The 144,179-nt window shown below is 34.1% G+C and overlaps 9 protein-coding genes, 1 long non-coding RNA gene and 3 pseudogenes across 15 annotated transcripts; 7 read left to right on the top strand and 6 right to left on the bottom strand.

Annotated features, from left to right (window-relative positions):
* LOC124835963 (calcium-binding protein KRP1 pseudogene) overlaps positions 1 to 658 on the bottom strand; it is a 745-nt pseudogene extending 87 nt beyond the window's left edge.
* Positions 659 to 14,043: 13,385 nt separating this feature from the next.
* LOC148196653 (uncharacterized) lies at positions 14,044 to 15,440 on the top strand (annotated as a pseudogene).
* Positions 15,441 to 30,705: 15,265 nt separating this feature from the next.
* LOC148196654 (uncharacterized) lies at positions 30,706 to 32,176 on the bottom strand. Its single transcript, XR_015780116.1, has 3 exons — positions 32,013 to 32,176; positions 31,834 to 31,913; positions 30,706 to 31,069 (listed from the first exon to the last, which is right to left on the bottom strand). It is a non-coding gene; the product is annotated as an uncharacterized LOC148196654 (long non-coding RNA).
* Positions 32,177 to 41,194: 9,018 nt separating this feature from the next.
* On the top strand, positions 41,195 to 45,619 carry LOC148196655 (uncharacterized). The gene is made up of 6 exons (XM_088093485.1): positions 41,195 to 42,227; positions 42,660 to 42,952; positions 43,064 to 43,164; positions 43,252 to 43,445; positions 44,028 to 44,333; positions 45,228 to 45,619. The coding sequence occupies exons 1-6, from the start codon at positions 41,195 to 41,197 to the stop codon at positions 45,617 to 45,619; spliced, it is 2,319 nt and encodes a 772-aa protein (XP_087949611.1).
* A 13,392-nt stretch (positions 45,620 to 59,011) lies between these two features.
* On the top strand, positions 59,012 to 62,748 carry LOC148196656 (G-type lectin S-receptor-like serine/threonine-protein kinase At4g27290). 2 transcript variants are annotated; one of them, XM_088093047.1, is made up of 7 exons: positions 59,012 to 60,514; positions 60,635 to 60,760; positions 61,175 to 61,332; positions 61,403 to 61,613; positions 61,695 to 61,932; positions 62,025 to 62,175; positions 62,259 to 62,748. In XM_088093047.1, the coding sequence occupies exons 1-7, from the start codon at positions 59,236 to 59,238 to the stop codon at positions 62,547 to 62,549; spliced, it is 2,454 nt and encodes an 817-aa protein (XP_087949173.1). In that variant the 5' UTR covers positions 59,012 to 59,235; the 3' UTR covers positions 62,550 to 62,748. The 2 variants fall into 2 exon arrangements, with proteins under 2 accessions (XP_087949173.1, XP_087949174.1); XM_088093048.1 differs by having other exon boundaries at positions 59,014 to 60,508.
* Positions 62,749 to 66,248: 3,500 nt separating this feature from the next.
* LOC148196657 (G-type lectin S-receptor-like serine/threonine-protein kinase At4g27290) lies at positions 66,249 to 69,954 on the top strand. The gene is made up of 7 exons (XM_088093049.1): positions 66,249 to 67,665; positions 68,015 to 68,137; positions 68,291 to 68,448; positions 68,523 to 68,733; positions 68,823 to 69,060; positions 69,155 to 69,302; positions 69,524 to 69,954. Exons 1-7 carry the CDS (start codon positions 66,402 to 66,404, stop codon positions 69,821 to 69,823), a joined length of 2,442 nt encoding a protein of 813 aa, XP_087949175.1. The 5' UTR covers positions 66,249 to 66,401; the 3' UTR covers positions 69,824 to 69,954.
* Positions 69,955 to 72,961: 3,007 nt separating this feature from the next.
* On the bottom strand, positions 72,962 to 77,241 carry LOC148196658 (G-type lectin S-receptor-like serine/threonine-protein kinase At4g27290). 2 transcript variants are annotated; one of them, XM_088093718.1, is made up of 7 exons: positions 75,934 to 77,240; positions 75,691 to 75,834; positions 75,071 to 75,234; positions 74,185 to 74,395; positions 73,663 to 73,900; positions 73,438 to 73,579; positions 72,962 to 73,362 (listed from the first exon to the last, which is right to left on the bottom strand). In XM_088093718.1, the coding sequence occupies exons 1-7, from the start codon at positions 77,183 to 77,185 to the stop codon at positions 73,057 to 73,059; spliced, it is 2,457 nt and encodes an 818-aa protein (XP_087949844.1). In that variant the 5' UTR covers positions 77,186 to 77,240; the 3' UTR covers positions 72,962 to 73,056. The 2 variants fall into 2 exon arrangements, with proteins under 2 accessions (XP_087949844.1, XP_087949843.1); XM_088093717.1 differs by having other exon boundaries at positions 75,691 to 77,241.
* Positions 77,242 to 80,519: 3,278 nt separating this feature from the next.
* On the top strand, positions 80,520 to 81,220 carry LOC148196659 (calcium-binding protein KRP1-like). Its single transcript, XM_088093348.1, has one exon. It carries the CDS (start codon positions 80,763 to 80,765, stop codon positions 81,117 to 81,119), a length of 357 nt encoding a protein of 118 aa, XP_087949474.1. The 5' UTR covers positions 80,520 to 80,762; the 3' UTR covers positions 81,120 to 81,220.
* A 928-nt stretch (positions 81,221 to 82,148) lies between these two features.
* On the top strand, positions 82,149 to 86,180 carry LOC148196660 (G-type lectin S-receptor-like serine/threonine-protein kinase At4g27290). 2 transcript variants are annotated; one of them, XM_088093346.1, is made up of 7 exons: positions 82,149 to 83,866; positions 83,964 to 84,116; positions 84,487 to 84,641; positions 84,737 to 84,947; positions 85,104 to 85,341; positions 85,437 to 85,587; positions 85,674 to 86,180. In XM_088093346.1, exons 1-7 carry the CDS (start codon positions 82,585 to 82,587, stop codon positions 85,980 to 85,982), a joined length of 2,499 nt encoding a protein of 832 aa, XP_087949472.1. In that variant the 5' UTR covers positions 82,149 to 82,584; the 3' UTR covers positions 85,983 to 86,180. The 2 variants fall into 2 exon arrangements, with proteins under 2 accessions (XP_087949472.1, XP_087949473.1); XM_088093347.1 differs by having other exon boundaries at positions 82,150 to 83,866; positions 84,003 to 84,116.
* A 766-nt stretch (positions 86,181 to 86,946) lies between these two features.
* LOC124842962 (embryonic abundant protein USP92 pseudogene) lies at positions 86,947 to 87,542 on the bottom strand (annotated as a pseudogene).
* Positions 87,543 to 104,231: 16,689 nt separating this feature from the next.
* Positions 104,232 to 108,670, bottom strand: LOC124827616 (uncharacterized). The gene is made up of 8 exons (XM_088093486.1): positions 108,635 to 108,670; positions 107,075 to 107,762; positions 106,842 to 106,921; positions 106,512 to 106,598; positions 105,755 to 105,862; positions 104,882 to 104,935; positions 104,642 to 104,680; positions 104,232 to 104,515 (listed from the first exon to the last, which is right to left on the bottom strand). The coding sequence occupies exons 1-8, from the start codon at positions 108,668 to 108,670 to the stop codon at positions 104,291 to 104,293; spliced, it is 1,317 nt and encodes a 438-aa protein (XP_087949612.1). The 3' UTR covers positions 104,232 to 104,290.
* LOC124827615 (G-type lectin S-receptor-like serine/threonine-protein kinase At4g27290) lies at positions 108,294 to 114,194 on the top strand. 2 transcript variants are annotated; one of them, XM_088093345.1, is made up of 8 exons: positions 108,294 to 110,134; positions 110,251 to 110,385; positions 111,159 to 111,316; positions 111,408 to 111,618; positions 111,764 to 112,001; positions 112,147 to 112,297; positions 112,382 to 112,420; positions 112,502 to 114,194. In XM_088093345.1, exons 1-8 carry the CDS (start codon positions 108,832 to 108,834, stop codon positions 112,682 to 112,684), a joined length of 2,418 nt encoding a protein of 805 aa, XP_087949471.1. In that variant the 5' UTR covers positions 108,294 to 108,831; the 3' UTR covers positions 112,685 to 114,194. The 2 variants fall into 2 exon arrangements, with proteins under 2 accessions (XP_087949471.1, XP_047156662.1); XM_047300706.2 differs by having other exon boundaries at positions 108,297 to 110,134; positions 112,382 to 114,194.
* Positions 114,195 to 128,013: 13,819 nt separating this feature from the next.
* Positions 128,014 to 132,474, bottom strand: LOC148196661 (putative NADH kinase). Of its 2 annotated transcripts, XM_088092528.1 has the most exons (5): positions 132,277 to 132,472; positions 130,425 to 130,670; positions 130,218 to 130,298; positions 128,684 to 128,835; positions 128,014 to 128,575 (listed from the first exon to the last, which is right to left on the bottom strand). In XM_088092528.1, exons 1-5 carry the CDS (start codon positions 132,355 to 132,357, stop codon positions 128,215 to 128,217), a joined length of 921 nt encoding a protein of 306 aa, XP_087948654.1. In that variant the 5' UTR covers positions 132,358 to 132,472; the 3' UTR covers positions 128,014 to 128,214. The 2 variants fall into 2 exon arrangements, with proteins under 2 accessions (XP_087948654.1, XP_087948656.1); XM_088092530.1 differs by lacking the exon at positions 130,218 to 130,298 and having other exon boundaries at positions 132,277 to 132,474.
* Positions 132,475 to 144,179: the final 11,705 nt, after the last annotated feature.

The raw sequence follows: 144,179 nt of genomic DNA on the forward strand, positions 1-144,179 counted from the left end.
TAACATACTAAATTAAGATTTATGAAAGTCACAACAACAACATGAATTCTTCTTCGAAAGTTCTCTTAAGCTAACTATGTAACTGAGAAAGAGAAAAACGGAAGAAGGAGTGTTAAGAGTAAAAGTAACAGTTTTTTTACATTCTACATGAGCATGGGGTCTCCACCAACCTGAGTGCTGCACATTTTAGGTGAATCCATCAAACAAGGACTGAGCCTAAACATGAGAATGCAGAACTCCATTTGACTAAGAGCACCATCTCCGTCCAAATCGCCCTCCATTAGCATTCCCACGAGCTCATCGTCTCTCACGTTCAAACCTAGCAAGTAACAGTTGATCTTCAAGCTCTCGAAGGTGATGAGACCCTTGTTCACGTCCATGAGCAAGCGAAACCCGTTGCAGAGTTCTCCAATGAACCCTTCTGCCCCCATCCGCGCAATCATGGAGGGGAAGTAGTCCTCGAAGTCCATAAGGTAGTCAAGTTCCATCTCCCGAGGAATCTGTCGGCCAAAATCTCAAGAACAGCTTCCTGCCGTTACTCACTCTGTGCAGAGTATAATGGTAGCTTCTCATAGAAGACTCATGTCTTTGTTTATATACTGAAATAATCACAAACAGCCAACAGACATTTCTGATTCTGAATATTTCCCTTTTTATCTGTTTTTCTGGTTACTCGTTCTTCAAATTGTGGCATTTTCTCACACAAATCTGCATAGTTATAAGAAATTTTCTCATTTTCAAATCATAATTATTTGGTATGCTTATCATCATTGCTTTTAAATTTTCTAATTTAATGTTACCACATATCATAATGAAGTTAACGACAAAGACCGACACTACAGAATGAAAAGTATTTTCAATTTCAGAAATTTATTAACATTCTTTTTCTTAAATTTTGAAATACTGGTCTCACAATAATTCACAATTTCAGAGATTATAATGGAAATTTATTCTATATATTTTGTATGTCTCTACTTAAACTAACAATTAGTAACACATGATAAACCAATCTAATTAGAAAATTTGTTTTAGATTTTTTTTTGTTGAGTATTATAAAAAGGAAATAATGTAGTAAAATAAGTTTAGTTTATCTTAATTAGCTTATGTTATGTATTTATATTTACATGTGTATTTTTTTAACTTTCATCAAATTGAAGTGTATGGATTGTTTTTAATTTATAAGATAAATTCACTTTTCTTTTCTTTTCACGTGGTGAAAAAAAACTATAGAAAAATATATTTAAATCGATTGTCCATTAGTGTTTTACACTATTATTTGATGCTAGATTAACAAGTTTTGTATAATATTATTATTTATGAATTATAAGTTTGTCTAACTTTAATAATGTACTAGCACTATAAAAAAATTTATTAAATAATAATTAATTCAGAGACAACATAATGTACTAGCACTAAAAAGTTATTAAAAAATAATTAATTCAGAGAAAAAATTAATTAATTATTATATTAACTAAGTTAAAGAGTATTTTAGAAATTAAAAATTATTGATATCTAAAAAGGTTTTTATTATTAATAAAAAATTATAATTAGAATTAAAGTTTAAATTACATATGTTACCAAAAGATTTGCTACCACTATTATTATATTCTAAATTAGTTTCTAAATAATAATTGAAACTAATAATAATAAATAGGTAAAATTTTGATAGCTAATATTAAGTATTAATTTAAAGGTTAATTCACAAATCAATTATAAATGTTTATTAAAAATAGACACTATTTTAGATATAAATAATTTTTTATTTATAAAATAATATTTAATTTAATTAAAATGATTAATTTTTTTGTCCTTAAATTAATTATTATTTAATGTTTTTTTGGCAGTGTAGAAATAAGTGATAATGTTCTCGGTGATTGAAGATGTAGAAAGTAAAAAGTATAGCTGATTATGCCTCTAATTTTAACAACTATTTAAAAAAAATAATTCAACTACATTATTCTTATTTATTTTATTGTTCATTTTCTTAGATTAAAATAGTAAATCATTGGTTAACAACTATTGTGTATTTTCCTTTTAAAAAAATAATAGACACAAAATATAAGAATAAAATAGTAATGAATTTATGTATCTATAAAAAATAATATTAAATGAATGTAAAAAAACTGTGTATATGAAACTGTTATTATTAAAAAAAAAAGTAAAAGAAAATACATTAAAGAAATTATGATTAATATGAGCGCACTCTTATGAGTAATAATTGAAAGAGCTGTTGTGACTTGAGTACATAAAGAGAGTACAAAGATAATAAATTAAGTAGTTAGAAAGATGTTAGTACAATGAAGCGTGATTTACATAATGAACCCTCGCAAAATCAAGAAAGGCTACTTTTTCTCCAATAATTTTCGCAGGAACATGTTCAAATAAGTACCACTATTAAATTAAAGGCATTAGAGAAACACTGACACGTGGCCGAGTCATTAATATGATGTGAATGTTTCTGTTGCGGAGCTTATAATTATCTCAGCTTTCGTTGCAACAATTGCTATCTTTTTCAGAGTAATTGAGACGTTCTCTTTCGTGGAAGCTGCGCAAAACTTTTTTGTAAGCATCGCAAATGTACGCATTATTGTACTCACTCAAAGCGTATATACATCAGCACAGTATACGTACACGTGTTGAGAAGGTTCCATTTTTGTGTTTTATTTTACGGGACCCAGCATCTGTTTATTCGAAATGCATATTTTTTATTTGATTAATCAGAACCAGAACCTATAGGGGAAACTGTTTCTACTTTTACGTACAGTAATGTTACAAGAGCTTCTTGACAAAGGAAATGAGACAGACACACATGATGAGGACAACACGTACTGTGGGGTTTTTGCAGCTTACAGAAATGTTTCTGAATTTTAAAGGTGCTTACGATTACCAGGACAACCTATGTCACCAAATGCCAAGGAAAAATGTTTTTATATATTTTGTGACTATGAAAAGATTTTTCTTTCTAAGTATTTATGAAAACATTGATAAACGACAATCTTTTATTTTAATTTATTTATATCAATACTGTGCTTTAAATAACAACTGGTTCGGGAAGGTTGGTACCTGGATGCTATATGCCACAAGTGCTTCTTGGAGACTGGAAAGAGGTTGATGAAATAATGACTTGTTTAATTAATGTGGATTATCACAGTATTTGAAGAAATGCTGTAAGAAAATCTTAAAATAGTATGACACAGTGAAATAACATAAAATAAAATGAAACTCGTAATATGACTTTTTTTTTTTATAAGGTACTCGTTTAAAATAATAGTTAGGGTTAAATATGTTTTTAGTCCCTAAACTATTGGCCGTTTCTGGTTTTCGTCCCTCTTCCAAAGTAAGGTACAATTTGGTCCTCATTCTTTAGAAAAACGTTCGTTTTAGTCCTCAAAATTTTGTTTTTAGTCCTCGTTTTAGTCCTCAAAACGTTCGTTTTTTCGACTAAAACGAACGTTTTTTAAAGATTGAGGACTAAATTGTACCTTACTTTGGAAGAGGGACGAAAACCAGAAACGGTCAATAGTTTAGGGACTAAAAACATATTTAACCCTAATAGTTACCAGCTCAAGAAAAATATATACCAGCTGAAGAAAAAAGTAGTGGGTTGTTTGTAATGTGTAGTGCAAATGGTAGACAGATCATAAGAGGGTTTTGTTTGGAGAAAGTTAATTGAGTGATTTGGACAGTGGAAAAGATTTAGCCTTTATTTAATTGGATGAAAAAGATTGAGAGAAGAATAATGGTATGTTTATTTAGAGGGATGAATTTGAGTGGGATAATGGATAAATTTGAGCAGATTTTGTGAGTAAAAATTGAGTATTTTTTTTAAAGGATTTTGAGATGAACGAGTATAAATTTAGAATGAAAGTTTGTTAAAATTTGTGCGACGCGATGTGAAAAAAAAATATTTTTAATTGATAGAAAATAAATATTATTAAAATATTGGTAATTGTAAAAGTAATATAAAATAATATTTATTAATAAAAATATTTAATTGTAAAATATTATTATAAGAAGGAAAAAAAATTGAAGTCATGAAAATCAAGTCCTACTCGTACTAGAATCGATTAACCATGTCTTTGGAATTGAATACTCTATGGCTATAATCGGTTACGCAAATCTAGTACCGGTTAGTAGTTCTTCTTCATTTCTTATATTCTTTATTTCTTATATGAGGTGAAATCGATTCCACCTATCTCTAAAATTGGATACGTTTTCATCATCTTCTTCATCTTTAACTTTATCTTCTTTCGTTCATCATCAAATGAATTGTTTTAGGGATAAAAGTGATTTTCACTTGTAACCACTCAAATCCTATGTCATCATCACAAATGGAAAAAACGCTTCATCCCACGAATGATTCTTTACACATCGATACAAATTTATTAAAGCGAACATTAATTTAATCTGAAGTCCACATCTTCTAATTCACTTCAACTTATTATCATCCATCCATACAAACACATTGTATAAGAAAAAAATATGTGGTAGAAAATAATATTATTTGACTATAGTAAAATCAAATGAAAGAAGATAATAAATGATTATGTGTTTGACAAAAAAAGAGATAATAAAAAGAATAATAATAATGATAATAATAATAATTTATCCTTATTTTTTACTTTTCTGTTTGAAAAATTTAATACCAAACTCGGGTTAAACATGATGTGTAAGAGTGAGTGAAGTTGTCTGGCCCAATAGCACTTTTAACAGCTTCCAAAAGAAGTTGCATGAATCGACTATTCAGAAACTCCACGGCAAATAAGGCACGAATCTGAAAAACCATCTTGACAGCCACGATTTTCCTTTTCATAGAGGTTTCTATTGAAATTCATATTTCAGCTTCATCTACAAGTAAGCTTATGATAAGTGAATCGACAAATAAAATTTATTTTATAATTTTTATTAATATATTTTAGATTTTGTTATATATATCACAAATCAAGAATTAATCAAGAGAGTCCACGAGGCAGAACTAAAATAAGAAATACATTAATTTGTACAACTATATAAACTTACTATTTAGGTAATAAAATATCTTTATCTCAACACTTTCTCTCAAATTGATAAATAATGGATGTCGTCCCAACTTGTTTAATAATAAACCAAGCATTTAGCATGTACAACTTTAGTAAGAATAACTGCCAATTACTTTTCTATATTGAATATTTAACAATTTTCAAAACCTTTTTATTAAATATTTCTTACTGATAAACTATCAACCTCCACATGCCTGTACAACTATTAAATTCTCAACCAACTTCTCATAAGGTTAAAAGGTTCTATTATTTTGATTCATGAAACATATGTAGTTCATAACTTCCATCATGAAAAGTTTTTGAAGCATTCCAAATATCAAGAACAATGGTAAGTGAAGATACTTTGTCATTTTTTTTAGTTTCATGGACATTAGCAGTAATATTTTATTTTTTTTTCATCATATAATTTTTCATATCTTGCATCTTCTTCTATTGGAGGCCTTACATTCCTACATACATAGGACAATTGTTCCTTTACGTGATACTCATTTTCATTAATTGTGATCATACATCATGAATTCATTTAGGTGATGTTTTAGCTTGAAGTACCACTCAAATTGCTTTTTTTCTATCATCACTTCAGCTAAGATATCCAATAATTTTAAAAAAAAACAATAAAATTCTTAAGCTTCGGTACCAAATTAAAAAATATATATTCACAAATTTTTTGTATACTGATACTCTCACAAATTAGGAATCAATAAGGGACCTGCAAGTCAAGATCAAAATGAGGAAGTTTTAATTATACAATATTCTGTACAGCTATAAAAAACCTATTTATTAAAAAATTGTTTAAAGATAATTTTGTTTGGATTTAATAAAAAATATCAAATTTTACATAGTAAAGAATATGAAGCCGAAAAATGGAATAAAAAAATAATCATAAACAACAAAACTTCATATTCCAAAAACAATACTCTTCGGATAAACCTCTTTCTAGATTTAAATCCCATTATCCTTTTTTTTTTTCTGTTATAAACATTTGTTTCTTTTAACACAAATAAACAAAAAAAAATTATAACTAATTAGTTATGACGATTACTTGAAAGGGATATTTACATAGATATAAACTAGAATAAAAAATTAAATAACTACACGTGCTATAAATAACATTATAAAACATGTAGAAAGAAGTATACTACCAACCTCTCACAAGCTTACAATTTGACATCATTAAAAAAATGTCCACTACATAAAATCATGTATATAACTTTTATTATTGATTCGAGACTTAAGTTATTGTTTGTGAATACGAAAGGTAAATTAATATAAATAGAAGATGACATTTGAAATTTTTTATAAAACACAGTAGAAAACAGACTAAAACCATGATCATTTTTAAACAATTATAATAACGACAGGTAATAAGAAGGCGTGATTAGTTGAAAAGCAATCATTAATGTGGAAAAGGCTAAAATAATAGTACATCCATTTTTCATTGGAAGCTTAATTAGAAGTAAAGCAGTCTGTGTTTGTGTATGTCTGGTAAAGTAAAAAAAAAAAAAACAGAAAACATGCTAAACGTGATGTTGAATTGTTTATTATTATAGGCTGAATTTAATGTAATAGAAGTGATAAAGACATTTTCCTAACCCCACTATTACGTTCTTCAATAGACAACAGAGGAATGTTGAACATTTGAAGGCTTTAATATTCTAACTTCCCTTTCAAAATTTGAAAAATATATCAAACTTGTTTCTAAATCAAGTCCTCTGAAAATATAGTTAAAGTTAATCATTATTTTGCAAATACTATATTCAAAGTTAATAATTGAGCTACAAACATTATTAAAAGAATATATGTATAAATTGTTATTAGTAATTAATGATTTTTTTTAGTATATTGAAATAGTAATATAAATTTTCCGAAAAGCCCACTGAAATAGGATTTACTAGAGTTAATTATCAAGACTAGGGTAAGAACAAAACCAACTTCAGGATCTCATAATATACAAAAGGAAGGGTAAATTAATTAAAATTTCAAGTGATATATACGTGAATAAAAAATAAAATGAAATATTTATCTTTCTTCATGAACAGTTATTTTTGGGGATTGAAAATGTTGTGCATAACCCATCTCAAGAATCAGATGATTTCTGGGATGATTTCCGTGATGATTCTCTGCGTCGTCCTTGTAAAACCTAAATTTTCTTGAGGTAATTCATGCAGCAACAAAACGAAGACAAAGCAGTGCGACGTCGTCGTTCCTCTGTTTCGACAATCCGAAAGTACAGTGGTTGTTCTAGTACGTCGCCGAAAAAAGAATCACCGTACTGAAAATGTCTTCTCCCCTATTATAGAAGTAGATGAGTTTCAATTAAGACGAATCTAACGAGTATTATTAAGAAATCTATTTAAATTTAAATTATTTTTAGAAAATTAATTTGTAAAACGTATCAAAGGATTAAAAGAAAATGAAATATTTAAACTGGACTCGAAGTCCAAAAATAATGTAACACTATTGAATGTAATAAAATAATATATATATTATAAATTAACATTTATATAAGAAACGTCATGTATCCCATTAGTATGTCTTGGGTGATGAATACAAATAAAGGAGTAGTGAGAATAACCCTATTATATATTTGTTAAAGGGTATATTATATTAAATTATATTTTATATATTATTCACAAATTGAGAGTGGCTGCAGCAGTGTACAACTTACCTATACTGGGAGAAAGAATATCACTGAAAATTTTGGACGCATGCATTGGACAGGTGGAAGCTTCAATGCAACTTCCTCCATTGTATTGCCAGAAGAACTGTGCAAGAGTAGTTACAGTTTTCGATAATCTATGTCTCCCAAATCGTTAAATATATATATACAGTGCGCTACATTTTAGCCCTACTATTCTAATTTTTTTGTCTTGGAAGAAATGATTGTTTGTCCATGGAGTTAGTTTATGCAAAGAAGGTGTTGTAGATACCCCACTAATTACAAAACCAAAATCTATTCAATATTGAAGTCATAAATACCAAACTTTTGCACAGAAACTTTTGGTGAAATGGATTGCTCTGTCATATCATATCATATCATTGTGAGTTGATTTTCCATGGCAGGCAAATTTTATAACCATACGGCACCCCACGTACATACACCATTATCCACTCAATTAGAGGTTTGAATTAAAGATTCTGAAGATGAAGACGAATATTTGAGGTACTATGCATTGGACATGTTTTTCATGGTTTTCGGGGAATCAAACCAAAACGTTCTGCAAAAGGGTATACCCCTCTTTCCGTATCTTGGTGAGAATAGAATAAAAACCAAGAAATACAATAATGTACGTAACGAAAAATAAAATTTAATATACACTATCTAGTATCTTAAAATATTTTTTATGCTATGTTTATCATAATAACTTCTTTAATGCTAAAATTGTAAATATATTTGCTGATTTTGTATTCGATTCCTTTTCACGAAATCATCGCATTATGCACTTTCATTGCATTCACACCCTATAGCTATTGCATCTATAGCTACGAACCAAGAAATACTTTTTATGCCGACTAGCTTCAAATATCTTTATATAAAAAGCAGCCACTTGTACAAAACAGATTTGTTTAAGTTTTTTATTTTGCGTCTTTTCAACATGCGTACCTACATTTTAAATCTTTTATTAATCAATAAACATAACAGCATTGAGTCAGAGAAAATTATATTTTAAATTATACGGTAAATAATCAATTATCATATTAGTTATCAATAATAATCAATTATCATTTCACTGTAAACTATTATTAACAAAATTATCATTTCACTATAAATTATTATTAACAAAAATAAAAATATGTTCGAAACATAAAGTAATACGACAATCACTAGTGCAGAATTGGCGTTTAACGTCACCCAATAGACGTCTGTCCACCAAAACCCCAACGTAAATAATTGACCGGTGACATAAATGTAAATAATTGAGTGTGGAGACGTCTGTTTTGGAGGGGGCCGGACGTCTATAATATTGTAGACGTCCGGCCCCCTCTAACGGACGTTCAAAAGGCTGACGGGGGAGTTGAGAGTTCCCTCTGTGCCTTGCATTTCCAGGTTGGTTTTTATCTGTTTTAAACCATTTAATCTTACTTTTATTCCGATTAAATTGTTCAGTGATGAAATATCTTTCATTTGGACCGATTAAAAATCGTTTTCGGTGCGTTTTGGTGCAGTTTGTTGCGTGTTCTTGGGCGACATTTTTTGGCCTACGTTTTAGGTCGTGCACTCCTCCATTTCCCTCCATTTTCATTTCGAATCTGCTCTTCAGGTTAGTTTCTTCGTTAATAATTTTTTGATAGTGTTTTGTGTATGCATGTTTTTGACGTGTTATTATAATTTTCATTGACTGACCCTTAGATGTCTGACAGTGCACAAACAGACGTCCAAACCCCGTATCCCTAAATAACCCGTTCAGCCATATAGACGTCCGTTCCGACACAAACGGACGTCTATATAGACGTCTGTTGTGTCGGAACGGACGTCTATATAGACGTCTGTTTGTGCCAGAACAAACGTCTATATAGACGTCCGACCTGGCACAACAGACGTCTGGTTAACGTCACCCACAAAGATGTCGGGTGCATGTCGGACGTCAAAAGGCCAAAATAACAGACGTCTAAAGCCCTTTCTTCACTAGTGAATAATCAATTATCATTTTATTTATTATAAATAATAATCAATAAAATATGTGTAACATATAATTTGAAAAGCAAGGTAACAATAATCAATTATTCTTTTCAATAATTAAATTATTGATGAAAATTGTAATATGTCTCTTAATTTCATAAATACCTAATTGAAATTGTTTGTATGAATAAAGTAAGGGTTCACTTTAATGAGTACAAAAGTTAGAGAAGTATCACTAGTGCAAAATACATTTTTTATAGCGACTTTTTTTACTTGTTCAAATCCACTAGGTATAGAAATTGATGCGATGACATTATTATAAGTAAGGTAAGTATTTTTACATCGGTTGTACTCAGATCAGGTATAAAAAAGCAAAAAAAATGTTTTTAAACTAGTTCAACTTATAACCGATACATGAATAATTTAAAGAAATTTTTCTATACCTGATAAATGCTAAAACCGGTACAGGAATAACTTAAAGAAATTTTTCTATACCTAATAAATGCTCAAATCGGTATAGAAGTTTGGAAAAAAAATTACACTCCGAAAATTAGAAGAAAAACCAAATTCTTTCCTCTACATACTCTGCCTCCTCCGTAAGCCGTGAATCTCAACAGTGCAGCAGCCGCTTCACTTCATTTGCCCACTCCGACTGAAGGCGACAAGAAAGAGCGTGGATTTTGTTGTTTTCTCAACGCCACCATCTCCATAATCAGTTCCGACCTCCTTCCGCTCCAACCACCACCAATTCTCGTTCTCATTCTTTGACCGTCACCAATGATGATGGAATCCAATTCCCAGCTGGAAACGTGTAGGAAGAGGTTCCAGACCAGAGGAAACCAGTAATGAATAATGGTGCAGCGGATGGATGAATTGATGCAGTGTTTGAGGTGTTTTAATGGAGGAAAGGTGTATGGGTGAAGCCTCACAGCTCAGAGGGCCTTCCTACAGAGGAAGGAAGCTTGAGGAAAGGAGAAGAAGTAGCAATTCAAAGGTGACTTAAGAGCACAAAAGCTGGAAAACAATTTCTGCAGCATATCATTAAGCTCAAAAGTGCCTCAATACAAGGAAAAGGCCCTCTTATTTATAGGTGAAGAGGAGCCTAATTTCTAATTCTAATTCCCTCCTAAATTCAAATTATTCAGATTTATTTTGATCAAGCAAAGTCCATGCCTCTGTCCAGCTCATCCAGCAAGGTGTGTGCTTCCTTCCACATCAGCTACTTCACGTGGAAAATGTTGGTGCATGCCGTAAGCACCTCCTTTTTGGCTCCTTGCTTGATTCTATTGATTAATCTTCTTGGATGGCTCAATCATAGTCTCCAAGATTTATTAATTCCTACAAAACAAAGTATAAGTGCTTTAGTTAAGAGAAGAAGGATTTTTATAAGTAACCTTCCATAGAAGCAAAATAGTATGTGGTCCTTCTTCCTCTTGAATCCTCTTTGCCATTGCTCTAGTAAGAGGTCCAATGTGCATCTTAGATGGTCTTCCATCAAATGAAGCGCTCAATGTTATGATTTCTAGGGCTCTGGCTTCTGGCAAAGTACGGTTTGATGACATTAATCATCTACGCTATCTCGATCTCCCTTCTTCTTTCGAAGAAGAACTACAAGGTAACCTAAATATGATATTATCTAAATATGATTTCATGTTTTATTGGTACGATTAGTTTTTTAGTTTTTTTTTCCTCAATGAGAAGCTCTCAAAAGTATTATTGGTAGTTTTATTTTGATGATGTTTTCTTTGAGCTTATTTTATGTTCTTTTGCTGGAGAGAAATTGCGGAGTTTTGTTTGCTTTCTAAGGTTCATTCCCATTCGGTAGAAGTTATACTCAAAGAAAAAGTCAATCAAATCAAATGCAAGTTGGTGGCAGTCCTTATGAAGCACTTTAGATTCTTTTTTATTCTTATATTGGTGTGTCTTTATGAAGCACTTTAGATTCCTTTTAAGCAGTACTTGTTTGCAGAAGTCAAGTCAAATTAAAAAGTATTTTCTTAATAGATAAATTGTTGGAAAACATTTTAGTTGAATTTTGATATTGAAATTTTTTTGATAGAATGTCGTTAATAAATGAATTATGTTCTTAGTATGCAGTCTCTTGGTTCGTTGAATTAGAGAGTAATCGATTTTTAAGGAACATATGTTCTATGTTCTGTTTCTGTTTTGTTATAATAGTTAATAATCTTGCAAGTCCAACAATATCTGATGGAACTGGAAACTGAATTTCTGCTGTTATGTGGAATGTTGATGAGTTGTTGTTACACGTAAGTTAAGACAAAAAGGAAGGGAATAAAGGTACTTTTATGTTAGTAGTTGGTTAGCCTTAGGAAACATGAGTAGTGGTAGGTTTCGGTTTTGTATTAAGTAGAGGTTGGAAGGCATGCAGTGCGTAGGGTGTGCATGAATGAGGAGAAGTTAGTAGGTGGTGAGGGTTTTGGATACATCAAAAATGGATCAGTTGAGTTGTAATAGGCGAGAAGAATAAAAGGAGGATTCCATGGTTGCAGGTTGCGTAGGAATGATATTTGGGTTGAGAGGAGAATGGTGAGTCTTGGGTTGAGTAATAGGTAAATGAAGACGAATGGGGGTTCACGTAAGGCACAAGAGAAAGGAAAGAAAGATGAAATGTGAGCAGAGTTGTCATATTGAGTAATTCGTGAGTGGTGAGTGAGGAAAGAAGGAAGAGAAAGAGAAGTAAGACTAGGTTTAGGGTATTGGGAGTTGGGCTCGTGATTTTGGTAGAAGAAAAGGAAAGAAAGAGAAGATGGATGTCTTGTGGGTTTATTACTCTATTGTGAGAATGAGTGAGAACTGAAAAGAGAGGGTGTTGCATTACAGAGTGGGCCTGGAGTAAGATAAGAAAGGAAAAGTGAATGAAATAGAATGGAGAGTGGGAAGAGTAAGGGGTTATATGTAGGCATGTTTACAATATAGGTTAGGTGGTAAAGAGAGGGATGTTGTTTGATGGGTTGCTGTTACGTAGATATTAGGAGTGGAAGAGTGAGGTGAGGGCTTATGCTTTAAATGATAGTAGTGGAGGTTTATTGCCTGGTTGAGTAGATAAGATGAGGGTGTAAGTAGTGAGAAGGATGACATTGGGCATATGATTTTGGAGCAAGAAAACGTTGGCTTCGAGACTCTTGGTTAAAGGGTGCGTTACCTGAAGTGGAGTTGCATAGGGCGATGTATGCATTGATTGAAGTAAGCGTCAAGAAGAATAGGAAGGGTTTCTGCATGGTTTGTTCATTCTTTGATGTTGTTTTGTGGATGGAGCGTTAGAGGATTAAGTGGAGAAGAGAGTGAGAATCCAGGAGAGGGGAAGCATTGATGCACAGTGAGGATGAGTTTTGTAGGAAGTGAGAGTAGTGAATGTGGATATGAGAACGTAGAGAAAAAAAGTTGGGATAATATGTGAGAGGGGAGGGGAAAGTGTGGGTTTCACGGAAAGTTTTGAATTGAGAAAAATGAAGTAGCAGATAGGGTGCATAGAGGTGGGTTTAGATAAATGAAGTTAAGAAGAACTTTTGGGTTGAGAAGGGTAAATGAGAGTTTAAAGTAGAAGATGAGTTTTTCTCATACAGAGGAGCATAACCCTCTCGGTCATGGCTTAGGAGAAATAGGTTTCAACATTGTTGGTGGTTTGAAGGTGCATGGGTGTGGGTGTCCATGAAGAAATACAGAGGAGAAAAGAGTGGGAGTGAGTTTAAATAGGAGGTGAGGTGATGTTTTTGGGGCTTTATTCGCTCTCTTCTTTTCTTCAATATTTTTATGATCTGGATATGTGAACATCAGAAAGACATATCTGGGCAATGCTATCCGTTAAAAGAATTAGTAGAACCCATACTCTTTGATAATCTAAGAAAGTGAGAACTTCATTTACTATTTTAGGCTTTAGCATGAATGGTTTAATCTGTGAGATGCTTCTTCAATGTTCTGCATGCTAGTTTGAATGTCATATGATATTCCTATGGTACAATGACTAATAAATTTTTACAAATATTTAGAAATCCCTTATACGCAGGTAGCTGCCAATGAAATGCTTGACAACTCATCTTGCATCCTAATAATACAGGGACAAATTGGTTGCCAGAATAATGTACTTTTTTGTGTGTTTTCATTACAACTAATATTTTATAATATGAAACTACAGGCAAGTGTCTACGGAAGAGGGGGAACAAAAGTCCCGAGAGCTGAACGTTATGTTTATTGAAGCTAGTGCAAAAGCTGGATTCAATATAAAGGTAAACATATCCCTTCTTTTCCATAAATATTTAACAAGTATAAGCTTGAAATTATCCAAAAAAAAAGTTATGCTCACCATTTGGTAGTGATAAATGTGTATTTTATTTATATTTTAATAATTTGGATAACTTAAGTAAAATGTATACATTGGGGTCAACCATACACCATGAAACCATTACAACTGATATGATGAGAATGGTGGTTGTAGACATACGAGATGCTACAGCTCGAGTCCTTGTGCCTACTTAGGAGGTTCAGACAGTGGGACAATTCTAAAAGAGGTATTGGTTTTAATTACACACTTTGTTGTTTTTATTGGTAATACTAATCTTTTGTAAGTTTTTAAATATGTATACCAGGTTAAAGCTAAAGGGCAGGAAGATATGAATGATTCACTTCAACAACCACCACAACAAACAATTTCAGAACAACTTGGTGTGTTGGCAGTGAAGATCTTCCTTTCTCCTATAGAGTTACAAATGCCTCCTGAAGTCACAAACAGGACAACTTCGCTCTCTTTCTTCATATGTCAGAGGGATATTTTTGAAATTCTCTCTGGCACTAATATGTTATGTATATCATGATCAATACTACAACTTTGTTTGTTGCAAGTAAATTTCTACATTTATGAAGCTTAAATATATTCAATATTTTATTTTAACATTATTCATTTTCAATGTTTAAGGTATTTACATCGGTTGAGCATTGAAAGGAAGAATGATCACATTTATGGTTTTATTGACCCTGTTGCCATTCAAGGAGTTGGGAATAAAGGTGAAGAGGTCCAAAAGTACCTATTGGAGGCTTTTGTAAACGGAAACAAACAAGTGTACTTAGCACCTTATTTGCAACAGTAAGTATATAATTTTTATTAATAAAATTCTATTTATGTAAATATTATTTAACACTATTATTATTTGAATCTGCAGGGGTCATTGGCAATTGTTACTAATTCTTCTTCAACAGTTTCTTGTAGTTCTCTTGTGTTCATTACACAAAAAACCTCGAACTTTGGCAATTAAAAGTACACTAATATCGTAAGTTTTTTAATAATTTATTTGTTGTGTACACATAACTGATTTTAATAAGTTCCTTAGGACTCATTTTAATGTACATTTAACTTTATAGAGTGGTTGAGGCATATTTAAGGTTGCAAGGAACACATATCGTCTCTAGAAAGAAGTTGCAGTTCATTGCACCAACTTTAAGTAGTTAATCTTTCAAACTATAAATACAATTATAAATTTTATGATACTTTATAAATTTAACTTGTAGTGCTCACGTCAACAGGAAAGCTTTGAGTGCGGATATTATATCATGAGGCACATGCAGAAAATTATATCTGCAAATGTCGATGACTCATGGAATTTGGTAACGTGAATATTTTATAACTAAGATCTTAAACCATTAATATTATAACTTGACTCAAACTATTCATTGTGTAGATATTTGATGACACGTCTCCAATGGAGCAACATGTCATAAAGGATGTTCGGGAGCAGTGTGCTGCGTTTTTTTTAACCATTTGTAAATGATTAGATGTTTCAATGTTACATTTTGAGTTTAGGAACTATTTTATGTGTAACTGTGTTAAGTAAGTATGTTAGGTAAATATATTTAGGAACTTTGTTAGGTAAATATTACATTTTGATGTGTTAATAGAAACAATATTGTTAGGTAAATTTGGGATTGAATTTTTTGCAGGTTTGGATATGGATAGTAGCACATATAAATCAAATATTTAAAAAAAACTTCACTTTTTACACAGGTTAAAGCCACATTAGGTATTAAAAGTCTTGTTTTTTCACATCGGTTATAACATAATCATGTATAAAAGTGAGTATCTTTTATACCTTTTCTGTTAACAATTGGTATAAAAGTGAGTTTTTTTAAATAAGAGAGACGACTTTTTTTATACCTGATCCTAGAATATCAGGTGTAAATAGCAAACTTTTATACCTATTACAGAAATAACCGATGTAAAAAGGACGAAACTTTTTTAACAAGTATAAAAAGCCTTTTTTGACACAATGTATGTAGAACTTGAAAACTTTATGTAAAAGGCTTTGAAAAACCTAGTGTAATTGTTGTATAGTTAAGAGAAATATTTAAACACATACATACATACACACACACATATTGTATTGTATGCCTATACGTACCAACCAGATAAGACCACTTGAGAAGAACGATCGGTCGAATGATATGTCATCTAGTAAACCCTAGACAATTCAAATAATTAGCACATACACCGTTTGACTGTATAAGGAGGAAGATCGAATGGACAACCGAACACATTAATTATTCCTAAACACTACCTTTAATCAAGATTATTGGTAAGAGTTACTTAACGGGTAATGGATCGTGATTGGGCTAGGATTAAGGTTTCATTAATCTCAAGGTTTATCTCGATATCTATAAATACAAGTCAAAGGTAAAAAGGTAGGTGATTGCATTTATTGCGAATTTAAGACTTTGATGTGACCTCCAATTGGATTAATTACTGACTTAAGAATCGAAGTGCCTTTTACAGGTACACCCAGACGGTTTGGAGTGCAAGCAAGGACGAACCTTTGACTAAAGACATCCCAGATTACCTAAGCTAACTTGAAGTAAATTGTGAAGGAGTGTTGTGTGGAGACCCTGCACCCAAAACATATATATATATATATATATATATATATATATATATATATATATATATATATATAGAGAGAGAGAGAGAGAGAGAGAGAGAGAGAGAGAGAGAGAGAGAAAGAAAGAGAGAGGAGGGGAGAGAGAGGGAGAGAGGGAGAAAGAGAGGGAGAAAGGGGAGATAAAGGGAGAGAGAGAAAGAAAGAGGGAGAGAGAGATGTAACCACTAAACTCTCTTATATCAAATGCTTTGAATATATATTTTCCTCTTCCATTAAATGTTAGTATTCTTGTTTCTATACTTAATGCTCAATTTGATGTGACCAGTCATACCTTGATGCTTGGCTCATTAGGTATTGGAATCGTTTGAAACCTAGACTTGGAATAAGAGGCCTAATGGAGCTTGTATCCAGGAATGAAGCTCAACCTATTAGATATCTTAAACTCTTGTTCATAAAGTAGGTCTGTTTATTACGGGTTCATGGGATTGATTCTTAATAATGAACTTAGACTCATTTTACTAAGGGATTAAGGTTTGAGTAGAATTACAGGTTGTCATTAGTGGAGAGGATGTGAGTTTTTATAAGCAAAAAAGTGAAGTCGATCAAATATTATTCCAACAATATCAACCCATACCATTTCTAACCTTTTTCAATTTCTAAGTGTCTTTAATTTCCAAACTTCATCTTTATCATTTATGCATCAATTTACTTTATTACACATAATCTCAAATTATGAAACTATTTTTTAGTTTAGATTAGTTATTAATTGTATGATTATTTAATATTATGTGAGTCTTTTGGAAAACAATATTCAGTCTTACTGATTATTACTTATGGTGTCGTTGCTGGCGACCCATGTTTAATACTAGACTATTGTGCAATTTTTAACCTATTTAGACTTTATTCTTGTATTCATAATTTATTATTTTCCTTGTAATTAGATATTTAAATTATTTGGGCTAACTTGTAGCTCTAGTTTTATTGTTTTCTAGTGTATACAGGGTACCATCCATACAAGGAGGATTGTGTCTTCAAAACCACTCCTTATAGACCCTAATATTGAGAAAACAATTCAAAGGAATAATAGTGACACAATGAGATAATGAGTTTTAGCACAAGTTGCCCTCGTCTTTTTTTCTTCTGTGCTAAATAATTTGATATTTCTTTTAAAGAGGAGATTGTTGGAGCGGAATAACCTCCAAGGCGAACCATAGAGGACACAATCACCTATATAAGCTCGAGAAATTTCCAAGTATTGTGAGACTTATTATGAGTGAGAAGGGTGCAGAAATGAAACCTTCTCTTTTATAGCTCATAAGCTCTCATCAATTCTTTGGCAATGACAATGAATACCTACACACTCACCTTGTCACTTTCTATGAGTTTTTTTGGCTTAGTAGGAATCACAAGGGAGGATGAAGAAGCGTTATGTATGAAATTATTTCCATTTTCTCTAGTTGGAAAAGTTAAGGCTTGGCTTCAATCATAACCTAATCACAACTTGACTAGTTGGGAGAATGTGGAATTCAAATTCCTAGCTCATTTTTTCCAACCATCCAAGAGTTCCAAGGTCAAGGCTGCAATCACTATTTTTTTCAAGGTGTAGATGAACCATTATGTGAAGCTTTAGAGAGATTTAAAGCTTTGTTGAGAACAAGCTTTTCTGAATGAATGGAACTCCTTAGTCAACACATGCCCAAGTTGCCTAAATAGATGCCAGCCATGAAAGTTAATGCCCAACCTAACAAGTGATGAAATATGACTTTTATGGAGGTGACCATCCTAATGGCCATTGCCAAGCTCTTGAGGGTTCTCAAGGCGAAGAAGTTAATTATATAGAGAGCTAAGGATGCCAAAATTTCTTCAACAACCATTTCCCTAATTCTTCCAATAAAGGATGGAGATAAGAACAAGGAGCCTCTAGTATTATAAATCCCTCTCAATAGCACCCATATGTGCATGAGTGCACTACAAAGCTAGAAGAGACTCTTCAACTATGCATGCAACAATCCCTTCAAAATCAAAAGAACACTGATGCATCTATAAAAAAATTAGAGGTGTAAGTAGGTCAATTAGCTAAGAAACTAGCAAACCAACAAGGTCGAAAATTCTCTGCAGATACCCAAGTCAAACTTAAGAAGGAATGCAAAGATATTATAACAAGGTGTGGAAAAGAGGTTACGTTAGGTGACACAGAGAGGTTGGAAAATAAAGAGAAGAAAAAGAATGAAGAAGAGATTCACGCAGAAAAAGAAATTGATAAAGAGATTATTGTGGAAGAAGAAAATAAAAATGGGGAGAAAGAAAAAGAAAACAAGGAAAAACAAAAATGACAAAAAGAGAAAGTTGTTGTGAAACACCTTCCATATTCTCAAAACTCTTTAAAAAAAGAGAAGGAAAGACAATTAGCTCTGTTCAAGGACATCTTGAAGAAATATGAAATCACAATGTCCTTCTCTAAAGCACTACAATAAAAACCCTCTTATGCTAAATTCATGAAAGATTTCCTTGGCAAAAAGAAGTACTTAGAAGAGCAAACCGTTGAGGTTCAATGGAATTGTAGTGTCATTATTCAAAAGACTTTTCCTCCACAATGCAAGGATTCAGGTAGCTTCACCAACCCTTAGGCCATTGGAAATCGTGATATGGAGAAAACTCTCATTGACTTAGGGAGTAACATTAATTTGATTCCCCTATTTCTACTTAAGAAGATCGATGATGTTGAAGCCAAGCCAACAAGGATGACCTGATAGTTGACAGATAAGTCCATCAAGTACTCCTAGGAAGATGTGGACAAGCTCGAATTCTCATTGGACTTTGTGATGATGGAAATGGAGGAAGATGAAAGGGTATCCCTCTTTCTTAGAAGACCATTCATGAAGACAACCAAGTTTGTCATTAATGTTGATGATGGAATCATGGCATGCTTCTAAGTTGCTTGAGAAAAGCTTCAATTGTTTCTTTGCATATGTAAATGAAGAGGGAGATGAGAAAGAGGATATTCCAGTTCAAGACAAAGTGATTAAGGTTATGGGTTATTAAAGATGTCAAAGCTGATAAAAGGATTGAAATTTAAGTTACTTACTCGAAGGCAACCTAACGCTCTAAACATTTCTTTTTACATGATTTAGGTTTTCGATGTAGTTGTGTTTGTGTGTGCATTTGTGAAATGTGAAAGTATAAGTTGTGTATGCTTTAGGTTAGTCTTAGCATAGTTTTTCTTTGAGTGCATGTGCATAAGTGTTGAGTGTAAAAGTTTAAATATTGAAAGGCAAAACCTAAAAAAAATCATAGTCACTACATCTCTATTGCTCAGCAGTAGATATGTGGCGCTTAGGACCATACTAATAAGTGTTGAAATTCTTTTTTTTATGCACCATTGAAAGATAGAGTGTGTGTGCCTAGCACCAACATCTGTTCTGGTTGTGTCTTAGGCTTGAGTGCATATTGTGAATGGCCCAAACACCTTTCTAAAACCTTAATCTCTAAAACCCCACTTTAGAAACCAAAACTCTAACCTAATTTGTCCTAAAAAACCCTAAATTTCATGTTTTCCCAACTTCCCCTTCCAAAACCCTAACTTAGTTTCTACTTCATCATCCAAAACACAAAGCAGAACAGTTAATCGCATCCAGCCATCGCTCAACCCCATCATCCTTTACTTTCACTTTTGCATACCTATCTAGCGCCTTTCTCTCCTTAACCCTAACCTGTCTCCATGCCCAACTTTCACTCACACTTACACACTCTTCCTTTACACTAACAACCATCCTCTACCCACATCACGGTTGAGTTTAGGTTGTGGAGTTACCCACACATGTTAGGTTTAATAATGCTACCTCTAATCCTCTTGGACCTTAGCACTTTTATTTTCTTTTGTTTGTGTTGTCCAAGTAAATTTTAAGTACCTTTTGTTTTTCCCTTGCATTAATTCGTTAGTGCTACATTTTGTCGAGTTTATTGGTTAGGTTACTACATTAGACGTTCCATGTTTAACATTAGTGTTTGTCTAGCTTTTTTCTATGTATAGTTGTTTGTTGGGTCAAATTTTGAACCTTGCTTTAAGCTATGGTGTTTTTTGTTCGATACTCCTCGGCCATATGCAGGGCACGCTCAACACTAGTGCTATAGAGGGAATTGCTTTGGATCCCACTCAATTACGCCTTTTGAGCACTAAATGCCAAAAATTTAGCTTATACTAGCATTAGCAATGATTTTTGATTTCGAGGGGCTCTGCATTTGCCCATTGTCTTTTGTTAAATTTTTCTACACTTTCTTTGCACGTTTCCAGCTTGTACATGAAAATGTATAATTGTTTTGTTGAACTTTTCTTCGATTACTAATAATAGAATGCTACCTTTGCTTTTTATATATATATATATATATATATATATATATATATATATATATATATATATATATATATATATATATTTAGGATGACATCTTCCTCAGGCCTAAATGTTACAAAACCATTGTTGGCCAGACATTTAAAGGCTAAAACCGGAAGGACATGTTTTATTCTCACCGATTCCTGATCAAACAACATGAAGATAAATTATGCTTTGGTTCAAAACATGAGATTTTTAATGGAATGGATGGTCGACTTACAAGCTAGAGAGGTACTTAAATTTCAGGAAGAGTTCCTCTAGAGACTGTGGAATACACTTGGGATATACAATGATCAAGACCCTTACCTTAGCTATATACGAGGAAGATGCATGCTCTTTGATGTATAGACTATCAATACCTTCTTTAAAATAGAGTGGAAATGGCTACACACCATGTCAATATGTCGAGTTAGTAGAAGGAGGTGTTGATTACGAGAAGATTAAGAGGACTTTGAGCATCCCAAGAGCCATTTTCCATAGGAATAGGCAACCACAACCCATCCACTTTAAGGGATAATTCCTCACCTAAGTGAACAAGCTTTGGTTATCTTATATGCACTTCAACCTCTCCCTATGCTCCCATGTCTCTAACATCACGATGGGTCGTTTCATCATCTTTTATAGCATTCTCATAGGTCGATCCTTTAATCTGGGAAGTCTCATTGCCAATGAAATTCGTTAGTGTGCCCATGCTACCAATACAAAGTTTCCTTTTGTGCACCCCTTTTTGGTCACATATTTGTGTGTTGGTTGGAGTTGATACTTCCACTCCATCACTCGAGAGTCCTCGTTGGGCGATTAACTTAGGCTATTACACATAATTTTACCTACAGGATAAGGAAAACTTAGTTGTACCACTACTACTACCACCACCATGACATTGTCGTCAGCAACTAGTTGACCTCCACCCTAATGCATATAAGATGCTGGAAATAAGGATGCAGTTGAGGGAAGCAAAGCTAGATGCACTCCATAAGAGTAGAGTGGCGACTTCAGAGATGATTAGGGACATATCTCTATCCATGCTAGAGCTAAACACCCTATCTCTTGAAGAATTTGTTGTTAAAGTGGCATGGCCTGGGATTAGGCCCATTCTACAGGACGAGGTGGAGTAGTTGCTGTTGGAGATGGAGAGGAGGAGGATGATGATGACGAGGATGACAAGGATAAGAGTGAAGACAATGTTTCTTGAGCACTAAAGTTGAGACTGACTCTTTTGCATGACTCTTTTTGTGGATAATCCTTAGATTTAAATTCATGTTTTTAGTTTCTTTTCATCTTTTTTATTTTTTAAGTTTTTAGTTATGGAACTTTTTTAACTTGCGTAGTTGGATAATTTTAGTGCATATTGTTTAGTTACTTGAATGAGTTATAATTGTGCATGATTTAAATGAAAATCTTTTATGCTTGCTCTTGATCAAAATGTGAACTACTTTGAAGATATATTTGAGATGGTATTTGGTTGTGTTTGTTGAGCATAAGTTGTGGTTGCTCTCATTTATCAATACATAGATTGATGCTTTATTTTAATTATGATCAATAATCATGATAATTTCTTTGACAAATCTTTGAACCCATAGTTTAAACCAAGTAAGATGTTGTGCTCCAATTTTAATTTTCTTGAATGTTATCACTTTGTTGTCACAATTGATTTTGCCCGAGTTTCTCTTTGAATCATTCATTTGCATGTTACATATGATTAAGGTGATCTTTTACTTCTACAAGATGTACAATTTGAGCCAAAAAGTTAACCTTGTGTCAAATAGAATCTTTGTGCAAACCTTTTAAAATTTATTCTCATTTTTAGAACCTTGAGCTTAGTGAAATATTTTTTACCACCTTACCTTTAGTTATAAGAAGAACATGTACTCCAGGGTCATGAAAATAGTTCAAGTTTTGGAAAGTTCACCAAAGTCATAAAAGAGCATTGAGAAGAATAAAAAATAATTGTAAAGAATGAAAGTTTGTGGATATAAGTCGGGAATTGGTTTTATTTGGTTTGGTGTAAAAGGGAGAAGAATGCTATATCATGATTTGATATCTTTGCTCTCTTAGGTCAAGGTGCTTTTGTTATCTAGAAATTGCAAATCTCCTTCTTAGCACAGTCACAATACAAGCCATAAAAGCCCTTGAGATGATAACATGTTTGCGAATGTGTTTAATAATATTATTGAAACAAAGAGCAAAGTTAAATTGTGTGAAATTGTGATGGTAGAGAAAATGACACATATCCCTATACACTAGTGTGCTTGAGTGAAACACTTCTTGAGCAAGCAAGAATGATTGTTATTTGTTGTGATTGTTTGAAATTATTTTCTTGAGTTACTATATCATTGTAGATGAAATGTTTTTCTAGGCCAAGTTGCCTTTTGCTTGAGGACAAGGAAGGTTCTAGACCAATATCATATTATCTAATTCAAATCTCACAAAATAAAATTTTAACAATTATTAGTTTACAATCATTACAGCTCAACTCAGTGACACAAGCAAAATTTCATAGATTCAATAGCTATTAAGTAATACTATTCATCCAAACACTAATTCAAACTAAAATAAGCAATATGCACGCAAAACCAATCAAATCATAATAACATAACATTTTTAGTTTTCCTCACTTCACAAAACAACTTAAGGTTGCTCTAGAACAAAAAATATACCTCCAATGTTACAAGATGCTCTATCTACATATAAAAACATCATAAACACGATCAGATCATACCTTTATGATCACTAGTCAACAAAAACTCATAGAATATAAAAAGAACACATGCAAGCAAGATAACCTCATATGTAGAAGCAAAATAGTTTGGACAAAGAAAAGAGGTAAAAAAATCAACTTATCCAGAATGAAAAAATTGATCAATTGATCTTGAAGAACTTATCGGCAAAAGTAATTATATGGTCTCAGTTCTTCAAACAAACAACATATAAGTAAGATATCTTAGAGAGAAGCAAAAGTTAGAAAAATGGTTTATAGAGATATAATGTTTTAAAATAATAAAACTCTAAAATTTCTATTTATAACTTAAGCATTTTAATATTAAAATAATTAAGTTTTATTATTTTAAATATACTATCAATTTTAAAATACAATTTTATAAGTCTTTACAAAAATTATATATTTTTAAAAATATTTTATTTTTAAATTACATATAATTTAAATTTAATTCATTAAGAAATTCATTTTATTCGTTGATTACTTTCTTCTAAAAATATTTGTAAAAAAAACTTATCCAATATTAGTTAAACATGCATTTGTTTTGTCAGCACTCACTAGTACTTGACTATCTGTTGGTGCGTAGCTTCTTTTTGGAAAAGATAGTAATAACATATTATTTGCATAAACAAGGTATAAATCGTAGAAAACCCCTTTGTAGGGTTTCATATTAAAAGTTAAAATGCACATGTCCTTTAACGTCGGATGCAACATCACTATTATATTTATGTCCTAAACCAATCCCTACTTAGCATACATACAAAACTCTATGCTGATAGGTGCCCAATTAGATGAGTACAACCTTTTACTGTTAAGAATATTCTCGGTGATGATGACACAACATTTTCATACGAAGTTTAAGAACAACCTGGCATATATGCCAGTTAGCAAATTTTTAGATTCTACTAAAGGGGCTGGTAGTGTCTGTTCATGGAGTTTGATTTCTTACTGGCTTTCATCTTTTTAATATCCTATCTAGAACTTTAATACGAGAATCTTAATAAGATACGGGATATAGTAGGTAGTTTATGTAATCTAAAAAATAATTAAAGAATAAAAAGTTATATTTATTTTACTATATTACTTGGTAGAGGATACTCTTTTACAGAGAGGTTTGTTATTTTGTGTAATCCTAGAGTATATTAAATTTTCTTTAGAAAAATATCTTCAATATATTATAAATTTTAAGTTTTAAAGTTAAGAATATTTAAAAAATTTATGATTTTTTTATTTTAAATTAAAAATAAAAATTATTAGAATACTTTTACATTCAAAGTATGTTTTTTTTAATAGAGACTTTTTTATTAACTAAAATTTAGTACTTTACATAAGTTAATAAATTATATATATATATATATATATATATATATATATTAGTTAAAAATTATATCACCTGCAATCTTTGTCTGATTATTTGTGTAAATTTTTTATATTATTAATATATTGTCAACAATTGACAACATCCTTTTTATTTTAGATTAATTATTTTCAATAATTAATGTATTATTTGTCAATACATTGTGCCAATTTCTTATCTTTTCATTTTTTATTATAGTTATACTTAATTACTTCTTTGATTCTTAGTTTGATCAAAAAATTTCAAGTTAGTTTATGTTTTTGAAAAAAATTCAATTGCATTCTAACTTTCGAAAAAAAATGTCTCAATTATATTCTTTTAACAAAAATTACTGTTAACAACATATTACATGTCAAACTATGATTTTTTTTATTTTGTACAAAAAATATTGTTGCCAGGATTCAAATCCCTGGTGGGACTTTGTTAAAAAGTCATGGTTAGCAAAACATATACTAATAATATATAATAGTGTAATATATTAAAAAGTTATTTTTTTTAAAATATCAGTATAAAATTTATACAAATAATAAAATTGATTTCTAGATAAAGAGAATATGGTTCTATTTTGACAAAAAATTTAATTAAATTAAATCAAAAAGATATATATAGCGACATAATTAAAATCAAGATAATGATCTTTGACATTAACACTAACATGTTGCATTGTCCAATCACATGACACTAAAGTGTCACATTTCATACAAGAGACATAACTCGTGGCAACAAAAATTTTTGCAAAAAAAAACTTAAAAAAACTTTTAAAAAAGTTAAAAATTTAAATAATATTAAAAAACACATATATTGATTGACACATTAATGTCGTTTGTATTTTTTCAAAGAACCTAGTCGAAGAATATTTTCAAAAATTAAGACTCAAATGAAATATTTTCAAATGTACAACCAACTTGAAACTTTCATATCAAAGTGAGGTGAAATAAGTAATTAAGCCTTACATAAAGTTTAAAAATAATTTAAATATATCCGACTCTTTAACGTTTTTAACGAATTTCATATTTTAAATTTAGTATGGAATGTAATGATTATCTTTAATAAAATTATCTTAACGCATTAAGGAAATAAAAATGAAATTTATAAAGTAAACAATCTTCCCTTTTAGACTTTTATTGGGTATTTGTTTTGATTGGAGCTTTAGAAGTCAATTTCTCATCTTTTCCTTTTGTGCCTTTATTTCTTTATATAAGTTTCTAAAAATACTAATTTTGGTAAGACCATATTTATTTATATTTATTAGTTATAGAATTAATATTAGGTAAAGACAATAAATCTAAGGGAGTTAAAAGATTAAAACCATAAACTACAAAGACATATGAGTTGTAGAATGAATTATTCTATTATAAGCAAACTCCATATGAGGTAATCAATCCTCTCAAGTTTTCATATTCTTATTTATAAAAAATCTAAGCAGTTAAGAAAGACTTCAATTTACCACTTTGGTTTATTCATTCGATTGAGAATGACAAGTTGTAGAGAAGAGATGTTTTGTAACTAACTTACCCCACAACACTTTCCAAAAATGGCTAACAAATTTCACATCTCTATTTGACATAATGCTCCTTGGGATGTCATGGAGTCTCACCAATTCCTTCAAAAATAGCTTGGCCACATGGTTAGCATCATGACTCTTGTGGTAAGGAATGAAGTGAGTAATCTTTGAGAACCTGATGATGATGTTACTTATGACCCGACAATCAACATACATCCTCCATGATCCATATTTCTTAGGAACAAGGATGATTGACATGAAGCTCCCTCAAAATGTTAAAAAGTGAAGTTTAAGTTTAACTTAATCTTATGAAACTAACTTATATATATATATATATATATATATATATATATATATATATATATATATATATATATATATAAATGTATATGTATATATATTGCAAAAGGACCTTGATGGATAGTTTAATAGTGATCCGATAAGAGTAGAACAATAAACCTAACAAATAACAACTTCATGAAAATAGACTATAACTTATAACTTTTATATCATGTTGGAAGTCTTACATCAACTAATGATAAGACTAATTTAGAGTATATAAGTATAAATCTCGTCTTACAAGCCGATTTTGTAGAATTAAATTAGCTTAAAGTCCACTTCTTAACATGGTATTGAAGTTATGCATTAAAGTCTATCATAATGAGATTTCTTGTTTGTTTGACCTATTATGCCACCTTTTATCAGAATATTTGTTGTTTGTTGGGCATATTGTTCTATTCGCTCGCTATCGGCCTCTATCGAAACACTCATTAATGTCTAGTATCACGCACGAGATCTATATACCTCGGCGTGAGAGGTGTGTGTTAGAAGTCTCACATCGATTAGTAATAAAGCTAATTTAGTATATATTATTAATTATAAAAATTAGTTTTTATTAGCCAGTTTTTTGTATATCTGCTTTCCCTTTATTTAGGCTAATTGTTAGTGCTAAATTGATGGGGTTTGTTCCCTTGACTCTTTCCAATTTAAGTTATCAATTTGTATATTTAAACTATTGTAATCCAATGATAAAATTTATTAAAAATGCATTTTCATATATATAAGTAAGTGCAAACTTTATTTTACAAGTTGGTTTTGTAGGGTTTAGCAATATTTAAATCCATTTTCTAACATACCATATTAAAAGTTGAACTTAAATCTAATCCCACATTACAAAATTAATTTGTAAAATAATTTTTTCACTTTCTTATTGTAAATTGTTATTATTTCAAGCGAATATAAAACTTTCAATAAACTCAATTTACATCCAACGAATTACCTTTGCTAAGTAGATTAGCCTAAATAAAAAATTACTGTAACATATTTATTTTTTAGCAAATTTAACTTAAAGAAATTCTACAAAAGCTTGATTCTTCATAAATTTTTTCTTCGTTCAATATACCAAAATTGTCAAATTTATTAACTAACCCATTTTCAGTTTAGTTTAATTACAAAACCATTTAAGACCTAACAAAGCTTTTAAGTTTACAGAAAAATAATTAGACTGTCCCCTAATGCCATGGTTTGACAAGTTCCACGGGCAATCGATATTTTTTTCTTGTTTTTGTGCACGAAAACAAAATTATTGGGATAACACATTGTTTTCACTTTCTTCATACTTATTTAATCTTCTCTTTCTACTCTAACAAACAATACACACCCTTAATTGTATACAAAGGAAAGAAGTTCGGTGTGGAGCTGTTAAAAAATATTTTAATTAAACTAAAGTGCTGTTTAACTGAATTGAATTATGTAAAGAAAAACTAAATTGTTTAAAAAATAACTGAATTATTATATTAGTTTAGTTTTTTGAAATTGAATTATTGCAAAATGAAGCCAATTAAACAAAATGGTTATCAGTAATACTTGAAATAATTAAAATAATTCAACCAAATTTAAAACAGTTGGTACTAATTCAAATTAGTTTGATTCACTTTTAAACTGTGATGTAATTTAATGCAATTTATTTAACTATTTTTAAAGCTTAAATTAATTTTATAATTTTAGAATGATTTAATGCAACTATGTATTACCAATTAGGGTATGGTGGCAAGACTATATTATTATTCATCATGGTTTGATGAGAGAAATGTAATAAAATGTAATTGAAGGGAATAGTAAAGGGAAGGTAAAAGGAAATATAGAGGAAAGAGATGAAAGGGTGGGGAAAAGTGAGACTTGATTCTCTTTATTTTGATAAATTTTGACGGTGAAATCCTACAAGATAGCGTACGTAAAGAACCAAACACTCCTTGTACGAAATTTAGAGTCAAAGTAATAAAAGTAAAACCCTATCATGGGTAAAGTTTAAGTTACAAAATTAGTGTAAGGTGAGAATTGTTTCTTTATATACTATAGGTTTACTTAATTTTTAGTTTAAGTTACTGTAAGGATGAATTATGTTTAAACTCTTATTAATATGGTATTATTGGCTATCCTAATAAGATTTGTTAGGTTTATCGTATTACTCATTAGTAGTAGACCACATCATACCATTACTCACAAATATATAATATCATGTATGACATATATATGTGATGGTGTATTGGAGATCCTATATCGATTAAATATAAGATTAATTTATAGTATATATAAGTAAGAGTGATATTTATTTTACAAGTCAGTTTTGTGAAAATAAGTTACACTTAAACTCACTTTATAATATGACATGAGAATCTATCTTTTTAAGATATGTTAAACTTATCTAGTTATTTGCTTTCGAACCGTTAATGGACTATCTACAAATATTGAGTCACATACACGAAATAAGCATATATCAATGTGAGAGAGATAGTAAAAGATCTAACATACATTGTAAATAAAACCAATTTATCATTAGATTTAAGCCTATCTCCTATAATAATTTATTACTTATTTTTGTTTTTGTCATTTTTTTCTTTCTCTTTTCATTTAAAGTTTTACGAAAATCTTCCTAGAAATACTAATGTTTAGAATCCAATTTCTCAAAAATGTGAAAATTTAATTTCTACAACTTAATTCCTATAATCACTTCATATCTTTATTATTAGTGCACGGGTTAGTTTTCAACCCGGTTCACTTAGAACTCGGCTCACCAAGTTGAATCTGTGGTGAGTCGGGTTGGTTCACCAACCCACCTAATTTAATTATTTATTATTTTTGTGTTTCAATATTATTAGTTAACATTTTTTTATTATATTGTAGATGGGATAAAAAAAAGATGTTTCAAAAGAGAAAAATATTATATATTTATCTTTTCAAGACTATAATATTACGTATGGACAAGTGATACAAAAATTATCAATTAAATGCTTATTTATTCGCCTTTTATGCTTGTTTTTGGATTACGCTTGGATTGTATGATATATTTTTTTTTGAATTGTCTGAGTTTAACATCATTTTAGAGTGAAATTTATTTAGATTTGAATTAAAAAAAATTATAATTTTTTTTATTTTTTAAAAAAACTTATAATTAAGTGAGCTAGTAAGCCAATCCGTTTAACCCACCAACCCGTGGTGGATCGAGCCGAATTCGAATTTTTTCAGTTCGTTAATAAATGAGTCAGGTTGGGTTAACTCACTGTTATTTAGATTACAGTACTCTTAAGAGTCACTACTTATATTTACTTATTGCTATTATCATTGTCTACTAACTTTATTAAGGATAAATGTATTTTTAGTGCTGAAATTTTGACACGAAAGTGGAATTGGTTCTCATCTTTAATTTTGTCTTTTTAGTCTCTAAACTTTGAAAGGAAACCAAACTAAAATTTGATCCTCATGCTTTAAAAATTAATAAATATAATTTTCCTAACTCAACTACATTAAATTTTTTTAATGTGTCAAATGCACGTTCCAACTCAAATGTTAGTCTAAAACACCTTTTAACAAGTCCAAAAAAGTTAATGTCCTTGGATGAAAATAATTATATTCATTTATTTTTAAAGCTTGAGATCAAAATTTAGAATAATAATTTTTTCTTTCACACGCAATAGTCTCACATCTTTTAAGAGTGGAGACCCAAGACATTTTAAATACTTATTTTTCTTTCACTCTCTGAAACACTTTTTAAAGACAAAAGTGTGACAATGACTCAATTTTCAGAACAAACAATATCTCAAATATATGGTGATTAATCTTAATAATGTCATTTGATGGACTTAGAATCATAACATTAATTAATTTCAATTTTACATCCAAATTTAAGAGTAAAAATATATATAAATATATTTAAATAAGAAGTAAATATTATATTTAGATAATTAATATTAAAATATATTATGATAAATTTAACATTATCTTATGTTCTGTGTTATCCTTCTAACGGTACATAGATAAAAAAAAATGTTATAATATTCTTCATATATTATACATTATTTTGTATAAGGTGAGCCACTAATGGAAAGCAACAGAGTGTTGCACCTGTATTATTCTTATAAAAACCACCAACTCATCAAACTAATAGAAAACTAACCTGTCAATCACCCTCCCCAACCGAGAACTCGAACAATCACCTTTTCATAGCCAACAAGAGCCATCATAATGTGGAATGAATTTCAAATGTAAACCTGTACCCTAGGCCTGCATTGAGTAGGAAAAATAGCATTATATAAAAAAAAGAAACTGAGAAATCTATTATTTTAAAAAATTTAATTATTTCAAGTTAAAGATAACATTTTAATCTCTTTTTTTATTATGATGATCATATGATCTATTTATGTTGAATATACTTCCAACATTTTTTCTGTGAAAGAACCCAACATATAGTAAAAACAAAAAACAAAACCAACAAACTTTAACAATTGCATAACAAATTACAAATTACAAAATAAGAAAGAAAACAGGAAATGACTACCTAATTTGGGTTAAAATTTAAAACATCTGCTTCTATCTTGTCCCTTGAGTGTTATGTAAACATCACTTTGTTAACACAATTTATTCCTAGTGTTATAGCCTAAACCAACCATCTAGGCATACGTGGATAAAATGTTTGATGCTTATATAAATATAAAAACGTTATACCCATAATTTGCAGTTTAACTTATAAGATAGTGTGAAAGGAAACTACAGTCTTAATCAATCAAAAAGCAATAAACTTATTTTTCAAAGAAATTATTGCAATTGAAAATATAAAAACTACCTACATTTCCAATGAGTAGAGTACTATTTATTTACTAAGTAAACTATCCAATCCAGAATGTTTTTTCCATCTAATTTACTGTTAAGCAAAAGAATGTATATTCTATTGTTAATTAATTGTAAGTTCATAGATCTCGGTTTTTATTAGATGATATCAACACATATTTCATTAAATAATAAACAAAAAATCATATGTTAATGAAAACCTGGTTTCCAATCGATGATTTGAGAGTAGGTAAATCCATAGCTTGGTCGGTTTGTTCAAACAAAACATGAGTAGGTAGGACTGCGATGTCAAAAATCGTGCAAAAAGCATGAAAAAAAAGAAAAAGCAGAATAAAAAAAGAATGAAAAAGCATGGAGCAGAAAAGGCAAAGATAATTACAGTCAAAGATGGCACGCTAACTGAAGAAAAGAGGAAGCCACGCACGCACGACGACCCCAGATATCTATCTACCTACCATCGTAAGAAAGACAGTGACGATGAAAGAAAGAAGAGAGAAAAGGGAATAAAAATGAGGTCGAAGTTTCAGATAGAAAGGAATATGAAAACGTTATGAGAAGACAAGAGAATAAAGCACAGGCACCACTTGACTACGGAATCTTCTCATTAAAGTTTAAGTATTGCAACATTATATTTTAATTTACCTTTTTATTTATATTAGTGATGTAACATCTACTTTAGGATTACTCTACTACTAATTACTTAAAATAATCATTTCATAAAAGATAAATAATTCATATAGATATAATTGCCTACATTACTCCTTTGAACAACTTTTTAAAGTATAAATATCATGTCATTTAGAGAAATATAAATATAAACAATAAATAAATATATATTTATAATATTTACATAATTATAAATAATTTTCACTAATGACTTATTCACGGATGTTACATTTTACTTTTAATATCAAAGAAAGTTATGATATTTAAGTCAAAAATGTCAAATGTCATAATTGAAAATAAATATTTAAGAATGGTAGTGAGAGAATGATATCTCTTAACAACCAATACCACATGCCAAGGTTTGATTGATGTCATTTCAAACTAAAATTGAAAAATATATGATATTTGTTAGTACATTAACAAATGTCAAAAGACGTTAGTTATGATATAGTATGATGTCTTTTAAAGTATGTTAATACCTAATAGGCATTGAATGCTAACTTTTATTTAAGAATATTTTTTATATTTACAATTTACCTAAACTTGAAAAGTTAAGCAAAAATCTAGCATAATTTAGAAAATTTCTCACACATATTATATATTAGAACTAAAACTACTAACGCAAACTATTTAAGAGATAACTAGAACTTTCATAATAAAAAAATAACACCATTTTCAAGCAAAGTAACTATTGTTACAGTGGATCTTAATTCCATCATTCCAATAGATACGTTGTCGACTCTTATCTTGTCTTCTTTATTGTGTCATCCGTTATAGGTGATAGATTAATAAACTGATTAATGAAAAAATAACATAACTTCATTATGTATGAATACTAATGTTTAAAGTTTGATATGATTTCTAATATGTTAAAGGTATATATTATTATCTCATTCTAATCATCATTAATTCTTACTCGATTGATGTTTTTTTATCCAAACCATGACATAATAGTCACATGCCTAGAAATCTAGATGCTTGTTACACTAAACATGACAAAGAAAATAATTACATATCAAGATCATAAAATGACATTTGAAAATTAATAACTTTAAGATGAATTAGTTCCAACCTTTAGATATAATACTTGAATTTGCTATGTTATAAACCTACCCACAACTCTAATTAGATTGGAATTGGAAACATAGGTTAGTATTAATATAACTAAGTAGATGATATGAAAAAGAATAACACTTACATTTGTAACATGGATTTCAAATCAAGTTTCATCTTCGAAAGCAAAACCATACTCTAGTTGGCAATGGTACCATGAATCATAAAGAGTTAGTCAAATAATTAACATTTAAAATATTACATTCAGTTTAAGGTGCAAGGTACATCTCTCTTTATGACTCAGACATCCATGTTTGCATATAAGTTTGCTTGTGCTCAAGTGTGTTTTTAAAAAACTGAATGGTTTGACGTTCAATAAATCCATATATGGAAGCCCAACCTTAATCCACAATTATTGTGCCCATGTACTTATAACAAGACATTATTAAGTATAAATTAAAAAGTAGCAATTCCAAGATTTAAATATGGAACACAATGAAAAATCTTACATGTACCATAGTTGTATGATTGAAATATTCAACATCACGTTTCCCCCCAACTCCGATAGTCGTGTAAAGTTAGCACATCATGGGTACAACTATTCCTCTGAATCAGACTTAAGAGAATCATATGAATGAGCTCTTCCAAAATTCTCTTCATCAACATCATGTATCATATCTTTTAAATGATCATTCATCTATTCGTCCACATAATATGTTTCTCAAGATGTTGTAGGCTTGTATAATACTTTTTTATGTCAAGTCCAAACTGTATAACTCCTCACTGTACCAAAGGTGAATAGATGATCATGCATTGTACTCACATCCTGAGATATTTGATTAATATAATGAATACAAAAACAAAAATATGTCTCGTTTACAGATTTTTACTTAAGGGATTAACATAATCTTGATTCTAATTATTACATATTACAATATTTATTAATTTAATAAATTTTATAGAATATTTTATTTTACCTAATTTGCTCAAATGTATGAGACTTTGCTCAATAAATATTATTGAAAGAGAAAATAATCGTTCAAGACCTAATTTACTTAGTGAATATAAGTCTTATGTATGTTTAGAAGTAATTACCCATACCACTTGTATATAACTTGGAAGGTTTATTAATATACACATTTAATATATATGTCTTGAAAAGAGAAATTTGAACATGCATGAGTAATTACCTTTAAGTATATTGAATTAATGCATGACATACTAGAATTGAATGATTATTATAATAGTAGATGATCATTTTATCAAATTAGATCAGATAGTCAATTTGTAGTATTAAACATAGAAAAATGTTAAAAATATACACGAGAGATTCTTAATTTACTAACAATCCAAACCATGTAGATTAAGACATCAAGTTATGATAAGTTGAAAAAGAGTTTTTGCATTATTCTTATATATTTGATCCTACAATTTTTTATTTAACGAAATTACCTTGAGCTCATCCTATATTGAATGAACTAAGTCAAACTAGTAATCTTACAATTAAGTTGATAGATTCATTGGGTTGTTTTGAAAGAAAAACAGTGCTTATGAGTGTCATTTGTAAGAAAACTGAAAAGAAATGGATGAGAACTACTCATTATAGGAGTAAGATTCATTCTTATTCTCATTGATGCTACTTAAAGACTCCTCATGACACCAAAACCTCTACTTTTAAAAGCTTTTACTATTTCCTTATTTGTGAAATCGTTGTCGATGCTATCGTTTGTGAGGAGTGTGTGCTGATTTTATTCTTTGTTCACAACAACTTCTCTTTTTAAGCAGTTTCTAATTGTCACATGTAATTGTATTTTCTCGCAACAATTCTTCTTTTCGATTCAAGGTATGTTCTTAATTAGAGTAGTTTAATTAAATTTTATTTAAAACTGAAATTAGACGAGAATGGTAATGCAAGTATTGTATAATGTGTTTTTTTATTTAAAATTGACAATATAAACTGAAAGATATTATTGATTTTTTTAATATTTCATTTCTAATTGTCAATATTCTTTTCTCTAATTATCAGTATTGTATAATATGTATGGGAGTGAATTAAATGACAAAGAAAATAGATCGGGTATTAGATAGAAACACCAGAAAAATATAAATAAAATGCAGTGATTATTCAATAATTGAGAGCAGATAAATATTTAGATTCATATATCATCTTTTTACAACCATAACAAATTATAAATCTTGTGTTTCTATTTTAGAGGAAGTTAAAATTTTGATAATAATTTTTTAAAAAGAGTTAAGGAAACTTCTGTTAAAATAGTTGTAACTAATATTTCTCAACTAAGAATAAGTGAATTGGTTTTTCAATAATTTTAATTTTTTTTAATTTTTAAAACTGGTTTCAAAATATCTTTAATCAATTAACATGTGAGGTAGAATGCTTAGTTTTTGTAACCTTAATAATTATCATGATACTAAAAAATGACAAAAGAAAAAATAAGAAACACCAAGTTTTATATTCATTAAAAATCTACCTCCGACTTTTAGCAACCTTAGCTAGAATTTCATTAAAATACCAAGAGTTAAGATTACAAGATTCATCTATGTAAGTCATACTCTCTAAATATACAAGAAATTAAAATACACTTCAAGATTTTCAACCAAGATAATGCTAAACACAATTACCTTAACATATCTCTTACACAGTGAAGAAAATATAGAAGAACAACAAACAAAACATATAAAATGAATACACTCATGTGCAAATTTTACATCTCAATCCTAAGTCAAACAAGAAAACCTTAGGACTAATCTAATCTTTTTTAATCTCGATGGAAACTTGAAAAATTATGTTAATCTCTCCGAGAACTTTCACATATTTCTTTCTCTTATTTTTATTTCAAATCTCATAGTTAGAAATAAGAAGGAAGTTGATTTTTAAAGAGAAATTTATTTACTGATGATATTAATCCATTATAAAAATATTGTAATAGATTAATGTCTTTTAGTTTTGAAAACTTGTAAATATGTTATGTTTTAATCAATTAGATTAATATGTTAATAGATTAATACAAATCAGCGAATACGCATATAATTTGAAATGAATATTTTTGTGTCAGAATTAATCTTAATTGATTATATTGTAATTAATTTGATTTTAAGAACATTTTAACTTGGTTTACAATATTTATAGACTCAATAACAAGCAACTAATGTACTTTAAAAATTATTCTATCGATCAAATATAACTTAACACTAACTATCACATATTTATACTCATATTTTCTTTGAACATCATAAAAAAATAACAACTTTATCTTTTTTTTGACATATTAACAACAACTTTGTTAAAGAAAAAAGATTGAATATAATTGATAAAAGTCACACAAAAATTGAGCAAGTTAAAAAAACAATAAATGTTGGATTTTAAAAGAAAATAAGCAATAATAAGAAAGTTGAAAAACAAATACAAATCAAGTTATTAAAAAAGAATATATAAAAGACAAATGTTTTCTAATTGTTTTTGTTTACATGGTATAAGTTCATTCAATATAATTAAAATTTGAGTTCCTTTTACAAAAATTATGAGATGATTGAAAGTTATAAATTATAAACCTTTATCTTATCGTAATGTTAAAGAGAAGCATTTGAGATGAGTAATTAAAAAAACTTATTTAATCCTTCATAATTTAAGACTGTGGGAAGATGATGAACTGTTCAATTTATATTAAATATTTGGTAAATTAAAAGTTCAGTTATGCAGTGACCATTACAAATGCAGAGTAAATGTTCAATATTCAGCTTGTACAAAATTACACACAATTAAACAAGAGAAACATACAATGTAGCCATTAATTAATATGCAATACTTTCAAGCAAAATTAATGCTAATGTCATATTTGTCTCTGTATTTGTCAGCAAAATCAAATAACGGAAGGGTGTTGCTTCCTCCGTTATCACATTTTTCTCCCTCTACCTTTTATTTACTATTTTGCTCCTAAGTAAAATTTTATTTTTAGGGTAATTATTTTTTAATTTTATCCATTCACAACCTATTCCACTAATAACCTATTCTAGTCCCCCGTACATGAGTAAAATACTTTTTTTTTTTTCATTTTAACATTATATTTCTTCCTCTCTTTCTTTCGCCGTTGTGAGATACTACAAGTTGCAAAGGTTGGTGGTGGTGGAAAGAATTATCAAGCAGTCTCCCTCTCGTGGTGCAGTGCAGTGCGTGTGTTGCTTCCTCCAGGTGCGTATTCGAATAAATCTTCAAATAAAACTCTAAAATAAAATAAAAAGTAACTTTCAAACGGATGTGACATCCTTCAATGGATGTCAAAATTTTTCAACGGATGTCAACATCCGTTTAAGGTAAAACGGATGTCGGCATTCGTTTATGTCACTCCGAAGGTCACGTTTTTTTATTTTAGGGTTTGTTTTATTAGTTTATTCTTTATTTTGGAAATATTTTAATAATTTAATTTAAATGTTTTGATTTATTATTTTTGAATATATTTTTAATGTATTTTAATAATGTAAGAAAAATGAAGAAAGAAACGAAGGAGGAGAAGTGAAATGGAGAAGACAAATAGGATTGCAGAGTAAAACGAAAGACAAATTGTTAAACGAAAATGAGAGATGGAAAGATTGGGTGCAGGAAGTAAAGTAGAAGAAGTAGGTTTGAAATAAATTAAAATAGTAAAAGTAAAAAATTTTAATCTGAAGATATAATTAAAATTAAAAAAAAAATTAGGAAGATGGAGAGAGAAAGGTGTGATGATGAAAGAAGCAACACCGATAAAATGAATAAACCCAATTACCTCTGTACTCGTTCAATAGGTTAATGAATCAACCCTTATGGTAAGTTGGTCAATGGAAATAAATTAATTTAATTAGGAAAATTGCGTTTTTACGATTATATAATCATTAGCCATCTGTTCTCAAGAATAGTCCAATTACTAAAGATAGTAAACTTTCGTTATAAAAAAAATTTTATTTAGTAAGTATTAATTGATTATATAACTTTTTTTGAATATCAAGATATTATTGTGTGGGACCCTGGAAAATTAATTCTGATAAACACGTTGTCAAATCAATATTTATGAAGGGAAAACCCCTTTGCAGTGCATTAAAAACGCACATGCATTCCCTCTGTCGCACTGCCAAGTGTCACCGAGAAAGAATGGGAGTCAGATATGGGGATACAGGTGTCACCAGGAGAGACGCACGTTCGTGCGGATGTGGGAAGAAACAAAAAGAGAATTTTCTGGAAAAACTCTTCCTCTCTCCTGCACTCATCTTCTTCCTCCAAACTCAGACCCCATTCTCTCCTCCTTCTCTCTAGAACCCTTTCATCTTCTCTCTACAGTAACTCACCACCATCTCCTCCGATCTCATTTCAGAAACCGTAGGACCATTTACGGCGTTGTGAGCTTTCACTGGAACCGAACGCTTTAGATTTCTGTGACCGGTAAGTGCTCAAACTCTAAACACCCTCTTCTGAGTTGCATGCGAACCCTGGTACAGCTGCATGTTAGAGTATGAGCTAAGTTTTCCTGCGTTTCTTTTGGTTAGATTTAGTGAAGCACTTGAGAAGCACGTTGAGGGTAGAAAAACCATAGTTGGACGAGTCAAAAATCCTTTGTATTTGGAAGTTCACTGCTGAACCAGGTAAGGGAAGCTTAGTAATTTAATTGATACTTGTATGTTGTGTGAAAGCATGAAGTGAACTGGATGTATGAGTGTATGTTGTTTAGGTATGCATGAACGAGCACTGTTATGCTGAATGTGTATGGTTGATGTTGGTTGAACTGCATGTTGATAGTGATACGTATGAATTTGGAAATGGATGATTTCTGTAGAGTATGAGATGATAATATGAATTCTATAAAGTATGTGATTTATGAATGATAGGAAATTATAAGATATGAATCGTATGAGAAATGTTGAGTTAAGATATATGAATAATCTGAAAAATGATATTCCTTACCTTGATAATGTACGCTCGTCATCAAACGGTCTTATACCGTTCGGCTTTCTAATAAATGGCTAAATGGAATTCTTTTATTTGGAAAGAACTCCGCTCGAGAACGAGCGTCCTCTTGTGAAAGGCTAGGTTTGAGCGTTCGGCTCAGCCTAGTGGTACCCAACGATCGTAAATTAATTGAAGTTATATTAGTAACGCTCGGTTTTATATCCAGCGTTCGTTATAGGTAGCGCTTAGTCTTATACTAAGCGTTCGTCCAAATCGGTGTTCGGTCCTATACCGAGCGTTCGTCCTAATTAGTGCTCGGTCATCTACCTAGCGTTCGTCCTAAGTAGTGTTCGGTTTTATACTGAACGCTCGTCCTTACCCTTGAATTCCCAACGTATGAAAATAGCGTTCGTCCAAACAGTAAATTAATATCCGTTACCGCGTTCGGTCATTGACTGGCGGTTAATATCTTTTTATAAATTCGTATCAGTATCAACATCTAAAAGTCTTGCGATGTCTTTATTCATTTGGATTCGATTTAAAGTCCTTGAATTTAAATTATTCTAAGTTTCAGTTGAATCGTTCTAGAGTCAGTCCATTTAACGGATCCAAGTGGTCATGACGTCTGTCCTTGGAAAGACGTTCGTTTTCTTTCTTTCAGAAACGAGTATCTCTTGGTATCATGTAAACGTTCGTCCTCATTATGAAGGGGACTTAACGCTCGTCTTTTTATGAAAGTGGAACTAAGAATGAAAATGTGATCTATAGGAAATTGTATAAAGTGTGAATGGTATATGAGGTGAAACTATGATTATGGAAATTGAACGAGCGTTCCAAGGAGGAACGTCTCTATGATTTGAATATGAGAAGTTGTGTAGTATGACCATGGTAAAGCTGCTGATGGCTGTTCATCCTGATATTCCATGAGTGCTCGTCCTCATGTAGAGGGGAGTAGGTCATGTGTGGGAATGGCAGGAGGTCCTAGTCCTAATGAGTACTTTGGACTGATAGGGCTAACCTCGGGTGGCAGCTGTTGAGTGTTTCCAGTTATCACATCACCCGAGTGCACGAACGCCTGTAGATACATGGATTCATACAGTCCGGACGGTCGGTCTTGTGAGAGCTTGAATGATTACTTCTATGCTGATAAATATTGGTATGTCCTGTATGTTTATTTGTACATGTTAAATTGTATGATGGTTGTATGAATTAAAATTACCTAAGCTTACCCTTGCGTTTCCTTGTGTTGTCTACTGTTTATGTACGTCCGTCTTGTCCATGCAATGATCATCCGTGTGGATGTGAGCAGATGGAGATACTCTTTTGGAAGAAGTGGTTGAAGAAGAGAACCTGGTGGACGTCGAAGTGAAGGCCGAGACTTAGATCGTACAGTAGACTTAGTTTACTTAAATTTTGGACGTTCGGTTATTAGCTTTTGTAAACCGTTCGTCATCGGGCCTTGGTTGTTATTGTATTATTTATCTTTGAACCCTGTATTTAATTAACGTTCGGCTTTGATAGCTGTTTTAGTTAAGACTGCACTGTTTAATCATGTAAATGTGATTAGTTCTAATTTATGGTAATTATTATATTTTGGGATGTTACATTAGTGCTATCAGAGCAGTTTTGTTCTTTTAAGGACACTTAGGGTTATGAGTACACTGTGCTTTCGTTGTGTGCTTATTGTGTGTTTAGTGAGTTATTGTTTTTAACTCTTGAACATAACTAACGTACGTTTTCTCTGGTCCAGAAAACGAATGGCGCCTAGACTCCCTCCACCACCTCAACCTAATGAGGCTGACGCGTCCAACAACACTAGACTGTTGGAATCAGTGATAGATAGATTACAGCAACAGAATGTCACGTTGATGGAGCAAAACGCCACTTTGATGCAACAAAATCATAACGCCATGCAGAGTATGGAGGCCGCTCGCGCAAACACAGAAGCGACGCAGAGGCAACTGATGGATATCCTTGCCGCTACCAGGGGCACGACAGGGGCGTCATCTTCCAACGCTGCCCAGCCTGGTGCTGAATGGAGTTTGGAGAGTTTCCTACAACACCATCCTGCCAAATTCAATGGAAAAGGTCTCCCGGATGAAGCGGATCAGTGGTTGAGGGATATGGAAAGAATTTACAACGCCAAGAGATGTCCAGATGACAACCGTTTGGCGTACACTGAATACTTGCTGACTGGTGAAGCAAGTCACTGGTGGACGAGCATGAAAGCCATCTTGACGGACGCTCAAAGTCCCATTTCCTGGGAAGTTTTCAGGGCTAAATTTTATGAAGAGTATTTCCCCGACAGTGTGCGGTTTGCTAAGGAGGTAGAGTTCCTACAGTTGGTACAAGGTGGGATGTCCGTTTCGGAGTACACCAACAAATTTAAGCACCTGGTCCGTTTTAATACCATGGCAACAAGTGAAGAATGGCAATGCAGGAAGTTTGAGAACGGACTGAGGAGTGACTTGAAAGTGTTAATATCCAGTCTGTGCATTAGGTCGTTCCCTGCCATGGTTGAGAGAGCAAAGGTACTGGAGAAGAACATTGCTGAAGCCGAGCAACAGAAGAAGCAACAATTGAGTAGGGGGCCGGTTGTATCCAGGAACACAGCGAACGTCAGAAGACCCCCGTACGTTCGTCCAACTCAATCCCCTGGCGGATCACAAGCCTTGGTCACTGTCGGCCAATCTGGACACCCAAGGAGCTTGACGTGTTATCAGTGTGGAGGACCGCACTATCGGTGGGCCTGTCCTCAACTGTCTGGGGGAAAATATTGCAACAAATGTAGAAGGAACGGACACTCAGATCAGGAGTGTAATATGGGAGGACGAGCGGCAATGAGGCCGCCGAACGCTGGAAGAACGCAGCAAGGAAGGGGTGGAAGAGCGCAGGCAGTAGGAAGAGTGTATGCAATCACGGGTGCTGAAGCTGCTCGTTCAGGTACCCTTATCACCAGCACTTGCATGTTATTTGGAAAGCCTTGCTGTGTATTGTATGACTCGGGGGCAACTCATTCCTTCATCTCGAAGGCGTACGTTGAGAAATTGGGACTAGTGGAGAGCGAATTACAGTTTGACTTGGTGGTGTCAACCCCAGCGGCTGGTGGGATTAAGACATCTACAGTTTGTGTAAGATGTCCTATAGAAGTTGAGGGGCGTAGATTTAAGGTTAACCTCATTTGTTTACCCCTTCAAGACTTAGAAGTAATTTTGGGGATGGATTGGTTGGCTAGCAATCGGATTCTCATTGATTGTGGGAAGAAGGAGTTAGTCTTTCCGAGTGAGGAAGAGGAGGAATTATCAGTCACGCTCGGTCGGTTGAAGATAGACATCATGGAAGGAGCGAGTTGTTTTCTGATAATGACATATGAAGACGAAGAAGTGAGGGACGCGAAAGTGGAGCGTTCGTCCAACACTGGAAGCAGTGGAGGACGAACGGTAGTGGATGAATTCCCGGATGTCTTTCCGGAAGAAGTTCCTGGATTGCCTCCCGTTCGTGAGGTTGAGTTCACAATCGACCTAGTAACAACTGCCGCACCTATCTCGGTTCAACCTTATAGAATGGCTCCAGCCGAGTTGGTCGAGCTCAAGAAGCAAATCGAAGAGTTGATAGATAAGAATTTCATCCGGCCGAGCGCTTCACCATGGGGAGCACCTATGTTGTTGGTAAAGAAGAAGGATGGCAGCTCTCGGCTCTGCATTGATTATAGGCAACTCAACAAGCTGACCATCAAAAACAAGTATCCACTGCCAAGGATTGACGACCTACTGGATCAGTTGCAAGGTGCGTGCGTATTTTCAAAGATTGATTTACGTTCGGGTTATCACCAAATTAGAGTGAAAGAGGGGGACATTCAGAAGACTGCCTTCCGGTCCCGGTATGGACATTATGAATACGTGGTGATGCCCTTTGGAGTGACGAACGCACCTGCAATCTTCATGGACTACATGAACCGGATTTTTAGGCCGTACCTGGACAAGTTTGTAGTGGTGTTTATTGACGACATCCTCATATATTCAAAGAGCTATGTCGAACATGAAGACCACTTGAGGATCGTGTTGAGCGTGTTGAGGGAAAAAGAATTGTATGCCAAGAGGTCAAAGTGTGAATTCTGGATGAAAGAAATCCAGTTTTTGGGGCACGTCGTTTCGGCTGGAGGTATTTCAGTGGATCCGGCCAAGGTGAAAGCAGTGCTGGATTGGGAGAGTCCACGTTCGGTTACAGAGGTTAGGACCTTCGTGGGGCTCGCGGGCTACTATAGACGGTTCATTGAGGGATTCTCCAAGATAGTAGCTCCGCTAACCTATCTCACCAGGAAGGATCAACCGTTCGCCTGGACCGATCAGTGTGAAGAGAGCTTCCAAGAATTGAAGAGAAAATTAACGAGCGCCCCAATGTTGGTCATTCCAGACACGGCCAAACCTTTTGAAGTGTTTTGTGATGCGTCGTATCAAGGTTTGGGCTGCGTACTGATGCAGGAAAGGAAAGTAGTGTCGTACGCTTCTAGGCAGTTGAAGGTCCACGAGAAGAATTACCCCACGCACGACTTAGAGTTGGCAGTAGTCGTGTTTGCACTAAAGATTTGGAGGCATTACCTGTATGGAGCAACGTTTCAAGTCTTTAGTGATCACAAGAGTCTCAAGTACCTCTTTGATCAAAAGGAGTTGAATATGAGGCAAAGGAGGTGGCTTGAATTCTTGAAAGATTATGATTTCGAACTGTTGTATCATCCTGGAAAAGCTAATGTGGTGGCGGACGCTTTGAGTAGGAAAGCAGTCAGGGTCTCGGCAATGATGGTGAAAGAGCTGAGTTTGGTGGAAAGTTTTAGAGATCTAAGGTTACAGTTCGACTTAGGAGCGAACGTTATTAGATGTTGTAACCTTAGAATTTCCAGTGATGTGTTCGACCGAATCAGAATGAAGCAGCGTGAGGACGAAGAATTGGCAAAGATATTAAGTGCGCTCGGTACAGATCAGACTAAGGGATTCAATACTGGAACGGACGGTTTACTTCGTTATATGGGGAGAACGTGCGTTCCAAACGATGGTGAGCTGAAGAGGATTATATTGGAGGAAGGGCATCACAGCCGTCTTAGCATGCATCCTGGCATGACTAAGATGTATCAAGACCTCCGTTTATCATTCTAGTGGCCGGGAATGAAAAGTGACATTGCACGTTTTGTGTCGTCCTGTTTGACTTGCCAGCGAGCAAAGGCTGAACACCAAAGACCAGACGGGTTGCTGCAGCCATTGGAGATTCCAGAGTGGAAGTGGGATGGCATCTCCATGGATTTCGTGACCCATCTGCCACGCACGGTCCGAAACCATGATTCAATTTGGGTGATTGTGGATAGATTAACGAAGAGCGCCCACTTCCTGGCCGTCAACTTGAAGATGTCAATGACAAACTTGGCCAAGTTATATATTAAGGAGATCGTTCGGTTGCATGGAGTTCCTTCAAGCATCATTTCAGACCGAGACACGAGATTCACCTCTCGTTTTTGGCAATCATTACAAGGAGAATTGGGGAGCAAGTTGCAGATGAGTTCGGCCTATCACCCTCAAACGGACGGCCAATCTGAGCGAACCATCCAGACGCTCGAGGACTTATTGAGGACGTGCGTCCTAGATCATATGGGAGTATGGGATGAAGTTCTGCCGCTCGTTGAATTCACGTATAACAACAGTTTTCAAGCAAGCATAGGAATGGCACCGTTTGAAGCTCTCTATGGAAGGAAATGTCGAACGCCACTGTGTTGGTTCCAAGAAGGAGAGAATGTATTAATCGGACCTGATCTAATCCAGCAAACGACCGAGAAGGTAAAATTGATCCAAGAGCGACTGAAGACGTCTCAAAGCAGGCAGAAATCTTATGCTGATAGGAGAAGAAGACCCTTAGAGTTCGCTGCAGGAGACCACGTTTTTCTTAGACTTAATCCAGTCACTGGAGTGGGAAGAATCGTTCGTCCGAAGAAGCTGTCTCCCAAATACTTAGGACCGTACCAAATTCTGAAGAAGATCGGACCAGTGGCGTACGAATTGTCTTTACCTCCTCAACTGTCCAACCTGCACCCAGTCTTCCACGTTTCCCAACTCCGAAAGTATATAGCTGATCCCTCTCACATCCTGGAGTTGGAAGACGTCCAACTTCGCCCAGACCGGACGTTGGAGATGCAACCCGTACGTGTGGAAGATAGTCGCACCAAGTTCTACAGGGGAAAGAACGTTCGTTTAGTGAAAATGGTTTGGGATGCGAAGACTGGCGACTCAACATGGGAAGTTGAAGACGCTATGAAGGAGTTATATCCTCATCTGTTTCCGGGTAAGCTTTAATTTTTGAGGACGAAAATTTTTGTAGTTAGGAGGAATGTGGGACCCTGGAAAATTAATTCTGATAAACACGTTGTCAAATCAAGATTTATGAAGGGAAAACCCCTCTGCAGTGCATTAAAAACGCACATGCATTCCCTCTGTCGCACTGCCAAGTGTCACCGAGAAAGAATGGGAGTCAGATATGGGGATACAGGTGTCACCAGGAGAGACGCACGTTCGTGCGGATGTGGGAAGAAACAAAAAGAGAATTTTCTGGAAAAACTCTTCCTCTCTCAAACAAAAAGAGAATTTTCTGGAAAAACTCTTCCTCTCTCTTGCACTCATCTTCTTCCTCCAAACTCAGACCCCATTCTCTCCTCCTTCTCTCTAGAACCCTTTCATCTTCTCTCTACAGTAACTCACCACCATCTCCTCCGATCTCATTTCAGAAACCGTAGGACCATTCACGGCGTTGTGAGCTTTCACTGGAACCGAACGCTTTAGAGTTCTGTGACCGGTAAGTGCTCAAACTCTAAACACCCTCTTCTGAGTTGCATGCGAACCCTGGTACAGCTGCATGTTAGAGTATGAGCTAAGTTTTCCTGCGTTTCTTTTGGTTAGATTTAGTGAAGCACTTGAGAAGCACGTTGAGGGTAGAAAAACCATAGTTGGACGAGTCAAAAATCCTTTGTATTTGGAAGTTCACTGCTGAACCAGGTAAGGGAAGCTTAGTAATTTAATTGATACTTGTATGTTGTGTGAAAGCATGAAGTGAACTGGATGTATGAGTGTATGTTGTTTAGGTATGCATGAACGAGCACTGTTATGCTGAATGTGTATGGTTGATGTTGGTTGAACTGCATGTTGATAGTGATACGTATGAATTTGGAAATGGATGATTTCTGTAGAGTATGAGATGATAATATGAATTCTATAAAGTATGTGATTTATGAATGATAGGAAATTATAAGATATGAATCGTATGAGAAATGTTGAGTTAAGATATATGAATAATCTGAAAAATGATATTCCTTACCTTGATAATGTACGCTCGTCATCAAACGGTCTTATACCGTTCGGCTTTCTAATAAATGGCTAAATGGAATTCTTTTATTTGGAAAGAACTCCGCTCGAGAACGAGCGTCCTCTTGTGAAAGGCTAGGTTTGAGCGTTCGGCTCAGCCTAGTGGTACCCAACGATCGTAAATTAATTGAAGTTATATTAGTAACGCTCGGTTTTATATCCAGCGTTCGTTATAGGTAGCGCTTAGTCTTATACTAAGCGTTCGTCCAAATCGGTGTTCGGTCCTATACCGAGCGTTCGTCCTAATTAGTGCTCGGTCATCTACCTAGCGTTCGTCCTAAGTAGTGTTCGGTTTTATACTGAACGCTCGTCCTTACCCTTGAATTCCCAACGTATGAAAATAGCGTTCGTCCAAACAGTAAATTAATATCCGTTACCGCGTTCGGTCATTGACTGGCGGTTAATATCTTTTTATAAATTCGTATCAGTATCAACATCTAAAAGTCTTGCGATGTCTTTATTCATTTGGATTCGATTTAAAGTCCTTGAATTTAAATTATTCTAAGTTTCAGTTGAATCGTTCTAGAGTCAGTCCATTTAACGGATCCAAGTGGTCATGACGTCTGTCCTTGGAAAGATGTTCGTTTTCTTTCTTTCAGAAACGAGTATCTCTTGGTATCATGTAAACGTTCGTCCTCATTATGAAGGGGACTTAACGCTCGTCTTTTTATGAAAGTGGAACTAAGAATGAAAATGTGATCTATAGGAAATTGTATAAAGTGTGAATGGTATATGAGGTGAAACTATGATTATGGAAATTGAACGAGCGTTCCAAGGAGGAACGTCTCTATGATTTGAATATGAGAAGTTGTGTAGTATGACCATGGTAAAGCTGCTGATGGCTGTTCATCCTGATATTCCATGAGTGCTCGTCCTCATGTAGAGGGGAGTAGGTCATGTGTGGGAATGGCAGGAGGTCCTAGTCCTAATGAGTACTTTGGACTGATAGGGCTAACCTCGGGTGGCAGCTGTTGAGTGTTTCCAGTTATCACATCACCCGAGTGCACGAACGCCTGTAGATACATGGATTCATACAGTCCGGACGGTCGGTCTTGTGAGAGCTTGAATGATTACTTCTATGCTGATAAATATTGGTATGTCCTGTATGTTTATTTGTACATGTTAAATTGTATGATGGTTGTATGAATTAAAATTACCTAAGCTTACCCTTGCGTTTCCTTGTGTTGTCTACTGTTTATGTACGTCCGTCTTGTCCATGCAATGATCATCCGTGTGGATGTGAGCAGATGGAGATACTCTTTTGGAAGAAGTGGTTGAAGAAGAGAACCTGGTGGACGTCGAAGTGAAGGCCGAGACTTAGATCGTACAGTAGACTTAGTTTACTTAAATTTTGGACGTTCGGTTATTAGCTTTTGTAAACCGTTCGTCATCGGGCCTTGGTTGTTATTGTATTATTTATCTTTGAACCCTGTATTTAATTAACGTTCGGCTTTGATAGCTGTTTTAGTTAAGACTGCACTGTTTAATCATGTAAATGTGATTAGTTCTAATTTATGGTAATTACTATATTTTGGGATGTTACATATTGCTAATTTAATTAAGAAAAGAAAAGAAAAGTAATAAAAACAAAAACCCAAAAGTAACTGAATAATGGGTTAGGTTCACAGATATCTGATTCCCTTACAATACTGCTGCCAAAAAACCTAATACGGTAACGTTAAAGTTTAATACTTTACATATGAGCGAATTTTGCATATAATACTTCATTTTTCTAATAAAGTACATTCATTTAATAATTCACTTAATATATACTAATATTTCAAATAAAAAATAAATAAATATGACTAAAATATTATTATTTAAAATTAGTACCATCACGAAGCAGACATGATTCCCTACTGCTACGTTGTTATTTGACAACCCATGTGCTACTTATTCATCTCTGAATTGACATCCCAAGATAAGCAACATAAAATATCTTCGCTCATATCGATAGAATATTGAACATAAGATTAATATAACAAATTCAAATACTTTAATTCCTGTATAGCTACACAAGGCACAAAAATCCATAATTTCTATTTTGAGCGAGTTGGGTTTGCGACCCGGTTTGTACTATTTAGCCCAAAAAATATCCTAATTTCTAAAGCCCATAGAAGTTGTCTTTTTCTATACTTTTATTACATACCTTTGGAGGCTGCAGCCTCCAAATATCCTAATTTCACTTTGAATTAACCTAGAAGAAAATATATAAAAAATATCTTAAAAAAATAGATTTAATGATTTGACAATAACTGAATAATTAAAATAGAAAATCTACGAATTTTCTACTTTATGAATTACTAGAATGTTTTAATGGATTTTTAATTTCTAATCCAAAATTAATAATTAAATACTTATTTTTGCGGTTGATAGACTCGTTCAAGTGTTTCATCGTTGTTTAATAGAATTTAAAAGTTTATGCTTTCTAGACTTGTAATTTGTTAGAGAAGCCAAATTTTCGTTCAGTGACTCAAATATTGCTAGTTTAGATTATCATTTTCTCCCCGTGAACATTTAATGTATTTCTTTCAAACAATGTTAACACAACTATCATTTTTTTAAGATTGTGTTGCTAAAATTGTATAGTAAATGCACATAGGTATACAACCACTCTATTTGATTATGAAGTTGGTTTGTTATTAATTATTTCTTTGTGTAATTATATATCTTATGTTAAATTTTTTAATGTTTATATAATGTTTATGAATATTTAAGTATATGTTAAACTTTTTAATGTTTATATAATGATTATGATTCGTAAGATTCAGCATAGGATATGACTCACATAATAATATAATAGGATTCGCAATTCAAAATTTAAGTTCTTCAATACACAATAGATTGAGGATTCAACTATTATGATAGGAAGTAATGAAGGAAAGATGATTTTGCCTGAAATCTTTGAAGAACTCGTAAGGACTAAAGATTGTCCCAAATAAAAACGTGGAATAAAGTCGAGTTTGAGTAAAAATAATTATATATATAATTTACTTCTCGAATGTTTATCATTATATTTCTTAATATAATAGTTCTTTTAATAATTCTCGTCTTCAATTGAGTTCATAATCTATATTCTTGAAATCTAATGACTTCTCCTACTTTAAAAAGAATTATATTTCATTTATTTATTTAATTTTTATCTTAATATAATGATGTATGATGTGTTTGTTCCCAACAATGCTAACACATATACGCATGGATATGCAAAGAAAGATCGAAATTCAGTAAAAAAAAAAACACAAAAAGCGATACAATGTTTTTTCAAAAACTTTCTTCACATTTAAAGATTTACAAACAAAGGACCGTAGATATAATAAAATATATACATGTAATTATTCTCTTATAATAGTATCGATTCTCTAATTTATATATATATATATATATATATATATATATATATATATATATATATATTATTTTGATATAATTAATTTTATTATATTTTTATAGTAAAATAATATGACATAATAAAAATGTTTAATCATTACAGTGGTCGTTTTTGGATTCAAGTCACATATTAGCCTCTCAAATTTTTTGTTTCAGTGTTTTTATTTTTGAAAAATTAATGCAATCAGGTCTTTTTTTTTGTTAATAAAGTATTAACATCGTTAAAGGAGATGTCACATGTCAAACTATTGTTTTAAATATTTTTTAATTATTTTTATACATTTTAAAAAAAATTTGCCACGTGTCAATATAATATTGTGTCACGTGGCAACGGTAGTGTGATATGTGTCCCATGTCTTTATCATGTCATGTGTTATTGCACTAGTCTCAATTTGATTCCTATATTTTTATTGTCTTAATACAGTCTTAATTTTTTTTATATTAAACAATTTCGTCCATTTCTAAATTAAAACAAAATTTAATTTGCATATTAATGATATTATAATTTTTTTATTAAAATTAATATTTTCATTAAATATTTTTAACAAGTTTATTTATATTTTATATTGAGTTAATTATATAAATGTTAATTATAAAAACGAGTGGTGAAAGCAAGAATTGAAATAAAATCGGAAAAAGTGTGGAAGAGCATGAAAGAATAAGAAGAAGTACCATTCACAACCTTTAATTAGGGATTTTACGAAATTTTCTCCAATTTTTTATTTAAAAAAAATAAAATTGTATGTTATTAACTTGTTTTTAAATACACCTATAAGAGTTTAAAAAACTTTAACGTGGCGCGTCATTAGCTTGTTCGTTGAGCCATGCGTCATTTGAAAAATTCACACCAATATGTCACGTTACACTTTTTTAAACTCATATATTTAAAAACAAGTTAATGGCGTATAATTTTATTTTTTAAAATAAAAAATTGGAGAAAATTTCGTGAAAACCTAGTTAAAGGTTGTTAGTGGTACTCCTTCTTATTCTTCCATGCTCTTCCACACTCTCCCAAATTTTATTTCAATTCTTAGTTTTCCCACTCATTTTTCTTAACTCTTATAGGTGCATGTAAAAAACATAATTAACATTTATATAATTAACTCAATGTAAAATATAAATAAACTTAATCTTTTTAGAAATATTTAATGTACCGACCGGTCCTCCTGACACATAGACCGAACGAGCGGGTATACCAATGTCGCCCACCCAGGTCACAATCATGACCGAGCGTCCAAACTAACGTTGTCCGAGCTGACATAGACCGAACGGTCCTCCAAGGTCGTCCATCCAGGTCGACCATCAAGAACAAGCGGCCCACCAAGGTCGTCCATCCAGGCCGACCGACCGAGTGTCCATCGTGACCGATCACCCTGCTGACCGGCCGTCACGACCGTCTCTCCTAGGTTGACATCATTGGCGGGTTACCCTACTGGCCGGCCGTTTCGACCGTCCCTCCCAGGTTGACATCATTGGCCGGTTACCCTGCTGGCCGGCCGTTTCGACCATCCCTCCCAGGTTGGCATCCTCGGCCGGTCGCCCTGCTGACCGGCCGTCACCACCGTCATTCACTATGTCGACTACGCGATTAAATACTAATGACTCGTTAAAGCCCTTAATGAAGATTAAGGTATGATTGGGCCGTTTTCAGGCCCACGAAAGGTAAAAGCCCATTACAATCAGTATAAATAAAGGTTCCAGGTATGAGTTCTGGACGAATTCCTTACGATGCAATATATACATGCATCACAAACCGCTCTATCATATTACTGACTTGAGCGTCGGAGTGCCTTTGATAGGTACCCGACCGCCCGGCTTGGAGTAGGAGGACGACCACCGGGAGTGCATACGAAGAAACCCGCCCGGTCTACAACCTGGAGCGGGGAGAAGCGTCAATCTGTAACTGTACCGTCCGCCACACGCATGGCCCGACCTTCTTCAGTTCGTGGGATTCAGCAATGACCTACCGATTTTCGTCAGCTTCTAGAGCCCCCGGCGCCAGAGCCGCTCGATCTGCTTCAACTGATGAGAAAGCATCCGCCCGGTCCATAGCAGCTTCATCGTTCGTCCGCAAGCCTTTACCGTTCGTGATCGTCCGCCCGGACTTCGACAAACTTGTGTGTTTTAACAGGGTCCCCCTTGATCCGGTCGAAACATTTGGCGCCCACCGTGGGGCCGAGTGGGTATTCCCCATTGTAAACACAAGGAACCAATGAGGGGAACCTCGAAAGAACATCAACTTCCACCGTTCAGCCTTTTGCACTCGGCTTCATCAACCCAACAACTCAGTCTCCATCGTTCGGCCGCGCATCCTCAACTGTTCGGTCAAGACCGTTCGGCTTCGCGGCCTCGTTTCCCTTCGGCTTCGCGGCCTCGTTTCCCCGACCGTCCGGACTCGACCTCTTGGTCGTTCGTCCAAAGTTGCTCGGCCGTCCGACATCAACCATCCGGCCATTTGGCCTCCAAGGTACGTGTTCGACCTCTACCAATCGGCCATTCGACCTTAGGTACTTAACCATTTGGCCTCCAAGCATCTGGTCATCCGGCCTCAGCTCTCGGCCGTCCGGCCTCGACCTCTTGGTCGTTCGTCCAAAGTTGCTCGGCCGTCCGACATCAATCATTCGGCCATTTGGCCTCCAAGGTACGTGTTCGACCTCTATCAATCGGCCATTCGGCCTTAGGTACTTAGCCATTTGGCCTCCAAGGATCTGGTCATCCGGCCTCAGGTCTCGGCCGTCCGGCCGCGACCTCTTGGTCGTTCGTCCAAAGTTGCTCGGCCGTCCGACATCAACCATCTGGCCATTTGGCCTCCAAGGTACGTGTTCGACCTCTACCAATCGGCCATTCGGCCTTAGGTACTTAGCCATTTGGCCTCCAAGCATCTGGTCATCCGGCCTCAACTCTCGGCCGTCCGGCCTCGACCTCTTGGTCGTTCGTCCAAAGTTGCTCGGCCGTCCAACATCAACCATCCGGCCATTTGGCCTCCAAAGTACGTGTTCTACTTCTACCAATCGGCCATTCGGCCTTAGGTACTTAGCCATTTGGCCTCCGAGCATCTGGTCATCCGGCCTCAGCTCTCGGTCGTCCGGCCTCGACCTCTTGGTCGTTCGTCCAAAGTTGCTCGGTCGTCCGACATCAACCACCTGACCATTTGGCCTCCAAGGTACGTGTTTGACCTCTACCAATCGGCCATTCGGGCTTAGGTACTTAGCCATTTGGCCTCCAGCATCTGGTCATCCGGCCTGAACTCCCGGTTGTTCGACCTCAACCCCCGGTCGTTCAGCCTGAAGCACTCGGCCATCCGGCCTCAACCTCTTGGCCGTTCGTCCCAAGTTATTCGGTCGTCTGACATGAAGCGTCCGGCAATTCGGCCTCCATGGTATTCTGCGACCGTTCGTTCTCTAACGCCCGACCTTCACAACACAACAAATCGGTCTCGATCGTTTTTCCGATGGGACTCATGCGCACTTCCATTCATCGTACGATCGTTCAGACTTGTACGTTCGGCCCAAGCTTGTGATTGGCCGTTCGGAAGCAACAATTCGACTCGGCGCGCTCGGCCAATACATTGCGGTGAAGAGAGGCCCCACGCATTCGGCCTATAAGGGCCTTACCCGCTCGACCTCCTCGGCCTAGTACGTTCGGTCGTTAGGCCCAAGCTTATGATTGGTTATTCGGATTCTGCCGCTCGGTCATGCCCCGGTCTTAGGTAATTCCATAATCTAGTCTTGTAGGCACCTAGCCAAATTTGGCATCGAATTTTCAGGCTTCGCAGATATTCAGCCCACAATTCGGCCTCCAAAGGCTTCAACTTGTCGGCCAATTCTGGCCTTAGGGACTCAGCCTCCAGAGGCATTTGCCGTTCGGCCATACTAACCAAATATTTGGTCGTTCGGCCTCACAGGTTCAACCGTTCGAATTCGGCCATTCGGCCCCACATGCAGTCGGTCATTCTGCCTCTCATACATTCGATTCGGTCGTTGGGCCTCGCAGGCATTCGAGCATTCGGTCTTACAAGAACCCGTTCGGCCTCAACCTTAGCCAGATTTGGCATTCAACTCTCGGACGTCCGACATCAATCGTCCGGCCATTCGGCCTCCAAGGTACGTGTTCGACCTCTATCATCCGGCCATTCGGCTGTAGGTACTTAGCCAAATTTGGCATCCAGCATCCGGCCATCTGGCCTCAAGTCCCGGCCGTCCGGCCTCAACAAGCTCTCGGCCATTTGGCCTCAACTGTCGGTTATCAAGCCTCAAGTCTCGACCGTCCGGCCTCAACCTTAGCTAGATTTGGCATTCAACTCTCGGTCGTCCGACATCAACCGACCGGCCTACTGGCCTCCAAGGCCTCAACAAAAGTCCAAGTTGATGAACGGAGAGTTCCACCGAGAGCCTCCGTCAACTTGGTCGGACGGTAAACAAAGAGTTCCACCGAGAACCACTACCGTCCGCGCCAAAAGTCCAAGTTGATGAACGGAGAGTTCCACCAAGAGCCTCCGTCAACTCTGCCGGACGGTAAACAAAGAGTTCCACCAAGAATCACTGCCGTCCGCGCCAAAAGTCCAAGTTGATGAACGGAGAGTTCCACCGAGAGCCTCCGTCAACTTGGCCGGATGGTAAACAAAGAGTTCCACCGAGAACCACTGCCGTCCGCGCCAAAAGTCCAAGTTGATGAACGGAGAGTTCCACCGAGAACCTGTCAACTTGGCCGGACGGTAAACAAAGAATTCCACCGAGAACCACTGTCAACTTGGCCGGACGGCATGACAACAAGTCTAAGTACATGCGGGAAAAGTGTCAACCCAACCGGGTCATCCCAAAGGTGCACAACCGATCGGCCTCCTGGCCTCAATCTCTTGGCCTCCGCGGCCTCTACCGCCCGGCCTCCCGGGGCCCTAACCGTTCGGTTCCAACATGGCCTACTAAGGCCTTAGCTGTTCAGTATCAGCAGAGCCTCTGCAGGCCTCAACCGTTCGTTATCCAAGGTACTAAACCGCCCAGCCCTGAACGGTCCTATAGAGGCTCCTAACAGAGAACCCGTGTTTCCAGGTAGGCCATGGACAAAACCCCTTCGCATAATAAAATTATGCTCGGGCTTAGGGGGCCTATGTATCGACCGGTCCTCCTGACACAAAGACCGAACGTCCATCCAGGTCGGCCATCAGACCGAGCGTCCAAATTAACGCTGTCCGACTACACAAGGACCAAGCGATCCTCCAAGGTCGACCATTCATAAACCGGACGTCCACCAGATCGGCCACGTCCAAGGGCCTTAACCTCAGTCTAAATTCTCAGCCTCGAATAGCCTCAACAAGCATGACTGTTTGTCTTCCGCCCACCCACCAACGAGCAGAAAGGACTTAGAAAAGAGAGCAAACCAGGGATCTCGTCCCTGTTCGTGAAAGCCATCAACAAAACCCCTTCGCATAATAAAATTATGCTCGGGCTTAGGGGGCTTATGTACTGACCGGTCCTCCTGACACATAGACCGAGCGAGCGGGTAAACCAATGCCGCCCACCCAGGTCACAATCATGACCGAGCGTCCAAACTAACGTTGTCCGAGCCGACATAGACCGAACAGTCCTCCAAGGTCGTCCATCCAGGTCGACCATCAAGAACGAGCGGCCCACCAAGGTCGTCCATCCAGGCCGACCGACCGAGTGTCCATCGTGACCGATCACCCTGCTGACCGGCCGTCACGACCGTCCCTCCCAGGTTGACATCATTGGCCGGTTACCCTACTGGCCGGCCGTTTCGACCGTCCCTCCCAGGTTGACATCATTGGCCGGTTACCCTGCTGGCCGGCCATTTTGACCGTCCCTCCCAGGTTGGCATCCTCGGCCGGTCGCCCTGCTGACCGGTCGTCACCACCGTCATTCACTATGTCGACTACGCGATTAAATACTAATGACTCGTTAAAGCCCTTAATGAAGATTAAGGTATGATTGAGCCGTTTTCAGGCCCACGAAAGGTAAAAACCCATTACAATCAGTATAAATAAAGGTTCCAGGTATGAGTTCTGGACGAATTCCTTACGATGCAATATATACATGCATCACAGACCGCTCTATCATATTACTGACTTGAGCGTCGGAGTGCCTTTGACAGGTACCCGACCGCCCGGCTTGGAGTATGAGGACGACCACCGGGAGTGCATAAGGAGAAACCCGCCCGGTCTACAACCTGGAGCGGGGAGCAGCGTCAATCTGTAACTGTACCGTCTGCCACACGCATGGCCTGTCCTTCTTCAGTTCGTGGGATTCAGCAGCGACCGTCCAGTTTTCGTCAGCTTCTAGAGCCCCCGGTGCCAGAGCCGCTCGATCTGCTTCAGCTGATGAGAAAGCGTCCGCCCGGTCCATAGCAGCTTCATCGTTCGTCTGCAAGCCTTTACCGTTCGTGATCGTCCGCCCCGACTTCGACAAACTTGTGTGTTTTAACAGGGTCCCCCCGGATCCGGTCGAAACATTTAATAAAAATATTTGTCTAACATTTATACACAAATTAAAATTCGTTTTATTTTGGAAAGGGTTGAAATTGTTTAATTTAAAAAAAATTAGGAGTAAATTAAGAAAAAACGAAAATATAAAGACCAAATTGAGACTAGTGCAATAATACATAACATGATAGTGACACATGACATTGTTACTGCCACATCACATTGTCATTGCCATGTGGCACAATGTTTGTTTGCCATGTGACAAATTTTTATTTTTTTGAAAAATACATAAAAAATAAAATAAAATAAAAGTATTTGCAAAAATATTAAAAAAAAAAAATCATGAATTGACATGTGGTACCCTCTTTAACGTGTTAGTAATGCACTAACGAAAAAAACATGATTGCTTCAATTTTTTAAAATGACGGAATGAATTGAGACAAAAAAATTTAAAGAACTCACGCAACTTCGAACAAAAACAAGAATAGTTGAAATAATTAAACGTATTAAAAATAATAAAATATATTTTTTTATGATTAAATAATAATCATAATAAATAAAATAAATAATAACATAAATAATAATAACAATAATATCAATTTAGAATAATTTCTCATAATCTTTTCCTTGTCTAAAAGCTTTACTTTCACTTCTCTTTCTCCTAAAATTCACTATTCCAAAAAAAACAATATATATGAGAAAAATTACTCTTAAATTTTAAAACAATATTTTTCATTTTTTTATTGATATAATAATTCAATTAAGGGTAAATAAATAATTCAAACTTTGAGACTCCTTCCAAAATAATCCAAATCCATATTGTTTTAAATCAATTTAAATTGATTTATCCCAAATTTAAATTCATATTTTTTAATTTTAAATCCAACCGCATTTAATTGGATTGGATTTTTAATCCAAATCTCAATCCTTTAATTGGATTTGGATTAGATTTAGATTGGATCATTGTTACAAAATTGACAAGTATATACTAACGCGTACAGATAATAAAGTGAATAAGTTGAGATATCATTTTTCAAGTTGGCCCCAACCAAAAGTTAATTGAATTGCCCCGTGCGAAGGTTAATTGAGTCAATCCTGGGTGAAGGTGGGTTGACTGGGCCCTGATCAAATGTTAGTTGAGTCAGTCTGAACCGAAAGTCAAACTGAATCGATCAAGATCTAAGGTCGAATCGAATCGGCCTTGGTAAAAAATTCAGACTAAATTAGCCTAAGACGAAGGGTCGAGCTGAATCGCCCCAACCCATATCTAATAAACTTAATATATTAGATCAATCTCATTCAATTTGATCTAATTGAGAAAGTAGATTAAATCTAGTTTTAATCCAATTAAATTGAATTGAAAAAAAAAAATTCAAATTTAGTTAATGTAATTGAAATGGATCTAGATTTTATTTCAGATTCATTTTAACTAAATTAACTAAATTTAGATTATAACTCTAGTCATTTTTTTATTGAATCTAGATTGGATATTGAAAAATCCAATCCATGATCATCCTTAAATTCAATAAGTAACTTATCTTTAAGAATTTGAATAATACAAAATGGAAAAAATAACGACAAGTAATTGGTAAAAGACATATTTCAATAGTAACCTAAAAAATTTCTCAATTTTCATCATTCATTTTCCTTTGCTTTATTCCTTTTGTGTCACTAACGTTAAGATGATGTCTATTCAACATGTTGCAACTTAATCACTCTATGATCTAATTTTAATACCTTTCGACTTAATTAGGTTCATCTGAGACGAAATCTTTTGAAACAATAAAAGACCATATTTATGAAATATCCATTACATGGTTGGAGGCAATATGGCATATAAAACTACAGTCAGTCTTTATCAAGTGGCTTTAGGTATCCGATGTTTGTAATAAAATAGATAGTTATGTAAAGGGCCAAGTTTTGTAATTAGCCTGTTAAATGGATTTCCTGACAAAGAATTCTGTTATGGCTTCACCTGAAAGACTATCCGAAATGGAGATTTAGAACCCAGATATTTTGAATTATATGATTAACTAATGCTTTGAGTTTGTGCTTGAATGTTGTTGTCATGCTTGCAAAATTTAACTGTAATCTCTTTTATGCTTCTAGGTATGCATGTGGTGGATATCTATTACTGGCTTATACCTCAACACTTCACCATATAAAGGTATTTATTTCATTTCAAATACTAGTATTATATAATTATATAACAATCATGAGTTGGACCCTGAGTATGCAATTACTGAGATATCATTCTTTAGAGCTGAGACATTATTTTATTACATAGTGGTACGTTATTACCACCAACGATTTCTTCTAGGTCCCAGAAAATTCTTAATTTGTTATGAATATTGGGAAAGCGTTTTGAAGTGTCAAACATGTTTCTGCAAAAAAAGCATCTCAAACCATGCCACACTTTCGATAAGTCTAATTCTTTTGCTTGACGAAATTGTTCAATGACCCCAGTTGAGTTGGAGCAGTTAAAGAGTGTTACATCCACACCAGAAACCAGAGGATGATCAAAAGTCAAATTTTTAGTGCAGGTCGCTCCAACCACTAAAAATAAAGATACTTTTTCTTATTTTCTAATGTGGATGAAGACTCTCGCGTTCATATGTGGAGTTGAAGTCACAATCTTCTTTCAAAATTTACGCTTTAGCAAGCTCTAGTCCAATATAAGTTGAATAAGTAGTTGCATATACAATACGTAAGTTATAGAATAAATTATATGGATTTCTATGAGGTGATAGTGTGGTGCTCTCTCTTACTTTCTTCCTTCATACCCAACATCACTGCACTGAGCAGTATCACTCCAAATAAGCCCTTGCATAGTAATGAAACCCTGGTTTCAGCATCTGGAACCTTTGAAGCAGGATTCTTTAGCATTGGAAGTTCTCAGAGATATTACTTTTGCATATGTTACAAGAATATATCACCTAGAACATTTGTATGGGTGGCCAACAGAAACACCCCATTGGATAACTCCACTGGGGTTTTGAAAGTCAGTGATTGGGGGAATCTTGCTGTACTTGATGGCACTGGTGCAAATGTTTGGTCATCCAATGCATCAACCACTGTTCAGAAGCCAACTGTGGAGCTCTTGGACTCTGGCAACCTTGTTGTGAAAGATGGTGGTAGTAATGCCCCAGAAAAGATTTTGTGGCAAAGCTTTGATTATCCTGGTGACACTTTACTTCCTGGAATGAAACTCAGAAGCAGTTTTGTGACAGGTGCACTTAGTTCTCTGACATCATGGAGGAACACGGAAGATCCTGCTGTGGGGGAATTTTCATTGTATATTGATCCTCATGGTTTTCCTCAGAGAGTGACTACAAAGGGAGGGACTTGGTTGTACAGAGCAGGTTCGTGGAATGGTTATCAATTCTCAGGAGTTCCTTGGAAACTGTTGCCCAATTTCTTCAATTACTATTTTGTGTTAACCAAGGAGGAAGTGTATTATGAGTATGAACTCTTGGAACGTTCTGTTGTTACAAGGTTTGTGATCAACCAAGCAGGTAGCGATCAACGTTTCACATGGTCAGAGAGAACAAAGAGTTGGGAGCTTTTTGCCTCTGGCCCCAGGGAACAGTGTGAAAACTATGGCTTGTGTGGTGTAAATTCTGTTTGCAATGTAAATAGCTACCCCATATGTGAATGCTTGGATGGTTTTATCCCTAAGTTCACAGAAAAGTGGAGATCATTGGATTGGTCTGGTGGGTGTGTTCGGAGAATGAGTCTGAGTTGTGACAATGAAGATGGTTTTGTTAAGTACGAGGGAATGAGATTGCCAGACACATCTTCCTCCTGGTATGACGCAAGAATGAGTCTTGATGAATGTGAGAGGGTGTGCTTGCAAAACTGCTCTTGCACAGCATACACAAACTTAGATGTCAGAGGTGGTGGGAGTGGCTGCCTTCTTTGGTTTGGTAACATTGTGGATATGGGAAAACATCTCTCCCAAGGACAAGAGATTTACATACGAATGGCTGCTTCAGATATAGGTACTAGTAAGTTTTCAATTGAAACAGAAAAATAATGCATGACACTCAGGTTTGTGCGACCATTGCATTTAATGTTCTTACCTTTACTGCTTAATGTGTTTTCTAATATTCCTTTTGTTCTAACAGAGAACACTTGGCATAAAAGGCACATTAACAAGAAGCTTGTGGTGGTTTTGGCAGTACTCGTTGCGTTCATTATAGTCATAACATTAGGATCAGTTCTATACATACGGAGAAAACTTGAGAAACAAGGTAAACTTTTAGATTAGGTGAGTTTTTATGTAATGTTCACTACACGAATTGGCAACCACCAAAGTAAAACAGGGCTAACCTACAGTTTGGTCCTTCATCTCATTTATTTAGTTTCAAGGTCTTTAAGTTTAAAAAGTGCCACTTTAGTCTTGGAAGTGTTTTTGTCAAACTAAATTTGTTTTTCCCTTTGTCTTATTGCACTAAATTTCTTGATGTGTCATCTTTCACACTTTGCCATACTATCAAGTTGACCATGTTAGTATGGTGAACTGATATAAAAACCAATTTGGACTAACACATTTTAAGAGACCAAAATGCAAAAAAGTAAAAACTAAAATAAGAGACCAAAGTATATTTCAACCATAAAACAATAATAGGCTGTCATTTGCTTACAATTTGCTGCTGCCATATCAGGAAAGACAAATACAGTGGACCAGATGCCTCACACTATAAAACATGGGAAGAAAGACATTGACTTACCAACCCTTGATTTATCAACCATTGATAATGCCACTCGTAATTTCTCTGTCAATAACATATTGGGAGAAGGTGGATTTGGACCAGTTTACAAGGTAACATCAGAATATCCCACCAATGTTACACTTAATATATTTTGAATATTTGTCCACATTTAATTATCAGGGTGTTCTGGCAAATGGACAAGAAATAGCTGTTAAGAGACTTTCCAAAAATTCTGGACAAGGATTAGATGAATTCAGAAATGAAGTGGTGTTGATTGCCAATCTTCAGCACCGGAATCTTGTAAAGATTCTAGGATGTTGTGTTCAAGAGGAGGAGAGAATCTTAATCTATGAATTCATGCCTAACAGGAGCTTGGATCTTTACATTTTTGGTTTGAGGCTTTTACTCAGATTTTTTTGTACTCTCATTTCTGCCAAAATCATTTTAACTTAAATTAGGCAACGACATGCAGATAACACAAGAAAGAAATTATTGGATTGGAGCAAACGCTTCCAAATTATAAGTGGCATAGCTAAAGGTCTTCTATATCTTCATCATGATTCTAGACTAAGGATCATTCACAGAGATATCAAAGCAAGCAATATTCTTCTTGATAATAATATGAATCCAAAGATATCAGACTTTGGACTAGCAAGAATGCTTGTTGGTGATCACACTAAAGCCAATACAAAAAGGGTTGTAGGAACTCAGTAAGCTTGTTTATGCTTTGATAGTTGAACTAGATACCATGAATGTTGTATACTTTTTCTTTTATCTGAATCTGTTCTACTTTGTCTTGCAGTGGTTACATGCCTCCTGAATATGCAGTGTATGGATATTTTTCAGTGAAATCAGATGTCTTCAGCTTTGGTGTTATTGTGCTAGAGATTGTTAGTGGGAGGAAGAACACAAAATTTCTTGATCCACTGAACCAACTTAACCTTATAGGGCATGTAAGCATAAATTTATTACTATTCTAACAAGAGTTTAATTTCTATATACTTAACCTCAAAGGTTGTATTTAATTTTTGTTCAGGCTTGGAGATTGTGGAGTGAAGGGAGGCCTTTGGAGCTGGTTGATGAATCACTAGGTGATTCAGTCATTGAAAGTGAAGTGTTGAAAATTGTTCATGTGGGGCTCTTGTGCGTGCAAGAAAGACCAGAGGATAGGCCCAACATGTCAAGTGTGGTTCTGATGCTGAATGGTGAGAGCCCATTGCCCAAGCCCAAGCAGCCTGCATTTTATCCACACCATGAAGATTTTTCTTCATCCACCAAGTGTGAATTCAGCTCAAATGATATGTCCATCAGTTTAGAGGCAAGATAGTAAACCTAAATTAATTTAACTGATCACCATGTGTTGACTGTTTGTACAGTTTTCAGTATTATTAATGTCTTAAGTTTTGAATGTGATTGCATAGACTATTGTTCTTTATTGGTAATATTTATATAAGTGCACTAGGAAGAGATAGATTTTAAAAAGGCTTAATTATTCACATGTTTCCACTTTGATGAAAATTGTCAAATTGCTCTCCTTTTTTAAAAAGTTTTAGTGTTTGATTTCAATTTGGTTATTATATGTTTCTTTAATTTAATTTAATCTCAATTTTTTTCAAAATGGAGCAATACTATTCATCTTCACAAAATTTATTATAAGTATAAATGTTATATTGATATTTTATTAAAAATGTTTTTTTAACATATTACATTATTGAATATTATTAACCCATGTTTTATTAATAATGATTTTAACTACTAAATTTTAATATAAATTTTAGTATAACATTTATACAAATAATAAATTTGGTCAATAACACCACATTTATTATTGATATAAAAATGATATTAATTAATTTATTCTTATAAAAAAACATGAATTAATAATATATTAATTTTAAATTCTTATTTTTTTTGTAAAAATATTTATATTTAATTAGATTTAATCTTATAAAAGAAACATAAGTTAACAAAAATTGAATTAATAATATATAATAGTGTAATATGTTTAAATAGTATTTTTAATAAAAATATCAGTATAATATTTATACAAATAATAAATTTTATCTAGAGAGACAATATTATTCTATTTTAAAAAAATTGGAATTAAATTTAATAAATATATATATATATATATATATAACTAAATTAAAATAAAAATAATAACATTTGACAAAAAAAAACATATATTAACATGTGGCATAATTCCATTAGTAATTTTTTTTTTAAATAAATTAATAAAATGTTAATGTATAATTGATTTTTTTTAAAAGCTGAGACTAACTTAAGACACTCTCACAAAAGTAAAAATCATTTGACTTAATAAACTTTTTAAAAACTATTGACATTTATATTCTATAAAATATTATTGAAAGAATTAACTCAAACATTTATTGCAGAGCTTTTATCACACAAACAGAATCGACAACAAACTTAAGTATTAGAGAGGAGAAGATAAATAAAGGAACAAAAAAATATGTATGTAGGGAAGAATTCACTGTATCATAAATATTACAACTCAGTATATTTTCTCTTCAGCAAACTCTCGTTAGGAAATTTATTCTAACCCCGTTTTCGGGGTGATTTCTAATTTTCTATAATTGAAAAAAACACGAAAACATAATTGTATGAATATCTTTAAGAAACTATACTTGTAGTCTTTACCCAAAAAATATAAACTAATATGTTAAACTCCTAATATGAATTTAATAAAGTATTTTCAAAAATAAAATATGTATTAGAAAATGATTTAAAGTAATATGTATTAAAAAAAATTACGTTTAATTAACATATTAATTACTAAATTATCTTCGATGGAAGCTTTAGCAACAGAATAGCCATCCACTCCAATTTATCTTAACTATTTACACTTTTCTAGTCTAGACATATATTTTCTTTTGTTTTATGTACTTTGACGAAAGTTTAATAACACATAATTTAGTTTTTCTCTTTCACGATGAAAATTTATAAAAATTATTAATTGGGTCTCAAACATTTCCACTTCTTTAATTTTATTTTTAATTTGAAGTTAGAATATAAAATTTGCAGACACTTAACTTTCAAATTAATGAGGGGTTGGTTGGGCGTTGAAAGCTGGTCAATTTCTTCTAATTCAATATTCAATAATGGAGTCCCTTGGGACATCAAATAAATACTCAACGGTTTATTATTTTTTATTCTGTTGACATTCAAAACACATTTAATTTTGGTTCTTTATATTTTTTAAACTTTTTTAATTCTTCAAATTTGATGGACTAAGCTGATCATTTAAATTAATTATAAGTTAAAAATAGAAATTTAAGAAGTTAAAATTCTATTTTGAAAATTTAATTTATTAAAATAAACTTTTTAAATTTCTGAACTAAAATCATTTTCATTTTAAATTTTAAAGATTAAAACAACGTTAAATCAATATACTACATATATAGTATTTATTGAAGACAAAATAATAGTCTTCGAAGTCTCTTTCTTTCCAACATGATTAATAGTAATTGCGAATAAAGTCAATTAATTTTATTTGCAAGTTGCCACTCTAGAAGTTTTAAACTATACTCTACCTCTTACTTATATGAAGTATACGAAATTTGAAGGACATTTCCATAAAAAATATAATGAAATATTTTCTCAATGATTTAGAAAATAAAAGATGTTAGATTTTTAGTTAGCAGAAAAAATATTTTTCTGTTATATAATTTTCTATTTTTTACGTTTCTTTTAAAATATTTAAAAATACAATATTTATAATAGTGATGGTAATAATTTTTGGTGCTACGTAGTTGGATTAAAGTAATAATGAGAATAATGGTGTTATTAGTGATGGTAATAATAATGATGAGATTGAAGAAAATACCTCAAAAGATAATATTTAAAAGAAAAATAAAAGCTGTGAATTTATAGATCTTCAATTTTTATCTTTATTTTCAAATTGGATCTAAACGTGTGTTTCCAAAATTGGGCAAAGATTAATTTCAGCTCAGTCTGTGTCAAAATACAATTTGGTAAGGAAAATTAGATTTCAAAACAAAAACAAAAACTGATTATTAAATCTAATAATTCATCATAATGATTATTTTTAACATAGTTATATCTTCAAAATATACATAATTTTATCCTCGGAAAGCATGAGTTATCTAGTTAGCTTGAATAAGAAAATACGTGTATTCTGTAAAAATAATATTATCCAAGAAATGATACACTTAAGTTTCTTAATAATAAAATAATCTTAATATTTAATTAGTTTGGTTTGACTTTACATAGTTATAATAACTCAATTTTGGCAATATATTATATACCCTGTAATTGCTCATTACGTATATATATATATATAAAAAAAAAAAGTTTACAATATACGGAAGTTGTTGACTTGTGCATGTTAAAATATAGCATTTGAAATAACTTCTAGCTGTCAAACTATCATAAAATAACAAACATTCCTTTAGCTTTAGACAATGCTTGATTTTATAAATATTTTCACAAACATTTTTAAGAAAAATAGAAAAAAAAGCTATTTCAAAAAATAAAATTAATCCTTCAATAAATAAGTCTGTAAAAGATCCTTTTTATTTTTTATTTTCTTCTAAACATATTGTCTTGCTTTTCCAATTCAACAAAAAATTATACCAGAACAATCTTGTAGCAGACAAGCATGCTTAGAAGTATTCGTTGCCCTGAAAAATATGAATTACATTTCGAAGTTAGAAGTTTATTTTCATATTTAGATTATGAAATTGTTTAAGTCACCAAGCTTTAGTTTTCTGCAAAAAAAGTTATTTAATTTATTTAATTATTAATCAACCCAACATTTGGTTTAGACAATGTTAATCAGAACGCGGATAGTAATGATAAATCTCAAGTACAAGGGTGACAGTGCCGTCTGATAATAACTTTATAAAATTATATGTTGTGATTTCAAGGGCGAAGTTGAATATATAAAAAGAAAAATAATATATAATAGAAAAATTCAAAATGTTGGTATATTTTGCAATTAAAGTCCACCTGCCTTTCTCTCAGAAGAACGCTGTGAGATAAGTTGAATAGTCAGTGATACATTAAAATAATAATATAATAAAGTTTTGTATAGACATGGAACGGAGGAAAGAGTATCCAGTTATGTAGCTAATCTTTGAAGATTTTGGAAAGTAGTGGAGAAATTTAGAGTTAACTCTAATCCAAGAAGAAATGAATGGAAAGCTTAAAGGCAATGGTTTTGTGGTCTCTTGTGTTGCATTTCATACCAGGTTTGAGCACCCTTGAAACCATTGGTCCTGGCCAATCAGTGAAGGATAATGAGACTCTAGTTTCAGCAGAAGGGACTTTTGAAGCAGGGTTCTTCAACTTTGGGGATCAAAGTAGTCAATACTTTGGTATATGGTACAAGGATATTTCTCCAAGAACAGTTGTGTGGATAGCCAATAGAGATACTCCAGTTCAAAACTCCTCAGGAGTTTTGAATGTAACTCATGTGGGAAATCTTTTCATTTTGAATGGTTCAGGGGCCACATTCTGGTCTTCCAATACATCAACAGCTGCAAAGAATCCTGTTGTGCAGCTTTTGGAGACTGGAAATCTTGTTGTGAGAGAAGAAAGCAACCCAGAGAATCTTCTATGGCAGAGTTTTGATCTTCCTGGGGACACTTTGTTGCCAGGGATGCGACTTCGAAGTAGCATGGGAAATGGCAGTTTTACATCTCTGACATCTTGGAGAGACACAGAAGATCCTGGTAGAGGTGTGTATTCATATCACATAGATACTCGTGGTTTTCCTCAAGTGGTGATTACGAAGGGAGGGGCATTGTTGTATAGGCCAGGTTCATGGAATGGCAATATTTTATCTGGAATTCCTTCTGCAACATTGTACAAAATCTTTAATTTCTCTTTTGTTATAACTGAGAAGGAAGTCTCTTATGGATATGAACTACTGAACAAGTCAATTGTTTCGAGGTACATGATCACGTTAACAGGTCAAATACAACGTTTTGTTTTGTCTGATTTGACAAATAGTTGGCAGCTTTTCTACTCAGGCCCCGCAGACCAGTGTGATAATTATGCCGTTTGTGGGGTGAATTCTAATTGTGATGTAAATAGCTCTCCAACGTGTGAGTGCCTTCAGGGTTTCATTCCCAGATCCGAAGAAAAATGGAATGCACAAAACTGGTCAGATGGGTGTGTTAGGAGAGTTAATTTAGATTGTGGCAACAGTGATGGCTTTCAGAAGTATCAGGGAACGAAGTTGCCGGACACATCAACCTCATGGTTTGACAGAAGCATGAACCTTGAGGAATGTAAGAATTTCTGTCTGGAAAACTGCTCCTGCACAGCATATGCAAATTTAGATATCAGAAATGGTGGAAGTGGATGCTTGCTTTGGTTTAATAACATTGTGGACGTGAGAAAACTAACCACCGGAGGACAAGATCTTTTCATAAGATTGGCAGCTTCAGATCTAGGTGCTAATACTTTATTTCCATCTAACATATAACAGAACATTCGTTTGTTGCAGAACTTGGTTTAACTGTGCGAAATACATGTCTATAAATTCCTGTTCTTACTATGCTGCACATTATGTTTGTTGCCTGACAGTTCATCCTTATTGCAAGTAGATAACATAACATATAAGAAGTGATGATCATTAGAGGACATTGTATAATACTACTTAGCATAACAAAATTGTGATCAGGAAGCATCTAACTGCCATCAACTTTCATTGTGAATACGTGCTTTAGATGCCTTATGTTTTGGGATTCCTAAATTGCTCAAAATTTGGTGTGTTGGCTAACAGTGCTTTTATTTTCTCAGGTCATGAAAAAGGCTTACGCAAGAAGCAGCTTGCAGGAATTCTTGCAGGTTCTGCAGTGTTTATTGTGGTCATGATATTATTGGCAGTGGCCATACTTCGGAGAAAAAGGCTTGAGAAGCCAGGTACTTATACCATGGTAGAATTAATAGTTATTTTACAATTGAAAATATTTTTTTCTTACAAAATTTTAAGGTTTGGTAACCTTTAGATTTTCCTCTTCCGATAGAACCTATAATGCAAGTAATTTATATACATACATTCTTCTATCTTCACAGGAAACAACAAAAGTGTTAGCTGGAAAAATCACTCTGTTAAGACACAGAAGGAAGACATTGACATTCCAATATTTAAGTTTTCAACCATAGCTAATGCAACTAATGACTTTTGCGTTACTAACATATTGGGAGAAGGTGGATTTGGACCAGTTTACAAGGTAGTTTGATTGAACTTATATCTTACAATTAGATTTATCTTCTGTGCATAACTTTCTTATGAAATGATTGTCAGGGTACTTTGGCAAATGGCCAAGATATAGCTGTGAAGCGGCTTTGCAATAATTCAGGACAAGGACCGAAAGAGTTCATAAACGAAGTTGTGCTAATTGCTAATCTTCAGCACCGGAACCTTGTGAAGCTTCTTGGGTGTTGCATTCAAGATGATGAGAGGATCTTGATATATGAATTCATGACTAACAAAAGCTTGAACTACTTTATTTTTGGTCATAAATTTTATCTTGTCCCAACACTTGGTCTTATCTTGCCATGATCACCAAACCATCTTCATGCTAACTAGTTGAAATTTTTTCAGATGAAGCTAGAAAATGTTTGCTAGATTGGGCTCAGCGCTTCCAAATTATTCGTGGGATTGCCAGAGGGCTTCTCTATCTTCATGAAGATTCTAGATTAAGAATTATCCATAGAGATCTCAAGACCAGCAATATTCTTCTAGATGAAAACATGAATCCAAAAATATCAGACTTTGGTCTCGCTACATCATTTGGAGGAGATGAAGTTGAAGGCCAAACAAAGAGAATAGTGGGAACTTAGTATGCATGCATAAATAACTTGATTTGTTACTTTATCTTCATAAAATTTCCCTCTTCTCCCTTTCTGAGCTCCATTTCATTTTCTGTATTACAGTGGTTATATTTCTCCAGAATATGCAGCCCGTGGGAATTTCTCAGTGAAATCTGATGTCTACAGTTTTGGTGTTATATTACTGGAGATAGTTTGTGGAAAAAAGAATAGGGAATATTCTGACGATCATGATCATGACCTTCTTGGACATGTAAGTCTAGTCCACTCATACCATTTATATTGGCATAGTCTTCAGAGCATGTTTGAAAACCCATCTCCTTCATTTTTATCCACTTCAAAGAGAAGCTATTATCTGTAGCTTCTGCGTTTTTTTCGTTATTGATCATGATTTTGAGCATTGAAAAGCATACAAAACGTAAGTAAGAACACACTGTGAACTCAAAATTGACAATTTTAATTTGATGATCATAGGCATGGAGACTTTGGTGTGAAGAAAAACCAATGGAGTTGATAGATGAATCACTAGGCGAATCAGTAGCTCTAGCTGAAGCTGATGTATTGAGATGTATTCACATTGGGCTTCTATGTGTACAAGACAGAGCAGAGGATAGACCAGAAATGTCATTAATAGTTCTTATGCTGAATGGTGAGAAACCATTGCCCAGGCCAAGGGAACCTGCTTTTTATCCCCATCAATCTGGCTCTTCATCAGGAAATAGTAAACTGCAATCAAACAATGAGATTTCTATTTCATTGTTGGAGGCAAGATAGTTTATTTATATATATGAAGTTATAGAATTCAATGTAAATGAGGCAACATCAGTCAACATAAGATATATGCTACAGTTTCACCAGATGAAATACATATTTCTGTGTCCTGTGCTGTAGGCCACTTAGAGACAGGGAAAAGTTTTTTCACTTGCATGACAATCCGACATGGAATTGCTGGGAACATCAATCCAAAATTTCCAAATCTTGATGCAAGTAATTGAAAAGCTTCCAAGGCTTGGCGAATGCGTCTTCACTCTTGAAGAGGTGTGATAATTTAAGCCACTATCTAAGCAAAGTCATGAACTTTTGCTATGTAAAGGCATCATGTGCGGAGGGAAGACATACATAATCTAGAGAGAGGGGATCATGACGGGGAAAGGGCCAAAAAAATATAACAACTTGGCAAAGAGTAATAATGCAGCGGAAAATCAATCCCCCTTCTTGTGAGCGAGGAGCACCAAACAAATAGAACAAAAATGAAATCCAAAAGCACAGAGACACCAACAAATTTTTAACGTGGAAAACCCCTCAATGCAAAAAACCACGAGTTGTCTCCACTAAAGAAAAATCCACTATGATCAATAATAGGGTACAAAAGAGTCTCCAATCCAATAATAATACCATCTGATGTGTTCAATAAGCCAATTTAAATAAGCACAAAAGCTTACAAATGAGAACAAAGAAGATGAAAATTCTCCAAAACAGGGTTGTTGGTGCGGGACTGATTTCTCCCAATCTAGACCTCCGATTGATGATCCAAACGGTTAGGATGAAGAACCATATGTCTGGAACCTATTGTCCAAAAATCAGCTCGATCAACAACTTCACAGCCACGAAAACACTAGTGCAGATTAAGGGTTATGCGGGAATAGCTTTCTCTCTTCCTTTTTCTCTCACTTGGTTTTTGCCTCTCTTCAAATAACTCTAATGTGCTCTACTAATCTGACTCATCTCTATTTAACCTAGTGAGACCTAATGATCCACATTATTTGAGCCTATTTTCCACATAGGAAGGGAGCCCAATAACCCAATAGATCACACATTTTGGAAACTCTAGGAATTTTCTGAAAGGCAGAGGTTACAGAACTGATTAGACAACAATACCAGTTTCCCATGCTTTGAGAATTCAATTATGTTCAAATTGTCCTTGCTGATGCAGTATGAAAAATTCACATGTACCATGAAGGCATTTAACATGCGATGTAAGACTTTTAGTTAATAAACACGTGTTAATGTTTGGTCTATAGTGAATGACAGACCCTATACATATTCAGTGATTATTTTTAACTTTTTGTCAAGCTCATGGATAAGGTGACTACCAAATTCAGAAAATCAGAGAATAAATTTGCATTTTTATCTGTTTCTTTTCAATATCATGTTTTACTTTTCTTCTTTCGAGTTTAGTGTGTGTTTGGTCTCAGAAACAAATACCTACATATGAAACACAATTCTTTAACTCAGCACACACCTATGATACTTCATTTTGTATCACATATCCGTGTCCGATACTTTAGATACTTTACTTATATTTATAATTTTTTATTTTCTTGATAATGTTTAATACATTTGATTTGTATTCACATAATAATAATAATCATATATTTATCATGTTTTTAAGAATTTTTTTACATTTTTCAACATGTATATTAGATACATGTCCGTATCCAATTGACGTATTGTATCTGTTCATCATAGGTATACGCCCACATTAAACTACTCCAATATTAAGTTTGAAATGCAGCCTATTTGAGTATTATGCATGAACCATGAAAGAAAAGGGCAATATCCTAATGTTTCAAAAAAGTAGATAAACGTTTAATGTAAACACCTATAATTTCTAAATACAGTGCAGGGAGCAACCAATCTCTTAAGGAATAAAAAAAAGGAAAAAATTCTATGAAAGCAACCAGTCTCCTAAAGAATAAAAAGAATCTGATAAGATTCATCCAGTCTCTTATGGAATAAAAAAGGGGCAAGATACGAGGGAGCAAATAAGCTCTTAAAATAGGGAAAATACTAGTTTGCAGATCTGATGAGAGTAATTATCGATGGAGTGAATAAATTCTCAAGTTTCGCTTACTTAGAAGTGATTTACAGTTTTTTGGGTACAAGATGAGATGTTTACCTCATGCATTTTTTATGCTCTAAACCATTTTTGGAAATAGAAATCAAGACAACAAACAACATTATTGCAATTCGCACGAGATGACATAGATGATACATCCGAAGATTTTCCAAAAGCAGTGCAACAACGAAAATACATTAATTTTGTTCTGACAAAGCAAGTAAAAAGAACAAAACATCGTTCAAAGTTGACCATTCACAATCTGGTCATCAACAACTTCTTTTAGGGAAGCTGAAAAGTTTATATCAAGAAACAATACTTTTGCTTGGTCAACAACAACCTCAAATCCATCTTTGAAAGAACATTAAGCCATAGGCGGGAATGTTTTTACATTTCATATTCTAGAACGTTACAAACAATGAAAGGTGATATTAAGGTCACCATGCAACTTAGCAGTTCTTTTTAGAAGCCCAACATTATTTGGGCTTATAATAGGAGATATGACATTTAAGTCGATAATTAAAAATGTCTTGCTAAGGCTAAGGGGTTGTGTGATGATAAGCTCAAAATGGTAGACCCAAAACTAATCAAGATAAGTTGGTCATACATTTTCTTAGTCTTACAAGAGCTAAAGGCCGGAGGCTGTGTCATGATAGGCACAAAGTGATGGACCTAATATCGATTGGATGTTTTATAGGAGGGAAAGGTTTTGATTATCGTTGACCTAGTGGTTACTGAAGGAACTAAAAGGTCAGGTAGTAAAGATGGGACATTAAAGACTGAAAAGAGGAGTAAAGAGAGTGTTAAAGGAGAGAAAACTCAAGAGACAGGTGAATGAAGATAAAGAGGACTTTGGAAGCAAAAGTTGGGAAAATCAAATCTGTAAATGCTCTAGCTGATTGGATTTTTACCTTTTGGCTAGAACAACCTGTCATATATTTTGTTTGTGATAACATCCATACAAATAAGTTTTTTTTATCAAGATTAATTGATAATTTAGAATATATTTATTTGAGTTGTTGGTAACATTAGTTATGTTCAATTTGAAATATTTTGTAATGACTTGTGTCAGATAGAGGAACTATACATATATTAGAAGCAGTTTGCATTAGTCAGTACTCGTCCACAATCACGTATTAAACCAATCCAAAACATGTTTGAAATGCAACTATCTAGCAGACATTATGCTAAGTGACAAGTCATTATTTGTGTATTGTTTATGACTGCTTGATGATGAACTATCACCAGCCATGCTTGTACTTGTAAAGAATCCAGGCAAGTTTGGCTGAGGCAGTGCAGATTCACCGCTTAGCATCATAACCACAGATGACATGTTTGGCCTATCTTCAGGATTTAGTTGCACGCACAGTAGTCCCACATGAATTGTTCTTAGAGCTTCAGACAAATGGACTGACTCAGTTATTGCTGCATCAACTACTTCAGAACATTTGCCTTCAGTAAACAGCCTCCACACCTGCATAAGTTTTCAAACCATTTGGTTATCAGCAGAAACATCTCAAAGGTGGTTAGATTTCAAGTTCATTCTTACATGTGCCAGTAGATTATCTTGATGACAGAATCCTTTATTTCTCTTCCCACTCACTATCTCCAATATCAGCACACCAAAGCTGAAAACATCTGACTTTGTTGAATAAGCTCCATCAATTATGTACTCTGGAGGAAGATAGCCACTACAATCACATGCACCAAAAGTCATTGTAAGACAGTGCCAAGCGATCATACTCATACTACATTGGTGTAATCAGACACTTACTAGGTTCCAACTACATGTTTTGTGGTTGCTTCGATTTCATTTCCTCCAAAGCTTCTAGCCAGTCCAAAGTCCGAGATTTTTGGGTTCATTTCGCTATCTAACAAAACATTCGCCGCTTTGAGGTCTCTATGAACTATTCTATGCCTTGAATCTTGATGAAGATAAAGAAGACCCCGTGCAACCCCGTTGATAATCAGCATGCGCCTTGGCCAATCTAGTAACATGCTCTTGTTTTCATCTGAGAAAAATGTGACCAAGCTTTAGATAGTGGTAGATCAGTTTCAGTAGTTTCTATATAGATAGATTATGGAATGATAAACTTAAGTGCAAAATAAATTAATATCTCTTCCTCATGCCATGATAAATAACTGGATTGGAAAATTTATTTCCTTTCTAGCATGATTTTCTTGTATGTATCTGTTTAATTGCAATAATTTTCAAGCTAAGAGAATCCAATTAAACAAATGAATATATAACCCCAAATGAATGAAACAATAAAAAAAGGTTTCTCTTGAAACAAACCAAATATGAAGGAATCCAAGCTTTTGTTGGGCATAAATTCATATACAAGCAATCTTTCTCCTGCTTGAAGGCAGTACCCTAGTAGCCTCACTAAATTCCTGTGCTGAAGCTTTGCAATATGCATAACTTCATTTTTGAACTCTGGAAGTCCTTGTTTGGAATTCATAGAGAGCCTCTTCACAGCTATTTCTCCTCCATCGGCCAGGATGCCCTGGAATTCGTGACAATGACAGATTAAGCTATGAATAGACTTCATTTTACTAAAATATGTTACAGGAAAATTTACATAACTTTAATAGTTCAGTTCATGTGTTCCAACATTTAATTTCGCTTTTCTAATATGGAGAATTGATTAAAAAGAAGTTCAATGACGTGATATATGAAATGTGATATATAACAAGCAGCGAATTAATAAAGGAAAAGATGCATAGAATCAGAACTATAGTCATCAGCAGATCAGCTAAGCTCTGCAAGGTCTACTAGTCTGACTACTTTTGTCTTTTGTTTTTTATTTTCATTTTTTAATTTATAAAATATAATACTGCTTTGAATCTGTTATCTGTTTTCAAATATATTGGCATAACAAATAGAAAAAATAAAATCTGTCTGCTGTCAAAATTTAAAATCGTTTCGACTCACAATAAATAAAGCAAAATAAGGAAACATGTTTTATTGTAACAAAAAATGGAAAACAGAAAATACTTTCTTAAAACAAATAGTTCCCAGAGTTCTTCCAGAAAAAGACATTGCTATAAGTCCTGTCTCTTATAATTATCATTTCTAACCATTATTTGACCATATAGTGGTACAACACTGCACAAAATGTAAACAATTATTAAATATCATGCATTCTATGCTCCGTGAAGACATTTTATCAATTAATTACCTTATAAACTGATCCAAAGCCACCTTCTCCCAGTTTGTTGTCAGGTGAAAAGTTGTTGGTTGCAGAAGTAATTGTAGACAACTCAAACATGGGTAACTCTAGATCTTTACTCTCGTGCTCATTTATTACATTCACGTCTGGTTCTAGATTACCTTCCATCTTTCCTGCAATATAGTAATTGGAATGTGTAAGGAATAAAGAAGTCGAATTGTAGAATATGCTGTCTTCTGTACTCTTTGTACCTTAATCTGCCTCACCCAAGTCTAAAACAGAATAAAAGCAAACTTAGTTTAAACACCTTTTTTATGCAGCTATTGACAACATTACTCACTTTATTGACTAGCATTAAAGTGCTTTAATGATTGTGAATAATGAGTTATTCTTGTTGAGATTAATACCAGTTAACCAAATCTCAAGGGAGAAAGATAAACTCAAAGACAGTTAAAATCTATAAGGTAACTAAGTAAAATATGCCTGCATGCACTGACTCAGAGCTTACATCATCACCTATAGAGGTGTTTCAAATTTGTGGATAAAGCAGCCTAAGTTTGCAGTAAAAAGAACATATAGAAGAATCAAGACACGTAATTTAAAATCATAAATAGGAACTACTTAACCACCTTTCTGCCGTGTCTTCAACCGTTTATAACGGGTGATGAAGGTTAAACATAGTATTAAAATTCCAATAAACAACACACAAATTATGAAAACACTCTTGTACTTCCAGATGTTGGATTTATGCAATTGCTTTCCTTCAGTAGCTTCTGTAAGAAAGAGATATTCCAAAACGGTAAGAGTGACAAGATGATAACAAAAGAAAGAAACAAGAAGGGATGTTCCACAATTGAGAGACAATATCATACCAAATTCTGAACTAGCCATCCTTACGTATACGTCTTCATCAACATCGGTCAATTTTCTTATGTCAACCAGATCATTAAACCAGAGTAAACACCCATTGGGCCCTTTACTCATATCCAATGCTGCATAAGCTTTACAGGAGCAGTTGTTCCTGCACAATGTCTTACAATCCTCAAGGCTCATATTTCTGGAAAACCAGGATCTCTCTGTGTCTGGTAATTTCAACCCTGGAACCGGCAAAAACTCATCTTCATGACAACTCAGTGAAGTTCTCCTGACACAACCACCATACAAGTCAGCCGTTTTGGGCACAAATCCATCCAAGCATTGACATGGAGGAATGTTGTCTATATTGCAGGTAGCATAGGCTCCACATTTGCCGTAATAATCACAGTCATCCACCGGAATTCGTGCATGCAAGCTCCAATCTTTTCGTTCACTATCCCAAAAGGTCCCCAGAATACGTCCCTCTGTTGTTAGCACCATCCTATGTAAAAATGACTTGTTGGTATGCTTAAACATGAAATACAACTCCTCGTCGTTCGAAATAAAAGTAAATCTAGTATAATCACTTTGTTTCAACAGAGGTGCCCCACTGAACTGAACACCATTCCATGATCCAAAACGATATCTTTTAGTAGTTCCTTCTCTCAAAACAAACTGTGGATATCCAGTGATATCAAGTTGATAATTATATACACCATGAGATGGATCCTCAGAGCTATTCCATGATGACATGTATCGATTCAGACCTGTAACTAAATTTCTTCCAAACTTCTGTCCTGGCAAGAGTGTGTCCCCTGGATAATCAAAACTTTGCCACAGTAAATCCTTTGCCTCATCATTGCCGTTTCCATTCTGCACAATGAGATTTCCAGTATCCAAAAGTTTTGCCACCGGATGTCGTGCTGAGCCTGTTGTGTTGGAAGACCAGATGACACTCTTGTTGTGGTTGAGAAGAACAAGAACTCCGGTTTCACTGAGCTTCAAAACTCCTGATGAGTCATTAAGAGGGCTGTCTCTGTTGGCAACCCATACTACAGTCTGTGTTGGGATCTCATTATACCAAATTCCCACATAACGGTTCTTGGAATTGCCTGGACTGAAGAATCCCAGTGCATAGGTTTTGCCAGGTGAAACAATGACTTGGCCATCACTGATAGATTGCAATACATTAATACTTTCTCTCACAGTAGTAGCTGCTATACTATTCAGCAAAGCAAGGCAGAACAGAAGCAAGGTAACTCTTTCCATTCAGGTGCTTATCCTTTTCTTCAATATTTCTGTTCCAGTAATCGCAATGCCTTTAATATATCAACAAACTGATGTACAAAACCTGAAGCACTCCCTTAATGAGTTGATTTTTCAACTTGTGTGGTTCGTTAATGAGGCAGGTGTGCTCCATAAAGTCAATGATCTCAAAACAAGCTGGTTCCACACAGCAAACTGGCATTCTTCGAACTGAAAGCAACTTAGACATGTTTTTGGTGATGTGTACAAAAAGTGGTTGGTATCTATTTATGCATATACTATACATAAAGTTGTGGCACATGTATGCTGACTCTTCAATTAATGAATGAATAGACACAATGTACAGAATGAAGAGAGACTTAATGTTTGGTGGCCATTGCAAAGGAAATCATCATAATGTTAATCATCTTATCTGCCAACATTACAGTTATTGATGCGTCCAGCCAAACAACAGTGTGAAAACCATGCAGAAAAGGTTGAATTTGGACTACCTTCACCAACAATAACCGATGCATTCAATGCAAGCTAAAAAACTTTTTAAACCCCCAACCATGATGATGTTTAGGCGCATTATTAGAATTTATCAAGCTAGCAAATTATACCTGTATTGATAGGTCATTTGAGAGGGATTTAGAAGGAAGATTCAATGATAATGAAACACCAATCTAACTCACGTAAAGGATCATACCACCTTCAATTCAATACTTTTAAGACAATAAATTTGTGATTCTTCTTTTTTTATTTAGTTGTCAACTTTCACATTTTTATTCAATTTTAGACTTGACTCAATTAAATTCTTAATAATCTTTCCATCAAATATGAGTCTCTTTCATATTCATACATTTTCGAGCTGAAAAATTTCTATCCACGAATATCTGAATAATAACTCATTCTTGTATCATTGCACAACCAAACATGTTAGTCTAAAACCCTGAAAACTTTTAATATGAGAGACCATATTATATTCATTTTAGCCTAATCACTAAAATGATCCTTTGACTCTATTACCACTGCTGGGGTATTTTGAGAAAGATTTATCAAAGAGATTAAAAAATAATGAGTCAAACTCACATGAAAGGTTATAGGTATCACAAAACATCCCATGATCAATGTGATTTTGTGAAAATATTCTAATAAAAAATTTATTATTCTTTTACTCATGTTAACAACATGTCAATTGGTCATGATATAAATGAGATTCAAAGTCTCAAAAGAAAATTAAACAAGTCCTATGAAGGATTTGGGGTCCTACAAAAACAAATTATTGACATGAGAATTGTTCATGACAAGAAAGAATGAAAAATTTTGTGACTTTCCCAACCAAAATACGTTAAAAAGTATTATAAAAATTTAATATGAACAATTCAAAGTCGATTAGCACTTCACTTGTAGGTCACTTCAAGTTGAGCTCAAAGTAATATCCTTCAAATGAAAAAAGAGAAAGAAAAGATACAAAAAGTTTCATATTCATCCGCAATTTATAGAATGTGGTGTATGTTATAAGGTTACACCATGCTCATGTTGTCGGTATTGTTAATTGTTTCTTTACAAATTTTGAAAAAGCTAATGGAAAAGCTATAAAGTGAATACTCAAGTATCTCATATATACTTTTAGAGTTTTTTGTTTATCCAAACCCTATGTTCATGTTGGGAATTCAAGTGTAAGTCCAAGTTCCATATTGGATAAAAATGAGAAAGTAGAGCACTATATAAAGATGAAAGACCCATTAACTCATTGCCTTAAGGTTTTGGGTAGAGAGTGTTGTCAATCCCATTGGACTCACTCTTCATTATTTTTTGGTTCATTATTATAGGAAGATCTTGGGCTTATCAACTCTGTGTTTAAAAATGAAATATCCAACATATTAATATTTGATTGCAGTCATAATCGAGATAGCCACGTATTGCCACATAACTACGAAAGTTCAAAAAATACAAGAAGCGTATACATGTCACAATCCAATCAGATGGTGAATATATTTAATTTGTATACACGAAAGTAGATAATGAGAAATTTAACATCCTCCATAATTAGTTAATTTAATAATGATCATAGTAAAAAACAATAAAAGATGTTTACTAATTTCATCAATTTAAACACCACATAAGACTCATATTTGTTATCCAATATTGTATGAAATACATTATACTTGGATAAATGATAATTTAAAATTAAATAAAATTTAAATATTTTATACATAATTGGTTTTTTTTATTACTTAATATATATATATATATATATATATATATATATATATATATATATATTTACTTTTAATTTATACTGAATAAAAAAAATCTATATATATTAAGTTTAAAGAGTTCCATATAAACTGGAATATTTATTAGTTTTGTCTTATCAATCTAACATAATACATTGTCATTTTATGAAAAATAAATTAAAATATCAGAAAAAAATATAAAAATATGTTATGGATCACAGTGACGTAATAAAAATACGTATATTTTAAATATTTCCATTAAAATCTTATAATTTATTACATATTTAATTTAAAAAACATTAAATAATTAAAACAAATATATCGTATGACATGACGTAGACCTTAAACTCATATATCGTAAAAATTTCCTTCGTTGACGCAGCCGCAGTCAACAGTCAAAGGAGACCAGAACTTAAAAGGAGAGAAAGAAGTAAATGCTAACAAGAGCCACTGCCAGGATATGAGTTAAAACTTTTAAAATCATATTTGTTAAACCATTAAAGTACATAGAATGAATTTTTTTTTTATGATTTTTAGTGTGTTTCTATTTAATTTTTAATTTCTTAGCTAGCTTCCTAAAATCACTAGTTAACAAGAAAAAAAAAACTTTGAAAACTCTTTCTATTACTTGAGTGGTTTCTTTCTTCTAGACACCAATATATAAAAATACTCATGCTAAAGTTAATATAAAAAAAATAGCTAGCTCAATTTTATTTAATATTATTATTTAAAAATAAATTTAAACTCGAATTTAAACATATCTAGTATAAAATAATTTCCCAATTTGAAGAATATATTTTTATAAAATAAACAAATTAAATTAACTAACAATCTTAATAAAAATGAATTAGAAAATTCATTTACATTTAAGTTTAAAACAGTTATAAAGTTTATTAATAATTATTTTGTAATTTAAAAAATGTATTCAAATGAAAGATTTTCTATTAATCAATTAAGTCTTGATAACATTTATATACAAAAAAAAGTGAGACCATGAAATTATGAAAGTGCATTATTTTTCTATAATAATAGTAGAAGTACTATTTGTAGTGGACGGTTCTATCCTTCTGTTAACTTCCACGAAAGTCCACTCCAAAGTAAACCGTGTGTGTTTGTGTGTGTCTGACCGAGTTTGTTCCTCTCTGTTGCTTAGTTGTCTTCGATGTATCTATCTATGCCTTCTCCTTCTCGGAAGATCCCATTCCACATTCCTCTCTCTTCCCTTCTTCATCTTTATATACTATCATGTTCCCTTCATCATCCTCATTATCTCATCAATTCATCAATTTCCATTGTTTCTCTCTTTCATCATTGATCTTTGTTCTCTCTTTTTACTCACCCAACTCCAATTCACCGCTATGGCAGCACAAAACTCCCAAACCCAGTTCCAAGATTGTTTGCCTGTGATGGCCAACAAGCTTGGTGGGGACGGCCTAATCGATGAACTATGCAATGGCTTCAATCTTTTGAAGGATTCAGAAAAAGGGGTTATCACCTTTGACAGCCTCAAGAGAAATTCTGCCCTTCTTGGCCTTCAGGGCCTCAGTGATGAGGATCTTCGCTCGATGCTTGTAGAAGGTGACTTTGACGGTGATGGGGCGCTCAATCAGTTGGAGTTCTGTGTTTTGATGTTCAGACTCAGTCCTGAACTCATGGAAGGCTCAAAGTTGTGGTTGGAGCAGGTCCTTCAACAAGAACTCAAAGATTACTTCTAATTTTTTCCCCTTTTAATTCATTTTTCATTTTGGGCAATTTCCCATATACTTTTGTAAGGAAATGAAAGGAAAATGAAATGGCAGAAGTGCTTCATTTGATACTTCCCGTATATTTATCAGTTTTTCAATTATTATGCACAGATGCTGGTTAACCTCTCTTATGCTTCTTTAAAAAAAATCAATCTTTTTTTTTATTTTTTGTTCTGAAAAATTGATGATTGAATTCTGCCGTCTTATCCCTGCCTTGAACAGACTCTAATTCTGAACGAGTTGTGAATTAGTCCAAATTGTCGGCTGCCTAAAAAGGGTTAAACTTAATTGGCTTAGAAAAGATAATAAAGTCGTGAAGACTTGGATGAATTAAAGCACCAAGATGCAAGTCTTTTTCCACTCGTCATTACTCAATATTCAACTTTAGGTGAAATATCGTTTTCAAAACTATGTATGGTGCAGAGGAATCAAAAGAGAGTGTGTGAACTCTAGCTAATCAAATAGACCCTTGCTTGACCACAAGTTTGAGGGCATAGACTTGACAAGTTTTTGGAGCATGTTTCATGCATTAGCTTCTGGAAGTTGCACAGATGTGTTTACCTGATAAGCCGTTGCTTTCTTGAAGGAACTATTGCTTTCGCCTTCAAGCATGAATGCAAGGAAGCATAGAGACAATATCACGAATCTAGGAAAGAGGAAAAAGTGTCAAATTTCTGTGTCATGGATACTGATTTTCACCTTAAGCTAGTTACACTACAAGGTTACCGACTTGCAAGGTTTTAAGGAACATCCACTACTGCTTCGCTACAATTTTAGGAGCTCTTTTACCCAAAAGACTAATTCATTACCTGGTACTTAATGGTATCAGTCCCACATATTTTAAGTTTTCGTTCCAACTACAACTTAATCAGTCTATAAGTAACTTTTCTCCTAATTCAACTCTTCAAAAAGCTATCAATTATTATAACTCAAATACAAAAAAGAGAGTTGAATACAAAACGTTTGTTCATTCATTGTAATATCTAATATCAGCATAAAACAACCTTAGACATTCGACATTGATGAGACACGAGGACCAACAAAAGAGGTAACCTTATATTCATGTCTACCTAATACAGGTCAAACTTGTCCAAAGAAAAATTTGACACAAACTTCAGAAAATGTGTTTGTATTCACGTTTGTTTCGGTTTCAACGTAATACTATATTTTTGAGAGACGTTTTCTCCAGCTAAGAAACTTATAAACCTAATCACTAATAGGAAAAAAAGAAGTTTGGCCATGCCAGAAATTGAGGAATTTAGTATCAGCCGTTACCGATTTCATGTTCTTTTTTTTTTCACTCAACGCCAGCAGTTACAGAAATCCAACGTTAAAACCGTGAGCTTCATGGTGTAACTCTTATTCTCCTCTTTGCTGTCCGGACACAGAAAAACTCTGGTTCAGTGAAAGCACAGAGCTTCGAGAGTGTCAAGCGATGAAAAAAGTTGTTCTAATGTTTGTTCTTACTATGATTCTACTGTTCTTTTTCTGCACCTCCACTGCAAATGACTCTATATCCCAATTTAAATCACTTTCTGTAGGCAATACATTGGTTTCTGAAGAGGGTACTTTTGAATTGGGTTTCTTCCGTCCAGGACGTGCTGCAGATCTTTACTTGGGGATATGGTACAAGTCAATACCTGTGAAGACTGTTGTGTGGGTTGCCAACAGAGCCAAGCCAGTAAAAGGCAACTCAAGTGTGTTGCATATTAACAGTGAGGGAAATCTTGAGCTTGTCAACCATAATGGGGTTGTGGCTTGGTCAGCAAACTCCACAAAGAAGGTTCAGAATCCCATTGTCCAGCTGTTAAATTCTGGAAATTTGGTAGTGAGAGATGAAGGAGACCAAGATCCTGAAAGCTACTTGTGGCAAAGCTTTGATTACCCTTCTGATACACTTTTACCAGGAATGAAGCTGGGATGGGACTTAAGAACCGGCCTTGAGCGGCGTGTATCTGCTTGGAAGAATTGGGATGATCCATCACCAGGTGATTTCAGTTGGGGTATCTCTCTCGAAGGATTTCCTCAAGTGATGATGTGGAAGGGGTCAAAGGTGTTTTACCGTGGTGGTCATTGGAATGGTCTTGGATTCAGTGGTGCCCCAGAATTGAAGGCAAATCCAGTTTTTAAGTTCAAGTTTGTTTCCAACGAAAATGAGGTGTACTACACCTACAGCCTCACGAATGAGTCTATCATTTCAAGGATTGTTATGAACCAATCTATTTCCACTCGCCAAAGGTACATATGGATTGAAGATGCTCAAGCTTGGAGGATTTATGCATCTGTACCGAGAGATAACTGTGATTCCTACAATATCTGTGGACAAAATGGGAATTGCGTAATTGGTGATTCTCCAGTGTGCCAGTGTTTAAGTGGATTTAAACCAAGATTTCCGAGGCAGTGGGACATGATGGACTGGACTCAAGGATGTTTTCTCTCTGAAGAATGGAACTGTGAGCAAAGGAGGAAACATGGGTTTGTTAAAGTCAGTCAGCTGAAAGCTCCAGATACTTCAAATTCTTGGGTCAATGAGAGTATGAGTCTCACTGAGTGCAGGGATAAATGCTTGGAGAATTGTTCCTGTAAAGCTTATGCAAATACAGATGTTAGAGAAGGAGGTAAGGGCTGTTTGATGTGGTTTGGTGATCTCAGGGATATCAGAGAATTTTCTGCTGGTGGTTGGGATTTATATATTAGAACTAAAATTTTAGAATCAGGTAAGGTCTTGACTCAATCTCTCACAGGATATAGTATATTTACTTTACTGAACTTGCTCTGCTTTTGTCACAATTTTAATAGTTTTCAATGATTCAGAATTTACTCTGGTCTCTCAATTCTATATAAATCATGAAGGTGAGAAAAAAAACTATAGCATGAAGGTGGTGGCAGTAGTCCTCACAACAGTCGCAGTCGTTGCAGCCATTCTGCTTTTGTACCAATTTGGAAAGAGAATGAAAAAGTTCAGAGGTAGCTTCCTTACTCTTGTATTTATTTCAAGGACTTGCCAGTCATATACACAACAAGAATATCAATTTTTCTTATATATTTTAATTAATGCATTTAAAATTTTATATACTATTATTATTATTTGGTGGCCCGGGTATTAAAGCCATGCATGACATTTTCTTCACCTCTTTGATTATATTTACAACCAAATCACAATGCACAACAGGTTTGGCTAGTCAAACTCTACTAAACCTTCATATGCAAGAGCCTACAAGAGTTTAAACATCCCCTCACAACACAGAAAGAAACATATATTTTCAATTCTATCAGTGGAGTAAAAAAATATGGATAATTTGCCGGTTCTGAATTTAACGGAATATTATCTTTACAGCTTGTGAATCAAGTAATTCCTTGATAGTAGATAATAATAAAGATGAGGAAGAGCTTGAGCTTCCTTTCTTTGATCAAGCTGCAATCACCAAAGCAACTAATGGCTTCTCAATTAACAATAAGCTTGGAGAAGGTGGATTTGGGACAGTATATATGGTAATTATGCAGTATACTTCCCTGATTCAACATAAAATCCCAGAATTCATCTTATTAACTATATTAATATGTGGCCTATGTGTGTGACACTATAGGGTACCCTAGCAGATGGGCAGGAAATTGCTGTGAAAAGACTCTCACAAAGTTCTGGACAAGGGTTTAATGAATTTAAGAATGAGGTCATATTGATAGCCAAACTGCAGCATCGGAACCTAGTTAAGCTTGTTGGTTGTTGCATTGAAGGAGAGGAGAAGATGCTTATCTATGAATACATGCCCAACAAAAGCCTTGACTCCTTTATATTTGGTTCTAATCTCTCGACTTCTTTTTCAATTTAATTTTCATTTTCTTCTAGAATTTTTCCTCCTCCAGTTTCTCTTTCACAAAACTCTTTCCTGTTATATTTTCAAATATTTCTTTAAGTTTCCAGTGAATGAGTTAGCAATGTTATTAATCTGGCAGATCAGGCAAAGGCTAAAATTTTAGATTGGTCTAAACGCTTCAATATTATTTGTGGAGTTGCGCGAGGACTTCTGTATCTTCATCAAGATTCCAGATTGAGAATTATACACAGAGATCTCAAAGCAAGTAATGTTCTACTTGATCATGAGTTCAACCCAAAAATATCTGATTTTGGCATGGCTAGAACTTTTGGGGGAGATCAGATTGAAGGAAATACAAAAAGGGTGGTTGGAACATAGTAAGTCAATATCTCAACATAATTTGCAATCTGCATCTACCACTACACAGTGTTGTTCTGAACTTCTAAACCATACTTTTAATGATTTTGTTCAGTGGTTACATGGCACCCGAATATGCCATTTATGGTCTATTCTCGGTGAAATCTGATGTCTTCAGCTTTGGTGTACTAATGCTAGAGATAGTAAGTGGAAAGAAGAACAGAGGTTTTTCACATTCAAATAATAGTATTAACCTTATTGGACAAGTAAGTGTGAAACTAAAAAGGACATGTTTCTTTTTTTCTTTACAAGCAATAAATATTGGTAATGACATGTCTGTTACACTGTTTAGGCATGGAGATTTTGGAAAGAAAGAAGACCTCTGGACTTACTTGATTCATGCATGGAGAATTCATCTGTTCTGTCAGGAGCATTGCGTTGTATCCATATCAGTCTTTTATGTGTTCAACAGTTTCCTGAGGATAGGCCAAGTATGTCCACTGTGGTAGTGATGCTGAGCAGTGAGAGTTCCCTACCTCAACCTAAGGAGCCTGGTTTCCTTATGGAGAAGGAGAAAATTTTTCTTGGAGCAGAGTCCTCTACCAAGCACCTGTTTTCTTCTACCAATGATATAAGTCTTACCATGTTAGAGCCTCGCTAGTGCACTATTTGCCTCATTTTTAGGGAAGACAGTAATTATGCTAATAAATTGACTAATTTATACTTGGATAATAGGAAATATTTTTAATGGAACACTTAATCTGTTATCAATTCAGATATTTTTTTCATGACAGATATCAACTTCCTATCTCTAGAAAATTTTAGCCTTTTTAGGAAGTTTGGTTGTAATTTTTGTTCATGGGTTTGGTTTGACCTTCTGGTTTATTTTGTTCTTTTAATAATCTTTTTCATCTGATAGTAAATGATAGATGTATATTGGAATATCAACGTATCTAAGATGCCAAAGTATATAATGATGGCTAGCATAACCTTTTTAAAGAAAAAAAATGTAAGAAAAACTAGTAAGAATGGATAAGAACGTGGATTCAAATGACTAATTAACACTTCCTATAAAACCGGCTTGTAAAAGTAATTTGTTTGGCGTCACTGAAAACTTAAATGACAAGAAACTTGGTGAAAATAACAACATTTGATGAATTTGACAGATTTTTAGTCAAAGTAGATTTCTAAATCTTTTAAATTACAAGTGGAGTTACTCTAAAGATTCTATCTTCACAATATGCAACAATGGGAATTATGCATAAAGATCATAAAACAGATAACGTTTTAATGAATTGAATTAAAAGACTTAAGCTTCATCAATATTTAATGGTGAAATTGAATTAAAAGTAGAATACATGGTTCGCAGTAAGTATTTTATCGGTCGTGTGAAGTTTATTAAATATTACACATTGATTAAATGGAAAATTAAATATTTTTCTTCCAATGGTTATGTGCCCTCCAATATGCATATTCTTAACCAAATCTTATGTATGTACCTGTGGCATCTTATCATTAATGGACATAGTACAGGAAGTTATAATTAACTAGACATTAAATGGCATACTAATGAAATTCATAGAACACCATATTTATTGCATCCAACCATCATCATCAACAGCTGCATTGATAGCATAATGACGAGGTTTAAGGTACACATAGGTAGAACAAACATACACACAATACTAAACTTTACAGACAAAGACAAACTCAAACTCCTGGTGCGGATCGAAGATGGACTAAAGAACAACTTCTTTCTGATAGGCAGTGTCCACAGCTAAATTGGGTACCCATAAAATTTCTTTGGTGCCAAGGAAATGGCAAACAGGGTTAGTTCCAGGATCAACTCCCATAATTTGATGAAGCATTTGATGATTCATGCCTGAAGTATCTGAGTGGCAAATAGCAAGTGCCTGAGTTTGGGTTCCATCAGCAGCCACAAGTGAAACCATGAAAGCTGATGTTCCGCAGACTTCATGACAGTAAAACACCACCGTTTGGAAATTGAGCCCATGACACATCACTGCTTTGTCTCCAAGATTTTGCACTCCTTCCACAGTGTATTTCTCTTGCTTATTCACAAAGGAACTTGACAGTACTTGTTTTTTCCCTTTGAAATGGCAAAAACGATTAATGTTCCCAAAGATTTTGCAAAAAACTTGTGTTCTCCCTCTATAGATTCTCTCTTGATGCATAGCTCATCAAAAGTATATCCTTCTTTATTTTAAATATGTTGAGATAGTTTAATTCGAGTTATATCAGGCCTTTGTGCGTTTTTCACCTTTTGAAACCACCATTTTAAGTCAATTTTTTTTATGAAGCAAGTATAGTGCAGTACTGACATTTTGATTTGTGCATTTATGATTCAGTTGGATTGTAGTAAGAGCTAGGGTCTGTTGCATGAAATCAAAACAAGTGAAAAAGAATATCTATACAAGTTTAAAAAGCGTTCAGACCTTGTGCAATCCAACTAAGACAAGCTCCAAATCAGAAACTGAAAACATTATTAGTTATGAACTAATTTTGTTGGGGCATTTTATCAAATGCTTTTGTAAAATTAAGTACTGGAGTCACTTAATTGTTTTTGTTCTAACTTGCTTGTTTTTCTTGCTTTCTTAATTCCCTCTAGAGCAATTCTTAGGTTCATTTTTGAGTGCTTCCCTTCTTGATAGCTTTGTTTCTTGCTTGTCTTTGTTGGTTATCTAGTTTTGTCTGCAATGCATGTGATATCTATTATGCCAATCTTTAATTTGAGCTTTAATTGCTTTATTCATCTGATCTAGAGTTGTCTTAAGCAATAGATCTGCTGTCATTGTCTTGTGGCTGTCCTACTCTGTTCTGCATATCACTTTGCCTTAGCCTAGCCATTCTTGATTGAGAAGTTTTTACACTTTGGTTTCTGGAATTTGAAAGAAGGTTTGTGTCCTTGGTAGCATCTTAGGTGGTGGTAGTCTGAAAGATTCTCAAGCCTTGAACTGCCAAGGGAGAATCTCCTTTCCAAACCTTTTCATTTATGTGTTTTAAATTTCAAAGGAGAAGCCTGAGTGTTGTGAGCTTTGTAAGGCTGACTTGGCCTAATTCCTTGGCACTTTGAAATAGAGAATTCATTGTTAATCTAACTGTTTTTGTGATTGTTCATTGTGCAGGAAAAGAAATTGGATCAATTAGATTGGAGCAGTTGTGATTTGCTTAAACTGACATTGCATTCATTTTGGCTTATAAACTGTTTGCTGAAATCATTGAGATATTATATGTTTGAATGTGATTACTGATTTCATGGTTTGCTTACAATTGTTGAAATATGTTGAGTCCTTATTAGCACCACCACTCTTTCTTTGTTGAGATCATTTTTCCAAATGCATATAGAAAATAGTTTCCTGGTATTAATCACATGCAACTTTCAGTTTTTGTCAAATTGATTGATTGCATACCCTTGCATGCCACCTAGTTAGGATTTCATGGACAGATTTATGCATGAATTGATTTGCTTGGAGTAATTAGGCTTGTGCATGAACTTGTTTTAACTGCCAAAGCATCATTACATTTTTTAAGAAGTGACTAAAGCACTTAATTTCCAATTCTAACTTCCTGGTTGAATTAAGCACATCATTCTTTTTACCCATTGGATTTATCAGATTTTAAATTAGAATTGAATGGTTGTTTAAATCAGTTTAGTTCAACTTTGAATTACACCCATTGCATCTGGTTAATGTCCATTCCTATTTGTATTTGCTGGATTTGGGTTTGATTTTGTATGCAGAAATGAACCAGTGCAGGGTGTCCAATAGAAGTTGAGATTAGTTTAGAATGAGCATGAGTATAGCTTGAGCAACCAGTAGCAGCCATCTGAACTGAAGGGAGTTTCTTTCACCTTAAATTGCTTCTGTTTTGGCTGAACTATTCCTGTTATAGCTTGTTATTGCTTAGCATTATTTGAAGGTTGATCTGGTATGATAGTTTTTGTAGACTAGGATTAGCCATTTTGAATTGGAATTGTTTCTGCATTGCATTGGATTGGTCAGGTTTTGATTAGTCTGGATGGTTATTTAATCAGTTTGGTTTCAGCTTAGAATTACATCCCTTTGAATCTGGTATAATGACCATTTGCATGTGTCTAATAGAATCTGGTTTGATTTTGATGTGTGCAGAGCTGATACTTGAGAGTTTAGCTTGAGCAGAAATTTACTGAGAAAACAACAACCTAAGCACTTAATGTGGAAGCTTTGAACTAAAGGGAGTTATCTAGTTTAATTGCTTCTGACTGTTTAAACTGTTTTGGATTTAAATTGTTCATTGTTGGATTTCATGATCTGTTGAATTGGTGTGAATTATTTGTGCAGAGTTGCTTTCATTGGAATTCAATTTGTGTACGAGTTTAATTGAGAAGCAGCAGAATTTCACTAGAAAGATTGGAAAGTTTGTGCAGCCAAAAGAAAGGGAAGATGAGACTGGCCAGGAGATTCAAAAGCGTCGATTCCAGAAGCTGTCAAGAAGCAACAAAATTGAGCAAAAGTGTAGTTGGAGCAGGCTAGCAGCTGTCTTCTGAACTAAAGGGAAGACTTTAAATTGTTGTGTATCTCTTCTTGTAATTTGTTTGCATCAGGTTCCCTAATCCACATGTTATATACTGTTTTGCAGGAATGGTGAATAAGATCCAAAGAGAGTGGAATCCAGAAGCTAGAAAAGGGGGCCAAAGCTGCTTGAAACAGCAACATCAGTGTACGTATTTTAGCACAAGGCCTTGGCATCAAAAGTGGATTGTAGCTGAACTAGGACCAGACCGTAGCAGCGTGCATAGTTTGTTCCATTTGATGTGTAATAGGCTGATAGGCTATAGTTTTCTTTTAGTTTCAATTTTGTTTGTAATAGGCTCGTGTTAGCCACTCTTAGCATTAGCTTTTGTTTTGTAAAAGGGCCTTTTATAAAGTCCAAGTTCTTTGGAAGAGTCCTTGGTGCTCTTTCAAACTCTTGGCAACTTTACTTGCTTTAATTTTAGCATAGCTAGACAGGTGAGTGTGTCTTGTTAGCCAAAGCAACAAGCCTCACCATAGGAGTAGACTTTAAATATTGATTTGCTTTGTGTTTCACGTTTAGGGGTGATTTAGGCTAAAAGGGATTAAACTCTAAGCCTTATCACATTAGAGTCCGAGAGTCTAGTCTTTTAATTTGTGCTTATTTGTTTGTGATTGTTTGTGAGTTGTGTTTTTTGATTTTAAAGGTGATTTTTGTTTAAAGGGTAACTAGTAGTAACCTAAGACATTTCTGGCAAGGTAAGACTTGGTACTTAAGCAGTCTTCATGACTCACCTCTCTTACTTGGGACTTGTCTAAGTGTGAATCTTGTACACCTTTCACACAAATAAAACTTTTAAAAACAAAGATGTCTTCTTATAGTTCATTTAGGTCTTCTAGGTTAGATAATGTTGATGAAATGTTTAAACAAGCTAGGAATCTTCCATCCTTTGGTAAAGACATAGGTGCATTAACATACCTAGCTTGGGAAAAAGAAATTGATAAAATAAATCCTTGGTTTTATGGAGAGAGTGAATATTATGTCCTTAGCATATATCTCTCTAAGTTAGAAGAGCATGCAAGTGAGTGGTGGGATGAAAGACAATATCATGTTAGGAAAGGTAGAAAATCCTCCATACGTGATTGGCATGATTTAAAAGCTTGTATGAGAAGAAAGTTTGTGCCTTCAAGCATTAAAAGAAACCTAGAACTAATTAGGGATTGCATTGATGCTGGAAAATTATTTCTTGAGCATTTAAATGATCATGGGTTTCTTCGTAGAGAATTAGAATTTGGGGCAAGACTTAAAGAGCTCAAGAATAAGAAAAGAGAAAGAGAGATTGAGAGAAAGGAAGAGGAAGAAAGGAAAGAAGAAGAGAAGAGAGAGAGAAAAGAAAACGAGAAAAAAGAAGAGAGAAGAAGAGAGGAATTAAGAAGAGAAGAAGAGAGAAGAAGAGAAGAAGAGAAAAGAAAAGAAGAAGAAAGAAAAGAAAAAGAGAGAAAAGAAGAAAAGAGAGAAAGGCAAGAAAGAGAGAAGACAGAAAAGGAGAAATTGTTGCTGATGACAAATTCTATTCTTTCCAAGACTATGGAACCTAAAAGGGAAGGTTTTCAAATCTTTACTTCTTTTCCAATCATGGTTAATTCTTTAAATATTGACTTCTCTTTCAAACCAATTGTCATTATATATTCTATGAAAACATTTTCAAAATATGACAATTCAAATCTTGAGTTATTGTTATCTTTAAGAAAACAATTAACTAAAGACAAAATTGAATTTGGACTTCTAAAATTTTCAAAGATTACAAATCAAAGTATTAAAGTTCTTATTCTCTTGTTTTTAAAGAAAATTCTTTTCTTGGATTAATATTAACCAAAGATATATTTGATGTGTATTGCAGATTCGTGTTTGATCCAGGAGGAAGAAAAGTAGATCTAAAGTAATAAGGCCACTTCATGGCTTTGCTCCCAAAACTGTGTGAAGCTTCTTCATAAGGCGATGCCAGATTTGAGGACAAATCTTTTTTTAAGAGGGAGGGTATGATGTAATCCTTCCCGACGTAGTCCTTCTTTAGTATTTTTACCTTTTTTATAGGTTAGCTTGTAAGGAGCATGGGTTACTATAAATACCTGTCTCCACCACTGTATCATGCACTTTTGAGATTAATGAGAATTAAGTTTTCTGAATCAAAAACTATTCTCTCTTGAAAGTCATAGACTAGAGAGTCCAAAGACTCCCTCTAGCCACCTTCCAAGCACCTCTCTCACTTTCATTTTCCATTCCATCGTGCTTCTCTCTCATCACACACCATCACCGTTACTCCCATCGGCTTCAGCATAGTGGCGTCAACATCTCTTCGCCACGCGTCCTCCTTTGTCTCGCACACAACATCACCACCTCTTCATTTCACTGCCACGAGGAACATTTCATTTCTCACTGATTCTCTCTCGCGAGAGCATTTCTCCATCTCGCAAGCCACGTCTTCAGATTTTCATCTTCTCTGTAAGTTTCATCCTCTCATATTTTCTCACTTCTTTTTCATCACAGAATCACATCTTCGTTCTTCTTTTTCAATCTCCAACCACACATTAGGGTTTCTTCCTTCTCAAACCATTTCTCTCCATTTAGCCGATTGAAACCCTTTTTACCATTTGTTCTTTGATTTCTACCGATTAAACCTCCATTTGCACCGTTTAAACGCTTTTGAACCGATCAATCTTGCGTTTGAACCGTTTAATCGGTCCAATTTGAGTTTTCCCTCTTTTCTAGGGTTTGTTCAAGATTTTAGGGTTTTCTGTAATCGATTTCGATTCTCTCGGTTTCCTTCGAGTAAGCTCTCAATCTAGAGCTTCGTCTACTTTCCGCTGCGTTCATCTCTGGAGGAAGCTTCGAAGGAGCTCGCGACACGCTCATTCGTCATCTCCTCGGGTGCTCGTCCATCACCTTTTAATTTTCCAAATTCCCCCAAATAATTAAAACGTTCTTCACTCAATTAAAAAATACATTTTTTGTACACAAAACGTTGCGTTTTGATTAAAGTTAATTTTTTTAAATGAATAAATAAAAAAAAGCCAACTTAGATAACCAATATGTGCCACATCAACAACACTCAGTCAAGTCACTAAGCCACGAAGCAATTTTTTTGACGCCGTCTACCTAATTTAACGGCAAGGTTTAATTTGATTCAAATTTTAACAATTAAGGACCTAACCAAGAGACTTTAAAATATGAGGACCTGTTTGAGACGATCCTACAAAAATAGGGATATCGAAAATGATTAAACCTTAATATTAACTACTAATTTTATAGGAATAAAGATTAAGTAATTTAATTATTTCATTAATATTAAGTATTTGATTTTTTTTTAAAAGACAAAAGCTATTGGATTATCTAAAACATAAAACATTTAATCTAACATATTTAATAAAAAACACTTTAAACCATAAATTTGGGCCATGTAACTTCCTCTGTCCCTATCTCTACCTGTATAGGAATAGGTTGTATACGGCCAACATTTTAAAAAAGTGAAACCAAACAAAACACTTCATAAAATGGAAAAATTAATTAAATCAATTAGTAAAATTACTCACTTTTTTTTAAATAATAACCTTTTAGAGAATGTATAATTTCCCTCGACCATTTTTTTAATGATAAATCATTCATGTAGCCATAATTTGAAATCAACCATCATCGTACTAAAATGAGTAAATATATATAAAAGGGGATTTCATTAATATTAAGCAAATCTTGAAAGCTTCAAATTTAAACATAGACATAATAAATGGTTGGTTTAAACCTTCATTTGGTCTTCATATTTGTGTGTCAATCTCAAGTGGGTCATCATGTTTTTTTCGGTCTTAATCGGGTCCTTAAACATGTTAAAATGAGTCAATTAAGCCCTCTCCGTTAATTTTTCAGTAACGCCGTTTGCCTTTGATTACGTGGTGCATAGATAATGAACTCAGTTTAAAATATTTAAATACGTGGATAATAGTTATTTGAAAAAAATGAAAAAAAATAAATATATGTGGCAGGGAATGAGGGATTTTGTTGTTGATTGGCTTTTTTTTTTAAGTTAAACAGAAAAACTGAAATGGGAATTAGGGATTTCATGAGTTAGAGATTTTGCTGCAGTGAGTGAGTGTGAGAATTAGGACTTTGTAAAATATTTGCAAAGACGAAGAGAATCACGTTGTGGTGGAGGAACGGAATTGAAAGTGGATGCCAGTTAAGGTTAGTATCCTATGTTTTCCGCTTTTGGCCTTTACGAATATGTAGTTATGTTGCTTTGTTTATGGTTTGTTGTGGTCCCGAATTTGTTTCGCTGTGGTCCCGATAGTGGTATGTTTGTGCGTTTAGGTTATAGTTGATTTGGTACTGTTATTCTGTGATGGGTCCCGAGATTGGTATGTCACTGTTTGTTGAAATGCATAGAGTGTTGTGGTCCCAAAAGTGTCTTTATGAATTGTTTAGAAGTTGTGGCGACCTTTTCTGTCTGATTGTTTTCTTTGTAGGGATGTTAGTTTGTTCCCCTATGTCGTTGATGTCTGACTATTTGCTGAGTTAGTAAATAGTGAGAAATAATAATATTTCCCCCCCAATGTACATGTGTTAAAAGCTTGTGGTTGAATTATAATATTGCATGGCTGAACATATTAAAGTTGTGGTCCATCATTGTGGCCATTTTGTTAGTGATGAGAATGGAAATTTTAAATTTGATGGCGAGATAACAGAATGGTCTTGTGATCCAGACCTATGGTGCTATTTTGGAATATTAGCTTCAGTGAAAGACTTAGGTTATATAGACATAAAAGAACTTTGGTACAGTTTAGGAGGTCAGTCAGTGGTGCCAAATAGGTTAGAATTATTGACTGATGATAGGGGTGCTATGCATATGCTAAATATAGCAAGGTTAAATGATGAAGTTCATTTGTACGTGGTTCATAATACCATGGAACCAGAGATAATAGAAATGATTGATTGGATTGATGGTGATGTTAATGATGAAGTTGATGTTGCAAGAGAGGTGAAGGGTGAGCCTGATGAAGTTGTGTTGCAAGAGAAGTGGAGGGTGAGCCTGAGGGTGAGGTTCATGGTGATGTTAAGGGTCACTGTGAGGATGAGGTTGAGGGTGAGGGTGAGGCTGATGTTCAGCCTGAAGTTGGAATAGAAATGGAGGAGGGTCACTGTGAGGATGAGGTTGAGGGTGAGGGCCAGGCTGATGTTCAACCTGAAGTTGGAACAAAAATGGAGGAGGGTCACTATGAGGGTGAGGTTGAGGCTCAAGTTGGAACAAAATTGGAGGAGGGTGACTGTGAAGTTGCAAAACAAATTGAACATGTGGAGGATGGTGAAGTACATGATGTAGAGGAGGTTGAGGTACATGATGTAAATGATTTTGAGCTACAAGATGTAAAAGAGGATGAGATTGAGGATGATCATGTGGGTGATGATGAGGGTGAGGATGATGATGAGCATGAAGAGGTTGGAGATGATGGTGAGGATGAGTCTGTGAGTGAACATGGTGAGGATGAAGATGTAGATGAGTCTGTGAGTGAAGAAAGTCTAGTTGATGTCACCATTGAGTGTGACATTAGTAGTTTGAAACGAAATGTGAGGGAAGAACAACCTGACAGTCCAATAGGTGAGTCATCAAGGACAACTGATAATGATTCCATGCATGATGTTCGTGGCTTGTCTAACACTGAGTGGGTGTCAGATGAGTTGGATAGTGGTCCAGACAATGAGGACGATGATGATTCCATTCGGAGAACTTTGTTTCCCACATTTAGCATGCCTAAAAGTTTGACGGATTATAAATGGGAAGTGGGAACCTATTTCACTGAGAAAAGGAATTTACAGAGGCCATTAGGACTTATGCACTGAGTAATGGAAGAAATTTGAAATTCATGAAGAATGACAAAAAAGAGGGTTGCTGTAAAATGTTTGGGGAGCCAGGGTAAATGCAAATGGTATGCTTATTGTGCCTATAGGTCAGCTGCCAAGTCATGGCAACTAAGAAAAGTTATTGATGATCATAGCTGTAGTACAGTTTGTAATGTGAAGTTGATGACTTCTAAGTGGTTGAGTCAAAGGATGGCAAAATCTGTCAGAGAGAACCCTAATATGAAGGTGATGGACTTAGGGACAAAGTAAGTAGGAAATGGAATGTAGGAATCTCTAGAAATATGGCTTTTAGGGCAAGAGCCATGGAAAAAGATAATGTTGAGGGGTCATTCAAGGAATAATATAGAAGAATCTATGATTATGGTCATGAACTTCTGAGAGCAAATCCAGGTTCAACAGTCAAAATAAAGGTTGAAAATAGTAATGAAGACTGTATATTCAATAGCATTTATGTATGCTTGAAAGCATGCAAAGATAGCTTCGTTAGTTGTAGACCCATCATTGGATTAGATGGATGCTTTTTGAATGGAAAGTATGGAGGGGAGTTACTAACAGCAGTTGGAAGAGTTGGAAATGAACAAATTCTTCCCATTGCATATGCTGTTGTTGAGGTAGAAAACAAAGACTCCTGGACTTGGTTCTTGGAGCTTCTCATTGCAGACCTTGGTGGGGAAGCTGTTTGTGGAGCATGTACATTTATTTCAGACCAACAAAAGGTCAGTCACTCATAACAAATGTTAATTACAACCTACATCACAAATAAGTCAGCTGACATGAGTATTTGAAATTGTAGGGACTTTTGCCAGCAATTCAAGATCTTCTACCTGGGGTAGACCAAAGACAATCTAGTATAAATTTAGTTTTGGTCTATGTGTACTTCATGAAGACAAATTTGGTGTAATTTCTATTGAAGAAGTAATATCAGGTTTATTTTCTTATGTTATTGACTGAGTAAGATTGATGAAGTAATATCAGGTTTATTTTCACATGTTATTGACTGAGTAAGATTGATGAAGTAATGATATCAGGTTTCTTTTGTTATGTTAATATCAGGTTTGTTTTGTTATCTTATGCACTAAGTAAGACAAAGTTCATATAAGGTTTTTTTGTTAAATGATAATGAAATCCACTTTTTATTCATGATGTTTAACAAAGTTGCTTTCTGATGTTACCTTTGCACTTCCTTTAACAACAACAACCCATATGAAATTACATTAATCAAATAAGACAGTATTAAGAAGTCAACTTTATATTTAAAACAGGCAGACAACAACATTCCATTCCAAACATCCTTCCAAAGATCAAATTACATTCATATAAACCTACTTTCATCTACTTTCATCAACCAAGTTTCATCAACATTGATATCACAATTACATTACAAACACATGTAACAAACACCATGCCCATTAAAACCTTCATCCTTTTCTCCAAAATAACTACACTTTTCTCCAAACACCCAATTCTCAGCTTTTCACCATCTTTTTCTTCCATCTTCATCACACTTTGTTCCATCTTTTCATCAAACTTCTACCCACTTCTTCATTCCTTGCACTACTGTCTTCTAAATTCACCACATTTTGAGAATCAATTACTTCTTCAGTGCACCACTCAAAAAAGTTGCATCCAACGAAATCTTCACTCTCAACCTGTGGAATAACAAAACACACTCCCTCGTCCCCGAAATCAAAACTCTCACCCTTTGGAAAATCAAAACCATACAATAACTCACAAAACTGCTTCCATTAAACTCACCTTGAAGTTAGGGCAACCCCAAAATCTTTTGCCCTTGTTTTTAGGGGTTCTGGCAACGCAGAAGACTGCAGGCCGCCCACAAAAGCCATTGGGTTTTACACCCAACCTGCTCCCATTACTAGAGCTATTTTGAAAACCCCAACCCATGCATTTGCAAGACGAAGAACAACCAGACATTTCATCACTTCAACACTGCTTCCACAACTCTTCCTAACGAAAACGGAGATGTTAAACACTTTCGAAATCAGGGTTCTCTCTAAATATTAACTTTTACGGCTAACACATCACACATGGCAATTTATTAACACAACATAACACCAATGAAATTTAATAGACAATGCCTCGTCAACTAAAACAGATTACACCTCAGCAAAGGCAAACGACGTTACTGAAAAATTAACGGAGAGAGCTTAATTGACTCATTTTAACAAGTTTAAGGACCCGATTGAGACCGAAAAAACATGATGACCCACTGGAGATTGGCACACAAATATGAGGACCAAAGGAGGGTTTAAACCTAAATTGTTTCATTCTAATATATTTAACTACTATTAACAACTAATATTCAAAATAAAAAATCTTAACAAATTGCCTCCATAGCAAGTCTCTTCACCATATTTCCACAATTTGTAGGTTCGTAAGTTCTTTCTGAAACATCTAGACATGCCTATAAAATTGCAGAACGAATATCAAGTTAAAGCATCATCATTTTTTGCACACCATAACAAAAAAGAAACAAATTAAAATGAATAAAAAACTTACCTCTTTTACAATGGGCAAAGCATCACTTATGCTTTCGCAAGTACCTTGTTTAAATGTTCCACATTCACCTTGTGGATTGCCAAAACTTGAAAACTTTATATTTAAAATGGGATGTCCATGATAGGATAATTCCAAACTCTTGTTCTCATGAGTGTTTCCACAAGCCGACCCAACAACAACGGTTTGAAAATTCACAATTGATGGATTGCCACCAATTTCTGCAAACAAAACCAATGTGTTCACATAGTCTTGAATAAAAGATCGATGAACATGATACCTAGATTAATCCAAACAATGATTGTTAGATACATTATTGTTAGGTTTATAGAAAAAAAGATTTATAAAATTTGATTCCAACCAAATAAATGAATAAAAATTCATAATCTTTGGCACTACAAGATTTCTTGTATAAAAATCAGTTGCATAGTGCTCCATCTGATGACTATCGCTAGAGAAACGTTGTTGATCTAATATTTTTTCGATATATGGCCTTCTCTATGCAGGAGTGTTTGTCTTAATCATTGTTTTTTGTCCCTTACGACTTCAATGGGTCCTTTTTACAACGATGACGCCATTGAACAATAACTTCAAAAAAAAAAATCAAAACAACAAATGTCATAACAAAAATGACATTTTCTTAATGACAACCACTTAATGCTTGACCATGGATGATATTTTCTCAAAATGAGAGTTATTGGATCCTATGAAATCCATGAATCCATCGAGCCTTGTAGTTAACTTATCAAATTGTGACTCGATTAAGTCAATCATAGGTGCCTTGTGCTTTGAACCACGTGAAGATGATGTGCCCCTAGATGGGACGGAAGGCACAAACCGAGTAGCCTCTAGACTATACTTGTTCATAAGCGGAGGGGATGGTGGAGTTGGGCCATTGTACCCTTGAAACACAAGTTCTTCGAGCATGTATTTCATTTGCTCGTTGAGATCAACCTGTAAACAAACTTCTTGCCAAAGACGACGTGCTTGACAAGCTGTCTGCACTTCAATCCCAATAGCCTAATTAACGGCCTAAAGCTTGACCATTAGATCGTAATGTCTAATGGTAGTAACCCTCCACCTAGCCGCAATAGGATTTTCTTGAAATGCAAGATAGAACCAAGTCATAAATAACCAATTGCTTAACATTTGAATAATAAATCAAATTCTATTGGGTCATCACAAACTTCATCCTTCGCTTCAAATTTTCTAGATGTTGCATTCCATGCAAATCCACTAAGTGAGCACAACAAGTCATGAACCTCGCGCCACTTATCCTTCAATACTTTCTACCTATTTTTGACGTTATTTTTTGTAACTGCAATATACCTAAATTGATGAAGATTGTCGACCATATTATTATATGCATGGGTTGTCTAGCTGCAATATACCCGATCTGCAATACACATACCTCTTGAAGACTTTTGAAGCAAGGAATATAACATAATACCAAGGATCTACCACACCAGAAGCACCACAAATTCAGAGAACTACAATGAAAGTCATACATAACCTCCCATCCGCGAAATATCCTCCAACAAGGGACTAACGAAGCCAACAAACAACCACGAGGTGATACCAACCAACCACCAAATCTTTGGCTAGAACCACCACACCAAACTGTCAAATTACCACCCATAACCAAATACAGAACCAATTAACTTCCACCAACCACAAACACAACTTTAAGACCTACATAAATTACAACATATCATACAAGAAATAATCACAAATAAACTTCACCAAAACAAACTAAGACCTAACCTCCACCTCATTGACAAACACTAACTCTAACCTCAAATCCTCCTCCTCCTCCAGATTCAAAACAAATCCTCCTCCTCCACCAGGTTCAGAACGTCCACTACCCTTGAGAAACACATCCATTAGAGCTATAGATTCACCACTAATGTTTGCTTCACACGTTCACCACCAAAACAACCACGTTCACCTCTACCTTCCTTTTGTAACATCTACAATACACAAAAATTGGTTAAACCTACCATTACAAGGTTCATCGCTGCTACATGTAACCTTTTGAAGGTCTTGGAACTGAATACAAGGAGCTTGGAACCAAATACAAGAAGTTGGAATCGAATACAAGGAGTTGGAATTGATTACTCCTCTGCTGGAATCGATTACGATGTGCATCCTTGTGGCCTGAAATCGGATACATGCTCTCTAGAATCAATTCCAGGTGCAAGTGGAATCGATTACCTTGCACTGGAATCGATTCCAACTTCTTCTTCAACCTCCACAATCCTGCAACCTCCATGTTCAAAGTTTTCATCTTCAACCTCTTCACCTTAAACATCAAAACTAAAACCCCAAGCTGCACAAGTTAAAATTTCATGTGTATGGAATGGATGTTATTAACCTTGTTTCGTCTTCAACTAGAAATTGTCTAACTTATATCAAAGAATAATCACACAACAACAACAACACCGAATCATGAACACTCATATCAAAGAAGTCACAACAAGAGTCTCTAGGTTGTACTTCAAAACTCTGGTGAATATTCCAAAGTTTCTCTTTCAACACTCTCGATAGGCAATTCATACTCCAACACCACTCTTTTCACAACCTTATATATGAAGCATGACACTTATTATAAACCAGTAAATGCTACCAACCATACCTACCAAAAAGTGAAAAGTTTTCAAATTAGGCACTATGCAAATCATAAATCTTGTCCTCTTCTATGTAACCGGAGGAATAATTGTGAGTAAGGAATCCTTATGCGTGCTAAAGAAAATCAACACACAATTCAGATAGCTCAACAACTCGTGATAGGGCAACAAAGACATTTCAAATATTATTATTATAGATTTCCTAATCGATTTATCCTTAGTTGGAATCGGTTACAAGGCTTTCATATGAAGGTTGGAATTGATTCTATCTTATTGTAATTATTTATTTCCACTTTTATGTAAGGTAAAAATGATAATTGTACAAGGATTAATTTAACATTTTTTTTAGGTTAAAACCCCTTTGTAGGTCCCTATTAATGTGGGGTTTTACTAGTTACAACCTCGTCTTTTAAGTTTTACCAATTTGGTAATTTATATTGAAAAATTAACTCAATTGGGCCCCTACTGTTAAATCAACTTAACGAGATTAAGTTTTTTATGACTGTGAGGGTGACGTGGACATTTTTTTTGAGACGTGGAGACGTGGCTTGTAGCATTCATGTTCATCTTCCATTAGCATCGTCGCTGCTCACAACCGAGATCGCCACAACGCTATTGCTCCCCTGTCGCATCGTCACCGGGATTCTTCTCTGTCGTCATTGCACAACCTGCAATCAGGAAACAACGAACCCCCGTGGCAACCATTGACGCCATCGTAAGCACCTCTGCAAGATCGCGCCTCCTTGTAGTTCAGATCCAGCAGGACCCATTGTGATGGAAGGAAAAGAAACTTGGAATTTTTTTATTGATTGGTTACGTTATTGGCACCGTTCCAAAAATAATACCCTCGAAAATAGCACCATTGAAACCACCTATTCCAAAGATTACACCAGCATCAAGTCCGAAACCCTCAACCCCCCAAAATCCCTCCACCAAAACCACCAAAAATAGCCCCTATTTCGCTACCACCACTGCCATTATTGCCTACCCCAAAAGTATCCCCAACACCTGCGGAAGCACCAACAACACCAGCATTAGCCAAAAAGGCATCATCACCTGCACACAAAAAGAAAGCGCCAAAACCATCACCTGCACTAACGCCTTCGATTAAAACACCAACCCCAACAGCAGCACCCCAAGATGACATCCCAGAACCTCCTCCTCCTCACAATCTTGATAACCTTTTTTAATTTCAATTTTGTTTTCTGTTTCCCAGAACCTCCTCCTCCTCATATTTTGTTTTTACAATCCGTGGGAGTTTCTTGAGTTTCTTGACTAAGAGGATTGAAGAGAGCCAAAACAGTTTCAACTGTTCTCAAATCATTCTCCTGTCCAGACAACTCTTCCCGGCACACAATTTCCCCAAAGGCTTAAAGGATACACAATCCTGGAAAATGGCCCCACACTGTACATCTTCACCCAACTCTCCTCCAGAAATATCGCATGTATTATTATGATAATGACCATGAATGACCAAAGTAAGCAAATCCCTTCCGATGTCAAATGAAACCACAAATTCAGAATCGATGTTAAAAGCAGACGTCATGGTGGCAAGCCACAATATAGTTCCAGTGATGGCCACGGAGACAATACACAAAAAAGGTTGCAACTTGGCGGCGTCAATTTCCCTCCAAGAGCTGGAGGCTAACGAATAGACCTCGACCCGATCAACCCTAACGTTTTCGAGAATGACCACCTGGTCGTCCGGGGGAAGACGCAATGGAGATTCAGACGATCTTGTAATCGTCAACGAGGGGGCTGAACTCGAATCCGACGTAGTTGAAGGCCAAAATGTTTGTGATGGGACCTTGTCTGATTTGACGGGTGGCCGGGTTGAGGATGGATAGGGCGGTGTTGTGGCAGAGGTAGAGGAGGCCGTTGTAGGAGGCGAGGATCTTGGCGGTGGAGGAAACGATGTGGGAGAGATGGGATTTGTGGATGAGGTCGTGGTGGAGTCAGATGATGCATGTGGAGAAAGGTTTAAAATGTTTCTTTTATAAAATACCACGTAAATGATTATTTAATAAAAAGCCATGTATAAAGTATCCCCACGTCTCAAAAATTTATCCACGTCAATCTCACATGTGATAAAAAACTTAATCTCGTGAAATCAATTTGACAAAACTTATAAAATTATAAGACGAGGATTTAAGTGAAAAACTCGCATGAATTTTAGAAGGAGTTTAACTTTTTTTTAAATCGCTTCAAATCAACAAATTGCGTTGAAACTCTACGAATCCCTCAACTTGTCGCTTTGCCTTGCTTCAAAAAAACATCGTTTATCTCACAATTCTATACGGTCGAGTCATTACACTGACATCATGTCTTTACTCTTGATTGTTTCGTAACAATTTCGATATATTTTAAATTAACTTTTCATGCTCAATAATTAAAAATGAAAATATCTCAATGTTTTTAGAAAAGAAAAATATAAAATTATGAAGTAGGATTACATTACTTTACGAGTTACATTACTTTAGGAGTAATTCAATGTACTCACTTTTCATTTTTACAGTATTTAATTATTTTAATAATTTGGTTTAAGAAAAAAATATAAAAACCAGAAACCCTTTTTAAAGAATATTTTTTTTTAATTATTCATTTTGTATAAGTGCTCCTTTGATCTTGATATATGCAATATTGACTTGTGAGTTCCTTCAATGCTTCTTTTGTCCACTCTCTGAAGTAAGCAATAGATAGATTTAAATCTCTCTGCTACTGACTATAGAGTACACAGAAAGGTTGAACTTTTCCAAAACAATGACCGTACTTACTGCAACGGTTTCTGTTCATTGGTCCTTCACACAATTAATGCAATGAAATTTTCTTCATCAATTTTTAATTGTAAAATCAATTTTAAAAGCTTAAAAATGTTCTTACCACTAGTGGAAAAATGACATTTTATAACGTACAAAAATGATCTTTTATAACGTAGTTACTGGGGACATAGTTCTGGGCGATATAGTAAGTCTGCGCATTTTATAACGTAGCAGAAATTTACGTTATAATATGTTGAACATATTATAACGTAGTTTCTAAAATCCGTCATAATATGCGTAGTTTATTATGACAAATTTTCGTTTGTCCGTTATAATAAGTGGAAGGTAACATGACGTAAAAATTTTTGTACGTTATAATATGTGATTTATTATTACGTATATATTTTTGTACGTTATAATATGTGATCAACGTATCATGACGTACATGGTTTAGTACGTTATAATATATGTTTTTTTTTAAAAAAAAAAATTAATTATTACATTTAAAAATTATAATAATATACTTGTATTATCATCTTATTCCATCAATTTATAGTTAATATAGCTTCAAATAAAAATATTTAATGAAACTAACAAAATAAAATTCATTTCAAACATTAAATAGTGTAATATTTAATACATCATTTATATTATACATATTTAAATGATTCATATACACTTGTGTTAAATGATTCAGTAGTAGTTGATTCACATCGTCTACCCATGAACAAATCTCTACTCATTGACAACAATTTGCATCCCAAACAAATGCCCAGAAATGGAACACTATGTTCTCGGGCATACTTAGTCGCAAGAATTTTCCCTTGCATTCCTCCATCACCAAAACCTCTTGGAACTAGAACACCATCAACGCCCTGCAAAATAAGTCCAATTACAGAAAACCAATAAATAATATATCACTATATGAGATTTTAACATATATATCAATATTAAAGATCTGAAAATGGAATAAATATGTTTAGTCTAAATAGTAGGAATACCTTTAAAAGATTCCATGCAACTTTATATGCCTCAGGATCCTGCAGCAATATATTTTAATCAATCGTCAGAGGGTTGCAATATATTTTATATCCAAACACTTTAGGATAAATTCAAAGCAAAAGGTTTAGGATATTGCATGAACTTAAACCACTTAAAATGCAAAAGTATGAAATTCAATTTTAAAAGAAAAAAGAAAAAAAGAAAACCATCAAAACCATGAAATTAACAAATTAAACTACATAAATACGGTTCCAGCTGCAGTGCTTCAATAAAAGGCATGGACTCAATATCCCCTGCATGAAAGAAAAGTCATTGTAAATTAGTTGCTTTAAAATATAGCCGATCCCACCACCAAGTGAGAAGAAACTTGGTGGTTGCCTTAGAATATAGTATTAAAAATATGGATATGAATATTATTTTCTCCCACTGTTTGCTAAGTATAATTCATTTTTAATTTTTAGTTTTCAATTTCCATCTAACCCATAATCTTTAGAATTAAATATGGGAAAAAATTGAATGGATATAGAAATATAATATTGAAAAAGTTATATCTTAATTTAGAATAATTGAATGGATATCGAAATATAATATTAAATCTAGCAGCCAAAATAATTTAAAAAAAAGCTTTTCCTATAACATAAAATGAAAGGCCAAAAACTTTGTCCCATAGTTAATAGATAATTTTATAAATCACACACTGATAGATCCTGATCAACTACCATCACACATTCAGAACAGGGTTAGTAACAAAGTCATCAAACAGAAAAGCCACCATTAAAAGGCATGAAAGACGAAACCTGTTTTGTAGAGTTAAACCTACAAGTTACTAAAGGAAAAATGCAAATGTAAACTAAGTTACTTGGCTGACATTAAATGAAAACTTTAATTCAAGTAGAATGAGTTAGTAGTATACGGGAAAGAAATGTTATGAATGAAAGAAGTGAGGAAAGATACTATTAGAGACCAAAGAGAATCCATTGATACAATAGATTACATTTCAAACCATAAAATAATATGCACACAGATGACTCAGGATTTTCAGAAAAAGCTTTCAGCTAAGTTAATAACTAAATGTTCCAACAATCTATCAGTACAATAAGGTTGATAGATACCTGAGTCAGGTGTGCCCATGCTTCAAGAAAATTTCTATCAATTTGAAGTGATTTTAGATGTGCATCCTCAGCTTTCTTATATTCACCAATTGAAGATAATGCTAAACCCTGTAAAAGAAAGTGTTTACTCAGAAAAATAATAAAGCGATTCAAGTGAGATCTTACTTAAGTGTTATGTGTGCAAGAAAATCATTTATAATAAAAAGTGATTCAAGTGAGATCTTACTTAAGTAACTGAAAATTTCAATCACCTTCTTTTCAACTATATATATAATAAGATCACTAGTCAAACAGTTCCTTAACATGGCTCTACATAAGTCTTGACAACTGCACTAGTTTTGCTTAAACAATACATATTTGACCCAAGTGTTAATGCCTAAACCAAATCAAGTTTCTACTCCTTATAAGTCAAATCAAACATAAGTAAAAACCAGATTTCAAGATCATTTCATTTTCTGTACCAGAAGAGATCCATTTCATTAAGGGTGGGTGTCAATGGGACATACCTAACATGAAGCATTGATTAACTAAAATACCCAGGTTAAAAAATAAATAAATAAATTCCAATCAGCAATGCGAATTGGGTAAACTTCAAAAAAATTTACAAATACTAAGATCGAGTAAGCCACCCCACCTCAACAAACTCCCCCAAGGCTGCCCGAGCTTGACCTCTCCTCTTTCATAATCTCCTCTTCTCTCCTTCTCAATAACAAACTATAAACATCCAAAACAAAACAATTAGAAACATCTGGCTCACCTGATACATTTTTCTAGTAGTGATGTTATTGTCGCCAGTTAATTTAATGTCCAAAAATCGTTCGTAGTTCCCAAGATCAAGTTCAAGCTTCCACAAACAAAAAAAATAATGAAAATGGCAATCTAAAACTTCAGAGGAAAACAAACTGCAGATATCCTCTTTTACTACGACTCAAAAAGTTTTAGCTTGCACTTATGAAGTAAAATGAGAAAATGAAAAGAGCAGGGGAAAGTATAACATAACATACAACCTCAACCTTCCATTGAATTTAGAAGGAAATAAAAAATCTAATGACTGTCATCTTGTTGTAGAAAATTTTCATTTGCTTACCTCTCCGCTATCATCTAAGACGAAAACCTCCGCATGCTCGAAAGGAGACATTGTCCCCGCATCAGTGTTCAAGTAGGGGTCTGCAAATGATGGAAAAATTAAAACAAAGATAAAAACAGTGAAAATAGCATTCATTACTTTACATAATATGATAATAAAAGCAAACATGTTTTATTAAAATTTCTATAAATATGAAAACTAAATTAACAGGGTAAAGAGGGGAAAAGTGTTACAGAGAAGAATGTGAACTATAACTACGGTTGGAAGAGCAGCTCTGAGAAGATGACTGTAGGTGCGACGCGAATCCTCGAAGCTTCTTCCAAAGAGAAGACGTAGCGAAAATATGACAAAAACTCGAAGAAGAACATGAAACAAAGGATTAAACTTGATAGAAACCCTAGAAGAAGAAGGAAACCTATTTTGGACCGATTGATCGGTGTAAATCAAAGTTGAATCGATGGAAAATGTTTCTAATGGTGAAAACAAGGTTTTAATCGGTGGAATCGAAGGGAAATGGTGAAAAGGAGAAGAAACCCCAACAGAGGGTTTAGCTCTATGAATGATTCGGTGAAAAATGAAGGATAGAGGAAATAGAGATGATTCTGTGAGTGAAGAAGCCTTGCCGTGATGATGAACGACGTGCGACGAGGAGATGTCTCTCGAGAAGGAAGACGCCAGGAAACCGAAATGGAGAGAAATGAGAGTGAGGCTCTCTGATGTGAGAAATGAAAGTGCTCTCTCGAATGCGCGAGAGGAAATGAAATGAGACCTCCAAGCGTGACAGCGAGCGAAGGAATACGCTCCACAACGTGGCTGAAGTTCTGAAAATGATGTGGCTGATGACGGAGATGCCGAGAAATGCAAGTGAGAGGGATGAGACGAATAGCGGAAGAAAAGAATGAGAGTGAACTTGAACGAAATCTAGCGAGAGGGAAATGTGAAAAATTAAAGAGGAAGAGATATTATAATTGATTTCTAAAACTCCGTTATAATACATCAATAATAGGTTTTGAATTTATTTACAAGTTTACCACCGCATTTTATATTATAACTGATTTTTAAAACTACGTTATAATATGTTTGACACTTATTTACAAGTTTGTCACCGCGTTTCATATTATAACTGATTTACAAAACTACGTTATAATATGTCCTATTTTTATTACCATCTTGCCACCGGTCAACCTAGTATGACGGATAATTTTTATACGTTATAATAGCTTCGTTATAGAAAGGTATTTTTCCACTAGTGTACAAATAGTTATTTTATTTTATTTTTCTTTTCATGTATTAAAAAAATATAAATACAATTGACTGATACTGACTTGTATACAGAAAACAAATAAGTGAGACAGAGGCCCCAACAAAGCATTTTAACAGATACAGATAGAAATATTTCTTATAAGTTTTGGGCCACAGAAGAAAAGTCTTCTCTTTGAGATAGGGACTTTGGCTATGGAGTCTTAAGTTTGTAGACTTTTCCTTAAAGCAGTGTTTCAACGGAAGCTGCCCTTTGCAAATTGTTCATTCAGAATTTCTTACTCTTCTGTTCTCCAATAATGTGTCTGTTAGTGTTCAACGTTGTTTCAAAGAAATTGCACCGGCTTCTTCAAGTCTACTGCTTCCTACTTCTATAATTTTTCCCAACCACCCTTAACAAACCACCACTTCGTGATTTCACTATGAAAGTAACATAATGTAAACTTTTTCCACAACCAACCTCTAAGGTCGCATTTATTATTACTCAATCAATTCTATTTATTTGTGGAATGAAAATCACATAAAGAAGTAACATTTTCCATCCAGATACCGTGATGCATCATGTTCATTCCTGTGTTCACATTTCACTCAATTCAGTTTTTTCATAGGGTGCCAATAACATCGTTGCAAAAGCCTAAGCAATTTACAATCCAGGTTTTTTATTCCTTTGGTTTATCAATCACTGTATATTTATGTAGCTGAAGAGCATAGTTCTTGAGATGTTATAAACATGAAGAACCTAATGTCTTTAATGAGAATCATTTTTCTGTGTTATCATATGCTTCTCTGTCTTTGTGAAATTTCCTTGGCACTTGACTCCATTTCTCAAGACCTGTCTCTAAGTGATGATGTTGATAACACCACCTTGGTTTCGAAAGATGGAACCTTCGAACTTGGATTCTTCACCCCAGGAAATTCCCAGAAACGTTACCTGGGGGTTTGGTACAGGAAAATCCCTATTCAAACTGTGGTTTGGGTTGCAAACAGGCTCAATCCGATCAATGATTCATCTGGCATCTTGAGGATGAACACCAGCAGTGGGAACCTTGTCCTCACACAGGATGACAAAGTTGTTTGGACTACAACCTCTTTGAAAAAAGCAGAAAGCCCAGTAGCCCTTCTCTTGGATTCTGGCAATCTTGTGATAAGAGATGAGAAAGATGCAAACATTGAGGCCTACTTGTGGCAGAGCTTTGACTACCCTACTGATACCTTCTTACCAGAAATGAAGTTTGGTTGGGACTTGAGAACTGGTCTCAATAGGAAGATAACAGCTTGGAAGAGTCCTGATGATCCATCTCCCAGTGACTTCTCTTTTGGTATGGTGCTCAACAGCTATCCCGAAGCATACATGATGAAGGGTAACGAAAAGTTCTACCGAAGTGGACCATGGAATGGCTTGCATTCAAGTGGTTCACCACATGTTAGGGCCAACCCCATTTATGACTTCAGGTTTGTTTTCAACGAAGCTGAAGTTTACTACACATATAGCCTCAAGAACTCCTCTGTGATCTCGAGGTTGGTGCTGAATGCAACAAGCTATGTTCGCAGACGGTATGTCTGGATTGAATCAAAGCAAATATGGGAGGTCTACACTTCAGTGCCACTGGACTTATGTGACAGTTATTCCCTTTGTGGAGCTAATGCAAATTGTGTTATATCAGATTCACCTGTGTGCCAATGTTTGGAAGGGTTCAAACCTAAGTACCCTCAAGCATGGAACTCAATGGATTGGTCTCATGGATGTGTCCGCAATAAGGAATTAAGCTGTGAGAACAAACACAAGGATGAATTTATCAAACTGCCTGAGATGAAAACGCCTGACACTACACATAGTTGGCTAGATCAGACAATTGGGCTAGAGGAATGCAGAGCTAAGTGCTTGGATAACTGTTCCTGTATGGCTTATGCAAATTCAGATATCAGTGGACAAGGAAGTGGTTGTGCCATGTGGTTTGGTGATCTCCTTGATATGAGACAGTTTTCAGATGGAGGCCAGGAAGTATATGTTCGAGTGGATGCTTCAGAATTAGGTAGGAACTAAACTTTGCCACCTTTTAGTCCTTCAACTAAATTTCTTAGCTAGGCTAGATTTTCATCTGGGAATACTTATACCAACTTCTGTAAATTTGTGATCACATTCAATTAGAACACACCAGTAAGAGCCACAAGAAGGGAAGAGTCTTGGCTGCAGTGACAGTTTCTTTAGCCGTGGCAACAGTTTCTGGTATTCTAGTAATACTTGGCTTGTGTTATAGAAAGAAATCGCGCGCCAATGTGAAAGGTAAAATTCACATTTCTGCTCCTCTTCTCATGAGGGGAAAAACGGTATCTGAATTTCCTAGTAATGTTGTAGTATTGCATTAGATGTATGCACATATTATTTCCCAGCCATGCAGTGATCCACATCAAAAGCCGTAGAAAGTAAACAGTGTACAGGTTCCACTATTACCAATTTGGTTCACCTTCCTTGGTCAATATTTTCTTGCTAAACGAGAAGTTTGAGGAATTCAATTTGAAATAAGAGGTAAAAAAGACATACGAATGTTGAGAAGTCATGGAATGATTTTTTTTTCAGAAATGTTTTATGAGGGAGAGATTACATAACATGACTTAAGTCCAATTCGAGATTGATGTCACTTTTAATGTAAAACATTAAGACAATAAATGTATAAATATTTTTTTATATGATTTTCAATTTTGTCATCATATTTACGCTGACCTTTTTCTAAATTTTGTCTGCCTAATATGTTGTGAATATGTTGTGTTCCTAATACTTATGCCAACTTCTGCAAATTAAGTTAAAATTGAAACACTTTTCTGCGCATGCTTTCCTAATTCCTTGCACCCACTTGGAGTTACTAGCTCTCTCATTTCCTTTTTATTTCTTGGCATTTGGGGGGAGAGTGGGGATTAAGTGGGATTACTCAAACTAGGATGTAGAATTTCTTCATTGTATGAAAAGATGAAATTTCATTTCTTTCAAAAATTGAAAGACACTTTCTGAAATGCTTGTCAGTTATCACAATCTAAAACCACCCACTTATACTTTGTCAGAGAGATCAGACTTCAGTATCAAATCATATCAAAACAGTGCAATGGAAGTGGGTGATATGGACCTACCAGTTTTTGACTTGTCAACTATAGCCAAAGCCACTAACAACTTTACACTCAAGAACAAAATTGGAGAAGGTGGATTTGGATCTGTATACAGGGTAATTTGCTTATAGATTATCATGACCTAAAGAATTGGAAGATAGAATGAAATTTTCTATCTCATGATCATTTGAAAATTAAAATTTTCAGGGAACACTAGCAGATGGACTGGAAATTGCTGTGAAGAGACTTTCACAAAGTTCAGGACAAGGATTGACTGAATTTAAGAACGAAGTAAAATTGATTGCAAAACTCCAACACCGCAATCTTGTAAAGCTTCTTGGATGTTGCCTTGAAGAAGAGGAAAAAATGTTGGTTTATGAGTACATGATAAATGGCAGCCTGAACTCATTTATTTTTGGTATGGATCCAAGGAAGGAATTGTATATTTAAGTAGTTCAGATTAATATCATGATAGATTATCCCCTAAACAATTTTCACACTAGAATATCTTTTAACAGCATATAATCAAATTGATTTTGTTGTCTGATGGAAAAATCTGGCAGATCAGGAAAAGAGTGAGTTACTAGACTGGTCAAAGCGCTTCAACATTATATGTGGAATTACCAAGGGCCTTCTCTACCTTCATCAGGATTCCAGGCTAAGGATTATTCATAGAGATCTCAAAGCAAGTAATGTTTTACTTGATAATGAGTTGAACCCCAAAATTTCAGATTTTGGCATGGCTAGAATATTTGGTGGAGATCAGAAAGAAGGAAACACTGGGAGAATAGTTGGTACTTAGTAAGTGAATAAATGTTCTTCCAGTCAAGCTGAATTCATGACATCTACTTTATCCTAGTTAAGAGATTCACTGCATCAGAATAAATGTTAAGAGTTTCCATTCGAGTAACGAATTAACAGTTTTCATGTAAAACATGTTCTGCAGTGGCTACATGGCACCAGAATATGCAACTGATGGGCTATTTTCAGTGAAATCTGATGTTTTCAGCTTTGGAGTTTTATTGATGGAGATTATATCTGGGAAGAGAAGCAGAGGGTATTACAATCAGAACCACACCCAAAATCTCATAGGCCATGTAAGTAATTAGAGACAAATTGCAAACTCACATGCATCAAACAGGCCTGTATCCTTTATGACAAGTAATTTTAATGTCTTTCAGGCATGGGAACTCTGGAAAAAAGGAAGACCACTAGAACTGGTTGATAAAAGCATAGAAAAGTCCATTTTTCAATCACAGATATTGCGTTGCATTCATGTTAGTCTCTTGTGTGTTCAACAGAATCCAGATGATAGGCCTGGAATGTCTAGTGTGCTCTTGATGTTAGTGAGTGAGGTTGAATTGCCTGAGCCAAAGCAACCAGGATTCTTTGGTAAATATTCAGGTGAAGGAGACTCCTCTACAAGCAAGCAGCAACAAAGTTCAACAAACGAAATAACCATTACCTTATTAGAAGCCCGTTGATAATATTTGCTTGTCACATTCATCATCTAACTTGTATAGATACATAACATTTTGTATCATTAGAAATTAACTCTAGGTCATGGACTATATTCACTCTTTCTCTCCCTTCTTCCTTCTGAGTGAAGTTCTCTTCTAAACATACTAATATTGAATGGGAACACTGAAAGCTTGGTAGCCCTTAATGAGCTGAAAATATGACATCACAAGAAAACAATAAAAAGGTCACAAAAGTAACCAAGAAATCAAATCATGGTTTGTGAGTTGAGTGATACACTTTTGAGTGCTTGAGTGAAACACTTCCCTTGGTAAGGAGTAGTTCTTTGAATTTCTGACTGCATCTTTGCTTGGTTGATTGATCATCCTTAAGGATATCATCTATTGAAGTATATGAGCATCACATTGAGTTTGATTGAATTAAGGCATCTGTACATCTTGACTGACATTTGTATGCTGAGCTGATAAAAGTGATATCTTGTCCTGGAAGAAAAAAAGTTTTGAAAAATGTTGAGTCATTGTAGTCATTATTATGAAAAGCTGAGTTACAATCTGTTTCGCTTGAGGACAAGCAAAGTTCTAATTTTGTGGTTATGATAACGGTTGAAAATACCGTTATTGTGATGTAATTTTGATACTAAATGCACCCTTTTCTGCTTAGAAACTTGCTTGAAATCATGTTTTCCTATTAAGTTGTGTGAATAAGAGAGTTGAGGTTCAATTTAATGATTTTATGACTAATTCTCCTTATTTTGGTTGAAAATGAGATAATATGGAAAACAGGGATTAAGTGAAAAGGAGATGGAGCTTAGAAAGGACTGGAAAAACACTAGAAGGGAGGGATGCTCGAAGCTTGGGCGCCTTCTTTGAAGGCTTGAGCGCAGAAGAGTGTCGTTCACCGCCCGGACGCCCCTTTTTAGGCGCTTGAGTGCTAGAAGCACGAAGCTTGGGCGTCATCTCTGAGGCTTGGGTGTAGAAGAGTACCGCTCATCGCCCGAGCGACCTTTTTGGGCGCTTGAGCGCCAGATGCACGATGCTTGGGCGTCATCTCTGAGGCTTGGGCGCAGAAGAGTGTCGCTCACCGCCCGGGCGCCCCTTTTTGGGCGCTTAAGCGCCGAAAGCATGAAGCTTGGGCGTCATCTAGAAGGCTTAAGCGTGAAGGACCACTGCTCACCGCCCGGGAACCCTAAGTGGGGCGCTTGAGCGTCAAAGACACGGGCTTAGGCTTTGTTTATGTTCTGTCTTTGCTCTATTTAAAGAACGTAGACGTTCTAGGTTTTGTATCTCTGGCTGGAGCAGCACAACAACAAACTCTTCCACTCTCTGAAGGCGGATTTGGATGCGGGAGCGTCCATCCTCTACTTTTAGGGTTTTTCTATCTCATGGTTTTCCATTATTCATCTAGTTTCATCATGTCTATGGTGAACTAAACTCTATTTGTTGTTGGGGGATGATGTAACCTTGTGAACTCTCATGTATTAGAATTGATTCTTAATAACACATGTTTTTTCATTAATTGTTAGAGTAATTCACCTGTGCTTATTACATGCTTTATTTAACTCATTCATAGCATGATGTATGAATTGCATGAGTGCCAGGAGGTTCCTTACAATTCAGGTTCTTGTTGAATTCTTCCAAGAATAATACTTCTCAAGGATGAGGGTATGAGTCTTGGTCGTTTTAAAGCTCTTGATCTTCACATCTAATTGCTAGGAATGCTAGGAATTGCATGAACTAGTGATTAGGGACATGCTTATTTCGCCGAGGGATCGAGTTTAAGTTATTTAGTGAGTGACGTTGACATTAATGCATAAATGATAACGGTTGAAAAATCGTTATTTTTATACTTAATTTTGATATTAAAAACAACCTTTATGACTTAGAAACTAGCTTGGAATCATGTTTTTACTTAAGTTTTGGAAATAAGAGAGTTGGATGAGTTTTATGCTTTGTTTTCCTTGTTTTGGCAGGAATTAAGATGAATTAGATGAAAGAAGTTGAAGTAGTAAGGAGTTGGACTCAGGAAAGGAAGTAAAAGTGCACAAAAAAGAGTCGCAATCACCGCTAAGCGTAACTTTTGCCGCTGTGCGACATTCTGAAGTACCGTAGTCACCGTTGAGGGCCAAAACTTCAGTTGAGCGTCATCTTGAAGAGTCGCACTTACCGCTGAGCGCCAAAAGTGTCGCTGAGCGCCATTTAATTGGGCTTGGGCCTATTTTCGGTAATTTTTAATAAACTATATAAGGGTTTAGTCGACCTAGGGTTGGTATCTTTGGACAGAAAGAGGCGAAATCACACTTTCTTCACCCCTTGGAGGCGGGTTTTGGATGCGGAAGCTCCTTTCTTCAAATTCTAGGGTTCTATCTTTCATTCTTTCATTGTTTTTCATCTAGTTTCACCATGTCTATGGTGAACTAAACGTCCATTGTTGTTGGGGAACCGATGTAATCCTTTGAAACTCTCATGTATTGAATTGGTTCTATATTTTATATGCTTTGCTTCATTAATTGTTAGGGTTTTTCCTCTTTACTCTATGCATGCTTTGTTTAACTCATTCAATTGCATGATCATTGATGTTATCTATATGGACACATATAGGTAAATCTAGAATTGGGGAAATTCTCCCGGAAGCAATATTACCTAGACATAGGAATAGGAGGATCGGTTACCTTTAAGCTTCTATGCGAATGTATCCATGAATAATTGCTAAGGAGACAAGACATTGTAAACAAGTGATTAGGAGTAGGCTTTCTTCACCAAGACATCAGGTTTAATGTAAATTAGAAAGTGACATTAACATTAATGAAGAAAGTTGAATTCATGAATAATAGAGTGGATAGGATAAGTCGGAAACCCCAAAAACATAATCATTCATATTTTATATCAATCTTTTTTGCTTCTTTCAATCCAATTGATCAAAACTTGCATTCATGTTTATTTTCCGCAATTCAAACACAATGATTTTGTTTACAAGTCTAATTTAATCAAGAAATCACATAACTGTCTAGGCCGTGAGTCTTTTGGGAAACGATATTTGGTCTTACCACTTTATTATTACCTGATACAATTCGATACACTTGTTGAGTGTTAACAAGTTTTTGGCGTCGTTGCTGGGAACTTGTGGTTTAATTGTTCTATTTGTGTGATTAATTATTAACTTTGACTTGATTTTTTATGTTTTTATGTTTTTATCTTTTTATCTTTTCTATCTTTTTGTGCTAACAATTGTTTTTAGGGGTTTTGTTTTCTTGTGTATGCAAGATACAATTCAGACTGAAGCAAGAAAACAACGAAACCTCTTCTTGAAGGATTGGACGAGGGTCAATGCTGCAAACGTGGAGGTGAAACCGGCGTTGATACAATTGGTAAAGAGCAACCAATTTAATGGACTATCACATGAAAGTCCATATGAGCATCTGACCACATTCAACGAGATTTGCCACGCTGTGAAGATCAATGGTGTGTTAGATGACACTATAAAGCTTAGTTTGTTTCCTTTCTCATTGGGAGGCAATGCAAAGCTATGGTTGAATTTGTTCCCGGAGGATAGCTTTACTGAATGGGAAGCCGTGGTTTCAAAGTTTCTAAACAAGTACTTTCCACAGTCCAAAATCAACAAAGGGAAGCAAGAAATTTCTTCTTTTAGATAAGGCAAGGAGGAGACACTAGGTCGAGCATGGGATAGATACAAGAGCTTGTTGAGAAAGACGATCACTCATGGCTTTGACGAAGCAACAATAGTCATTCTATTCCTTGGAGGTCTTGGTTCACAAACCAAATTGATGCTATATGCCTTAGTTGGAGGTAATATTAAATGCAAGACTCTAGAGAAAGCTTTTGAATTGATAGACAACATGGCTACTAATGACAACAAGATGCATAGTGAAAGAGGAACTCCAATGCAACAGTTGCAATCTCAAGATGCCTTGCTTGCACAAAATAAAATCATAACTCAACAATTGAAGAATTTGACAAAGGCACTCGCTTAGTTGCTAAAGGAGTTGAAGAACATTTCACAAGTTAAACAACAACCCTATGAATTGTGTGGTGGTGACCATATCAATGGTCAATGTGCTTTTCTAGTGGAGGCCCTAGAAGATGTCAATTTTATGGCCAATCAATTTCAAAATCAATTCCAATACCGCCAAGGGAACTTCAACCAAGGGTGGAAACCTCACCCAAGCATGGGTCAAGGTCAAAATGGACAAGCTGGACAAGCAGGACAAGTTAATAGACCACAACAGCAACCATCACTATGGCAACAAGTATCTACACTAAATGAGAGATCAACAAAGCTTGAAGAAACTCTTCAACAATTTATTCAGGTGACTATCTCCAATCACAAGAGCACTGAAGCTGCAATTAGAAATCTGGAGATCCAGATTGGCCAAATGGCTAAGAAGTTGGAGGATATGCCTGACAGGAGTTTTGGGGCTAATATTGAGGTTAACCCTAAGGAAAAGTGTAAAGCTATTGTGAGTATATGTGATGAGAGGGTGGATGAAAAAGAGAGAGTTGAGTTAGAAAAGAGAGACGAAAAAGAAGAGAGAAAAGGTGAGGATGAGAAAAAAGAGAAAGAAAAGAAGAGGGGAGTGAAAAATTGTGAGAAAAATGAGAGAGTTCTTCCTTATCCTAAGGGGAGTGAAAAATTTGATAAAGAGAGACAATATAAGCATTTTAAAGAGATCTTCAAGCAATTGGAGATTAAGATACCTTTGACTGAAGCACTGCAACAAATTCATGCTTATACAAAACACATGAAGCAAATCCTCGCAAAGAAGAGATATCTAGAGGAGGAAACTAGTGATAAACAGGGAGAATATAAGGAAGGCCTTAATTGATTTAGGGTCAAGCATTAATTTGATACCCTTATCTATGCTTGAAAGGATTCGTGATCTTGAAGTCAATCCAACCAAGGTGACTTTGCTCATGGCGGATGAATGTTCCAAGAAACCCTATGGTGTAGTGGAAGATGTGGTGGTTTGCATAGACAAACTTAAATTCCTAGTGGATTTTGTGGTGATGGAGATGGAGGAAGATGAGAAGATCCCAATTATTCTTGGAAGACCGTTTATGAAAACGGAAAAGGTAATAATCAATGTGGATGATGGGTTGATAGTGCTTCAAGACCGAGAAGAAAATGTGATCTTTAATGTCTTCAAAGTGGAGCAGCAGATTCAAGAGAAGGAGGCTAGTCATAAAGCTGCATGTAAGGATGCAACCATGACTAGCTCTAAAGCTGCAAAGCCGGTCATCAAAGGTAAAAATTGTTTCTTTTCACAGGTTAGGGAAGAAGAAAAAGATGACAAAGGAAGGACGATTCATGATGACTTGATGGATGCACAATTCAAACTTGGTACACCGGTAAGATTTAAGAACAAGTTGTGGGTTGTGAAAGATTTCAAAGAGAATGGAGTGATAGAGATTGAAGCTCCATATTCAAGGAGAGTCAAAAAGGTGGACCGAAAGCAATTGATGAGTTGGTGTGATGAAAGCAAGAGGAACACCAACATTAAAGAAGAAACATGAGCTTTATTGGGTCAAACTAGTGACGCTAAAAGAGCGCTTGTTGGGAGGCATCCTAGTGATTTGAGAACATTAATTTCTTTGAATTTATTTATCTTGGTGATGTAATTTGAAACTTTGGAACATTGTTATATTTGGGTTTAGCATCTACTGATGGATGCTAGGTTGGTGAGTATTTACTGAAGGATACTCAGAAGGTACACTTACTGAAGGGTGATGGTAAGATTTCCACCTACTAATGAGTGTTGGAGGATTTTGAGTCAGGCTCGTGACGTTAAACAAGCGCTACCTGGGAGGCAACCCAGTTGATTGAATTTATCTTTGTTTGTTTGTTTTCATTCTAATTTATTTGCATTATAGGGATTGAATGTTTTAGTTATGTGAGAGACTAAATGCATTGGGTAAGTGAGAGACATTGGTAAAGGACACCTAAGGCAAGCTAGGAAGAAGGAGACTTTGTGCCGCGTATCGCTGAGTGCGAATGCAGCAGTTTTGCTGACTGGTCTTGTTTTAATTGGGCTCAGCGGGATTTGGCCCATTAGGTCTCTTTTATGCCCTAGGGTGCGTCTTGGCCGCCACTTTTCAGATCTCCCTCTTCCCACACACTCTTAAGCACTCTCCAAAGAGTTCTCTACACTTTTTCCTTCTTCCCCTTCATAAAATCCCTCTTTAAACCACTTTTGCATCAAGTTTCCATCCAAGTTTGGGGGTTGGTGAGAGCATTGTTGTTAGGCGTTGATTTGTGCACATTCCTAGAGCATTCTACACATATTCAACATCTTCACCCAAGTAAGTACAAGCATTTTACATTCTAGGTTTTTTGAAAGCATGAATTGGTATGAATATGGTTGTCTAAGCATGATTCTTGAGGGATTTTGATTTTTATGTATGATTAGATGAATTAATCACTATTTGGACCGATTAAATTGCTTGATTTGGGTTTGGAACTAGGAAGAATGCATGTGGGTGGAGATTAGAAGCATTTTTGGGTAATTTTGAAAAATCTGCAGAATTATCGCTCAGCAGAAATTTCCCCTGAGCGCGATTCCTGCAGAATGGTGTTTGAGCTTGTTTTGCTTGCTGGTTCTCTGCACAGGTTGCGCTGAGGGGTTCTGTTTGCCCTCAGCGGTGATAAGAATGATTTTAAGGAGTTGCTTGTGGTTTACTAATGCTTAATGATGTTTCTTATGGTTTTGTGAATTGTGTTTGATGTAGGGATGGCCTCCTCATCGGGCAAGAGAATCAAGACCTTGGGATCAAAGAGGAAGGAGAAGGAACCAAAGTGGCCCTATTCCAGCAAGTTCCTTTCCCGCAAACATGTGCGCCATTTCATTATTGTCCAAGATAGAAGACTATTGATGGAAAGGAAGGCTGGGTTGATACTTGATTTTGCTCCACAGTTTGGACAGCAATTGGAGAACAGGAATTGGGAAAGACTAGCCACTTATCCTACACCAGCTAACATAGTAGTGGTAAAAGAGTTCTACACTAATGCAAGGCAGTTGGGTGATTATACCACTAAGGAATATATGAGCTATGTTAGAGGACACATCATTCGGTATGATCCTAATGCCATTAACAGGTTCTTAAATAAAGAATGGGTTGGTAAGCAGTTTCAGTTTTCTTTGAGAATGGAAGAAGTAGCAAACTTTGTTGAAGTGGAGAGCGTGCTTTGTGTGCCTGGAGGGCACGTTCAGAGAAATATGAATGGTGTTGTTGTGAATATCAAGAGAGTTGATCTGACCCCTTTAGCAAAGTGCTGGATGGCATTCTCTCATGCCAACATCCAGCCTTGCTCGCATGTCTCTCATATTATTGTCAGCAAGGCTCTTTTTCTGTACTGTATGCTGAGAGGGATGAGCATTAACATTATCTAGGTCATAGCCAATGAGATACAGGTGTGTGCAAATACTATGAACAACAAGGCACCTTTGGGGCATCCTTCTCTGATCACACACCTCTGTGAGCTACCTGGAGTGAATATTTCTACACCGCCGTTTGAGAGGCCTAGGAAGGCAATTGATGAGACCTACTATAGGTAGTATTGTGGCGGAGATGAGGCAGCTCAAGCAGTACCACCACCCAGCCTCCTAGAAGGAGAAGACCACCACAGACACTTGCACAACCTCATGATGCAGAGCCGTTTCAGATGAGATATATGTACTCTTATGATGCTAGGATGCAGTCTATCCACAAAGGGCAGGTGGCCACAATAGAGATGATCATTGGGATGTATGATACACCCCCAGGACATCAATGAACCATGGATGAATTCAACAATGGGGTGGCATGGCCAGAGGAGCAAGCTTAGGCTAGTGGAGCTAGAGCAGTTGAAGCTCCAGCTATGGATGATGATGAGGATGATGATGATGACTGATAAACAAATTTTTAATCCCCAAAACGGAGTCAAAAACTTGTTAAGACCTCGGCAAGTGTATCGAATCGTATCAAGTAATAATAAATGATAAGACCAAGTATCGTTTCCCAAGAGACTAACGACACTAAACAGTTATGTGATTACTCAACTAATTAAGACTCTAAAGAACAAATTTTGGGGTTTTTGAATGCAAATGCAATAAAATAAACATGAATGCAATTTGATCAATTGAGGCTAAAAGCAAGAATGAATGGATGAAGTTGATGATATTGTTGTTGGTTTTAGATTTCACATAATTTACTCTCATGCATATATGAATTCATCTTCTTCATTAATGTTAATGTCACTTTCTAATTTACGTTAAACCCGATGTCTCGATGAAGAAAGCCTACTCCTAATTACTAGTTCACATGGAGAACGAGCACTTGGTGTAAGACCTAGCACTAAATAGTACGAGCGCTTGGTGAAAGACCTAGCACTACATAGTACGAGCGCTTGGTGAAAGACCTAGCTCTACATAGTACGAACGCTTATAGAATAAAGGCTTGATAAATATAAGATATCATTTAACTAATCTTCAAGAACGAACGAATTATACAATTTCATATTAATATACTTAAATTTATAACATAATACTAAAGAACGAATATCCTTGATTGAACGCTTTTATATAAATAATATTAAACGAATACGCTCGGTCCTCAACGGGAATTCCATCCTAATGAAAGAATCCAGTTCCAACCGAGTCCACGAGAAAAACCAAACGGTCAATGACCTTCACTGACGAACATCAATTTCCACATAGTAATACAGACTTAGAATTCATACTCTTATGAATACATTCCTCAGCATTTATCTTCATACATTCCTCAGCATTTATCTTCATACATTCATACAACCAAAACATAGTAACACTCATACTTCATATTTCATCCAACAATCAACAAGCATGCCAACATTCAAAAACGAGAAATAAAATCAAATTATATAAGCTTTCCTTACCTCTAACGTGACCGAACTCTCACAGGTATGATTACTGGTTCTCCTCTACAAATCCTTCTACCCTCAACGCTCAACAATCTCCAAAACTAAACCAAGTAAAAACCAAAACACTATCAGAACTACTCATTTTTAGAAGAGTGGTCAACACATGAAACTAGAACTTGGTTTGCATGTCCAGAAAACCGCACGGCTGAGTGAAGAGAAGAACTTACGAGCTCAGCTTCACAAACCGATCGGTTCAATCGACAGCCCTTGACACCGGAAGAGTGGAAATGGTGCCTAAGTGATCATCAGAGGAAGAAACGATGAGAATCCTTAGAGAGAAGTAAGAGCTTTTTAGAGAGAAGGAGGGGAGAATGGAATTTTCAGAAATCTGGGGAAGAAGGGTGCATGTAGAAAGTAGCGTGAAATTTTGAAAACTTAGAGTTTTTCTTCCAACATCAAAACCGAACGGCCACTCAGCTGCTCACACCTGTCTTCCATCATCCGATTTTCGGACCCCCTTCTTGACACATGTAATCCACTAAGACGGGTCTTTGAGTGGATATTAATGGTTCTGACAAATAGTCAATTTAGTCCCTAGTTTCATTGACAAAATTCAATTTAGTCCCTCGTTATAAAAGTGCTTGTAATTGGTCCTTACTTTTAATCTTTTGAGTCAAATTAGTCCCTTCCGTTAAATATAACCAAACATAGTTAACAAGGTGATGATCTGGCAACAGTTAATGTTTACGTGTCAAAATATATTTGCTGACATGTTGGTTAATCAGAAAAGATAAGGTTTTATTAATAAATTAGGTTTTCTTAATTAGGAAAAAATTGATTTTGGGCTGATTTATGCAAGATTTGGGCTGAGATCCTCTAAGAAGCGATCCTTCATCTTCTCGAAGAGCTCTTCGCCGCGAATGAAGTCCATGATGAAGAAAATTTCTTTTTTGGTAGCGAGAACCTCGTGGAGACGCACGATGTTGAGGTGGTGGAGTTTGCTCATGATAGTGATTTCACGCTTCACGTTACTGGCGAGACCCTTTCTGTTTATCAGGTGCGGCGCCTTCGTGAAGGTGCACTATGCGCGCAACATGCAAACGGGACAGTGTGCTCCATCGTGCCGCACCTTCACGTTGCGCGCTCGTACTTTTCGAACAAGGCAGTGTCCTCCATCGCCACCTACTCGATCTCTCGCATGGTTGCGCCGACGATGCTGCACCAGAGATCGAACCCTAGCTCTGAATGACGGGAGAACCACTTGAAGCAAAATTGAAGGACATGTTATCCGATTAGAGGGACAAATTGAAATGGGTCAATCGAAGAATTTGATTTTCCTGAGTAAATGCAAATGAGGCGTTTTTTGGGGGAAATATGATAAGGATTTTCAGTTTTTTGATTGTGGATTAGGAGGAGTTCCGAGAAGACAGAGGATTGTAAGGTGTTGTGGACATTGTGGGGATTGTTATCGGATCGGTCGTGTTTCTTATGTTGCTCGTCTTCTTCTTCATTTTGCCTCTGCAGCGGTTGTGGTTGCAGTTTCGACGGGGAACAAGGCGAAAGTGAACGGTGGTGGGGCAGCGAAGAAGTTGGTGTTTTTTGGAAATGCGGCTAGGGCGTTTATTTTGGAGGATTTGCTCAAGGCTTCGGCGGAGGTTTTGGGGAAAGGGACTTTCGGGGACGGCGTATAAGGTAGTGCTAGAGCTAGGGACGATGGTGGCAGTGAAGAGGTTGAAGGATTTTCTGGGTTTGCTTTTCAGTATTTTTTGGGCTTACTTTTCACTCAATTTCGCCCTTTTCTAGTTCTTGGTCAATAATTAATGATGATAATAACAGTGAAAGTGGTGTGGGGATTTTGCATCAAAATTTGACCTCTACGAGTAGTGCACTTTAGGGGTTGCTTCCATCTTCTGCCATGGTCATTTGTGGGAGAGAAGAGAGAATCGTGTAAGTCAGCCTTAATATGCATAAATCAATCCTAAATCAATTTTTTTCCAAATAAAAAAACTCAATTTCTTAATAAAACCCTATCTTCTCTAATTAACTAACACGTTAGCATGCACGGAAGTATATTTTGACACGTAACCATTAATTATTGCCAAATCATCACCCTATTAACTCTGTTTGGTTATATTTAACTGAAAGGACTACTTTGACTCAAAATTTTAAAAGTGAGGACCAATTTCAAACATTTTTATAACATTTTTATAACATTTTTATAACGAATGACTAAATTGAGATTTGTCAACGAAACTAGAGACTAAATTAGTTATTAAAAACTTAAATGCTTACTTCGTCCCCATGTTAAGAGGTGAATTTCTGTTTAGTACCCAGTTTTAGAAACGGCATTAACTTCACGCTTACGTGACTGCACTTTTTTCTCTCTTCTCTGCTCTCTTCCTGTCACCTTTTTCTCTCTCTTTTATTTCTCTCACCATTAACTATCTGCCACCTTTTTTTCTCTCTTCCACCATTAACTTATGCTCTTCCTACCACCATTAAGTACCATAAATTGCACCATTAAAGAACAAAAAAAGTGCTTCAATTCCTCATAGTGCAAAAGAAATAGTAAATCTTTATTTTTTAAACTCTTTATTTTAATTTTGACAAGAGATTAAACACAATTATTTTCTTAGAGCCTTAATAATATATTTAGTTAGTATTTATAAAGTTAAATATTTTTTATTATGTATTTTTATTTGGGTGAGTACTTAAATTTTAAATATTTTACATTTTTTAATTCAGTCAATAAAGTTTGATTTTATAATCAATTAATACGACCTACTATTATTTTTTCTTTTTCTATTAAATATTTAAAAAATTTGTCATTAATTAAGATAATCTGAATGTTCGATTTTACTTTCAAGATATAACACTGCAAATTTCAACCATAAGAAAAATAAAACTATAAAATCTTGATTATCTTTCTAAAAGGTGAGATGATTTTATTTTATAAATTAAACTGTAAAACACAAATTAGCATATACAGTTACAATATATATATATATATATATATATATATATATATATATATATATATTCGAAATTTATTATTGTTAATATTTGAATTTGTAATATTATACACTACTCTAAAATTAAATGTTGATTGAATAGTGTACTATCATACAACTATTAATAGTACAGTCAACTATTATTTCAATCTTAAAATTTTGATAATCCTAAATAATACCGTTAAATAAGTGAGAGAAAACTGAAATAATATGATTCATTCATTTGATCAGTTATACTAGATTGAATACGATGAAAGTGATTATTGTAAGACCCATGAAAAATATTTACTTTAGTAGTAGTAATTTTATTACTAGTAGTAATAAATTTCTTTGTGAATGAAAAAATTAATAAGAAATTTTGATAGTTTAATTTGTAAGACTCATGAAAAATATTTATAATAGTAAATTTTAGCATTTTATTAGTAATAATAATTTTAATTGATAGAAAAAAATGTAAATTTTGGATATAAAATTATAGTGATTCTAGAAGGAGAGGTTCAAATTTTTGATAACTTATTTAGGATTTTTTTTAGAAAATTGAATAGTAAAAAGTGAATACTGAATAGTAAAAAGTGAATAGTGAATAGCGAAAAAAAAAATAAGAATTCCTTAGCATGGAAGGAATTAGGATAAGAATTCCTTAGCATGGAAGGAATTAGGATCAGATTTGATCAAGTGGATGATTAAAATATTATTTTTAAATAATAATAAAATAATAAATAATATTAAAAAATTAATGAATTGTAAATTTTTTTTACCTATAAATAGCCATGGGAGGGAAGGGTATTCTGCACCAAGAGAAGAGGAATCAAGTGAGAGCTTGAGAAATAGAGAAGAAAGAGTTAGGGAGAAATTTTTAGTTGCAAGAAGAGTAGAGGTTCTGAAGGGTTTCGGGGAAATAAATTCAGAGCAAGAGGAGTCTGGAATAGAGGTAGGGGAGCTAACCCTTCTAAACTGTTATATTATGAGTTAATATTGCTTTATTACTATTCATGTCTTGAAATTCTGTGTGAATATTGTTAATGCTTATTGTATATCTATCTATATTGAATTTCTGTGTTAATATTATATGCTTTTGTTTTGAATCTGTAAATAAGAAATTTGTTAAAAACTAGTTGAGGAACACTTTGGCTAAGGAAAGACTTGGTACTTGAGTTGTCCACTGTGACGCACCTCTCTTTCCTGGAAGTCTACTCGACAAGTTTTTAACTTAAATCCTATTGAACAGATTTTGTACTGTTAAATTATTGTGCAATATATCTGGTTGGAATGGAAATGTCTGATGAATTCATGTTATTGTGGTAGATATGGAATTATGAATTATAATTGTGATGATTGCATTTTATTATATGGCAATTGAATTTATGCGTCTGAACATGATATGAGTATTATAGGGAGATTTTGTAAGGGTATAATGTGAGTTGAGGAATATGAGTATGGTATGAGTCTCGTGGAGAGATTCAATAATGTTATGGTATTTATGTATATGTTGATGTTGAGGGTCCCGTAGTTGGAGGTTATCCTGATACTCTAATAATCATCCAATTTCAAGTAGAGAAGGATGAATTATGTGGTGAGAGGAGCAGGAGGTCCTGGTCTATGTGCCGGTTTTGGACATAGTGAGGGGACTAACCTTGTGAATGGTATGAAGAATTTTGGAAGTGTATTTGTAAGAAGAAGTAGAAGTCATTACAAGTGCATAACCTCCCGTGACCGCTCATCAACGTATCATATGGATGAGTGTCTATTGGGTATTATGGTGTTTATTGGGTATTGTGGGACGACTGTCTAATAGGAATTGTGGTATGATGGTATGAGGGTGTATGACATAATTATTATATGATGTTAGTATCAAAGCAATTATGCATGTTTTATAAATGATTTGTTGCATGTTAGCTCACCCTACTTGTTTGTGTTTGGGTATGTACGATGATCGTATAATACGTTATACGGGAGTAGATGAAGGAATGTCGTCTGATCCAGTACCAATGAAGAAAGAGATCAAAGAATAAGTTACAAGAATTCGAGTTATATTTATGAGTTTATAGTTGAAATCTGAGTTTAAAACATGTATAGACATATATCAACTATGAATTTCTAAGTGTGAGATTACGGGATGTTACCGTAAATGTAATGCTGCAATACATAAATTATGAATTTTCAAGCGTGAAAATTTGGGATGTTACAATTATGGAATTTAAAATTTACATGGAATATGAATGAAAGTGATTCATTCAAAATTAAAATAAAGATTTGTTATTTCTTTTGCATTATAAGGAATTGAAGCACCTTTTATGTTCTTTAATGGTGGCAGGAAGAGCATAAGTAAAAAATGCAGCTATGTAAGCGGGAAGTTAATGTTGTTTTTACCAACTTAGCGAATAGGACTGAATTGATACAAATTTGAAAACGTAGGAACCAAATGTCTACATTTTTAAAACTGAGTACTAAATAAAAATCCGAGAATGAAGTAAACATTTAAACTAAAATCATTTTATAAAAAATTAATTTAATTACAAAAATAATTTAAATCATTAAATTTATTTATTTAATAATATTAAAAAACTTTAACTATTAATTATATATAATTTTAAAACTTTATATACATTTAAATACATTATTTATAAATTATTTTAAATAAAAAAATTGAAAAAGTGAAAGTGTGTGGAGGGTGCACGACTTCAAGAAAAGAAGTCGTCAACCCCTACAATTTTAATTATTTTGTTTTTTAATTAATTTAAATAGTTTATACTTAATATTTTTATTAATTTAAATAGTTTATAATGAAAAAAATTGTTATTAATTAATTATATTTTGTAAAAAAATATACTATAATAAAAAAATTCAAAAAAATAGAAAATTTGTTTTTTTTGAATTTTTAATTAGATAATTACAATAATTATAGTTATAAATTATTTAATTGAAATTATTTGTAAGAAATTTAGTTTAATTACAAAAATAATTAAAATTGTGAAATTTATTTATATAATAATATTAAAAAACTTTAGTTGTTAATTAGATATAATTTTAATTATTTTAAATACATTTAAAAACATCTTTTACAAATTATAAAGGATTTTAATTAATAAAAGAAATTAAAAATTTTAAAAAGTAAAGATGTGTGGAGGGTGCAAAGTAGTCAACCCTCTTACGACTTCAATTTTTTTTTTTTATGAAAAAAGACGTGGTAATCGATTACAACACACGGTAATTGATTTGTAATCAATTACCATGCCTTAAAGTCGTTTTTAGGGTGCACGACTTCACCTCTGACCACGATGTCAGGGCGAATTCATGCAGGAAAGCACGACGGCGAATTCATGCAGGAAAGCACGACTTCTTCATTTGAAGTCGTATGGACCCCACAACTTGCCTATTTTCGTAATTTGAAAATTTTTTGTGTTTTAACTTCCTAAATCTAAAGTCAAGTCAGCTTCAAATTTATGGCCACGATATCAATGCATGAGATTTCGAATTGCATTTGTGGCCCAACCCTTACTAACGAATGGGAACATTACAAGCTTATGTCAGCTCATGTGGCCTATATTTTTCATTAAAAGCACTAATACTCCAACAAAATTTGCTTAGTCTCCGGATGAGGATATGCCGTGAAATTTAGTTGTCGCCTTCTCTAACTATAACAGATGACGAGGCAATAGAACTTTCAGAACTGGTGCATTGGAAGATATCGCAATGATATCCCCATCTTGGATGGTATGATAGATATGAGAACCATCAATATATATCACTCCTTTTCTACAGGTCCATGTAGCAACTAATGTTTGATCATCTTTGATCAATCCACGCATAAGATCTGAGGCTTCCTCGGTTGAAATAGGCTCCCTTATCATGTACTGGAGATCCCGAGATAAAATTGGCATTGGAAATCCACCTGCTGAATGCATTGCAGCAGTTGAACCAGCAGCGGTTGAAACACGTAGACCACTTGATCTACAGTTAACGAGAGGGGAACATGGTTTGTTACCCTCTTTGATTCTACAAAAATATATGCTTAGTTGGCTTCATTACAGAGAATAAAACCTCTGAGACAAAATTAAGAAAATGTGAGTTGAGTTTTAATTTCTCACTGGAATGATCATGTACCTGAATGAGAACCTGGAAACCGAGGCAGGACATGGATGTGCAACTAAGATATCATTGAGAGCATAAGTTGACAAGTGCAGTGCGTTAACAGATATCATGGTCCTTCTTAATTCGGAAGGAAGAAATTGACCTTCAAGTATAGCATCTAAAACCTGAAAAAGATTTTAAAAACTGGATAGATGAAATATTATATTGAAACCAACAAAATTTAAAGAAGAAAATCATTTCTAATTCCTAATATGTATATTACACTTTGTCCCACTTTTTCACCTTTCAATTGCCTATACAAGACGAAGAATCTTTAGCTTAGATTACAAGTCGAGAGAATATCCCTTAATTTGTCCCATTTTTTTTTACAAGAAATAAGCATTTGAAGCTGAACATTTATCCAAAAGTTGAAGTCAAAAAATATAGAGTAACATTATTAACAAGAAAACTTTAGGTTAAATGACCAATTTCATCCTTGAATATAAGACGTTGACAAATTAGTTCTTGAAAGAATATAAAAGTTTAATCTCTAAATGTGTAAAATATACAAATTGGTCTCTCAATATTATAATTTAATAATAAAACAATTTATGATTTAGTATCAAATTTATCCTCAAAATTATATTTTAATGACAATATTCTCACAACTTAAAAGTAGAAGATAATTTACACATTCGGGGACTAAATTAGATTTTTTTCCTTTTTCCAAAGATTAAATTTGCAATGCGTCACACGTTCAATAACTAAATTGGTGATATACCAAAACTTTAATATGGGAAAGGAAACAACAAATTGTTATGCTTAAGATAGAGAAATTAGATATTTAGGAACTTTTTTTTCTATGAATGGACTCCCTTTCAAAAGATATTTGCCACTTGTGCTGCAGGCTTTCAGCTCATCAACTTATGGACTACAATGGTAACAAAATTACAGGTTTTGTCATAAAATTGAAAGCTGCACCAAACTGTACTTACAAAGGAGGGAATAGACGTTGAACAGACATCACCGCAAGCTTGTCTCATTTCTCACTGTTAGGATATTTATCCTAATTTATCATGATTATATTGTGTCTAGGATTACCCTATTTATCATGATTATATTGTGTCTAGGATTACCCTATTTATCATGATTATATTGTGTCTAGGGTTACCCTATTTATCATGTACTTTTGTATCAATTTATTCTTATAAATAGAAGATTGTGAGAGGGATCAATTAAGCCCTCTAGAATTATTTTAAAGTTTAATTCTCAAGTCTCACAATTGATTAGAGGTACATTTTGAATCCCAAATCAATCCTATCTCTACTCAATGCTAAACCAGCTTTGAGCTGGTTAGTCACGTCAGAGTATAATGATTAAAATGGTTTCAAAGGAGTAATTATTGGTTCATGATTGTGATAATTAACAACAATGTCAAAAAAAAATTGAATATTTCAAGTTACTGAATTATAAAACTTCATTCTACACATGCTTCCTGCTAAACCTCAAGGAGTAGCAAGCTTACTTGATAATCTTTCCTATATGGGTAGACAAGAGCTAAGCTTACTTGTTCAAAGTTTTCAACACTAGCAGCACAAAGATGGCCTGTGCTTCTGTTAGCATCAAATTCACTACTGCATTGCTCCACCTATTGCAAATGGAATTTGATTAAATAACCTAGTTTCTTTATTTTCATAATCAAAGGATGATCAAATGAAATATATATACATAGACGCTATATCAATAGCAAAGCCAAAACTATATTTATATATACCTCATCAATACGTGTAGGGTCAGAATTCACTCCAAGAACAGGAATTTTGTCATCCAATGAATGGCTAGCATGTAGAAGAGTTCCATCACCACCAATTGTGACAACTAGATCCACATCATTGATGGCTGGCAACAAGTTGTTACGCAGTACAGCTTTCCATTCAACTGACTTTTTTCGCAAAATAGCTTGACAAAAGTTTATTGCATCATGGTGTACCTTACGCCTATTCTCCAAGAACTGTATAATCTGCAATTTTCCTAACAATTCAAATTTTAAATTGCTCTATAAACATCTCAATCATGCCAAAAATACCATGTCAAAAATATATGGCAAAAATCCTCAAAGCACTCCATATTAAATAAGGATGTAGTAAGACATCATATCAAATGCACCAATATTGCAATTTGATTTGTTTAACGTATCAAATAATACTTATGTTAGTATTTTGAGGTTGTGAAAGGAATAATTGATCGGGTAGAGAATATGTAAAGATAGTGAAATGTAGAGAAAATGTGGAGATAGTAAAATGTGAAAGTAGTAGTTGGAAGAAGTGTTTTAGTTGTCTTAGTTGTTATAGATGTTGTCTTACCTCAAATGGTAGAGAACATGGGTATTTATAGACCCGTAGATTATTCTAGAACATGCTAGGCAAAACATATGTGAAATGTCCTAGATTTTTACCTATGTAAAATGTTCTTGATTTTTTTCTTCTTATCTAAGGCTTTTCTACAATATTCCAGAACTTTTATTACATTTTAATACTTCTATCTTAGGCTTTTCTATAGTCTTCTAGAATTTGCATTACACTTCAATAACTTATCTATATCCAATACTCTAATATGCTTATCGATGAAAAACTCAATCTTTGAAGCACTTTCATGATGACAATAATTTATAATTTTTTATTTTGGCAATATCTAAGAAATGTCATGTTTGGGCCACATAATTGAAATTATATATTTATTATGTTTTATGAATTGTTATACGTTTTAAATTATGTATACATCCTGTTATTTCCAAAATAACCACGACAAACACATATCATATCTGATACATGTCACCTATTTGTGTATCATACCATCAAACACACACACACATATATATATATAAGGGCTGAGTTATTAGATACTTCGTCAGTAATGAAAGCACGGCTTATTGGTATCTTATCCCTTCTTCATTATATAGGGTGAACGGTGTACGAGGTGAGAACTCTTGTCATTGTAAAAAAGGTGGACTATAAATCTGGGTCATAGAGCCATACAAGAATAGTTAAGATTAAAAGCTAATGCTTACATGATCAAAATATGAACTTATATTCTACGTTTGTAGTTCTAGTTTTTCTCAATAAGAAGAATCTTATTATTAAATGGTCAAAATTAACTCTTCTGACAAAAGCTCGCACCTAATACATTTCACACACAAAAACAGCTATTTTTATTGTTCTAATTCATTGATAAGAAATTAAATTACCACCAATACTTTACCTACAAGATGAAGGACGTATAAAGAAGCGTTGGTCATTCAACTAAAGCTTTTTCTAGGTTAAAATGAAAGTGGGCAGCAGGGAAATGGCATTGTAGCAGGAATGTAGGAAAAAATGTAGGACCTTTTTTATTTCCCATCTACCCATTTTAGAATACAAGTTTCCAACCAAGCACAAACAAACAAACCCCAAATTAACATTTCATCAAGCAGTATGCGTGCATATTGGAAAGTGTGTAACAAACCCTTCACCTATTGTTTCCTAAATGAATCTTCAAACAAGCAAACAAAACCATCACGGGGAATTATACAAACATGTGAAAGAGGTGATGAAACGAAAAGGGAAGATGGTGGGTGGAGGCAATGTTACCTGAGGGGGGGTGTGGGGAGGTGGTGAAGATACACTGAAGGGCTTTAGCAGCAGTAATAGCCTCATCTTCTTCATCACCATTTGTTTTTGCTTTTAGCTCTCTCAATTCTCCTTAAAAGCTTGCAATTGCAGGGCCACACCACACGCCACAAGCACAATACCTCTTCTTCGCCTAGGTTGTTCTTTCTAAATTAATGTAATTTTTATTACCTGTTATTAAGGCTTAACATCTTCTCTCACATTACTTTTCATTTTTATTTTTCTTATTTTAATAGTTCATGTTTTTATTTCAATTTAAGACTATACTTTCCAGGCTTAAGTGATTTTTACTTCTAATTTCGTACTGTTCATTTTGTATAATTCTTAAATAAAAAAATTAAATTTTAGGATATATTGATGGTTTTATAGGAAGAATAAGTTCATATTTCTAAAATTTAATTTGTAAGGTTTCCTTTAGATAAATTTATCAAATTTACTCGTGAAGTAAATTTACTCGTGAAGTAAATTTCCTCTTCAATCATTTAGCATGAAACACAAAGAAAATGAATCAACAGTTAAAAGATAAAATAGAAATATAAATTAGTGGATAAAATTAGAGGTAGGCAAAATGAACTGTACTAGAGAGTATTCTTAAAAATTATATTAAACCAAAAATTAATTTGTTTAAATTGAACTAAACTAATTAGTTCAATTAAACTGAATTAAACTATTTTTTTTTCTTTTAAACTGTATTGTAGTGTATTATTTTAAACTCAAAGGAAGCACATTATTTCACTTAGTAGTTATGTCTGCAATCTCTTCTCTTCTCTATCTCATCCGTGGTGTGTTCACTTGGGGGAGAGGAATTGAGAGAGAGTGAGTAGATGGATTTGAGAGGATTTGAGGGTAAATTAATTGTTGTTTGTTTGAGTGGATTTGAAGGTAAATGAGAGTGGATTTAGAATTAAAGTTTGTGAGAATTATTGTAGGATTTGATTCATGTGATAAAAAAAATTTGTTTAATTGGTAAAAATTAAAGATTATCAAAATACCCTTAATAGTAAAAGTAATATAAGATGATAATTATTAATGTTATATATAATTGTAAAAATATTTATAAAAAAAAATATTTTTTAAAATGTAAAAAGAAATTATAATTTAGTAAATTGAAATAATAATAATAATATTATTATAATAATTATTATTATTAGTTTTATTATTATTATTATTATTATATATTATTATTAAAACTACTCAAATCTCATAAGAATGATATTTTTATTACAGCAATGCATGCACCTACCTGCAAAAACTATTTCATACCAAGGATAAAAATGACTTTTTATTATAATCACCTCCAAATCTCTTCTATGAAATTTTTTTATATCCTCCAAATCCATCTGCACAAATCCAGGCTAATCCATGAAAGCGAACATAAAATTAAATATCCGCGCAAACCATTCTCTACAGTGTATCACCTCAAAGCTAACAGAGCATAAAAGAATTAGTTCAATTTGTTTTTTTTTTAATAATGACAAACAAACAAATTAATATTGAATAATATTACAGCATTTAAAAAAGTTAAATTATAAATCTATATAATTAAAATTAGTAAATAATTATAATAAAAATTTTATAAAAAATTAATGAAATATTATTGGTCATATTATTAAAATTAAATTAATAACTATAACTATTTATTATTAATTTAAAAATATAAAATGTCTAAAATTTGATTCTCATATTAAATATAGTTTAATTTAATAATATAAATTATTTTATATATCATTTTATATAGATTAAAAAGTTAATCTCCAGAAAATATCTCTATTTATCTCTGTTTTGCCTTATTCGAAATATTTTTATTTGAACTATTATCTAGTTTAATATAAAAGCTTTCATCTTTCTTCTCTTCTCACCTTTTTCTGAATTCTCTCTCTTATATATAAACAATATTATATTTTATAATTATTTACTTATATAAGTACTTTTATGTTTTAATTTTTACAATTATAGTTAATTTTATTAAGTTATAAAAATAATTACCACTTGAAATATAACTACAGTATAATAAAATTTAATTTTTTTAAAATATATAATTATTTTAGTATAAATTTAATAATATTATTTTATTTTAATAATTATTATAATAATAGTTAACTTTTTATTTATCTATATTATATATATATATATATATATATATATATATATATTCATCTTTTAAGCTTAAAACTTACCAGAACCTAAAATGAAGTAAAAAAAAATTGTCTCACGCAGTAAAAAAAAAATTAATAAAATCTAAATTATATATATATATATATATATATATATATATATATATATATATATATATATATATATATAATATATATATATATATACACACCGTGCCTTTATTTTTTATGTTTGTGTTGCTGGAAATAGAAAAAGAGCAAAACAATTAAACAAGCAAAAGTAAAATGCAGTAGGTACATAGTTTGAAGTAGTTAACTAAACTATTAATAAAAGAAGTTCAGTTTTCTTAAACTGAATTACAAATAAGTATAATTCAGTTTTAATAAAAAGTAGTTTAGTTTTGATAGTGCAAAATAGTATAGATAATTCATAGTTTAGTATAATTTAATTAATTATGCCCACTCTAGATAAAATTATAATAAAATAAATTTTAAAAACTTTACCTGTTTTTTGAAGATTAAATCATAGTTTTCTCATCAAATGAAATGATTGAAGAGGAAATTTGCTTCACTTGCGAGTAAATTTGATAAATTTATCTAAAGGAAACCTTGCAAATTAAATTTCAGAAATATGGACTTATTCTTCCTATAGAACCATCAATACATCCTAAAAGTTAAGTTTTTTTAAGAAATATACAAAATGAACTTTAGAAGTAAACTATAAGGATTTGTCTTTGAGCAATCTGTTTCTTTATTTCTCTATTTGAATGAATGATATTCTGTTTTGAGAACAATATCATATGATTGACATTGTTAAATATAATTTGAATTTTTGAATTAAGATATATATATATATATATATATATATATATATATATATATATATATATATATATATATATATGAAACATTTGATTCGATTAAATGAGCATATTGGGATTGAACTACAATTGTGATTGATTGAATCTATTATGAATGCTAAAATCTGAATATAGATCTATCAGGTGATCAATTGTTCATATTCCTTGATCATGCATTGATATACAAGTATTACTCATATTCTACAAAAAAGAAGGGCATTATCGAAGGCCAAAAGCCCTCGAAAACAGCCAGAAACCGTCGGTACAAGGTAATTACAGACGGTCAAAAAACCCTTGGTAAATCACAGAAGCCCTCGATAATTACCAAAGGGCAAAAGCCTTCGGTAAGAACCAGGCAGAATTAAGTGATATTTGTATTTGTTATCCAACCACATAAACCTGCATAACATGTTCACATCATAGACAGACCTGTATAACAATTTCAAACCACAGACAAACCTCCATAATATACATTCCAAAGTCATCCAATCATTAATAGAGTAAACAACAATATAATAACATCATTTGTATTGTTCAAATTTAAGAACTTGTATTTGTAAATGAAACATTAAACATAAAACATAAAACATAAAACAATTGTTCATCTAGAAAATGTAATGTAAGAGAATCATAATGTAAAATAAAAAATGTTCTAACAACTATGTTCAATAACAAAATAAAACTAATAATCTACATATTCATCATCAGAATGATCTTCATCATCCTGTTGCTCTATAGATGGCTGGACTGGTGTGGGCTGGACTGATGTGGGCTGTTGAGGGACAATGGGTGACGGGGAGGATCGTGGCTGAGTCGGAGGGACAGTGGAATGAATGTCTGAAGCATCAAGCAGTGCTCTCATGATCAGGGACTTGAAGTTTGTAAACTCGATTCTCAAGTCACTGTAATTTTCTCTCAAATCATGATTTTCCTGGTCACGTTGTTGTAGTAGCTATGTCAAGCGCTCAATGGTCTCTTCAATAGTAGTGTTGGAAGAAGAAGGTTGGTGCTTTAGAGTACCTCCTCTTCATGTTGTATAGTTTGCAGCAAGTTGTCCTGCACCGTACACTCATCCCTTTTTCTTCCCACCAACGACATTTACCCAACACTATGTCCTACGGATGTCGTCGTCCTCATTAGTCGCATCATCTAGTGTAGGAGCTGACCCATGTTCAAATCTAATCTGTGAAAGCCTCGTAGAAAATTCTTCCTGTTCAAACATTAAAAGCAATGTTAGGGAATGATACAATAACATAATGAGAAATTAATATTAGTACCATTGTTATTTGCTTACATGTGTATTCTGAGATCTTTCATCAACGAATTGATTAGTGCCCTTCCGAACATGAGTTTATGCAAAGACCTCATCAACATGGACCGCCCATCCTAGAGCTTGTGCCTGTAACAGAATTTATAGTTAGAAGTGTACATGAAATAGAAAATACATAAATTATTTATGAAAGAAACACAAAAGTATTGAATGTTTACCATACAAACGGCATGCTCATGAACCGTGATCGACCCACCAGTACGCAGGGTGCCACCCTTTTCAGAAGCTTTGTTCCTCTGGGCTGTAGCACACTTATTGCAAAACTCTGCTGAATTCCAATGAGCGAGTAAAGAGTTCCAAATGTGCTCGCCCAACCAGTAAGGGCGCTGCCCTGCATTGTGGGCATCCCTAAACATCTCTGACAGCCGATGAGATGCTTTCATGTGAAAATTTCTGTGTATTTGAGTTTCATGTTCAGGTTTCCACTGCACCTTCACCGTAAAACGCTCCCAGAATGACTTTTTGTCATCTATAGGTATTGCTTCCCAAGTAGGCCATGGATTCAAATATTGTTGCTTAATTGATCGACTGATGGCTTGGGAAGCAACCCTGGATGGAATAAACCTTCATATAAAGAAATAAAATTCATTTGAAGTAAGACAAACTTTAAACATAAAAATGGTTAAAAAAGGGATTAAAGTCTTACCCTTTACCATATGGCTCAATCCATGGTTGATCATGGAGGGGCGGGTCAACACCATCACCATCACTAGCTAAATCTGGATCAGCAGATGGTGTGGCAGTCTCAGAAGGTGGTATAGAAGATGAGGAAGGTATAGAAGTAGGGTCAGGAGGAGCAATAGGGGTAATAATCACAAGGGGAGGAGTGGGGGTAATAATCACAAGAGGAGGAACGGGGTAATAATCACAGGGGAGGAAGAATGTTTGTTGTAGGGGTAGGAGGAGGGTGTACTACAGGGGTAGGAGGAGGGTGTATTATAGGGGTAGGAGGAGGGTGTACGACAGGGGTAGGAGAAGGGCCCACGGATGATGGACTGACAACAGCAGTGATAGGTAGTGTAACAGGCACCCTAAGTACATACTTTGGTGCCTGTCGTTGCCTCTTTTTAGGCCTTGCTACCCCCTTTCTTTTATCACGACGTTCTGAACCTTCTCCTGTCATGACTGCATTGAAATGGTTACAAATAAAGTGAAAGAACTAAAAAGACTAAGGAAGGATCAGTACAAGTTAACGTGAATGTAAAATAATTGCATATAACTTTTAAGCTGGTATTTTGCATAACTCAATTGGAATGTTTTTGAAATGTTAGTTAAATGGTTTAATAGCCAATTTAGTCCTCACTTTGGTTGAAAAATCTCAATTTAGTCCCTCGTTATAAAAGTATTTTGAATTAGTCCTAACTTTTAAAATAGTGGGTCAGATTAGTCCTTTCTGTTAAATATAAGTTAACAAAATTAATGGATGATGATGTGACACAACTTAAAGCTAACGAGGGACCAATCTAACACATCAGCTTTAAGCTGTGTCATATCATCATCCATTAATTTCGTTAACTTATATTTAACGAAAGGGACCAATCTGACCCACTATTTTAAAAGTTAGGACTAATGTAAAACACTTTTATAACGAGGGACTAAATTGAGATTTTTCAACCAAAGTGGGGACTAAATTGGCTATTAAACCTAGTTAAATTTGCTACAATAAATATCTAACATTCAATCATCGTCATCATCATCTTCATCTTCTTCTTCTTCTTCTTCATACTCATCATCGTCATTTTCTTCTTCTTCTTCATCACAACTTTTCATACCTTAAAGTTGGTCAGACTTTTGCATCCAAGAAAATGATACCAGGAGTTCTCTATAACTACTGGTCTTGTTTGACAAGATATAGCAACAATTTGTTAATATAATGTGTTTACTCCTTCAGCATCTTTTATGTTTCTTTCTTTTCTAGTTGTTAAAAGAACAAAAAATTTGGCCATGTTGAGATAACAGAAACTATGCTGCTTCAAAATCACCAACTTCTGAATCACCAACTTCTGAACTAAGCTGTAAAATGTCTGAAATCAAGTTCACTCATCCTTTACTAGAAAGGTAAATATTTTGATGCATTGACTAGTGTTTAGAACATACCTCTTTTTCTTTTTCATGAAACTGAGGAAAATATGTTAATTAACCTGAAACAAACATGTTTCAAAATGAAGTTATCCTACAAATATTCTTATTATTAGCTTCTTAATATGCTCTCAAACGAAACTGCTTAGCATGAGGGCGTGGCTATTTCACCATTATAACGAATTTCTCGGCAATCACATCTAAAGTTTGGTTATTCTGGTTTTGTGTCTAACTGAAACTAAGTTGGAAAAAGATTAAAAGTAACAATGACGCGAGAAGTTATAACAAGTGTTCTTAGTTGGAAAATTATTTGCAACCTCAGTTCCTTTGTAAATAATGTTTTTGTTAGATTATGAATCCAAATCATATCAATTATAAATGAGCAATAAACTCTTTCGTGATAAAGCAATTTTCAATTCCCTTCGAAACTGATGAGATGAAAAGAAAGAAACAGAAAAAAAAAATTGTACATGCTTACAGAAGACCATGACTTCTTCATATAACATCTGTAGTTTACTTTTTCTTAAGTTTTAATATTTGTAATTTGACCCATTAACAAATTATATATATATATATATATATATATATATATATATATATATATGTGTGTGTGTGTGTGTGTGTGTGTGTGTGTGTGTGTGTGATCCAAATTATTAACTATCTTCTACTGATCATAAATATATAAATTCTTATAAATGAATTAGACTTTATAAACTCAAATATGTCTATATCTTGAACATGTTTAAAAGATCTATCCATTGATTATATCAACAAGTAGAACAAAACAATTTTCATTGCATCAATCGCAACCAAACTTGACAATGATTCCTAATACAAAATCAAATGACATGAACTTATCATCAAATGGGTAACATAAAAAATTATGGGAAGGTAACTTGTACACGTCTATTTTCAACTGGTCTTTACATTATCTCAATAAGATTAATATAATAATGACTTTAAAATACATAGTGTAATTTCTGAACAATAAACCATATTTTATAAAAGTAAATATACCCAAAAGGCAATGTATGCATACATAAAATCAAGCATAGAACACCAAACACACAAAAGTGACTAACTTCCACTAAACCAATGATTCCTCAAAATGTAAAACATTCATATGAGCAATATGCTCATTAAAGACATTGAGTGTAAGAACCTTAGTGAGAGGATATGCTATCATGGAGTTTGTCCCTAAATTTTCTATGGAAATTTGTCCACTTTGTATCCTTTCTTTAAATATCAGAAAATTTATGTCAATGTGTTTTGACTTGCTTGAGCTTTTATTGTTGTTAGAATACAATACAATTGATTTGTTGTCATAGTATAATTTAAGTGACCTTTCAATTTCTTTCATAATTTGCAGTCCTATGACCAAAAACTTAATCATATTCCTTTTAGCAACAAAGAAATAATTGAAGTCAAGGAAGTTTTGATGATGAAGCAAACTTATTGTTTAAAAATTAGAAGAATTTGTTGCTCAAGTTATTGATTAATTTAAAGCTTATGTAATAAAGCATTTTTTAATTGTATATTAGACTTAACATATATGTACAATAGGTTGAGAGACCATCAAAGAAAGGAACTATTTCAAAAACGCACTAGAATAATTGATTATCACTTGGAATAATTGATTATGCAATCAAATTCAGAATTGACAAAAGACCTACTGATAATCAATTATCACTTGGGATAATAGATTATCATAAGAAAAATAATTTTTGAAAAGGCCCACTAATAATTGATTATCACAAGAAAAATAATTTTTGAAAAGACCCATTAATAATCGATTATCACTTGGGATAAGCTATTATCAGTGGCAGTTACGAGGTTCTTTTGACCTACTTTTAAACTTGGGCCTATAAATACTTTGCCTTTGAACATTTTTTAAACTACTTATTCTTTTTTAGAAGCTTAGTGCTTTTGCTAAGAAACTCTTTGTGCTTTAAGTTGTGAGCTTGTAAACCCTGGTGTTGGTAAAAGGAAGTGTTTCCACTCAGTGTGTCTAAGTGAAGTGTGCACATCTCTTGTGGTTATGATAAGTTGTTCATCCTTTTGTGTGTCAAAAGAAAGAGATAGTCATCTCTTATGTATTCAATAGATGTGAATTAAAGAGATGTGAACTTTAACCTTTACTCTTCTCTTTTCATTTGTAAGTTTTGGATATTTGTTACTTATTAGTTAATGACTATTTAAGAGAGATTAACAACTAGGTGTAGGATCTTTTGGTCTAAACTAATATAAAATCATTTGTGCAATCTTCTCTTTTCCTACACTCTTTATTTATTTGTTATTAATTATGAAGAATTTATTTTATTTATAAAATAAATTTATAAAAAGAGAAATTTTTTAGGGTTAAATATGTTTTTAGTCCCTAAACTATTGACCGTTTTTGGTTTTCGTCCCTCTTCCAAAGTAAGGTACAATTTAGTCCTCAATCTTTAAAAAACGTTCGTTTTAGTCGAAAAAACGAACGTTTTGAGGACTAAAACGAGGACTAAAAACAAAATTTTGAGGACTAAAACGAACGTTTTTCTAAAGAATGAGGACCAAATTGTACCTTACTTTGGAAGAGGGACGAAAACCAGAAACGACCAATAGTTTAGGGACTAAAAACATATTTAACCCAATTTTTTATAGCTTAAATATTTGCCTAATACTCCAACTATATATGCTATATCCAGACACGTATATACTTGGACATACATTAAACTCCCTACAACTGAAGCATAAGGAATCTTTTACATTCTTGAGTTTCCTAATTTCATTTTGGGCATTTATTGAGACTGAATTTATCTCTCTTAGCAAGTGGAGAATCCCCTGATTTATAATCCTTCATGCTGAATCCTTTAAGTATGTCATCAATATACCTAGTCAGGATAATATATTTGCTCCTATTGAATTTGTGATACACACAATCATCAACAACATTCATCTCAAAACCAAATGAGAGAATCACTTGATGACAATTGTGGTACCATTGATGAGATGTTTGTTTTAGCCTATAAATGGATTTTGTTAGTTTGTAAACCATATTATTTGTGTTTCTTGATACAAAGTTTTTTTGTTGCACCATATAAATCATTTCATCAATGATGTCAGTTAGAAACGTCATCTTGACATCAATTTGATAAAGCACCAAATCATAGTTTGCAACAAGAGTCATGATTGTTCTAAAAGAGTCTTTCGATGAATTTGGAGAGAAAGTCTATTAAAAAACTATCCCTTTCTTTTGAGTATAGCTCTTCTCCATAAAACAAACTTTATACCTCTCTACATTACCTTTAGAATCTGTCTTGGTCTTAAATATTCACTTACTACCAATGGGTTTCACTCCTTCTGGTAATGGGACAAGTTACCAAACCTTATTGTCTTGCATGAACTTATACTCCTCATGAAGCACAAGTTTTTTAGGATCTTTAGTTTGTTCTTGTAGAGATTTTAAACTTGTTAGAGGTTCTAAACTTGCTTCATCATAAGCAATTGTATGAACCAGAGGAAATTTTCATTGTTTATTCCTCTAATATAGTTTCTAACCTTTTCTTCCTCCCTCTTGAGATTGGGAGATTTCTGATCAAGTTTTTTATGATGTCTAAATGGTTAACAAAATCTAGATTAGTAAAGTTGGGTCTAGAATAGATTGTAAGTCAAGCTTGAATCCTTTTAGAATCAAATTAATCAAGGTATAGTCAATTAAGAACATATTTGGCACAAAAAGAAACTATTTTGAAATACATAGTTGTCATCTAAATTGTCTTAATCGATTAACATACTTATATAATCGATTAAAACAGAACCAAAATTTTAGAATTCAAATCCGAATTATATTAATCAATTAGATTATTTCCATAATCGATTAATAACATCATAAAGATGTTTTCCCTTTAAAAATAGCCTTATTATCATTCAAAAAACACAAAATTTCATATCTAAAAGTTGATTATGTGAGAAAGAAGTGTTATTGAGTTCTTGAAGAGAGTAAGAGTTGGGTCTTTGAGAAATTCATCAAGAAGCTATCAAGATGAAATTGATTATAGAGATTCTTGTTGGAACAATCGGTACCGTTATAGAGTCGCGCAGCGGAATAAAATATTCGGAAAGCGTGTTACGGTCACAAATCAAGTTTAATGGTCCGTTTTAGAAAAACAATTTTCTTAGAGAAAATTTATCAAACAGTTGATATGCGTAAAAGATAAAGAGTGTAGGGAATAGAAAATCACACAAGCAATTTTTATCCTGGTTCGATTCAAAAGAATCTACGTCTAGTCGTTAATCACTATAAATAGTGATTAACCTTTTTCACTAAAAAGTTATTTAACAGATTACAAGAAATAGTGAATAAAGCAGATAAATAAACCTTCCTTCGACGAACGAACCGGAAGAAGAACACTCTGCCAACTCGAAGAGAACCGCTCCGACTATCGACAAACGAAACACGAGCTTCTCCTATTCACGAGACCAGGCAGAGCACCTTGCTAACTCGAAGAGAGCTTGCTCCGACTAACGACACATGACACGCGAGCCTCTCCTGTTCACGAGACCAAGCAAGGGAACTTGAACTATAGCTTCTGAGAACTTCCTCTGACAAACAGTATTCTGCAAGAGCTTCTGTTCAACAACGTTTTTTTCTAATTTCTCCAAAACAAAATATATAGCCAAGTACACTGAGTGCCAAAGGACAGCTCCCAACTGCCATGAATAATCGATTATTGTAAGTGATAATCGATTATTCAAGTCCGTTACAGGGTTTTCAAAATGTGATAATCGATTATATGAAGAGATAATCGATTATTCCTGTATGACTCTGTGATAATCGATTATTGTCATTCCATAATCGATTATTGCAGTTAAAAATGCAAGTTTACAAGGTTTACAAGAATTTCCTACTACATTTAATTTCTACAAATTGCTTTTAACTAATTCTAATATCTTCTTCAACTAAAACTTCTTGTAGCATCATCAAAACAAATTTCTTCAAGATTTACCAATACTCCTTATTGGTAACAATCTCCCCCTTTTTGATGATGATCAAAAATTCAATTTGTTAAAAGCATTTCTAATTTCCTGCACAGATTCCATACTTACAAACATGTTAGTAATAACTGCACTACTTAAATTAGAAGTTTTCTCCCCTTTTTGATCATAAGCAAAAAGTAAAAAAGTGGAAAAACTCCCCTTCAAATTTTTCTCCCCCTCAACAAAAGAATTGATCCATTTCGAAACAGAAATAAAATTGAAATTTCATAACATGAAAGAACAGAATACCTCATGGAATATAAGAACAACAGAAATTCAACTCTAATTAAGAAGTACAAACAATATTAATTAATCCATAATAGAGATAAAAACAATATATCTAACAAACTCATATATCTTCCCCTATAGGTACCAGTTATCCCATAATATGTCAATCAAAAATAGATTTCCCAATTTTTTATCATAATCAGAAAAACATCTAATCTTTATGCTCCCCCTAAA

The sequence above is a fragment of the Vigna umbellata genome, chromosome 6 (genome assembly GCF_029865625.1).
Source record: "Vigna umbellata cultivar VRB3 chromosome 6, Vumbellata_1.0, whole genome shotgun sequence".
NCBI classification, from domain to species: domain Eukaryota; kingdom Viridiplantae; phylum Streptophyta; class Magnoliopsida; order Fabales; family Fabaceae; genus Vigna; species Vigna umbellata.

Bases quoted from the DNA above. Each gene is read 5' to 3' on its own strand.
- LOC148196655 (XM_088093485.1), top strand. From the start codon at position 41,195: ATGCAGAGTATGGAGGCCGCTCGCGCAAACACAGAAGCGACGCAGAGG. The intron at 43,165-43,251 runs GTATGGACATTA...CCGGATTTTTAG, and splicing joins AAGACTGCCTTCCGGTCCCG to GCCGTACCTGGACAAGTTTG. The intron at 44,334-45,227 runs GTGAGCTGAAGA...GACTTAATCCAG, and splicing joins AACGTGCGTTCCAAACGATG to TCACTGGAGTGGGAAGAATC.
- LOC148196661 (XM_088092528.1), bottom strand. From the start codon at position 132,357: ATGGTGATGAAGAAGATGAGGCTATTACTGCTGCTAAAGCCCTTCAGT. The intron at 130,299-130,424 runs GTATATATAAAT...CATTTGCAATAG, and splicing joins ACCCTACACGTATTGATGAG to GTGGAGCAATGCAGTAGTGA. The intron at 128,836-130,217 runs GTAAGCTTAGCT...AATCTTTTTCAG, and splicing joins GTGTTGAAAACTTTGAACAA to GTTTTAGATGCTATACTTGA.
- LOC148196660 (XM_088093346.1), top strand. From the start codon at position 82,585: ATGAAAAAAGTTGTTCTAATGTTTGTTCTTACTATGATTCTACTGTTC. The intron at 84,948-85,103 runs GTTCTAATCTCT...TTAATCTGGCAG, and splicing joins CCTTGACTCCTTTATATTTG to ATCAGGCAAAGGCTAAAATT. The intron at 85,588-85,673 runs GTAAGTGTGAAA...TACACTGTTTAG, and splicing joins GTATTAACCTTATTGGACAA to GCATGGAGATTTTGGAAAGA.
- LOC148196658 (XM_088093717.1), bottom strand. From the start codon at position 77,185: ATGGAAAGAGTTACCTTGCTTCTGTTCTGCCTTGCTTTGCTGAATAGT. The intron at 73,901-74,184 runs GTTTGTTTCAAG...CATTTTTCTCAG, and splicing joins CTTGGATTCCTTCATATTTG to ATGAAAACAAGAGCATGTTA. The intron at 73,580-73,662 runs GTAAGTGTCTGA...ATGTGATTGTAG, and splicing joins AAACATGTAGTTGGAACCTA to TGGCTATCTTCCTCCAGAGT.
- LOC124827615 (XM_047300706.2), top strand. From the start codon at position 108,832: ATGAAGAACCTAATGTCTTTAATGAGAATCATTTTTCTGTGTTATCAT. The intron at 110,135-110,250 runs GTAGGAACTAAA...ACATTCAATTAG, and splicing joins AGTGGATGCTTCAGAATTAG to AACACACCAGTAAGAGCCAC. The intron at 110,386-111,158 runs GTAAAATTCACA...ATACTTTGTCAG, and splicing joins ATCGCGCGCCAATGTGAAAG to AGAGATCAGACTTCAGTATC.
- LOC148196657 (XM_088093049.1), top strand. From the start codon at position 66,402: ATGGAAAGCTTAAAGGCAATGGTTTTGTGGTCTCTTGTGTTGCATTTC. The intron at 67,666-68,014 runs GTGCTAATACTT...TTATTTTCTCAG, and splicing joins ATTGGCAGCTTCAGATCTAG to GTCATGAAAAAGGCTTACGC. The intron at 68,449-68,522 runs GTAGTTTGATTG...AATGATTGTCAG, and splicing joins GATTTGGACCAGTTTACAAG to GGTACTTTGGCAAATGGCCA.
- LOC148196659 (XM_088093348.1), top strand. From the start codon at position 80,763: ATGGCAGCACAAAACTCCCAAACCCAGTTCCAAGATTGTTTGCCTGTG.
- LOC148196656 (XM_088093047.1), top strand. From the start codon at position 59,236: ATGGATTTCTATGAGGTGATAGTGTGGTGCTCTCTCTTACTTTCTTCC. The intron at 61,333-61,402 runs GTAACATCAGAA...TTTAATTATCAG, and splicing joins GATTTGGACCAGTTTACAAG to GGTGTTCTGGCAAATGGACA. The intron at 62,176-62,258 runs GTAAGCATAAAT...ATTTTTGTTCAG, and splicing joins AACTTAACCTTATAGGGCAT to GCTTGGAGATTGTGGAGTGA.
- LOC124827616 (XM_088093486.1), bottom strand. From the start codon at position 108,670: ATGAACATGATGCATCACGGTATCTGGATGGAAAAT. The intron at 107,763-108,634 runs GTTACTTCTTTA...CCCTCTCGCTAG, and splicing joins ACGGTATCTGGATGGAAAAT to ATTTCGTTCAAGTTCACTCT. The intron at 104,936-105,754 runs GTATCTATCAAC...TCTTTCATGCAG, and splicing joins CATGGGCACACCTGACTCAG to GGGATATTGAGTCCATGCCT.